Source organism: Megascapheus bottae, chromosome 1, assembly GCF_031878675.1.
Source record: "Megascapheus bottae isolate mThoBot1 chromosome 1, mThoBot2.hap1, whole genome shotgun sequence".
Lineage (NCBI taxonomy): Eukaryota > Metazoa > Chordata > Mammalia > Rodentia > Geomyidae > Megascapheus > Megascapheus bottae.
The window spans coordinates 5,788,796-5,932,974 of record NC_143509.1 but is presented as its reverse complement, the minus strand read 5'-3'; the positions used below and the strand labels follow the sequence as shown (position 1 = coordinate 5,932,974).

Here is a 144,179-nt window from a genome sequence, read left to right as displayed (position 1 = left end):
TCGCTGAGTGCCTACAACAACAAGTTGGAAAAATCACAAACCAACAAGATAATGTCTCACCTTAAGCTCCTGGAAAAAGAGCAACAAACCAACCCTAATCCCAGTAGAAGAAAGCAAACTATCAACATCAAAGCAGAATTAAATGCTTTGGAATCCAAAAGAACTATAGAAAGAATCAACAAAACAAGGAGTTGGTTCTTCGATAGAATTAACAAAATTGAGAAACCCCTAGCAAATCTTACCAAAAAAAGAAGAGAGCACATCGAAATAAACAAAATCGCAGACGAAAATGGTAATATCATGTCAGAAATTACCAAGATCCAGAATGTCATGAGGGAATACTTCTCAAACCTTTACACCAACAAATTTGAGAATCTAGAAGAAATGGATGAATTCCTAGCCAATATTAACATACCCACCCTGAACCAAGAAGAACTAACCCAAGTGAACAGGTCTGAAATAGAAATGGCATTAAGAGAACTTACACCTAAGAAAAGCCCAGGGCCAGATGGATTCACAGCTGAATTCTATAAGGTCTTTAAAGCAGAGCTCACACCAATACTCCTCAAGCTCTTCAACGAAATTGAAAATGAAGGTTCTTATGAAACTTATTCTATGAAGCCAGTACAACCATCATCCCCAAACCAGACAGATATTCATCTAAGAAAGAGAACTATAGACCTATTTCTTTGATGAACATCGATGCAAAACTTCTCAACAAAATACTGGCCAATCGTCTACAACAACTCATCAAAAAAATTACACACTATGATCAAACAGGATTCATCACAGGGAGGCAAAGCTGGTTCAACATACGCAAATTAATTAATAAAATTCAACACATCAACAGGAGCAAGGACAAAAATCACATCATTGTCTCAATAGATGCGACAAAGGCATTTGACAAGATCCAACATCCCTTTATGTTAAATCCATGGAACATTCCGCAATATAATAAAGTCTGTGTATGACAAACCTACTGCTAGAATTACACTTAATGGTGAAAATCTAAAGCCATTCCCTCTCAAATCAGGAATGAGACAAGGATGCCCACTCTCTCCACTACTCTTTAACATAGAACTAGAATTCCTAGACAGTGCAATAAGGCAAGAAGCAAGCATAAAGGGGATCCAAGTATGGAATGAGGAAGTAAAACTATCCCTCTTTGCAGATGACATGATTCTGTATTTAAAGAATCCTATAGACTCTACTCCCAAGCTCCCTGAGCTGATTCAAACCTTTGGAAGGGTAGCAGGCTATAAAATTAACCCTCAAAAATCAACTGCCTTCCTTTACGCCAACAGTGAGAGGAACGAGGCAATAATCAGGAAAGCAACTCCTTTCACAATAGCCACAAAGAAAATAAAGTACCTAGGAATTAGCCTAACTAAGAATGTAAAGGACCTTTTTGATGAAAACGTTAAAATGCTAGAAAAGGAAATTAAAGCAGAACTAAGGAAATGGAAAAACCTCCCATGCTCCTGGATTGGAAGAATTGACATTGTGAAAATGACAATCTTGCCAAAGGCTATCTGCAAATTCAAAGCAATACCCATCAATATCCCAATGGCATTCTTTAAAGAAATAGAAGAGACTATTCAAAATTTCATATGTAATAATAAAAGACCCCGTATAGCAAAAAAACTTCTTAGCAGAAAGAACAGACATGTGAAACACAGTCATCTCTGTCTCTGTTGCTACACACAATAGGTATAAAAATGAAGCTCAAAAGGAATCGTGGAGTTTTCTGGCTGGGAGGAGGAGAAAGACCTTGTAGAAGAGATCATTTTTGAGTTGGTGCTTGCAGGATGTAAAGGCCATTATCAGACTTTAAGAAATGGATAGTGTCAATGAAAGGACCTCTAGGATATAGAAACAAAAGCCATATAATGAATGATTGTTGTCCTTAATGTACTATGTTATCTCTCATCTCCTTTGCTGTACCTTGGGTATCTCATATTGTTACAGTATCTCACTTTGTTATCTGATATATTGAATTTATTTGTATTTGGTTATTTGAAATTGGATAGGAAAGGGGGAAAACCAAGATGGGTGGGGGGGTGGGGGAAGGTAATGGGTACCAAGACATGTGAAAGTGTACCAATGTATGTGAATTAATGCACCTTCTATCTGGGAAATATCATGTAACCCTTTTATTAATTACAATAAAAATATATTAAAAAACCCAGCATGAGAGCCACTCGGGGTCACAGTGTCAGCTCCTGAATCTACACTATGTTCCTGGGTGGTCAGTTCACCATCTACTTCCCCAATAAATTCCCCTTTTTATATGAATAAAAAAGGAAATTTTGCTTTAATTTCCCAGAAACTCCAAGAACATAATTATCCAATCTGTTAGCATTGCTTCAAGATGAATAAGAAAAGACATGTGAAACACAGTCATCTCTGTCTCTGTTGCTACACACAATAGGTATAAAAACGAAGCTCAAAAGGAATCATGGAGTTTTCTGGCTGGGAGGAGGAGAAAGACCTCGAAGAAGAGATCATTTTTTGAGTTGGTGCTTGCAGGATGTATAGGCCATTATCAGATTTTAAGAAATGGATAGTGTCAATGAAAGGACCTCTAGGATATAGAAACAAAAGCCATATAACGAGTGATTGTTGTCCTTAATGTACTATGTTATTTCTCATCTCTTTTACTGTCCCTTCGTTATCTCATGTTGTTTCAGTATCTCACCTCGTTATCTGATATATTGGATATATTTGTATTTGGTTATTTGAAACTGGATAGGGAAGGGGGGAAAACAAGACAAGGCATGGGGGTGGTGGGGAGGGAAATGGGGACCAAGACATGAGAAAGGGTATCAATGTATGTGAATTAATGCACCTCCTATCTGGCAAATATAATGTAACCATTCTATTAATTACTATAAAAAAAGTTTGTAAGCCAGCACTGGTGGCTCTCGCCTGTATTCCTATACACTCAGAAGGCTGAGATCTAAGGAGTGTGTTTGGAAGCAAGCCTGGGCAGGGAAATCTATGAAACTCCCATCTCTACTAAACTACCAAAGAGGCTGGAAGTGCAGATATTGGCTCAAGTAGTAGAGCACTAGCTTTGGTGAAAAGAAAGCTCTGGCACAGTGCCCAGACCCTGAGTCAAGCCCTAGAACTGCCAAAAGAAGATGGAAGGACAAAGAAATTAGGTATATATGTCAAGATAAACATATGTGTTTCATGTCACAACTCTTAAAAATTTCTTCTGACAGGCAGGGAACGTGGCCTAGGGTTCAATTCCTCAGTACCACATAAACAGAAAAGTCCTGAAGTTGCCCGTGACTCAAGCTGTAGAATGCTAGCCTTGAGCAGAAGGAAAAAAAATCACTGTTGACCTCCAAAATACATTTCTAGGTTGTATCCATCAGTACCTCAAATAGGAAGAATAGGAACAAATTTAGAAATGTTGTGTTGCAAATACTATTGTTAGGTGAAAGCTTGAACTTGGTGCCTTGGCTCTGTCTTGGGCTTTCATCTATTGTGTGTGTGTTTAGTTGCAAATAACAGTTTTATGGGATTTCCAGCTATGGCTGACCCCTTACAGTAGCTAGGATAGCACCCGTTGACCAACAGTGCCTGGCTGTTAGTGTTCTGGGTCAGGAAAAAAAGTAATAAATGACCTTTCCTTGCAATTTTACACTCTCTCACATAACAAAGGTTCATTGGCATGTAGAATATGGTTGAAACAAATGAAACAGTCTAAGATAAATCATATGGAAACTGTGTCTCATCGTTTATTGTTTTAATTATGGGGAGGCTCTGTGAACTCTGATGTCACTTCTGTAATCTGCTATAGCATACCACCACGTGCATTTAACTGACATTTCTTTAAAAATTGCATTTCACATGAGTCATTGATGAGAGTTATATATAAGTTATATTCTGTTTTTAACATTTTTGTGCCAGTCCTTTTGGTTGAACGTAGGGATTAGACACTGCCCATGAGCTTTTGGGCTCATGTCCAGTGCTCCACTCAATGAGCCACAGTGTCACTTCCAGCCATTGCTAAGTAGTCTATTGGAGATCAGAGTCTCACAGACTTCCCTGCCCATGCTGGCTTAAAACCTGATCTTCCACTCACAGCATCCTGTGTAGCTAGGATCTCAGATTTCAGCCACCAATGAAGCCTCGTTTTTGAGACATTTATTCTTCACTTGTTTGTGTACAGAACTTTCCATTTAAGATATTCATGTACATGTACAATGCATCTTAAACCCAAACACACCTTCCAAAATACTTCCTCTTCCCTCCCCCAACTGCCACATTAATATCCACACTTCCTTTTATAGATGAACATTGAGTATTGTGACAAAATTTTCCCCTCTGTGTTCACTGATTCCATGTGATCCATTCCTTCTTGGTAGTCCCCTATACAAGACACTGATATTCAAGGTATTTCTTTTCTGAATTGTCTGGGAACTATCCAAAGGGTTTGCAAGGCAGAATGCCCTTCCTGAATAGGCTATAATTAGTCATACTTTTCATCTTGTCATTTCTGCATAGACTAGACCAGCTTTGTTTACCAAAGGACATGCTTCAAAACTATTCTTTTAGGCCGTTGTTCTTCCTCACCCGCCATCCAAGTTAGTGGTTCCCTAGAGATGATGCGTTAGGCACCAGTTTGGCAAATTGTGAGCTCTGCGAATTGTGCATCCACAATCATAGAAGAGCCTATTACCAGCCAGTCTCTTGACATCTCCCTAAATATATTCAATGCAATTCTCCTGTGTTGTCCTATTTATGGTCAACTGTGAGGATTGAGCCTGAAGTTTTCATACACTTCAGACATGGGACAATCTTTTCATCTGTACTTCATGGACATGACCCAACAGAGAAGCAACGCCATCAAGTGTGTAGAGTGTACTACACTATTCATACAAGCATGCTTTCTGCAAGCTTCCTGGTGATTTAGTTTTCCTTCTTGTCTTGATACACAGTCTAATGTCTTAACTAAAGAGCAAAACAACTGCAAGTACTGTTTTTGCATAATGAAGACAAGCCAGCAGCTTTGTATTCTGTAAGAGGAGACCAAGGAATCGCAGTGAAGAATGTAAATTATTTCATTGTTCTGCTGAAGCTCACAGGAGTCGTAGCTAAAATTTCTTACTGTTTTCCTATAGTCTGCCTTGTTATCTAATAGAATATGACTGAACAAACAATTCGTATGTAAGTGGTGGTAGATGGTTAGATAAAAAAACAGCGTGATTCTAACTTTCTATTTGTCTATTGTCACTGAATATACTGAATTTTAAAAACTGGAAAGTGATTTGTGAAAGACCTTGTTAGGCCCCCAGTGAGAACCTGGGTATGTGTCTCATTTCTCTCTGACTTTGAGGAAGAGAATATCAGTTTCTTGTTGAGGGGATTACTGACTGAACACAAAACAGAGCTGCAGGGGTCAAAGCTAGAAACCAGTATAGAAAGTGCAATAATCAGAAGATGATTGTAAAGGAAGAAATCCAATTACTAAATGTCAACCAACATTGCCTAAATCTCAGGAATCCCTTGCTACATTGTCAGCAAATTCCTCAATTCCTGAAAATACTTCAGGAAGAAGCAGATATCATATCGGAGATCTTGATTTATTTATATGATGGAGACTTAAGAATTCATGTTTTTTTAAAAGTATACTTCAGTCCCAGTCCTGGGGCTTCATACCTGGAATCCTAGCTACTTAACAGGCTGAGCTCTGTAGGTAGAAGTTGAAAGCCAGCATAGGCAACAAAACCTGTGAGCTCTCATCTCCAATTAGCTACCAGGAAGCCAAAAGTTGAGTTTCTTAATCAAAAATTTGAGCTTTCCTTTGTGCAGGAAAACCTCAAGGCCTGTACCCAAGCCCAGAGTCAAAATACTAGGATCCATATGGGGAGGGAGGGGGGAGATGGAGGGGTGGGAGGCGAGGAGGGAGAAAGAGAGAAAAACAAGGATGCAGAAATCATCTGGGAGCTTGCTCGCACATAGAATGAAAATGAATTTCACAGATTAAAAGAAATTACTGCTGTGAATTACCCTGTAATGAAGAATAATATGTATTTTCTCTGATCAGAAAACACTGCCTATAATGTTCTAACATGGTTGAGTAGCTGCAATGAATATATAAATAGGAATATATGAGACAAAATATCTAGGATGATTGTGTTTGTCACAACTGAAAAGTGTGGAACAGAATGTCAATATCAACTATGCATATTTGAGTTCAAAATCATTGTGGAATTCTGACTTCTTCATTTTGTATTGCTCTCTCTTTTCATTGAAGGTTTCCAATTAATGCAGAGTTGTGCAATCTAACACACACATCTCAGAATTTTATCTCCTGGGATTCTCAGATGACCCCGAGCTACAGCCCATGGTATTTGGACTCTTTCTGTCCATGCACCTGATCACTGTGCTCAGAAATCTGCTCATCCTCCTGGCCGTCACCTCTGATCCCCACCTCCAAACCCCCATGTACTTCTTCTTCTTCTCCATCTTCTCCTTAGCCGACATTGGCTTCACCTCCACCACCCTCCCCAAGATGGAGGTGGACATCCAGACTCACAGCAGAGCCATCTCCTATGCGGGCTGACTCATCCAGGTGTTTGTTTTTCTTACTTTTGGTTGTATGGAAGTTTTGCTTCTTAGTGTGATGGCAAAGGTCTAAGAGTGTACAATAACACTGAGTTGCAATCTAGTCTTCAAAAATAGAGAATGAGAAGCTGGGCACTGATGGCGCACAGCTGTAATTCTAGCTACCCAGGAGGATGAGATCTGAGGATTGTGGTTCAAAGCCAACCAGGGCAGAAAAGTCCATTGACCCTTAATTACAATTAACCATAAAAAATGGGTTTAGCTTTGGTTTGAGTGGTAGAGCAGCAATTTTGAGCAAAAGGAAGCTCAAGGACAGCACTCTGGACCTCAGTTCAAGTCCAAGGTCTGGCCCAAGGAAAAAGGGGACAAAGAGAGAAACTAGTTCACCCCGACCCCTTTGTAGAAAAGTATTATCCCAATGGAAATAAATTCAGCATCCATCAAGTTTATCTTATTTTCTTAAAAAAATTATAAAACTTTCCTGGAATTGGGTTTTGTTTTTGAGTAAACACCACGTAAGTCAGGACAGCATTTCTGAACACAAGTCACAATCTGAAAATATTGTTTTTTGTGAATTCCCAGAAGTTTTAGACAGAACAGTTTAGGAAGAACAATTTTAGACAGTTTTAGACAGACGCAGTTTAGACAGAACAATTCTTAGCAGATCATCAGTGCAGAAGTAAGTTCAAGGCAAAAATTCAGTCTCCACTATAGTGGATCAAAGACTGCAACGAAATAAAATCAGATACTTGAAGTTGCATATGGATGAATAAAAGACCCTTTTTAGACAGAAAAATCCTTTGCAGATAGAACAATGCAGGAGGATGTTCAATGCTTAAATTCAGATTCCATTATACTGGATCCAAAACGTTGAGAAGTAAAACCAGACAAACTGAAGTTGCATATGGATGAAAAATGCCCCCGTTTAGATCGAGCAATTCTTAACAGATAGAACAATGCAGGGAGAAGTTGAATACAAAAATTCAGTCTCCACTATACTGGATCAAAGTCCTCAATTAAGTGAAAGTAGGTACACTGAAGTTGTACAGGGACGAATTAAAAACTCCGTTTAGTCAGAACAATTCCTAGCAGATAGAAAAATGCAGGACAAAGATCAATGCAAAAATTCAGTCTACATTATACTGGATAAATACCTCAAAGTAGTAAAAGCAGTTTCACTGAAGTTGCACAGGAATGAATAAAAATCTCCACTTAGAACAATTCCTAGCAGACAGAATAATGCAGGACAAAGATCAATGCAAAAATTCAGTCAAAAAAAATTCAGTCTAAATTGTACTGGATAAAAGGACTCGAAGAAGTAAAATCAGATATATTGAAGTTGCATATGGAAGAATAAAAGACCCTGTTTAGACACAACAATACTTAGAATATAGAACAATGCAGGAGGAAGTTCAATGCACAAAAACAGTCTTCATTATACCGGATCAAAGATCTCGAATGAGTGAAAGCAGATACACTAAAGATGAGAGGGAAGAATAAATGACCCGGTTTAGACACTGCAATTCTTGGCAGATAGAACAATGCAACACGAAGTTCAATACAAAAATCATGTCTCCATAATACTAGATCAAGGATGTCGAAGAAGTAAAAGCAGAAACACTGAAGTTGCACATGGATAAATAAATGACCGAGTTGAGACCGAACAATTCTTAGCAGAAAGAACAATGCCAGAGGAAGTTCGACGCAAAAATTCAGTTTCCATTATGCTGGATCAAAGACCTGGAAGAAGTAAAAACAGACACACTGAAGTTGCACCGGGTGGAATAAAAGACTCCGTTTAGACAGACCAAATCCTAGCAGGTAGAACAATGCAGGAGGTAGTTCAAGGCAAAAATCCAGTCTCCCATTTACTGGATCAAAGACCTCGAAAAAGTAAAACCAGACACACTGAAGTTGCATGTGGGGGAATAAAAGACCAGGTTTAGAAATAACAATATTTAGCAGATAGGACAATTCATGTGAAAGTTCAAGGCAATAATCCAGTCTAAATTATACTGGATCAAATACCTCGAAGAGGTAAAAGCAGATACACTAAAGTTGAATTTGGAAAACTAAAGACCCCGTTTAGACAGAATTCTTAGTAGACAGAAAAATGCCGAATGAAGTGCAACTGAAAATCCCATGTCCATTTTCCTGGATCAAAGATCATGAAGAAATAAGATGAGATACACTCAAGTTGCATATGGAAGAATAAAAAACTCCATTTAGACAGAATAATTCTTAAGATATAGAACCCTACAGCACCAAGCTCAACTGAAAAATCACATCTCCACTACACTGGATCAAAGAACTCGTAATAAAACCAGATTCACCGAAGTGGTATATGCAAGAATAAAAGACAATGTTTAGACCGAAAAATTCTTAGCAGATAGATCCATTCGGACCAAATTCAACGCAAATATCCAGTCTCCATTGTACTGGATCAAAGACTTTGAATAAGAGAAAGCAGATGCACTGAAGTTGTATAGGGAAGAATAACATATGCAGTTCAGACAGAACAATTCTTAGCAGGTCATCAAAGCAGAAGGAAGTTCAATGCAAAAATTCAGTCTCCACTATAGTGGATCAAAGACTGCAACGAAATAAAATCAGATACTTGAAGTTGCATATGGATGAATAAAAGACCCTTTTTAGACAGAACAATACTTTGCAGATAGAACAATGCAGGAGGATGTTCAATACAAAAATTCAGACTCCATTTTATTGGATCAAAAACGTTGAGAAATAAAACCAGACACACGATGGTTTGAAAAGCCCAGTGGAAGAATTTATGTCTATATAGTTATATTTGTATTTCCATTAACATGTCCATAGCTTTGGGTATGCAGTTACTGAGTCCTCGCTCTTGTACTCTTTGGATTTGATAACCCCATATTAAGAATACCATGCGCCTTTTGTTCCTTAGGCCTTGACTTGTCTCACTCAACATGATTCGCTCTAGATTCATCCACTTCCCTGTGAATGCCATTATTTTATCTTGTCTGTTGGCTATGTAGAATTCCATTGTGTATATATACCACATTTTCTGTATCCATTCATCTGCAGTAGGACGTCTGGATTGTTTCCATTGCCTGGCTATTGTGAATAGTGCAGAGATGAACATAGCTGAGCAGGTGTCTTTATAATATCCTGGGTCGTGCTGTTCAGGATAGATGCCCAAAAGTGGTATGGTGGGATCATAGGGAAGGCCTATTTTCAGTTCTTTAAGAAACATCCACACTGCTTTCCAGAGTGGCTTAACTAGTTTACAATCCCACCAGCAGTGCAATAGGGTTCCTTTTTCTCCACAACCCCGCCAGCAACTGTCATTGTCTGAGTCCGAAATCTTGGCCATTCTTGTTGGGGTAAGGTGGTATCTTAGGGTTGTTTTTATTTGCATTTCCTCTATGACCATAGATGATGAACATTTTCTCATATGTTTTTCTGCCATTTTAATCTCTTTTTCTGATAGGTCTCTCTGTAGTTCCCTCGCCCATTTGGTGAATGGTTTATTGGGTTTTCGGGGGATTACTTTCTTAAGTTCCCTGTAGATATTGGATGTTAAGCATTTGTCAGATATATTATTGGTGAATATCTTTTCCCACTTGGTTGGCTGTCTCTCTACTTTTGCAACTATGTTTTTATCTGTACAGAAACTTTTTATTTTTAGGTAGTCCCATTTATCGAGTCTCTCTCCAATCTGTTGTGACCCTGGGATTCTGTTCAGGAATCTTTTGTCTGTGCCTATGAGTTCCGGTTTCTCTCCTAATTTATCATGTAGCAGTTTCACGGTTTCTGGTCTGACATTGAGGTCTTTGATCCACTTTGAGTTAATGCTTGTGCATGGCTAAAGGCTAGGGTCAATTTTTAGTTTTCGGCATGTGGCTGCCCAGTTTTGCCAGCACCAATAATTGACTAGACTGTGTTTGTTCCATTGTATATCTTTGGCTCCTTTGTCAAATACAAGTTGCATATAGGTATGTGGTTCTATTTCTGGGTCTTCTATTCTGTTCCCTGATCTTCTGGTCTGATTTTGTGCCAATACCAAGCAGTTTTTGTTATTATGGCTCTATAGTAGATTTTGAAGTTTGGTATTGTAATACCACCAGCATTGCTCTTTATGCCTAGAATTGTTTTGGCTATTGTAGGTCTTTTTTTATTCCATATGAATCCTTGGATTATATCTTCAATTTCCGTAAACAATGTCTTTGGGATTTTGATGGGGTTTGCATTAAATTTGTATATAAATTTTGGCAGTATAGCCATTTTCACTGTGTTGATTCTCCCTAGCCATGTGCATGGGATGTCTTTCCATTTCCTAGTGTTCTCTTTAATTTCTTTCATTAGGCTTTTATAATTTTCATTGAATAATTTCTTTATATCTTTGGTTAAGTATATTCCTAAGTATTTTATTCTTTTGGGGAATATTGCGAATGGGATCATTTTCTTGATTTGGCCTTCTGTTTGTGTACTGTTGGTGTACAAGAAGGCTACTGACTTCTGAAGATTGATTTTGTATCCTGCCACTTTGCTAAAGTGGTTTATTAATTTTAGAAGTTTGGGAGTGGAGTTTGTTGAGTCACTCAAGTCACTGCAAATAAGGATAGTTTAATTTCTTCTTTCCCTATGTGGATCCATTTGATGTCCTTCTCTTGTCTTATTGCTCTGGCTAAGGGTTCCAGCACTATATTGAAGAGAAGTGGAGAGAGTGGGCATCCCTGTCTAGTTCCTGATTTTAAGGTGAATGGTTCCAGTCTTTCACCATTTCGTATAATATTGGCTGTAGGTTTTTCATATATGGCTGTCACTATTTTGAGGAATGTACCTCTTATTCCTATTTTTTCCAGTGCTTTCAACATGAATGGATGTTGTATTTTGTCAAATGCCTTCTCTGCGTCCAGAGAAATTATCATATGATTCTTATCCTTACCTCTATTGATATGATGTATTACATTGATTGATTTGCGAATGTTAAACCATCCTTGCATCTGTGGGATGAAGCCCACTTGACCATAGTGTATGATTTTTTTAATTTGTTTCTGGATTCTGTTGGCTAATATTTTATTGAGGAGTTTTGCATCTGTGTTCATAAGAGAAGATAGGTCTGTAGTTTTCTTTTTTTGTTTGGTCTATCCCTGGTTTGGGGATGAGAGTAATTTTAGCTTCATAAAATGAGTTTGGTATTTCTCCTTCTGTTTCTGTTTCTCAGAAGAGTTTCAAGAGTATAAGTGTTATTTCATCTTTAAACGTCTTGTAGAATTCTGCAGTGAATCCATCTGGACCTGGGCTTTTTTTGGTTGGCATTTCCCTGATGGCTTCCACAATTTCATTGTAAGAAATTGGCCTGTTCCATTTGTTTACCTCATTGTTGTTCAGTGTGGGTGGCCTATATTTATTTAAGAAATCATCCATTTCTACTAGATTTTCTTGTTTCTTTGAATATAGGCCATGGTAATACCTATTCATTATGGACTGGATTTCTTGGTAATCAGTTGTGACTGTTCCCATGGGGTCTCTAATCTTGTTTATTTGAGTCTCTCCTTTCCTTTTTTTGATTAATCTTGCTAAGCCTAACAAATGGGTCGATGTCATTTTTTTCTGACAGCAGCATAGAATTCCATTGTGTACAAATACCACAACTTCTGATCCACTCACCAACTGACGGACATCTCTGTTGGTTCCATATCTTTCCTATGGTGAATAATGCTGCAATGAACATTGTTGTGCTAGCGGATTTAGTATGGCCTAGATTCTGGATGGTTGGGTAAATGCCAAGTAGTGGAATTGCTGGGTCATAGGGGAATTCTATGTTTAGCCTTCTGAGGCACTGCCATACTGCTTTCCATAGTGGTTGAATGAGTTTGCACTCCCACCAACAGCGTAGTAGTGATCCCTCCTGGCCACATCTCCTCTAAAATCTGTTATAAGTTTTCCTGATCCTGGTCATTCTAACCGGAGTGAGGTGGAATCTTAGAGTTGTTTTAATTTGCATTTCTTTTATGACCAGAGATGTTGAGCATTTCTTCATGTGTCTATAGGCCATTTTTTTCTTGGTCAGAGAAGACTCTCTTCAACAAGAGCCTCTTCAACAAGTTGTGCTGGCAGAAGTGGTTTCTGCACCTGCAGAAAGCTAAAGTTGGATCCTTCGTTGTCACCTTGCACTAGAATTAACTCCAAATGCATCAAAGACTTGGAGATAAAAGCTGACACAGTGAAAACTTTACAAGAAGGAATAGGAGATACACTAAGCCTCCTTGGCACAGGTCGAATCTTTCTTAATAAGGACCAAAAATCACAACAAATATCAAGGTTTTTTGATTTGCATTTTTTCTCAGTCCTGGTTCTTGAACTCGGGGCCTGGGCACTGTCCTTAGACACTTTTTACTCAAGGTTAGTACTTTGCCATTTGAGCCACACTGCCACTTCCAGCTTTTTCTATGGATGTGGTACCACGGACTTGAATCCAGGGGCTTTGTGCATGGGAGGTGAGCATTCTACAAATAGGCTATGCTCCCAGCCCTACTTCCTACTTTTTCTGTGCATGTGGCACTGAGCAGTTGAACCCAGGACTCTATGCATGCTACCTAAGCACTCTAATATCAGATTAACATTTGACCATTGAATAGCATCTTCACCGTTACCATACCTCTGCTGTGGTGACTAGTGCAGGAATTCCATAGGATATAAGAGATGTTGTGGCAGTTCCTAAGCAGATGGCAGGGAAATGAGGTAGAGGCTAAAGCTTTATGCTTCTCACATGAGGAAAGAAAGAACTTGTTTTCCAATACACAACAAATCTACATAGGGCTCTAGAAATGGACATCCTTATGTGTTGGAGAAAGACAACAAGACTCTGACTGTCAATTAAACACCAAAAAGGCTGAAAGGATTTATGTCTCAATGAAAGCAGGAACAGGGTAAGGTCCAGAGTTCACGACCCAGAAAAACAGGATTGCAGTGCTAAATTCCAGAAATCTTAACAGCTTTAGTTTTGAAATCTTACCACTTGAGATCTGTCAATCTCAGTGACTTCTTTCTTTTCCCTTTCTCAAAATATTATTATGGTTAAATAGTTGTACCAGAGGATTCAACTTGTCATGTTTATTTATGGGCTCTGTGATCAAAGTCATTCATTCCACAGTTCTTCTAGACTCTCTCATGCCCTACCCATCCCCTCTCTTTGTCTGGATCCCTTTCCCCGTATGTACATGACCAAATGCAGTCATGATATTCTTTTGAATGCTGTCCCTGATCTTTATTGCTCAAGACTAAATATCTACCACTTTGAGACAGGAGGCATCCTCGGGTTTTCTGGGGGCTCATTGAAAACAAGAGTCTCTTGGTCCTTCCTGATGAGCTGGTTTTGAACCATGACCCTCAGATCTCAGCCTCCTGAGTAGCTAGGATGACAGGCATAAGCCAGCATCACACAGCTTTATTTCCCTTTAGTGTTTCCTGATTTTTAACCATTCTGAGTACATTTTATTTTATTTATTTCAATCTTAATAAATAATGAAAACCCCAACTATGTGTCAAATAAACTTGTAGTCATACTATATATTATTATAAAAACAAAAATATAAAAATTTTAAAAAGTGGACAGAAACAGGTCATTTTGGTTTTGGTAGCACTGGTGTTTGAACTCAGAGCTTTGTGATTTCTTGGCAAATTATGTACAACCTCCTATTTTGTTTTTAGTAATTTATAGATCGGATCTAGTACTTTTTAATGCACAGGTCTGGCTGGATGCTTATATCTCAGAGGTGAGCCTCTAACTGCTAGCTCATAAAAGCAAGGTGGATGATTTTTGTTGTTGTTTGCTTGCCTCTTTGCTTCTTTGTTTGTACCAGTGCTGGAGTTTGAACTTAGGATCTGGACACTTTCCCTGAGCTTTTTTGCTCAGGGCTATTCCAATTCTTGAGCCATAGCTTGACTTCTTACTGTGTGTGTAGGGGGGGTTGTGTGTATGTGCTTAATTGGACATAAAATTTTGATGTACTTCCCAGCCCTGGATGGCTTTGAAACAGAAATTCTCAGGTCTCTCCCTCCTGAGAAGCTAGGATTCTTGGTGTGAAGCACAGGCACACAGCTAAAGGTGTTTTACATCAGGGAAACAATATACAAACATTATTTTTGACTTGGTTGTAAAATGAATACATAAGCTATCTTACATTGCAGAAGGTTCGTTGATTTACAGAACGTGTTTGAGGCATACCAAATGACAATATATAATATCAGGGTGTGGCTGATCATGTATTATATTTTTAATTTATTTTTTTATTGTAATTAGAAAAAGGGTTACATGATATTTGCCAGATAGAAGGTGCATTAATTCACATACATTGATACCCTTTCACATGTCTTGGTACCCGTTTCCCTCCCTCCAACATCCCCCTTCTGTCTTGGTTTTCCCCCCTTCCCTATCAAATTTCAAATATCCAAATACAAATAAATTCAATATATCAGATAACAAAGTGAGATACTATACCAATATGAGATAACCAAGGGACAGCAAAGGAGATGAGAGACAACACAGTACATTAAGGACAACAATCATTCATTATATGGCTTTTGTTTCACTATCCTGGAGGTCCTTTCAATTAGCTTCATACTATATATCCTTATGTATCAAGATTTTGCTCTATTGCAAATCTCTGCTAGTAGAGCCCAAGGTTTCTACTGATTATGACGAATGAGGGAAACCATTGAGCCTAAGTTCCTTTGAGTCTGGCTTACTTCACTTAATATGATTTTTCCAAGTCTTTCCATTTCCTAACAAATGGGGCGATGTCATTATTTCTGACAGCAGCATAGAATTCCATTGTGTACAAATGCCACAACTTGTTGATCCATTCATCAACTGAGGGACATCTAGGTTGGTACCATATCTTTGCTATGGTGAATAATGCTGCAATGAACATTGTTGTGCTAGTGGATTTAGTATGTCCTTGTTTCGGGATGGTTGGGTAAATGCCAAGTAGTGGAATTGCTGGGTCATAGGGGAGCTCTATGTTTAGCCTTTTGAGGCACTGCCACACTGCTTTCCATAGTGGTTGAACGAGTTTGCACTCCCACCAACAGTGTACTAGTGATCCCTCCTGGCCACATTCCCTCCAGCATCTGTTGTCATTCGTTTTCCTGATCCTGGCCATTCTAGCTGGACTGAGGTGGAATCTTAGAGTTGTTTTGATTTGCATTTCTTTTATGACCAGAGATGTTGAGCATTTCTTCATGTGTCTACAGGCCATTTTTATTTCTTCTACAGAGAAGACTCTCTATAAGTCTTTGGCCCATTTTTAATGGGATGGTTGTTACTTTGGAGGTTAGTTTTGGAGTGATTCAATTTTTTGAGTTGTTGATATATTTTAGATATGAGGCCTTTGTCCGTTGTTTGGTTGGTGAAGATCTTCTCCCACTCTGTAGGCTTCCTGATTAGTTTACTAGCTATGTCCTTTGCCATACAAAAGCTCTGCAGTTTAATTCAGTCCCACTTATCCAGCCCTTCTCTGATTTGTTGTGATTCTTGGTCCTTATTAAGAAAGTTTCGACCTGTGCCAAGGAGGCCTAGTGTATCTCCTATTCCTTCCTGTAGAGTTTTCACTAGGTCAGCTTTTATCTCCAAGTCTTTGATCCATTTGGAGTTAATTCTAGTGCAAAGTGACAAAGAAGGATCCAGCTTAATTTTCTGCAGGTGCTTATCCAGTTCTGCCAGCACAACTTGTTGAAGAGGCTGTCTTTCTTCCATTCTATTTTTTTGGCTCCCTTGTCAAAGATTAGGTGGCCATAGGTCTGTGGTTTAATATCTGGGTCCTCAGTTCTATTCCATTGGTCTTCAAGCCTGTTCCTGTGCCAGTACCAAGCTCTTTTGAGAATTATAGCTCTGTAATAGAGTCTAAAGTTTGGAATTGAAATTCCTCCAGCGCTGTTCTTTCTGCTAAGAAGTGTTTTTGCTATACGGGGTCTTTTATTATTCCATATGAAATTTTGGATTGCCTCTTCTATTTCTTTATAGAATGACATTGGGATGTTGACGGGTATTGCATTGAATTTGTAGATAGCTCTTGGCAAGACTGTCATTTTCACAATGTTGATTCTTCCAATCCAGGAGCATGGGAGGTTTTTCCATTTCCTTAGTTCTGCTTTAATTTCCTTTTTTAGGGTTTTAAAGTTTTCGTCAAAAAGGTCCTTTACATTCTTAGTTAAGCTAATTCCTAGGTACTTTATTTTCTTTGAGGCTATTGTGAAATGAGTTGCTTTCCTGATTATTGCCTCGTTCCTCTCACTGTTGGCATAAAGGAAGGCAGTTGATTTTTGAGGGTTGATTTTATAGCCTGCTGCTCTTCCAAAGTTTTGAATCAGCTCAAGGAGCTTGGGAGTAGAGTCTATAGGATTCTTTAAATACAGAATCATGTCATCTGAAAAGAGGGATAGTTTTATTTCTCTTTCCCTACTTGGATCCCCTTTATGCTTGCTTCTTGCCTTATTGCACTGGCTAGGAATTCTAGTTCTATGTTAAAGAGGAGTGGAGAGAGTGGGCATCCTTGTCTCGTTCCTGATTTGAGAGGGAATGGCTTTAGATTTTCAGCATTAAGTGTAATACTAGCAGTGGGTTTCTCATACACAGCCTTTATTACATTGAGGAATGTTCCATGGATTCCTAGTTTCTCCAGAGCTTTTAACATAAAGGGGTGTTGGATCTTGTCAAATGCCTTTTCCGCGTCTATTGAGACAATCATGTGATTTTTGTCCTTGCTCCTGTTGATGTGTTGAATTATATTAATTGATTTGCGTATGTTGAACCAGCTTTGCCTCCCTGTGATGAATCCAGTTTTATCATAGTGTATAATTTTTTTGATGAGTTGTTGTAGATGGTTGGCCAGTATTTTGTTGAGAAGTTTTGTATCGATGTTCATCAAAGATATAGGTCTATAGTTCTCTTTCTTTGATAAATCTCTGTCCGGTTTGGGGATAAGGGTTATACTGGCTTCATAGAATGAGTTTGGTAAGGAACCTTCATTTTCAATTTCGTTGAAGAGCTTGAGGAGTATTGGTGTGAGCTCTGCTTTAAAGACCTTATAGAATTCAGCTGTGAATCCATCTGGCCCTGGGCTTTTCTTAGGTGTAAGTTCTCTTAATGCCATTTCTATTTCAGAGCTTGAAATAGACCTGTTCACTTGGGTTAGTTCTTCTTGGTTCAGGGTGGGTATGTTAATATTGGCTAGGAATTCATCCATTTCTTCTAGATTCTCAAATTTGTTGGTGTAAAGGTTTGAGAAGTATTCCCTCATGACATTCTGGATCTTGGTAATTTCTGTCGTGATATTACCATTTTCGTCTGCGATTTTGTTTATTTCGATATGCTCTCTTCTTTTTTTGGTAAGATTTGTTAAGGGCTTGTCAATTTTGTTAATTCTTTCAAAGAACCAACTCCTTGTTTTGTTGATTCTTTCTATAGTTTTTTTGGATTCCAAATCATTTAATTCTCCTTTGATTTTAATTATTTCCTTTCTTCTACTGGGATTAGGGTTGGTTTGTTGCTCTTTTTCCAGGAGCTTATGGTGAGACATTAACTTGTTGGTTTGCAATTTTCCAACTTCTTGTTGCAGGCACTCAGCGCTATAAATTTTCCTCTGAGTACTGCCTTTGCTGTGTCCCAAAGGAGTTGGTATTTTGTGACCTTTGGCTCAAGTTAGCAATCCTAACTCCTCTGGAAATGGCAATCTGAAGTTCATGGTTCCAACACGGCTGCTGGAGAATTGCAGGGACCTGTTTTCCGTAATGAAGTAAGCGCCTCAAAATGAATACCCCCTTCAAAAAATGAGGAAATGAGAGTTTTGACTCAGTAGTAAAGCACCATCCTTAAGCAAGGAAACCTCAACAACTAATTTTCTACTGTAAAGATTTTGTTACTCTGTTCGTTGGTACTGAAGACCCAACACTCAATGTATTTTTTTTTGGTTAGTCTGCATATAAAACTGACCTAAAAGCCAATGAAATACTAGACTGATGTTATACCCTCAGTCTAAGGCTATAATTTACTGGAAGAAAAAAGCCACTATTATAATTTTTAATAGTTTTTCTATGAAGGTGAAATATACATTGTTGGAGTGAAATAACTTTTTTGTCATGAACATAGGGAATAGAAAGATGCTTTCTGTCAACAACAGTAAAACTATCAACTAAGGATATACTGGAGATTCCAAATCATTTAATTCTGCTTTGATTTTAATAATTTGCTTTCTTCTACTGGGATTAGGGTTGGTTTGTTGCTCTTTTTCCAGGAGCTTAAGGTGGGACATTAACTTGTTGGTTTGCAATTTTTCCAACTTGTTGTTGTAGGCACTCAGCGCTATAAATTTTCCTCTGAGTACTGCCTTTGCTGTGTCCCAAAGGAGTTGGTATTTTGTGTACTCCTTACTGTTAAATTTCATAAACTGTTGGATTTCTGTTCTGATCTCTTCGATGACCCATTGGTGATTCCACAATCTGTTGTTCAGTCTCCATGAGTTACAGGGTTTTCGTTGGTGGAGACGTGTGTTCAGTTCCAGTTTGATGCCTTTGTGGTCTGAGAGTGTGCATGGAATAATTTCTGTGTTTCTGAATCTGTCCAGGTTTGTTTTATGGTCTAAGATGTGATCTATTTTGGAAAATGTTCCATGTGCTACTGAGAAAAACGTATATTGTGTTGTTGCTGGGTGGAATATTCTGCAGATGTCTGTTAGATCTAGTTGGCCTATATAGTTGTTCAGTTCTAAGGTTTCTCTGTTGAGTTTTTGCATTGTTGCTCTGTCCATAGGTGAAAGTGGTGTGTTAAAGTCACCGACAATCACTGTATTTCGATCTATGTATGGTTTCAGTGTAAGTAAAGTTTGCTTGATGAAGTTCGGAGCTCCAGGATTGGGTGTGTAAATATTTAGGATCGTTATGTCTTCCTGGAGGAAAGATCCCTTTAGTAGTATGTAGTAACCTTCTTTGTCTTTTCTTTCTAATTTTGGTTTGGAGTCTATTTTATCTGTTATGAGGATGGCAACTCCAGCCTGTTTATGGGGGCCGTTAGCTTGATAGAGTTTATTCCAACCTCTCACTTTCAAAGATGCTTGTTTTTTTGGGTAAGATGTGTCTCTTGAAGACAGCAGAACGATGGCTCTGCTTTTTGATCCAACTAGACAGCCTATGCCATTTAATTGGAGAGTTAAGTCCCTCCCCTCAACAGCCCCCTCCCTCAGGCCATTAACAGGCGGGCTACCCATAAGACCCAGCACCCCACCAAGGGAGGCGGGGCTGTCCCAACTCCCACCCGCCCAAGGTGCTCAACCCCCATCCCTCTGACTGGAGACTGACAAGCGGGCGGACCCTAAGACTCAGCACCCCACCATGGGAGGCGGAGCTGTCCCACCTCCCACCGGCCCACCACGCTCCTCTCCCAGGCCACTGGATCTGGAGAGTGGAGAGCTTTGGGACCCTGCCTTACAACAGTGGATAGGGGGTGCGGGTAAATAGGAGCCAGCATCTGCCCCCCCTCAATACTCGAGCGGGGCATCCTCCAGCTGGGAATCCTGAACAAGACACCACCGAGGGCCTCCCCCACAGTCACAGACTCTGACAAAGCAGTGGAAACACAGCAGGGATCTGAAGGGCCGACCAGCAGCCAAGCTCCCCTTCTGAGAACCAAAAAGGCGCGGCTCCGTCCTTGGAGCCCACGTCCCCAGCTGGGCCCCGCCCCTGGGAATGGAGGGGCCCCCTGCTGGTCCTGCTGAGAGATCCTGACACTCTCAATCCCCAGACCCTTGGCTTGGGGCTGCCCCTGGAAGCAGCACAGGAAAATGTCCGCTAACCGCGCTCAGACGGAAGCTCGCAGATCCATCCCATGGTCCACTGTAAGGCCAGTGGTTGGCCTAAGAGCTAGTCACGCAGCAACACATAAGTTTTATTCTAATACTTTCCAAACTTTGTACTCAAATACTCTACCTACTTACCCCCTGACCTCTCTCATTCTACATTTCTATCTCTGGACCTCTGCTCCTCTTTCAACCCTTACACTGCATGGATCTACACTTGATGGATGTTGAGTAACATTGTATATCTAGGTGTTTAATTATTCTCTAGGCTCAGAGGGACTTAAAGACAATAGAGATTGGATTGAGAGGCTTATTGTTTTGGATATAAATCGCTTATCAGTGAATAATTAGACTATTCGGTAACTGCACAAAACGAAAGAGTGATAACACCAATCAAAACTTGTGAACATCTAGAGTCTGCCAGCTACAGAGGTCTAGGTTGGTTATATCTGAAAAACTATAATCGTGTTTAGTATTAATCTTGCTCCCATTTTCAAATGGGCAGAACAAGAAACTCAAGAAAAATGTCAAATCAAGAAACAACACCTCCCACCTCCCCCACCCAATATAAACAGCCAATGGAACAGTCACTGGCAAACCTAGAGGAGAGTCTTCCAAGTGCTGTACAAATGCAATTGATAAACATCATTAATGAAAAATCTGAAGATATAAAGAAAGAGATAAGGGAGGAAGCCATAGCTGAACAAGAGGAAACCATAAACAAGGTGATAAGTGAAAAAGAAGAAGCCATAAAGGAAGCCATAATAAAGGCTGTTCAAAGAAAGATGGATGAATTCATAGAATCCACAAATAAAAAGGTGACCGAACTCCAAAAAATGTTCAAAGAAAATAAAGCTACTGAGCTAACCACTCAAATGGAAATCAAGGAGCTAAAGAAATCCATACATGATCTAAAAGAAGAGATGCAAGGCATCAAAAATGAGCAATTAGTAGCAAGGGACATGAAAAATAAAGAAGATAGCTTTGATAGCAGGTTAGACAATGATCATGTATTATTATGGACTATGGGGAGATGAATGTTTGCTGATGTCACTTTCATGTCACTTGTGTGATTGGCTCTCCCCATATTGTTAACTGGTACAATTTTATAAAAGTTTGCATTTCACCAAAATCACTGATAATAGTTGAAGTATATATAATTTAATAATAGGACTAAGCTACCTTCTCTCTTCAAAACTTTTATCTTGAATTCTTTGTAGAAAGAGATTTCAAATTAATATGTCCACACCCTTGTATAATGTATATTCACACCTGTAATCTTAGCTACTCAGAGGGCAGAGGTCTGAGGATCTTGTTCAAAGCCAGCCAGGCAAAGCAAAGCCCAGAGATTCTTATCTACAATTAATTCCTAGAAATCTGGAAGCAGAACTGTGGCTCAAGGGTATGGCAGTATCCTTGAGTTGAAGAGGCCAGGGACAGCACCTAGGTCCTTTGGTACGCCAGTAACCTTGAGGTGAAATGCTCAGGGACAGGGCCCAGGCCAGAGTTCAAGCACCATGACCCCCACACCCCAAAAAAGATCCAAATTTCCTTTTTTACACACATGAACATTGAGTATTATGACTGCATTCTCCCACATTTGTTTGTTTCCATTCATTCCTGTACCTCTTAATGGAATCCCACTCAGGACACTGATAGTCAGGATATTTCTGTTGTTAAATTTCCTGGGGACTACTCAAAAGATTTACGACTTGGAATTGCACTCCTGTATATCCTATAATTAACCATATTTTTGCCAGACCTGGGACTTGAATACAGGGTCTGGACACTGTCCTTGGACTTCCTCAAGGCTAGAGCTCAAGTCCACTTGAGGCACGGCACCACTTCCACCTTTTTCTGTGCAAGTTGTACTGAGGAATCAAACCTGGGTCTTTGTGCTTGCCAGGCAAACACTCTACCACCAAAACTCCTGGCCCCAATGAGCCATATTTTAGTGCTGTCCTTTGACATAATATTTGGAACCTTTGTTTACTAGAAGACAAGGCTAAAATCTATTATTTTGGACATCCTTTTTTATTTTTCTACCCCTCTATAGATGTTAGTGAGTCAATTGGAAGATTTGAAACAATTTTTGTGATTCTGAGTTCTGCAAATCAGGGTCCATGATGTTAGGAAAGCCTGTCCTCAGCCTGTCCTCAAAATCTCCAACACCATGTGACACTGCAGCTGGAAATCCTACATGTCCACTTATATAGAATCCATTCTGTGATATTTTTTCTTTTTAAACATTTTATTGATTTCTACATTATATTTCAAATGTCGTGTTAAACAAAATGTATTCAAGAAGGAAATCTCTATATACAATCACTAGCATTTACATAAAACATGATTGAAATTAAGTTGCATCTTTGTATGCCATAGATACCCATTAATATATGTAGTAAAATATTATGTCCATAGTGTCTATAGCCCATTAAAGATTTTTAAGTCTATATAGTTACATTTGTACAAGTCTCTCTTTAGTTCCCTTGCCGATTTAGTGATTGGTTTGTTTGGTTTTGCGGGGGACTAGTTTCTTGAGTTCCCTGTAGATACTGGATATTAAGCATTTGCCTGATGTATTATTGGTAATACACAGAAAGAAAGAAAACAAAACAAAAAATTCCTCCACCTTCATGACTCCTCTGTGAACTGGCCAGTAACTTATTCCTATGCTGCTGTGGCAAGAATTGTGCTAGTGACAAAAACAATTCTTACCAGAAACAACAGCACGGGAGGAATTTCAAAACTTTAGACACTATTACGGAACTTAGTGACAAAAAAAGCTTGGTACTGGCACAAGAACAGGCCTGAAGGCCAATGGAATAGAACTTAGGACCCAGATATTAAACCACAGACCTATGGCCACCTAACCTTTGATAAAGGAGCCAAAAAAAAGAATGGAAGAAAGACACCCTCTTCAATGAATGGTGCTGGCAGAACTGGTTAATCACCTGCAGAAAACTATAGTTGGATCCTTCTTTGTAACCTTGCACCAGCATTAACTCCAAATGGATCAAAGACCTCGAGGCAAAAACAGATACACTGAAAACATTACAAGAAGAAATAGGAGATACACTAGGTCTCCTGGCACCTGTCAAAACTTTCCTAAGAAGGACACAGAAAAACAACAAATCAGAGAAAGTCTGGATAACCGGGACTGCATTAAACTGAAGAGTTTCTATATGGCAAAGGATATAGCTAGCAAATTATCTACAAAGCCTACAGAGTGGGAGAAGATCTTCACTAACCATACAATGGACAAAGGCCTCATATCTAAAATATAGCAACAGCTCAAAAAATTGAATCACTCCAAAACTAATCTCCAAAGAAACAACCATCCTGTCAAAAGATGGGCCAGAGATTTAAAGAGAGTTTTCTCATAAGAAGAAATAAGAATGGCCTATAGGCACATGAAGAAATGCTCAACATATCTGGTCATAAAAGAAATGCAAATCAAAACAACTCTAAGATTCCACCTCACTCCAGTTAGAATGGCCAGGATCAAGAAATCTAATAACAACAGATGCTGGAGGGGATGTGGCCAGGAGGAATCACTATGACACTGCTGGTGGGAGTGCAAACTCATTCAACCACTATGGAAAGCAGTATGGCAGTTCCTCAAAAGACTAAACATAGAGCTCCCCTATGACCCAGCAATTCCACTACTTGGCATTTACCCAATCCTCTGGAAAAAAAGGACATAATAAATCCACTAGCACAACAATGTTCACTGCAGCACTACTTACCATAGCAAAGATATGGAACCAACCCAGGTGCCCTTCAGTTGATGAGTGGATCAACAAGATGTGGTATTTATACACAATGGAATTCTAGGCTGCTGTCAGAAAGAATGACATTGCCCCATTTTTAAGGAAATGGAACGACTTGGAAAAAAATCATATTAAGTGAAGTAAGCCACACTGAAAGGAACATAGGCTCAATGGTTTCCCTTATTTGTCATAATTAGTAGAAACCTTGGGCTCTCCTAGCAGAGATTTACATTAGAGTAAAACCTAGATACATAAGGTCATATAAGATGACACTAAATGAAAGAACTTCCAGGATATAGAAAGAAAAGCCATACAATGAGTGATTGTTGTCCTTAATGTACTATGTTATCTCTCAACTCTTTTGCTATCCTTTGGTTATCACATAATGTTACACTATTTTACCTTTTTATCTTATATATTGTATTTATGATATTTGGTTATTTGAAATAGGAAAGGGAAGAAGGGAAAACAAGATGAGGGTCAGGGTGGCGGGAGGTGAATGGGGACCAAGACATGAGAAAAGGTATCAATGTGTGTGAAGTAATACAACTTCAATCTAGTGAATATAATGTAACCCTTCTATTAATTATAATAAACATATATGAAAATAATGAACTCCTTCTTCATGGATCACCTTGGCCTAGCCAGCAATTTCCTTCAGTGCTTCTGTGCCATGAAATACTCTAATGAAACAAGGAAATAAAAACTATGTCTGCAGAGGTAGGACTTAAAATTCTGAGTGTTAAATTTTCTTCCTTCTGGAAAACCATACTACAGATGGATTTCCTGCCTCCTGAGATCAACTCCTGGTTTCTATAATGCACTCAAGCCCTGTTCCTCAGGCTGTAGATGAAGTGGTTCAGGAGAGGAGTGAACACTGTGTATAGCACTGAGGAAACAGCGCTGCCCCTGGGGAAATGTGACACAGTTGATCCAAAATAAATACTCAATGCTGTCCCAAAGAATAAACACACCACTGACAGGTGAGAGCCACAGGTGGAGAAAGCTTTGTAATTCCCTCCTGGTGTTGGAATTTTCAGCACCGAAGAAATAATTTTATAGTAAGAGAAAAAAATGCTTGAGATTGGCAGGAGCTCAGACATGATACCAACAAAAAATTTAAATAAGTGATTTATGAGTGAGTGCTTACAGGAAAGATCCAGGATTTGAGAAGGGTCACAGAAGAAATTTGAGATTTCCAATTCCTTGAAACCGGTTATCTGTAATGCCATGCACACGTGCACCTGTCCATCCAAGAGGCTGATGACAAGTGACAACAGAACCAAGGAGACACAGAGATGAGGGTTCATGATGAGAGGGTAATTCAGGGGGTGACAAATGGCCACAAAGCAGTCATAGGCCATCACAGTAAGAAGCATAGCGTCCATACAGCAAAAAATGATGAAGAGACACATCTGTGTGAGGCAGCCTGCATAGGAGATGGCTCTGCTGTGACTCTGCAGGTTCATCAGCATCTTGGGGATGGTGGTGGAGATGAAGCAGATGTCATCCAAGGAGAGGATGGAGAGGAAGAAGTACATGGTGGTGTGGAGGTGGGGGTCATTGGTGATGGCCAGGATGATGAGCAGATTTCCCAGCACAGTGATCAGGTACATGGACAGGAACAGTCCAAAGAGGATGGGTTGTAATTTTGGATCCTCTGAGAATCTCAGGAGAAGGAAATCTGTAACCTGGGTTAGATTTAGTGCTTCTCTATCACCTCTGCAACTGCTCAAAAACAAAAGCATCTTGTTAGGAAAATGAAGCACATATCCAGAAATTGTCAGCTTTAAATATTTGAAACTCAAGTATACACAAGTTTAATTTTTGCACCACCTATGCAGTCCAATATACTCATGAGTGTTTGTGAATTGTGGCAACACCTTACTTCTAGAATTTTCTCACTCTGAGATACCTTGGTCCTCAGGCTTTTTTCTACATGTGTGCTCAGGGACACACAGCTGTGTTGGAAAGCCAAGAACAACTGGGCTGGTAGAGCAAGATCCCTGACAGTACAACACACCCTTGTGTAGTGTGGGGGAGCAAGTTCCAGGGCAGCTGGGGGTATGCAAGAGTTTTATACATTTATGATGCAGGTCTCTATCTAGGAGCCTATTTTTGGAGCCAGTCCCCTGCCCTAGGCATTGAAATCCCTCCCTGACAGGGTGGGAGAGTGGGATTTCATATAGAGATTGAGATTCTGTGTTGTAGACAGGGCTGGAGGATTTGTGGATGATCCCGTGAGGGAAGGGCCAGCAGTAGGCCAAGCCACTAGAGCAATATTAAGTTAGGAGACCACAGTAGATGCCCATCCATTAGTACAATGAATACTGTTTAATCTACTGGAAAGGAAACCCAATCCTATTCATTCTTTTTCATCTCTACTATGACTGCAGGCAGGCACAAATATACTTCTGGTTCTTCTTCACTTGCCTCGTCTGGTATTATGACAGTTGTCCGGAAATGAGTAGGCATGGAAATGTGGTATTGAGTGAAATAAGTCAGGCTCAGAGAAACAAAGGACAGTTATCCTTCTCTAAAACATGGAAATTAGATCTCCATTATCAAGATGTATGAATACATATAGGGTCATGTGTATCAATGCACAAACCAATTGAGTAAGGTGTAGTAGGAAAGGATTCCTATGGAATAACTCCATTCATCAACTCATCCGTTGTTTAACCAAATGAATAAGAGGAATGTAAAAACCTGCTCTTTAAAAATATACAATTTTCCAGGGGCAGGTGGCTCATTATTCTAGAGAATAAGGTCTGAGAACCACAGGTGAAAGCCTGATGGAGCAGGGATGTCTGAGAAACAGTTCTCCTCAATTAACTAGTCAAAAGCAGAAAGTGGAGCTGTAGCATTCAGCAAAAATCCCAAGGACAACACTTAGAGTTCCAGCCCAAGAACCTACGTGCAGAACCTGTGTGCACACACACATGTACACACCACATAAGGTGAAACATATGAAATGAGAAAGAATAGTGTAAGAACAAGAGCTATGAGGACAGTGGGCATATCTGTCAATAGTTTCATTGATGTAATGTCCTCTTGTCATTTTCATCATTATCCTTCCTCTTCCTCTTCCTCTCCTCCTCCTCCTCCTCCTCTTCCTCCTGCTCCTCTTCCTCCTCCTTCTCCTCATCCTCATCCTCCTCCTCCTCCTCTTTCAGGAAATCTTAGGAACCTAGTTTAACCATTTATATGCTGCTACTTTTGGTGAGTTACAAATGAGAATGAAAAGCACAGTAGGTAAAGAATTCTCCATTACATATATTGGTACCCCTAACCTTCAAACCCTACCTGTAAATTCGCTGAGGACATATACTTTCCAGTCTCCTTGTGTGCAAGGGTTTACAAGGGCATCCTCACCCCCTGTGATACCCAAACCATCCTACCTGTCCTCATGCTGCAAATAAGACATTTCTGAAAGACCTTCACCACCCATCCCACCCCACTCAATTGCTTAAGCTGCTTCTCTCCGCAGCTATGGCCCAGGTAGACAGATCTGAGGACCCCAGATCTGGTGCCCAGCACAAGTGCAGTTCAGTCCTCAGGAAAGAGATGAAGACACAGAAGGAGCAGAGCTGGTGGTGATGAGGAGAAAGATATAGCACCAGTGTCCTGGAGACAGGGGAGGGAAGGCTCATCCTTGACTTCTATATGGCCTTGGAGGATTAATACCCACAGGTCACCATTAACCCACCTGTGTGTATTAACAGGCCAAGTCTCTGGACATTTCCAGCACAGGGCTTGCATAATCATAAACAAAAATCCATGACAGTATGTAGACTGTTTTGTCTAGGAAGAAAATTTATAGATTTTTTTCTTTTTTATTGTAATTAATAAAAGGGTTACATGATAAGCCAGACTCAAAGGAAATTAGGCTCAATGTTTCCCCTCATTTGTCATAATCAGTAGAAACCTTGGGCTCTACTAGCAGAGATCTGCAATAGAGCAAAACCTTGATACATAAGGCCATATAGTATGAAGCTAATTGAAAAGACCTCCAGGATATTGAAATAAAAGCATACAATGACAATTTATAGATTTGAACTTTGGTCATTTATTCTTATTTGATGAAGGGCAGAAACATTTTGTTTTCATTTTCATTGGCATTAATATATGCTTTACCAAAGCCTTATCTAGTATGTACATCTATAGAGTAACATTTATAATATTTGCATTATTCTACAATTTCAAGACAGAGGAATGGAAAAATAAGGAAAAGAATCTCAAAGAATGGATTCTGTATGGGTGGAACTGGAAGATTTCCAGCTGCAGTGTCATCTGATGTTGTAGATTTTGATGAGATGCCAGAGGACAGGCTGCTGACGGGCTCTCCTACCATCATGGACCCTGATTTGCAGAACCCTTAATTAGAAAAATTAACCCAAAGCTTACGAATCTCAATCAACTCACTAACATGGATAAAGTGAGGGGCGGGGAGAATATCCAATACAGTAGTTTTTAGCCTTGTTATCTGCTAAACAAAGCTTCCAAGTTCTATGACAGATGACAGTATCAAAAATATGGTGAACTGGGGGGCTGAGAGTTCGGGCTAGTGGTAGAGTGCTTGCCTAGTGTCGACAAAGACCCAGGTTCTATTCCTCAGTGTCACATAAATAGAAAAAACAGTAAGTGGTGCTAAGGCTCAAGTGGTAGAGCTCTAGCCACGAGAAAGTCCAAGGATAGAGCTCAGGCCCTGAGCTCAAGCCCAGGACTGGCAATATATATATATATATATATATACACATATAAATATGTATATATACATATATATACACATATATATGTGTGTATATATATATGTATATATATATATGGCGAATTGGGTCCAGGAGTATGGCCTAGGTGGAGAGTGTTGGCCTAGCATGCACACACTGTGTGATATGCACAGAAAAAAGCTGGAAGTGGTGTTGTGGCTCAAGTGACCTTGATCTCTAGCCTTGAGGAAGCCCAGGGACAGTGTCATGACCCTGTGTTTAAGCCCAAGGATTGGCAAGAAAATATGGCTGATTATAGCATACAGAGGAGTGCAATTCCAAATTGTAAGCCATTTGAGTAGTCCCCAAAACAAATTAACAGCAGAAATATTCTGAATATCAGTGTTTTTTGAGTGGGGTTCCATTAGGAGGTACCAAAATGAATGGAAACAAGGAGCCACAGGATAATGCAGTCATAATAATCAATGGTCATGTGTGTAAAAATGAAATTTGGATCGCAATGTGCATATTGGTGAAATGGTTGGTGGAAGAGGAGAATGCTGAAAGAAATTAATGTGATGAAGATACTTTGTACAAGTGAGTGGACATGTTAATCTGAAATGGGTTTCTACAAGGAAGTTAAGGTAAAACGTGTTAAAGAGAGAAAGTAGCTTAGTCAAATCATTAAATGATATACTTTTTAACTATCATCAGTAACGTCTGTGAAATGAAAACTTTTGTAAAAACTGTTCCAGTTCAATACATAGGGAGAGCGAAGTACACAAGTAACATCAACACATAAACATCTCCCCATCTCAGAAAGTCGATCAGAATTGTATCTCCAATTTGACACACACACACACACACACACACACACACACACACACACACACACACAGAGGCAGAAGTGCAGCTATGGCTCACAGAGTAGAAAAATATCCCTGAGCAAAAAAAGCTCAGGGACAGTGTCCAGAACCTGAGTTCATGAACAAGCACTGGTTCAAACAATCAAACAAACCACAAAAAGCACCCACCTTACTTTTATTAGTCAGTAACTAGAGGCTCACCCCTGAGATCTGGGCATCTGGCCACACCTGGTCTTTAACGAGCACTAGATCCTAGCCGGTGCTGTGGCTCAAGCCAGTAATCCTAGCTTCTGAAGGGACTGAGACCTGTGGATCAAGGTCCAAACTCAGCCTGGGCACAAAAGGAATTGAGAATCTCATTTCCAATATACCTCTAGAAAATGGCAAGAGGGGCTTTGGTAAATGGTGGGCAGTGGCCTTGATGTGAAAAGATCAGGGACAGCACCCAAGCTGAGTTCACCCGCCTTGACCCAAAAAGAATAGAAAGCCCTGGAGCCTGTCTATAAAACAACCAAAAACAAAAGAGCTGGCCTTACATCATTAGCCAGGAAATGAGGAAAACCTGAGTTCAAACACCAGTGCTACCATAACCAAAATGATCTGTTTTTCTCCACTTTTATTGAGGTAAAATATCCGTGATAGAAAATTCACATCCAACCATTGTAAAATTCAGTTTGTGGGGTGACCATCTCCAGACATGCATGATGTTTACAAACTCAAATGTTATACATTAAAAACGAATGAATCCTTCCTCATGAATATCCTTGACACAGTGCTCCTGTGTCATCAATTACACTAATGAAACCAAATACTAAGAATGTGTACAGACGGGTAGGATTTACAGGAATGAGGGTTGTTTTTTTTCCTCTGCAAAACCATATTACAGAAGGATTTTCTACCTCCTGATGTCAGCTAGTGGTTTCAACAACCTGCTCAGGACACTTTTGAGGTCCCTGTTCCTCAGGCTGTAGATGAAGGGGTTCAGGAAAGCAGTGACCACTGTGTACATCACTGAGGACACAGCACTGCCCCTGTGAGAATGTGACACAGCTGATCCAACATAAACACCCGATGCTGTCCCAAAGAATAAACACACCACTAACAGGTGAGACCCACAGGTGGAGAAGGCTTTGTACGTCCCTCTTGATGATGGGATTCTCAGCACTGAGGAAATAATTTTATAGTAAGAGAAAAGGATTCCAAAGATTGTAGGAAATCCATTTATCGTAGCAGCAACATATTTGAAAATAGCATTTGTGCGTGTGTCTTTACAGGAAAGATCCAGGATTTGAGAAGGGTCACAGAAGAAATTTGGGATTTCCAATTCCTTGAAACCAGTTATCTGTAATGCCATCCACACGTGCACCTGTCCATCCAAGAGGCTGATGACAAGTGACAACAGAACCAAGGAGACACAGAGACGAGGGTTCATGATGAGAGGGTAATTCAGGGGGTGACAGATGGCCACAAAGCGGTCATAGGCCATCACAGTGAGAAGCATAACATCCATACAGCCAAAAATGATGTAGAAGCACATCTGTGTGAGGCAGCCTGCACAGGAGATGGCTCTGCTGTGAGTCTGCAAGTTCACCAGCATCTTGGGCACAGTGGTGGAGATGAAGCAGATGTCATCCAAGGAGATGATGGAGAGGAAGAAGTACATGGGGGTGTGGAGGTGTAGGTTAGAGCTGACAGCCAGGATGGTGAGCAGATTTCCCAGCACAGTGATCAGGTACATGGACAGGAAAAGCGCAAAGAGCATGGGTTGTAATTTTGGATCCTCTGAGATTCTCAGGAGAAGGAAATCTGTAACCTGGGTTAGATTTTGTGCCTCTATATCACTTGGGCAACTGATCATAAACAAAAAGTATGTTAGGAAAATGACACATATCCAGAAATTGTCAACTGTATACATTTGAAAGTCAAGTACATACAAGTTGGAATTTTGCACCACCCATGCAATACAACATACTCATGAATGTTGGTGGCATTCCCTTACTTCTAGAATCTTCTCACTTTGGGACGCCTTTTTCCTCAGGCTTTTTCTACATGTGAAGTTTCTACATGTGACACACAGCTGTGTTGAAAAGCAAAGAACAACTGGGCTGGCTAGAGAAGGATCACCTGACAGTACAGCACACCCTTGTGTAGTGGGGGGAGCAGGTTCCAGGGAAGCAGGGGGGAATCTAAGCGTTTTACATATTTATGATGCATGTCTCTGTCTAGGGGCCTATATTTGGAGCCAGTGCCCAGACCTAGGCTCTACTAAGCCTATCCATTGAGAGGGTGGGAGAGTAGGCTTTCATATAGAGATTGATATTCTGGGTAGTAAACTTGGCTGGAGGATTTGTGGCCCATCCACTGGGGGAAGGGCCAGCAGTAGGTCAAGCCGCTAAAGCAATATTGGGTTAGGAGAACAAAGCAGATTCCCAGCCATTAGTGCAGTGAATATTTTTTATCCCAATGAAAAAACACAATCCCATCCAATTCTTATTCATCTCTGACATCAAGCAGGCACAAATCTACTTCTGGTTCCTCTGCACTTGCCTTTTCTGGTATTATGGCATTTTTGGGGAAATGGGTAGGTCTGGAAATGTGATATTGAGTGAAATAAGTCAGGCTTATAGAAACAAAGAACACTGAACATTCTCTTAAACATGGAAATTAGATCTCAATTATCAAGGTGTATGTATACATACAGGGTCTTATGTATCAATTCACAAACCAATTAAGTAAAGTATGGTAGGAAAGGATTCTAATGGAATAACTCCTTTCATCACCTCATCTGTTGTTTAACCAAATGAATAAGAGGAAGGTAAATAGCCTGCTCTTTAAAAATATACATTGTTTCAGAGGCAGATGGCTCATAATTCTCATCCTAGAATAACAGGAAGGTAAACAGCCTGCTCTTTAAAAATATACATTGTTTCAGAGGCAGATGGCTCATAATTCTCATCCTAACTATTCTGGGGGCTGAGGCCTGAGATTCACAAGTGGAAGCCATTCTGGGGCAGGGATGTCTGAGAAACACTTGTCTTCAATTAACTAGTGAAAAGCAGGAAGTGGAGCTGTACCTTTGAGCAAAAACCTCAGGGACAGCACCCAGGCCCTGAGTTCAATCCACCAAACCTACATATGTACTTGCACATAAACACACACACACTCACTCACACACACACACACACACACACACACACACACACACACACACACACACACCACAGAAGGTTAAGCATATGAAATGAGAAAGAATGGCCTAAGAACTAGATCTCCAAGAGGGACACAAGGCATATCTGCCAGTAGTTTCATTGATGTAACATCCTCTTGTCATTTTCATCATCACCACATGCTTCCTCATTCTCCTCCTTCTCGTTCTCCTCCTCTTCCTTCTCCTCCTCTCCCTACTATTTCTACTACTCCTCCTACTAGTCCTACTCCTCCTACTCCTCCTCCTCTTTTCAGTCAACCTCAATGAAAACTAAGGAAACTGGTTTGAACCATTTATATCCTGCTGCTTTTGGTGAGCCACAAAGGAGAATGAAAAGCACATAAGGTAAAGAATTCTCCATTATATATACTGGTACCCCTCACCTTCAAACCCTACCTGCAAGTTCACTGAGGACATACACTTTCCAGTCCTCATGTTTGCAGGGATTTACATGGGTATCCTCACCCTCTGAGATGCCCAAATCATCCTACCTGTCCTCATGCTGCAGAGAAGACGTTCCTGAAAGTCCTTTACTGCCCATCCTGCCCCACTCAATTACTTAAGCTGCTCAGCTAAGACTCAGGTGGACAGACCTGAGGACCCCAGATCTGGTGCTCAGCACAAGTGCAGCCTCTGTCCTCAGGAGAGAGATGAAGACACAGAAGGAGCAGAGCTGGTGGTGATGAGGAGAAAGATATAGCACCAGTGTCCTGGAGACAGGGGAGGGAAGGCTCATCCTTGACTTCTATATGGCCTTGGAGGATTAATACCCACAGGTCACCATTAACCCACCTGTGTGTATTAACAGGCCAAGTTTTGGACATTTGACACACAGGGCTGACAGAATCATAAGAAAAAAATGCATGCCAGGTTGAAAATTGCTTTGTCTAGCAAGAAGATTTGTAGATTTAAACTTTGGTCATTTATACTTATTTGATGAAGGGCGGAACCATTCCGTTTTCATTTTCATTGGCATTAAAATATGCTTTACCAAAGCCTCACATATTATGGACAAACTAGAGTAACGTTTATAATATTTGTGTTGTTCTACAATTGATCCACACAAAACATCACCAAGAATATCATTGTTCTACCCTGCGAGTTTTACTTATTTTATAATTATTTTATTTATATGATCATTATTTATACAAACATATCCTTAACTTCCCAGGACGAAATACCTGCAAACACCCAGCTGAGTCCCCATGCAACATTTCCTTGATGTTCCCATATGATGTACCAGAGTCCCAGGATTCACTGTAGCACAAGTATGGAAAATGAATTGAACTTGCACCCTTGGAATGATCCAGAGGATCAGAAACATAAAGCAATAAGTGACCAGAGGCCCTACATATGTGAGAAGGATTCTTAGTGGCACAGATTCCCCATTATGATGAGGAACCGGGCAGCCATATGGGAGGAGAGTGGCCTGGAAAAAAAGGAAAAAAACAATATGAAGGACGTGAGGATTCCGCTGTTGGTAGATTATCAGACATGGATGGAATCATCCCAGAGCACCCTCAGTGGGCCAATGGAGCCAGGAAATGTGGTATATATACATAGTCGTCCATTAGTGAGGACAACATTGTATCATTTGGAAAGATCTGGAAAAAAATTATGTTAAAGAGAGTTAGTTAGGCTCAAAGAGATACAGGATCTATGTTTTCCCTTGTATGTGCAAGTTTCATTTAGCTCACAAACTCCTTAGTAAATAAATTGGGCTGTATGATCTTGTATACAAATGTATTCACTGATATATCTTAGATTCCAGAAGATCTCAAATGGTGTAATTCCATAGAAAGGCAAAATCAATGTTCAGAGAAATAAACACCAGGAAGTGGGGACTGGACAGGATTGGAGTGGCATCAAGGGGTAGATGAAGAGGAGAAGATGGGGAGAATGCAAACAAGCATCCAATGTATATCCTACAAAATTATGAAGAGTGAGTGAAGTTGTCAGTAGCGGACAGCGACAATATTGGAGGGGTGACATTGATCGAAATAGAATCATAAACTGCAGAAACTGCTTACCCTTCCTTATAGGTGCTATGTTACTGAGTCTTATGATAGGACAGTATGTTTACAAGACAGGAACATTGATGGGTTTTGCCTATAATAAAGCTTTAACTTGAGCGAAAACAACAAAAGAAATGAAAACTAACGAGTATTACACTACCACATCAAATACCTGCCTCAAAGTTTCTGAAGGCTATGACCAATTGTCCCATACAGCAATGAAAAGAAGAAAACTTCAAATCCAAGACGAATTGCGCTCTGCATGAGGTGCCAAACTAACTATTCTATGCTAATAATGATCAGTTCAGCAGAGACCCTACTAACCCCAGCTTCTCTTTGCTGTGTCCTAGAGCCCTGGATAGTGGGTGGGTGGTGTGTGAAACATTCCCAGCTCCCCCTACTTCATTCTGCAGAACATCCAACTGGACCAGGAAACCAAGCCAGATAGGTTGTGTAACCTAGCTCAGAAGGAGCTCCCTCCAACCTATTCAGCTGGCTTGCTACCCCACCAGAAGCAACCAGGCCCCAGGACAACACATCATGGGGCAAGGGAAGCTTGGTGCATGTCTTTGACACAGGGGGCCAAGAGGAGGAGAAAGTGGTGCCTGGGGGGTTATGGGGAAGGCATGGCTGGAAGGCCAGGAGAGGTGCATGTTGGGAGACTCCTAGCTGGGACACCAGGGCATGGCTGCCATGAGAGGAGGAGCTTACAGACGGAGCTGTCAGAAGGGGATGGACAGCCAGGACAGATTCTATAAGGATCTGAAAACCAAAGTTCCAGTCAAATTGGGCAAAAGTACAGGGGCCTGTTATCTCCACAACTAAGCTCCCCTCAGGGGCCCTACTGGTAGAGTGCTTGCCTAGAAAGCCCAAACACGGTTTTGATTCCTGGCAACCACATACATAGGAAAGCTAGAAATGGTCCTGTGACTTAAGTGGTAAAGCAAGTAAGCATAAGCCAAGAAAGACAGGAACAAACAGAGAGACAGAGAGAGAGACAGAGACAGACAGAGACAGACAGAGACAGACAGAGACAGAGAGAGAGAGAGAGAGAGAGAGAGAGAGAGAGAGAGAGAGAGAGAGAGAGAGAGAGAAATCTTTGCCTGAATACATGCAGTGTCTGAAAACTATTGTGGATATTCTCTTTGTCTCCTCTTCAACAGTTTGTGGGTTTTTTGTTTTTAATTTAATAAATTACTAACTTTTTATTTTGATCATCATGGGACTTGAATTCAGGGTCTGGGTGCTGTCCTTGGGATTTATTGCTCAAGACTAAATCTCTCCCACTTTGAGACATGAGGCAACTTCAGGTTTTCTGGGAGTTCATTGAAAACAAGAGTCGCTTGATCCTTCCTGATGAGTTGGCTTTGAACCATAATCCTCAGATCTCAGCCTCCTGAGTAGCTAGGATGAGAGGCATAAGCCACCAGCACACAGCTTTATTCAACTTTAGAGTTCCCTGATGAATTAACCATTCTGAGCACATTTTATTTTGTTTATTCCAGTTTCAATAAATAATGAAAACTCCAACTTATAAAAAACAGAAAACAATAGTACAGACATCAATTCTTTTTTAATATCTTTTTATTGTAATTAATAGAAGGGTTACATCATATTTGCCAGACAGTAGGGGCAATACTTAACAAAGAACAGGCATCAATTCTGAAGATATTGCATCTGTTGTATAAAATATTTCTATACATTCCCCATGAAATATTTTATGGGACAGAACTGTGTCTATGAAGAAAACATGAACCAATTCAGCAGTGAAATTCAGTATGGAAATTATTGAAAATGAACTATACAATTTGAGAGGACTCGATTCCAGGAGGGAAAAGACTGGGAGAAAATGAGGGAGGAGATGATACTGCTCAAGAAGAAATGCACTCAATTCCTGAGTTACATAACCTTCACCCCTCTGTACATCACCTTTACAATAAAAAAGAAAAGAACTATGGCCATGAATTTGTGTGTGCATGCATGTGTGTGTATGTGTGTATGTGTGTGTGTGTGTGCAAGTTCTTGGACTTAATCTTAGGCTCTGCTTTGTTTGCTCAAGATTGCTGTTCTGCTGCTTGAGCCCCAGCTCCTCTTATGTTTTTGTGCCTTTAGTTGGAGGAAAGAGTCTCACAGAATGTCCTGTCTGGCTGACTTCAAACTCTGATCTCCATATCATAGTCTCCTGAGTAGCTAGTAGTACAGATGTGAGCCACCAACAACCAGCTTTTTAGTCTCTATTTTCAAAGAGTAAATTGCATTGCAGTGTTGCCATGGACATGGTAATTTCTATGCCTGTTTCTTTCTAGTGTTGTGTATCTTTAAAGTAGAAGCAAATAGAAGGGCTTCAAGAGCCAAGCAACCAAAAGAAAATTCTAGAGGTTCAGGAAATAACCCATGGAGAATGATTTCAGAAGCTTTGGCCTCTGGTGGTAAATACAGCTTACAAATATTCCAACTCAGTAGGCACATAGCCTTTGTTGTCTGTTTAATTTTTTTCTCAAGAGTTTTTTTTCAACAGTTGCCCAAGCAGCAGAGAAGCTGGCAGTCTCAAAACCGTCACACAGTTCCATCTCCTGAGATTCTAAGATGACCCTGAACTACAGCCCTTCATGGTTAGGCTCTTCCTGTCCATGTACCTGATCACTGTGCTCAGAAAATCTGCTCATCATCCTGGCTGACATCTCTGATCTCCACCTCCACATCCCCATGTATTTCTTCCTGTTCATCCTCTCCTTGCATGACATCTGCTTCACCTCCACTACCAAGTTGCTGGCGGACCTCCAGAGTCACAGCAGAACCATCTCCTATGGGGGCTGCCTCACACCAAGGTCTCTGTTCATCCTTTTTATGTGTGGTGGTAATATGCTTCTGACTGCCATGGCTTTTGTCAGGGTTGTGGCCATTGGTCACACTCCACATTACCAAGTCACCTGGAACCCTCATCTCTGTGGCTCCTTAATTTGATGTAATTTTCCCTCAGTCTTATTGACTCCTGGCTGTACTATGCCTTACTGTTTGATCAAAGGCAACTGCACTCCTGGCTTTTCAGTGGCTCATTGGAGGTAACAGTCTCATTGACTTTGCCATCCAGGCTGATGTCAAATCTCAGTTCTCAGAAGTATTAGCTAAGATTACAGGTGTGAGCTACAACATCTGTCTGATAACTTTATTGTTTGATTAACTTTTTGCCTTTCACATTTGGTGTGTGTGTGTGTGTGTGTGTGTGTGTGTGTGTGTGTGTGCGTGTGTGTGTCTGCGTGTGTGTGTGTGTGTGTGTGTGTGTAGGCAGACATTTTATTGGTGACTAGTAGAGAAAGATATGCTGGACTTTGGACACCCATTTATTCATTTTCTTTCTTTTTTGCCAGTTGTGGGGCTTGAACTCAGGGCCTGAGCACTATCTTTGGACTTTTCTCAAGGTTAAATCTCTACCATTTGAGCCACAGCAGCACTTTGACGTTTTTTCTGTGTGGGTGCTACCGAGGAATCAAACTCAGGTCTTCATGCATCTTAGACAGCACTCTTATCACTAGGCCAAACTCCCACCCTGGACATCCATTTTTCTTTTACTCGTCTTCCATCTCTAATACTGGAAAATCCACAGAGACTGAGATAGCACAAACTGATTTGTGTAATTATGTGCAATTTGCCTTGATCCACTGAGGAGAAAAAAACAGTTACTAATTATCCTGTCTTTTTAACCTGTGATTGTTGTAGTCTAGTCTATATTTGTTCTTCTCCTCCTTGGCTGGATCTCTGCATTCAGAAGCTACTTAGTAAATTTGTTTTTGATTGTTTTAGGTACAGCAGGCATGGGAGATCATTCAGAGCTAGATGTGTTGGCCCAGACCCTACAAAGAAGCTTTGAAACTCTGTAAGTTCTGAGGCATAGGAGAGTTAGGAAGGAAAGTGGAAAGAAAATCTTAAAATTTTCTTTATCATCATTCAGGTGGTAGGATTGCAATATCTCAGGAAGACCATCATGAATACATAATATACAGAGGTACAGATACATACATGACTATATGTGTGTATATGCACATAGATATACATGCATATTTCTTTTGTGTGTGCTTGGGACCTGGGTGCTGTCCTGTCATGTTTTCTCTCAAGCTGGTGCTATACCACTTGAGCTACACCTCCAAAACTGGTTTTGTGCAGGTTCGTTAGAGATAAGAGTCTCATGGTTGGCTTCCCATTGCAATCCTCAGATCTCCTCCTGAGTATCTAGGATTATCATCGTGAGTCACTGGTGCCCAGCTCCAGTTCAGAGATCTTCACTTCAAATGTCTTAACTGACACTGCAGAGGCCACGTTGGAGCAGAAGCAACGGCTTCTTCCATTAGAGCCTCAGTTCTGCTCATCACAGTGGAGACGTTGATGGAAAACCCTTTGCCATGTATAGCATTTATATCATGGAAATGCCCTTTTAGTTGTTCTCACTGGGCCTTGTCCATGACGAGCACATACTTCTAATGAGCTATATTTCCAAACCCAAGAAGTGTGTGTGTGTGTGTGTGTGTGTGTGTGTGTGTGTGTTTCTTTTGACAAGACCTTACCATGTAGCCTAGGCTGGCCTTAGACTTGTGTTCCTCCTGCTTCTGCTTCCAAAGTGCTGGAATGATAAACTGTAGGTACTTCACATCATGACCACTGAATGCATCTCCTTTTGTAGGAAGGCGTTTCAGGAAAACCATGAAGTGGTCCAATCACCAGGGCACAAACACACGCACACACACACACACACACATACACACACACACACACACACACACACACACACATACACACGGTAAGAGGCAAACTGTTTTCATTCTAAACTGTCCATTTAATCTCAGTATTAGTTAATGCCAGTCCAGTTCAACTATTGTAATATTGAAAGGATATTCCATTCCCTTTTTAAAGTGACTTAAGATCTGTTTTATACTTAAGTTGTCTTCATATATCTGATGTATGATTACAAGAAGGAGAGCAGGAAAACCATTAGTGACTTTCATGTAAACTGGTTTTGCTCCAATTAAGAAAAAGATAGGAGTAATAAGTGTAAATTATTCGCATGTCACTATTCCCATTCAAAGCATAAAGAGCCAGGGGTATTTTATTTCTTTTTGTATTTCAGTGTATTTTATTGGTTTTTCTTTTTAAGTGTTTGGAGACATACTCACACAAAAAATGTAACCACTGCCACAGAATTCTTCCTCCTGGGGCTCTCAGAGGATCCTGAACTCCAGCGTGTCCTCTTTGCACTCTTCCTGTCCATGTACCTGTTCACCGTGGTTGGAAATCTGCTCATCATCCTGGCCGTCACCTCTGACCCCCACCTCCACATCCCCATGTACTTTTTCCTCTCCAACCTGTCCTTGATTGACATCGGCTTCACCTCCACCACCGTCCCTAAGTTGCTGATGAACCTCCAGAGTCACAGCAGAGCCATCTCCTATGGGGGCTGCCTCACCCAGATGTCTCTTTTCATCACTTTTGCATGTACAGATTCTATGCTTCTGACTGCTATGGCCTATGACCGCTTTGTGGCCATCTGTCACCCCCTGCATTATTCATGCATCATGAACCCTCGTCTCTGTGTCTCCTTACTTTGGGTGTCTTTCACACTTGGTCTTTTGGAATCCCTGCTACACAATCTGATTGTCTTACAGCTTACCTGCTTCAGGACTGTGGACATTGCTAATTTCTTCTGCCACCCTTCCCAGCTGCTTCACCTGGCCTGTACCGACAGCTTCAGCAATGAGATAGTCATGTGTGTTATTGGCATCCTGCTTGGAGTTCTCCCTGCCTCAGGCATTCTCTTCTCCTACTGTCAAATTCTGTCCTCCATTTTGAAAATCCCTTCTGCAGGGGGGAAGTACAAAGCCTTCTCCACCTGTGGCTCTCACCTGTCCATCGTGAGCTTGTTTTATGGCACAGGACTAGGGGAGTACTTTGGTTCAGCTCTGTCAACATCCCCCGGAAACCATGTGGTGGCCTCAGTGATGTATGCTGTGGTCACTCCCCTGCTGAACCCCTTCATCTACAGCCTGAGGAACAGGGACATTAGCAGAGCCCTGGAGAGATTCCACACCCGGGCATTCTCTGTGTTTGCTCCTGCAGCTTCCAGGTAGGAAATTAATTGGAAAAGTTAGAAAACCAACACCTATTTTTCTAGTGATGCTCACTTTTCATCCCTGAATTTTTGCCTTTCAGCTTTGGCTCTTTCCTCTTCTTTATTTAGAGAAGGATGTTGGTTCGCAATGTTGGAGAGGGAGATTTGAACAATTTTCTAATAGGTATAAAGTTTTAGGCTGAGAGTGGTGGACAATTTGTGCAAACAGATAGAAATGACCATTACCAAAGGGAAAAAAAGAATCAATATGAATAATGACACCAAACTGTGTGTGTAGAAGACAAATATTTTCTCATGTCTATTTTGTTTCTTTTGCCACAATGAATGGAAAGCAAAAGCTGATCAAATGGCAAGAAAAGGAGGTATTGGACAAAATGTATTTTATCCTTAAACTTCCTCTAGAGTGGAAGAGCTCAATGGATGCTGATGATGGGGGTTTTTGCTCTTCCTTTGTGTCACATGGCCTAATTTGGGTAATTAGACTCTCAATGCATTTGGAGTCCAAGCCATTAAGAAAAAAAATTACTTTTGGGGCAGGAACGTTGGCTTAGTGTTAGAGTGCATGCCTGGCATGCATGAAGACCTGGGTTTGATTCCTCAATACCACATACGTTAAAATAAGAAAAAGCCAGAAGTGGCACTGTGGCATGAGTTCCAAACTTGAGGAAGCCTAAGGACAGTGCTCCGGCCCTGAATTCAAGCTGCAGAACTGGCACACAAAAATAGAAAAGGAAAAAATCGCCTTTTATTCCCATTCTTTCTTATTTTTTTGTTTGTTGTTTTTAGCAATCCTTAAAATCTGGCTCTGGGTGCTGTCCCTGAGCTTTTACTCAAGACGAAATCACTCAGGCTTGAGGCACAGCCTCACTTCTGGATTTTTCTGAGTAGTTTCTTGAAAATAAAAGCCTCACATGACTTTCATGCCTCGGCTGGATTCAAGCCACAATCCTCAGATGTCAGTTTTCTGTGTAGCTAGTGTTCCAGGATGGAAGGAACTGCAGATGCCTGTCTCCCTCCAGCCCTTTAGTCTGATTCTTCCAGTATAGTCTGATTCTTCCAGTCTGTATGAACCATACTGTGTTCTCTTTCTGTCAGGGGTGTTTGAATTAGGAAGCTCCTATATGACATTCTTTCTTCATTGCCAGTATCCATATTAAGCCTCCCTGAAGCCAAAGGCTATTGATTTATGTTGAATGGAGAAAGGAATAGGAGTTGAATGCACTGATTATGATCCAGTAGAGACAAAGCATAATCCTGAAGAACAGGGGGAGGACTGGTTATTGGCAAAAGTGGTTCTTCATGAGGAAAACCAGTTTAATAGTTTCCGTTGTAAGCTGGAAGAATACCAACATGCAACACTTAAGCTGTGATAATTGTATTTACTCTGAACACAGGTGGCTGCAGCCTGGGTAGGACAGTCCAGAGACTCTAATCTCCAACCAACCCCACAAAATCAGAAATGAAGCTGTAGACTCAACTGGTAGAGTGCCAGCCTTGAGCAAAGTACCTCATGCACAGTGCCAGGCCCTAAACAAGCTCCACTACTGGTACAACAACAACAAAAACCATGATTTGTTGTCCATGGTCACCACAGAGTGTCATTCTGTACTCTCCTTCTCTTTCGTACTCTATTGTGAAATCATAGACAATAGCATCTATCGTGGAGTAAAATGGTTACATACATTGCTTCCTATGAACTCCAGTGGGAAGAGGGTGGAGTTCGTAAGGATGCATATGGGGAAGAAAGTCACCACAATATCCTGGATGAGCAAGGAGGAGTTCTGCAATGCAAGGATATGAGTTATGTATTGCATGTAATTTCTGTCATATGATCTACATACGATGTTTCCAGAGTATGTGTTTAAAGTTACTTGTAGCATTATTGCTGTTGTTGTCATTACTTGTCAGAAATTAACATTAGAATGAATAAACATGCGAATTATTAAATATGAATTATTAAACTTAAAAATCAATAAAACATCTAGTATTAAAATAAAGTAAATGAACTTGTGAAATTAACTACAGATCATTAGGTAGAGAAGAATGAAGAAATAGGTGGGCAATTAGGATAGAAGTTGTTATTGGTCACAGTTCATCATACTTATAACCTGGGATGCCGAACTGTAACCTCTTTGTACAACCATATCATGATGATGATGATGATCCTTTGCATTGCTCCTTAAAGATACTAACTTTTTCTATGCTGCTGTCAGAAAAAAAGACATTGACCCATTTGTAAGGAAATGAAAAGACTTAGAAAAAATCATATTATTTGAAGTAAGCCAGACGCAAAGGAACATAGGCTCAATGGTTTCCCTCATTTGTCATAATCAGTTGAAATCTTGGGCTCTCCTAGCAGAGATCTACAATAGAACAAAACCTTGATACATAAGGCCATATAGTATGATGCTAATTGAAAGGACCTCCAGGATATTGAAACAAAAGCCATATAATGGATGATTGTTGTCCTTAATGTACTATTTTATCTCTCATCTCTTTTGCTGTCCCTTGGGTATCTCACACTGTTACATTATCTCACTTTGTTGCCTGATATATTGAATTGATTTGTATTTGGTTATTCGAAATTTGATAGGGAAGGGGGGAAAACCAATACAGGGGGTTGGGGGAGGGTAATGGGTACCAAGACATGTGAAAGGGCATCAATGTATGTGAATTAATGCACCTTCTATCTGGCAAATATCATGTAACCCTTTTATTAATTACAATAAAAATATTTTTTAAAAAGATTGAATGAGAATGTAAAAATAAGCAGTCCCTATCAATTATGTCAATTATGTCAAACACATCTCTTAGGACAATCATTTTAAGACTGTGGATCAAACTATTTTAACACGTATATGGAGGAAAATTAACATTTATCTCTCATATATACCAAAATGCTCAGTGGTGGGCTTTGTGGAAATGACTTTTAGCCTGTAACGTTAAACTTGCAGTACATGCACAATATGCCTATATTTCTACATCAGCTCTCAAACTGCTTGATAAAAATGGGAGAAATGAAGTATGTACTTATTGTTGGAGTTTACATTTTTCTTTAAAAAAACGTTCTATCATCATAGAAATGGTGAGGTTATTGCAGATGATGCTAGCGCACAGAGCAATGTGAAACTAAAATGGTCCCAGGCCAATATAGAAGTCTGTCTAAAATTTGAGCCAGTACTAGGGCTTGTACTCAGGGTCTGGGCATGGTACCTTAACGTTTTCACTCAAAGTTAGCAATTTCCTCCTTCAACTACAGATTTCCTTGTAGCCTTAAATAGGGTCTCCATATTTTACCTGGAAATTCACATTCAGATTCACTCACACATGCTTATTTTTTTAATTGTTCATGGGGCTTGAACTTGAGGCCTGGGCAATGAGTCTCAGCAGTCTTGCTCAGGACTAGCCATCTACCAATTTGAGCCACAGCACCACTTCCAGTGTTCTGCTGGTTAATTTCGGTAAGAGGCTCAGGGGCTTTCCTTCCCATGCTGGTATTGAATCTTATCTTCAGATACCACCCTCTTAAGTAGCTAGGAGTACAGGCATAAGCCACCAGCCTGAACTAACCTGAGCCTTATAAAATAGGATTTGAGTAAATGCTGCCACTACATTAGTTCATTGGTTGGGAACTGATTGGCTAGACTTCAATCCTCTCAATCTCTATTCCACAGTAACAATGATTATATGTGGGAACCACTAGGCAAAGACTGAGGTATTGTGTGTGTGTGTGTGTGTGTGTGTGTGTGTGTGTGTGTGTCCTGGGCCTTGAACTCAGGGCCTGAGCACGGTCCTTGGGCTTTCTCAAGGCCAGATCTCTACCGCTTGAGCCACAGAACCACTTCTGGATTTTCTCTATGTATATGATACTGAAGAATTGAGCCCACGTCTTTGTGCAGGCTAGGCAAGCACTCTACCACTAGGCCAAACTCACAGCCCCTAGGACTGAGTTTTGACAAGTAATATATTTAGTTTAAAGCTAGATGCTAGTGGCTGTTGTTTGTAATTCATGCTAATTGTTTTAGGACTTTGAATGATGGCCAGACCTTAAGATGACAAGCTAGGGCCACCAGGTGCCTGTGGCTCACTCCTGTAATCCTAGCCACTCAGGAGAGTGAGCTCTGAGGATTAGGGTTCAAAGATAGCTCAGGTAGGAGAATCTGTGATACTTTCACCTCCAAAGGATCATGAAACGGCCAGAAATGGAGCTGTGACTCAAGTTGTAATGTCCATCTAGCCAAGAGCACTAAAGTTCAAGAAAAGTACCCAGGTCCTGGTTCAACGCCAAGTGTGCACACACACACACAACACACACATGCACACACATATACACACATGCACACACACACAACACACACATGCACACACATATACACACATGCACACACACACAACACACACATGCACACACACAAACACAACACACACATGCACACACATACATACACACAACACACATACATACACACCACACACAAGCACACACACAAACACACACACAACACACTCAGAACACACACACATGCACACACTCAACACACACACACGCACACACATACACACACATGCACACACACATACACACATGCACAACACACACATACACACACGCACACACACATGCACACACACACATGCACACGCTCACACACACACAGGTTGGAGAATCCTATTGCCTAGTGTCCCAGAGTGGTGCTAATGTTGGTATCAAGGCTAAGTGGAAATGGCTTCCACTGAAGTCTCTTCCCTTGGCTGGAGTAGTGATGCTGATTTGGGGTTTTCTCTCCGAAAAGCGTCCTTCTCACTTTATCTTGAGGAATTTTTCAAAGGAACAAGTTATTCTTATTCACTTTGCTGGTTATATGCATCAGTAAATTTTCTGCCCTGTTATATAGCTTATGTATACATTTTCCTAACAAGAGTTATACACACACACATACACACACACACACACACACACACACAAGTGGAAATGTGGTACAAGTGGTAGAGTGCTAGCCTTGAGCAAAAAGCACAGGACATTTTCTTGACCCTTAGTTCAAGTCCTAGAAATAGTGCAAATAAATAACATAACCAAAAAAGCATCCACCTCACTTTTATTAACGAAGAGCTAGAGGCTCACACCTTTAATCAGAGATATATAGAGGGCTGGGATCTCTAGATCTGGCCAGACGGTGGCTAGCCAAGCACTTGATCTCATCTATAAAATGACTATTTAAAAAAAATAGATGGCACACCATTTGGTTAGCAATCAGAAAGCCCTGTTCAAACCTCAGTATTATGAAAACCAAAAAAAAGAAAAGTAGACAGGAATATATAAAGAAAATTTATATAATAGAAACTTTACATCTCAAGAACTGTAAAATTCAGTTTGTAGACTGACCATCTAGACACTCATCATCTTTACAAACTAAAATTTCATACATTAAAAAAAATGAGCTCCTCCTTCATAAATGCCCATTGACTTGGCTCCAATCTTCTTCCAGTGCTACTTGGTCAAGAACTGTACAAATGAATCCAAACAAACAATATGTGCAGACAGGAAGGACTTATACATCTACAGGCTAAAATTTCTTGCTTCTGTAAAACCACAATATTCATAGATCTCCTAGTCAGCTCCTGGTTTGTACAACCTGCTCAGGGCTCTTTTGAGGTCCCTGTTCCTCAGGCTGTAGACGAAGGGGTTCAGGACAGGAGTGACCACTGTGTACATTACTGAGGACACAGGGCTGCCCCTGGGAGAATGTGACACAGCTGACTCAAAGTAGCCACCCAATGCTGTCCGAAAGAATAAGCAGACCACGGACAGGTGAGAGCCACATGTGGAGAAGGCTTTGGACTTCCCGCTTGAAGAGGACATTTTCAGCACTGAAGAAATGATCTTGTAGTGAGAGAAAAGGATCCCTAAGATAGGAAGGAAACCGTATATGGTACCAAAAATGTATTTTAAAAAATAATTTGTGAATGTGACCTTACAGGAAAGACTCAGAACTTGAGAGGGGTCACAGAAGAAACTTGGGATTTCCAATTCCTTGAAATTGGTCATCTGTAGTGCCATCCACACATGCACCTCTCCTTCCAAGAAGCTGGCAAAAAGTGACAGCAGAACCAAGGAGACACAGAGATGAGGGTTCATGATGAGAGGGTAATTCAGGGGGTGACGGATGGCCACAAAGCGGTCATAGGCCATCGCAGTTAGAAGCATAACATCCATGCAGCCAAAAATGAGAAAAACAGACATCTGGGTGAGGCAGCCTGCAAAGGAGATGGCTCTGCTGTGAGTCTGGATGTCCACCACCATCTTGGGGACGGTGGTGGAGGTGAAGCAGATGTCAGACCAAGACAGAATGGAGAGGAAGAAGTACATGGGAGTGTGGAGGTGGGGGTCAGTGGTGACGGCCAGGATGATGAGCAGATTTCCGAGCACTGTGATCAGATACATGGACAGGAACAGCCCAAACAGTGTGAGTTGTAGCTCAGGGTCATCTGAGAGTCCCAAGAGATAAAATTCTGAGATGCGAGTTTCATTCTTCAGCCTAATGTCTATTAGACACCTAGATGTATAATGAAAGCAATAATTAATGAAGAACTCAGAATTCTTCAATCAATTTGAATTTAAGTATTCATTGTTCATGACTATATCCCATCAACCATATTGTTAATTGTCACAACCCCAATCATCCTTGATTTCTTCTCTTTCATTTACTCCATTTTATGTATTCATTCTAAACTATGGTAGAATATTACAATATTCTTTTTCTTTATCAGTGCTGGCCCTTGAACTCAGAGCGTGAGTACTCTCCTTGGGCTTTCTCAAGGCTAGAGCTCTTCCACTTGAGCAACAGCATCACTTCTATCTTTTCCTAAGTATGTGGTACTGAGGACTCCAATCCTGATATTCATGTATGCTATGCAATCACTCTACCTCTAGACCAAACTCCTGGACCTTTACTGACTCTTCTTTTAAAAAAATCCATAAGCTGGTCGTGGTGGCTCATGCCTGAAATCCTAGCTACTCATGAGGCTGAGATCTGAGGATCACAGTTCAAAGAAAGACCTGGCACTAAAGAATGTGAGACTCTTATCTCCAATTAATCACTAGAAAGCAGGAAGTGGCACTGTGGCCCCAGTGGAAAGACAATAACCTTGAACTGAAGAGCTCAGGGACATCACCCAGGCCCAGCGGTATGGTGGTAGTCTTCAGCTGAAGAGCCCAGAAACAGTGCCCAGACCCAGAGTTCAAGCCCCATGACAAAAAAAGATCATCCAGAGCAATCACCTTTTGAGGAAATTTCTTTTTATCCAACCTATAAAGTCATACAAGCTTTATTTTATCATAAGGAAATAGTAAAGTAGTGAGTAGTGAATGAGAAAAAATTCTAGACATATGGTATTTACAAAGACTTTGTAAAATATAGAGGCCTGACAGTTCTAAATCTAATTTGACATAGTTCAACTTTAGAAAATAAAAATCTCCCTGGAGAATTATCATTGCTGGAATTTCTAATATCTATTTTGGTTTTCTTTCTTGTGTGTGTGTGTGTGTGTGTGTGTGTGTGTGTGTGTGTGTGTGTGTGCGCGCGCGCGCGCGTGTGTGTGTGTGTGCATGTGTGCATGCATACATGCATACTGCGTGCCAGTCCTAGGAATTGAAATCTACACCTTGGCAATATTGCTGAGTTTTTCATGCCCAAGAGTAACATTCATCCACTTGAGTCCCAAATTCACATTTTGTGAGATCAGAGTCTCACAGATTTTGCTGCTCAGGCTAGCTTTGAATCTCTATCCTCAGAACGCAGTCTTCTGTATAGCTAATATAATGTGTGAACCACCAGCACTGGGAGTAAAATATAGATTTTTTGTACTTTTTTATTGTTGGTATAATGTATAGAGGGGTTACAGTTACATTTGTCAGGTAGTAGGTGCATTACTTCTCACACATTGATTCTCCTGCTCATGGTTTTGTCCCCGATTCCCTCCCCTACCCCTTCCCAATTATATTGTTTTCTCCCCTTCCCTTTAGTATTTCAAATAAACAAATAAACATATATATAATATACTAGGTAACAGAGTCAGAAACAGTAACAATATGAGATTAAACATAAAGGCAGAAAAAAAGGCAAGAGAAATAACATAGTACATTAAGAACAACAATTACACAAGACAATCCTCTTGTTTCCATTTTTTAACTCTTTCCATTCGTCTAATAAACAAGACCTGATAGGTGCCTCTCTGTGTGTTAAATTCCAGGAGTTTAGAAATATATATCTTAGCAAGTCTTTCCAGGGACGTGGACAATGGTAGTCTAGATCTTGTGGCTGTATTCCTTCTGTTCTACCATCTATCTGGCCTATTGCCTTCTCTACAGTAAATTCAAAGTGATGGTCCTTTCTTCCAAGAAAACAAATCAATATCTTCTTCCTTGATATTAGAAACATTCAGACTTGCAGTGGCTGCTTTCTAAGATCTTTACAACAGCATCCTTTCCAAAACTGCATATTCTGTGTCAAAAAATGACAGGAAGAGAGATTCAGGAGTCCCTTTTTGTGTTTTTTTTCACCATTTTTACACAACCTACCTAATAACGGTGTGTTCAGCCCTATTCTATAGCATAAGTTTGCAGACTACACCACAACCAAAACACCAAAATAGATCTTAACTCAGATCTTAACTCTTAATTCTATAACCTTCCCCCAAAGAAGACATAACCGTCACATTTCCCATTACTTATCATCAAAATGGTGAAATACTTACAATTGTCCCACTCTCAAGTTAAGGATACAAGGCTGTGTTTCCCCTAAAGAAAGGGCACCTCTCAGTCACCAGGAAAGTTAGAGAAAGCATGCTGGCATGATCAGTGCGGTGGTGCTCTTTACTTACTGGGTAGAGCTACTTCTCTCTTGGGTCATGACTATCAAGTACAGATCAAAAGGTCCCCCCAAGCCTGCAGTCTAATGCGATCTGCCTACGCCTCATAATCCATTATAAATATGGAGACACAGGAGAAATTCCAGAGGCAGGACACAGGCTTGGACATATTTATGGAAATGCCTGATAGTGGTCTCTCCTATGGTCTTGGACTCTCAATTCACAGAGCTCACACAATTACACAGATTGGCTCAGAGCATCCAAATCTCAGTGGACTCAGCAACATCAATGAAGGGGAGAAGTGCCTAGTTTTAGGCTCTTCCTAAGCAAAGCTTATCCATTCTGTGCATATGTGACAGGACCATATGAAAGGCCAATGGTAGAACATGCAGCAATGCAATTCCATGTTGTAAACCCTCTGAACACTTCCGGGATAATTTAGCCAAAGAAATGTCTTGAATATTGGTACCTTGAATGGGGAGCTAGCAGGAAGGGATGGAACAAAAGAAAAAAAGAGAGCTGCGAGTGAGTGTAGTACTAATACGCAATATTTACGCATGAAAACATGAGGTATATATATTAAGGTGTCTGTTATAAATGAGTAGGTGGTATATAAGAAGTGATTGTTTTCCTTGATGTACTATGTCCCTTGGTTATTTAATATTGTTACAGTATTTCACCTTGTTATCTGATATATTGTATATATGCTTATTTGGCTATTTGAAATAGGATAGGGAAGGGGAGAAAAACAAGATGAGGGGCAGGGGTAGAGGGAGGGATATAGGGACCAAGACATGAGAAATGGTATCAATGTTTGTGAAGTAATTCACCTTCTATCTGGTGAATATAATGTAACATTTCTATTAATTACAATAAAAATATATGAAAAAATGAGTAGATGAGATCAGTGGAAGGAGTAACTTGGATTAAAATTTATTGCACATCTACACAGATGTGTTAAGTTGACATCTTCACCATGACCTTCTCACATGGAAACAATTACACACACACACACACACACACACACAGACACACACACACTACTGTTGTGCAATGGCAAAACCTCCCTTGCCATAACCCCTCTTCACAACCTCACAGTTTTTCAACATCTGACTCCACTTTGATGCTGACAGAAGTGTTTTCCTGGACAGAAAACAACTACACAACTTGATCCAGGACCTCTTGCAGGCACTGAAGAAGGCTGGATTGGAATTATCACCTGAGGAGAAAACTTTCCTGAATGGCTGTGGAGGTGAAAACTTGTGTGGCTCAATATGATAAAACAGGAATTGTGGTTTGGGTTCATTTGTTACCCACAGAAGAGAATTTCCTGTTGCTCTGCCAGTGCTAGCAGCTGAAGTCCTATGAGAAATTAATGAAGACTTAGATTCTTCATAGAAACTGAGGAGATGAAGAGGTTTCTGATGAACCTGCTGCAAAAAGCAAACAGTTGCTGACACAGAACTAGCTGAGTACACAGAGCTAGTGCTAGAACTGGTTCAAATGAGGATGGGAAGTTAGAACTGACTGTCATGGCCAGGTTTCTACCATTATAAGAGTAAGAGGATTTTCTTAAATTTCAGGGAGTCAAAATATGTGTGAGACAGCTCAACAAGGCTTTTGACTTCTATAATCAATTCTCTAAGCAGGATCACAATGGATACACAGAAGAAAATGAACTGGAGGCTTTACTGAAAGATCTCTGTGATAAGAATAAACAGAATCTGTATATTAATAATATTGCAACATTCAAGAAGGCCAAAATGGGTCAGGAGTTTGGCCTAGTGGTAGAGTGCTTGCCTGGCATACATGAAAACCTAGATTCGATTCCATGGTACCACATACATAGAAAAATCTGGAAGTGTTGCTGTGGTTCAAGTGGTAGAGCTCTAGCCTTGAGAAAGCCCAAGGACAGTGCTCAAGCCCTGAGTGAAAGCCTGGGATTGGCAAAAAAATGGCTTTCGAGGAGGAAGATGGTGCCGAGACATTAGGGATGCTGCCTTGCTCTCTCTCACAAAAAGAGATTACCAGGGAGTCCCACGAATCAATTATCTTAAGAAATCCAGAACAACAAACTCAAGAAGCAACGGAAAAGGACCCAAACTGGAAAAGAAATCCAGATAAAGCTCACATTCAACTTTCTCAAAGAATTCGGAACGCGAGGACCCCTCCCCCACCGCGCCAGCTCCAAGCCAAGAAAAGCTGCGGCAGATGGGGCAGTGAAGGGAGCAGGGCCGGGCAGCTCCGGGCCTGGCAACCGGGTCAGAGGAGCCATAGAAGCAGTGGAATCCAGATGTGGAACCAGAACAGCAAGCAATGGAACCCAGACGTGGACCACAAGCAGCGGCAGAGATCCAAGGGGAGTGAAGGATTCTCCAACACCGTGCAGCACCCACAGACGAACGCAGAGGCGTGAGTACTACAGCGGGTCCCCAAACACAGAGCGGGTGTCAAGCCATAGAACTTAACTCAGACCCCTTTACCCCACCTGAGAAGAGTAAGAGCAGGGGGGCAAGGAATTTAGAATCCTGTCCCTTCCCTCAACAGCCCCCTCCCCCAGGCCAATGACTGGAGATTGACAGGCAGGAGGAGATAAGACCCAGCACCCCACCAAGGGAGGCAGAGGTGTCCCAGTCACCACCTGCCCACCAGGATCCTCTCCCAGGCCTCTGACTGGAGACTGACAGGCGCGCTATGCCAAGACCCAGCACCCCACCAGGGGAGGCTGTGGTGTCCCTGCTCCCACCCGCCCACTTGGTTCCTCTCCCAGGCCACTGGGTCTGGAGAGCTGGGAGCTCTGTGTCCCTGCCTTACAACAGCGGTTGGGGTGTATGGGACAATAGGAGCCACCATCTGTCCCCCTCAAATCTTGAGGCGGACATTCTCCAGGTGGGAATCCTGAGCAAGACAGAACTAAGGGGTCCCCCACAGTCACAGACTCTCTGACAAAGCAGCAGGGAACTGAAGGGCCAAACATCAGAAAGGCTCGGCTCAGCCCTTGGAGCACACGTCCCCAGCTGGGCCCTGCCCCTGGGAACAGAGCAGACAGCCGCAGGTCCTGCTGAGAGCCCCTGGAAACTCCCAAACCCCAGATCCTTGGCTGGGGGCCCGCCCCTAGAAGCAGCACAGGAAAACCAACCATCCGCCCAGCATGCTGAGACCGAAACTCGCAGATCCATCCCACGGCCCTGGCTGGGCTGAGAGCTAGTCGTACAGCAGCACACAGCCTCAGGGAATCGACAGAACACCTACAAAAATGGCAAACTCTGACATAGTCAGCAGAGGAATCAATTTGGCTGAGAACCACAGGTATTCACATACTCCCAGAACCACGGTCCCAATCCAAGCAAAGACCACTACCTACTGACCACAAAGTGAACTACAACAACAGTTCTCCATGCCAAGGAAAGCTCAAAGAAGAATCATGACATACATAAATAATCAAAGTCCCACGCAAAGCCCAAAAGGCAACAAGAGCAAAGGGACGAGAGAGATGTCACCATCCCAAGAAATGACACCTGAAGAGACACGAAACATGACCCTATTCAAGGAGATGATGGTGAACATGACTAAAGAGATTAAAACATAATTACAAAAACAATTCCAGGAATATAAGCAGGAAATCTGCAAAGAGCTCCTCGAATTCAAAAGAGAAATTGAAGAACAGATTAATACCCTCAGAGCAGACATGATCAGCTCAGTGTCCACACTTCAAGCAAAAATGGAGGCATTAAGCAGCAGATTGAGATGGAGAACAGAACATAAGAAACAGAAGACAAAACACAAGAGCTGGAACAGAGAATCGCCACCTTGGAAAAATCAGTCAGAATCTACCAGAGAGAGCTCCAGGAACTGGCAAATGCATCAAAGAAGTCTAATCTTTGTATAATAGGGATTGAGGAGGGGGTCAAATTCCAGGACAAAGGTATGCAACCTTTATTCACCAAAATCATAGCAGAGAACGTCCCCAACTTCAAAAGGGAAAATACTCACATTATTGAAGGTTTCAGGAACCCAAGCAGGCAAGATCCTAGAAGGAACTCACCTAGACATATCATAGTAAAGACATTAGACCCGAATACCAAGGAATTGATCTTAAATGCTGCAAAAACAAAGAAGGAGCTATATTATAATGGGAAGAACATTTGAATTACATCGATCTCTCCACGCAAACCCTAAATGCAAGAAAAGCTTGGAAAACATCATTGATGTCCTGAAGACCAACAACTGCCAACCCAGACTGATATATCCAGCAAAACAAGTATTTACATTTGAGGGAGAAACAAGAATATTTCACTCCAAAGAGAAGCTTTATGAATACGTGCACACTAAACCAGCATTACAAAGAATACTAATTAATCGAGAACAGATGGTAGAACATCAAGAACCCCCATCAAGATCAAGAAGCAAACATCTATAATTCACTAAACACAAAACGGGAAAAAAGAGAAAGAAACTTAGAAGTAAAAATAAATAACAACAATGGACACTGACCACTTCTCCATAATCTCCCTAAACGTGAATGGGCTGAACAATCCAATCAAAAGACAAAGAGCAGCAGACTGGATTAAGAAACACCACCCATCCATATGTTGCCTCCAAGAGACACACCTTACTGCCAAAGACAAAAACAAATTCCAAGTGAAAGGCTGGAAACTAATTTTCACCTCCAATGCACCATGCAAAAAAGCAGGAGTAGCAATCTTAATCTCCGATAAAATTAACTTCTCAGTAAAATTAGTACACAAAGATAGAGAAGGCCATTATATATTAGTAAAGGGTACAATCCATGCCCATAATATTAAAGTTATAAACATCTACTCCCCCAACACGGGAACACACAAATTCATCAAACAAACTCTTTTAGAATTACAGAACAAGATAGACTCAAACACAATCATTGTCGGTGACCTCAATACTCCACTGTCAACAAATGACAGGTCAACTCAACAAAAGTTAAGCAAAGACAACGTCGACTTAATTTACACCATAGCCCAGCTGGGCTTAACAGATATATACAGAGTCTTCCACCCAACGGCGAAACTTTTTACATTTTTCTCAGCAGCACATGGAACACACTCCAAAATAGATCATATAATAGTTCATACAGAAAACTTAAGCAGATACAAGAAGTCTGATATAATCCCATGCATCCTATCAGACCACAGTGGAGTCAGACTAATTCTGAACAATGCAGTCAAAGTCAAAAAACATTCAGTCACATGGAAACTGAACAACACACTTCTGAATAAACCCTGGGTAACAGATCAGATCAGAAATGAAATTAAAAACTTCCTTGAATGTAATGACAATTAAGAAACATCACAAAGAAACTTATGGGACACAGCAAAGGCAGTTCTAAGAGGCAAATTTATCACACTGCGAGCGCATATTAAAAAGACAGAAGAAGAGCACGTAAATAACCTTAAAAAAACTGAAACACCTAGAGGAGCAAGAAAAAGTTAATCCTAAAACAGCTAGAAGAACAGAAATAACAAAAATAAAATCAGAAATTGCAGAGATTGAAATAAGATCTACTATAAACAAAATTGATAAATCAAAAAGTTGATTCTTTGAAAGAGTCAACAAAATTGACAGACCCTTGGCAAGATTAATCAAAAAAAGGAAAGGGGAGACTCAAATAAACAAGATTAGAGACCCCACGGGAACAATCACAACTGATTCCCAAGAAATCCAGTCCATAATGAATAGGTACTACCAGGGCCTATATTCAAAGAAACAAGAAAATCTAGTAGAAATGGATGATTTCTTAAATAAATATAGGCTATACTCTTGAAACTTCTGAGAAATAGAAACAGGAGGAGCAATACCAAACCCATTTTATGAAGCTAATATTACTCTCATCCGCAAACCAGGGAAAGACCCAACAAAAAAAGAAAACTACAGACCCATCTCTCTAATGAACACAGATGCAAAATTCCTCAATAAAATATTAGCCAACAGAATCCAGAAACAAATTTAAAAATTCATACACTATGATCAAGTGGGCTTCATCCCACAAATGCAAGGCTGGTTTAACATTCGCAAATCAATCAATGTAATACATCATATCAATAGAGCTAAAGATAAGAATCATATGATAATTTCTCTGGACGCGGAGAAGGCATTTGACAAAATACAACATCCATTCATGTTGAAAGCACTAGAAAAAATAGGAAGAAGAGGTACATTCCTCAAAATAGTGAAAGCCATATATGAAAAACCTACAGCCAGTATTATACTAAATGGTGAAAGACTGGAACCATTCACCTTAAAATCAGGAACTACACAGGGATGCCCACTCTCTCCACTTCTCTTCAATATAGTGCTGTAAACTTTAACCAGAGCAATAAGGAAAGAAAAGGACATCCAAGGGATCCACATAGGGAAATAAGAAATTAAACTACTCTCATTCGCAGACAACATGATCCTCTACTTGAGTGACCCAACAAACTCCACTCCCAAACTACTAGAATTAATAAACCACTTTAGCAAAGTGGCAGGATACAAAATCAATCATCAGAAGTCAGTAGCCTTCTTGTACACCAACAATACACAAACAGAAGGCCAAATCAAGAAAATGATCCCATTCGCAATAGCCCCCAAAAGAATAAAATACTTAGGAATATACTTAACCAAAGAAGTAAAGGAATTATTCAATGAAAATTATAAAATCCTAATGAAACAAATTAAAGAGGACACTAGGAAATGGAAAGACATCCCATGCTCATGGCTAGGGAGAATCAACAGCGAGACCAAAGTAGGGCATTCTTAGGAGAGCATCACAAAGGTGCAATAGTTATGTACGTCTGGTCAAATGAAATAGTATTTTTCTAAATGAGTGCCAGGAAATAGAAACGAGAGGGTTTGCTTCTTTGTTGCTATTTTTATTTTTGATTGCTTTTGTCTTGGTTTATTCATTTATCTGAATTTGTTAGGGTAAAAGGGAGGCACAGATATGGAGAGACCAAGAGTGAACAAATGCAGTAGTTATATTCATTAGACATTATATTGAAAATGAATTTGTGGATGAGGACAGGAGGGTAAATCTGGCAGAGACTGCAGGAAGGGGTGAGATGGTTCAAAAAGAAATGTACTCTATTTCTGACTTATATATCAGTGACACCTCTGTACATCAACTTTACTTCTATTGTAATAGAAATAGTTTTTAGGAGTTAAATCTGAGCATTTGTGATTCAAGCCTATAATCCCAGCAATGCATATATACATATTTCTCTTACCATCACCACCCTCAAGAACACATTCTTCACAACCTCAAACTTGGTAACCTCCATTTGTCTACCCAAACTATCACATTTGTTGTTCACCATGAGAAAATGGTGTCTCATCGTGTCTTCCACACCCTCAACCTCCCTTAGTACTTACTCAGTGGAGCTGCCTCTCTGCAGGGTCATAATGAAGAGCTCTGAAGACCCTCCCATGTTTGAGGGTCCAGTGAACACTCCAGTTGTGTCCCCAGTATTATTAATATAAACAGATGGTTGTCCCTTAGAACATCCCAGAGGTAAACAAATATGGAGGGGATAAACATGAAGCCGTGAGGACTGAAGACACTGAAATGAACAAGAGACTGGACAGGATGGTTATGGACTCTTATATGCCATCGGGGGCTCCATGTTCACAGGTGGCAATTAGCAAGATTGATCCAAGTTATTCCAGTCTCTAAGGAATTCATCACATAAGTAGAGGAATAAGAAGAGGAAAATTATCCAAGCCTCGATAGATTGTGAATATAATCCTAGTTACTCAGAAGGCTGAGATGTGAGGATCATCATTTGAAACCATGATTATCCTATCTCCAATTAACTACTTACAAGCAGGAGAGCTGTGGTTCAAGTGGTAGAGTGATATCCCTCAATGACAAAACTCAGCAAACAATGCCCAGGCCTTGAATTCAAACCTTAGGAACAACACAAAAAAGAAAAAGAGATTGGGGGAGGGGAATAAATACCCACCAGAGGATTTGAGCTCTGCTTTAGGCACAGTTTGTATATGACATTTGCATCTTTCATTTCTGTATTTATTTTAATAGCCCACCTTCTTCTTTTTCTTGCCAGTCCTGGGCTTGAGCTCAGGGCCTGAGCACTGTCCTTGGACATTCTCAAGGCTGGAGCTCTACCACTTGAGCCTCAACACCACTTCCGGCTTTTTTCTATATGTGGTACTGAGGAATCGAACCCGGGTCTTCTTGCATGCTAGGCAAGCACTTTAACCACTAGGCCAAACTCCCGGCCCCTAGCCCACATTCTTTAACACCCATTTTCATTTTAGCAAATAATTCAAGAAAATATGGCTGTGTCAAGTATACATGCCTTTGACATTCATTACTACCAGTATAATGTATCTCTAGAAGCTTTTCTGTTTTGCACACTGAAAGGGCAGTCACTTTTTAAGACTTTCTTTATTCCAGTTTAATAAACTATATTGTCAGTCTATTTCCTCATCTAATCCTTCATCATTGGCTGAATGTCATTGGCATTTTGGTAATGCTAATATCTAATTTTCATATCTAATTTTCATGCATAGTTTTATTCATTTCATGTCTTCTTTTCTTTTCTTCCCTTCGGTTAGTTTGGAAATATGTTTATTAATCTTCTGTATGTTTCCCAATGGCCAAAGTTGGGTGTCCTCCTTTGTATTATTCTTTTTGCAACCTTTTTATTAATTTTCACTCTGAACTTTATTACTTCAATCTACTTCTCAATTTGAAGATATGGTTGTGCTTATGCTTGTTTCAGGGGTTAAGATGTGTCTTTAGCCTGTTGATTTGAAATATTTGTATTTTTTAATGTAAGCACTCAGCTATAAATATTTCTCTTTGCTGTATTCCAATAGTCCTAGTGTTTTATTTGGTTCTATGATTTTTTTTGGTGGATCATGGGGCTTGAACTCAGTCTGGGCACAGTCCCTGAGTTCTTCAGCTGAAGGCTACCAACCTACCCTTTAGGCAAGCCGATTTCCCATTTTCTAGAGGTCAATTGGAGATGAGTCTCAGGTCCTTTTGTGCCTGGGTTGGCTTTGAACCTTGATCCTCAGATCTTAGCTAGGATTACAGGCATAAGCCACCTGCATGGCTTGGTTCTATGATTTCTTTAATTGCTTCTGTGATTTCTTCATTGACTCACTAACTATTCAAAAGTGTATTGTCCTTGGGCCAGGAGTTTGGCCTAGTGGTAGAGTGCTTGCCGTGTATGCAGGAAGACCTGGGTTCAATTCCTTGGTACCAAATACATAGAAAAAAGCCGGAAGTGGTGCTGAGACTCAAGTGGTAGAGCTCTAGCCTTGAGAAAGTCCAAAGACAGTCTCAGGCCCTGAGCTCAAGCCCAGGACTGGCAAAAAATATGATAGTCTCTCAACCCTTGAGGTTAAGCACTACTAGGGTTCAGGTAACTAAATTAAATGCCATACTAAATAGTTCAACAGATGATGATAATGATGGTGACAACTATATTTGTATTTACTAAATTCCTACACAATGTGGATATTATTCATTCTGTTATTTTCCCCCAGCTGAGTACGCTAAAAACTGAGCACCATTAGAAATCCAGTCTCCTCAGTTTATAACTCTGAGCTGATGCTGAAAAATAGCTTTGAACTACAAGCCTATATATTGAGTTCTCCATGAATTATATATGTATATATATATATATATATATATATATATATATATATATATTGCCTTGTCCTAGAGCTTGAACTCAGGGCATGGACACTGTCCTTGAGCTTCTTTCATTCAACTCTATTACTTTAACATTTGACCCACAGCTCTGCTTCTAACTACTTTGGTAATACATTGGAGATAAGAATCTCATGGACTCCTCAGTTAATGAGTGGATCAACAAGATGTGGTATTTATACACAATGGAATTCTATGCAGCTGTCAGAAAGAATGACATTGCTCCATTTGTAAGGAAATGGAAAGACTTTATTAATCTTCTGTACGTTTTCCAATGGCCAACTTTGGGTGTCCTCCTTTGTGTTATTCTTTTTGCAACCTTTTTATTAATTTTCACTCTGAACTTTATTACTTCAATCTACTTCTCAATTTGAAGATATGGTTTGCTTATGCTTGTTTCGGGGGTTAAGATGTGGCTTTAGCCTGTGCATTTGAAATATTTGTATTTTTTAATGTAAGCACTCAGCTCTAAATATTTCTCTTTGCTGTATTCCAATAGTCCTAGTGTTTTATTTGGTTCTATGATTTCTTTGGTGGATCATGGGGCTTGAACTCAGCCTGGGCACAGTCCCTGAGTTCTTCAGCTGAAAGCTACCAACCTACCCTTTAGGCAAGCAGATTTCCCATTTTCTAGAGCTTAATTGGAGATGAGTTTCTGGTACTTTTGTGCCTGGGTTGGCTTTGAACCTTGATCCTCAGATCTTAGGTAGGATTACAGGCGTGAGCCACCTACATGGCTTGGTTCTGTGATTTCTTTAATTGCTTCTGTGATTTCTTCATTGATTCACTAACTATTCAAAAGTGTATTGTCCTTGGGCCAGGAGTTTGGCCTAGTGGTAGAGTGCTTGCCGTGCATGCAGGAAGACCTGGGTTCAATTCCTTGGTACCAAATTCATAGAAAAAAGCCGGAAGTGGTGCTGAGACTCAAGTGGTAGAGCTCTAGCCTTGAGAAAGTCCAAAGGCAGTCTCAGGCCCTGAGCTCAAGCCCAGGACTGGCAAAAAAATATGATAGTCTCTCAACCCTTGAGGTTAAGCACTACTAGGGTTCAGGTAGCTAAATGAAATGCCATACTAAAGAGTTCAACAGATGATGATAATGATGGTGACAACTATATTTGTATTTACTAAATTCCTACACAATGTGGATATTATTCATTCTGTTATTTTCCCCCAGCTGAGTACGCTAAAAACTGAGCACCATTAGAAATCCAGTCTCCTCAGTTTACAACTCTGAGCTGATGCTGAAAAATAGCTTTGAACTACAAGCCTATATATTGAGTTCTCCATGAATTATATATAGCCTTATCCTAGAGCTTGAACTCAGGGCATGGACACTGTCCCTGAGCTCCTTTTATTCAACTCTAGTACTTTAACATTTGAGCCACAGTTCTGCTTCTAACTACTTTGGTAATACATTGGAGATAAGGATCTCATGGACTCCTCAGTTGATGAGTGGATCAACAAGATGTGGTATTTATACACAATGGAATTCAATGCTGCTGTCAGAAAGAATGACATTGCCCCATTTGTAAGGAAATGGAAAGACTTTGAAAAAATCATATTAAGTGAAGTAATCCAGACTCAAAGGAACATAGGTTCAATGGTTTCCCCCATTTGTCACAATCAGTAGAAACCTTGGACTCTCCTAGCAGAGATCTACAATAGAACAAAACCTAGATATGTAAGGCCATGACGCTAAATGAAAGACCTCCAGGATTTAGAAACAAAAGCCATTGTAGTCCTTAATGTACTGTTACCTCTCATCTCTTTTCCTGTCCCTTGGCTACCTCATATTGTTACAGTATTTCACCTGGTTGTCTGATATATTGTATATATGTGTATTTGGTTATTTGAAGTCAGATAGGGAAGGGGGAAAACAAGATGGGGGCGGGGGTGGGAGAAAGGAAATGGGGACCAAGACATGAGAAAGGGTATCAATGTATGTGAAGTAATGCACCTTCTATCTGGTGAATATAATATAACCCTTCTATTAATTACAATAAAAATATATGGAAAAAAAGAATCTCATGGACTTTCCTGCCTGAACTTTGAATGTTGATTGTGACATCTCATCCTCCTGAGTACCTATGACTCCTGACAAGGGTACCTGGCTCCTAGTTATCATTTTTATTTGCCAGTCCTGTGCTTGAGCTCAGGGCCTGAGCACTGTCCTTGGACTTTCTCAAGGCTAGAACTGTACCACTTGAGCCTCAGCACCACTTCCGGCTTTTTTCTATGTATGTGGTACCAAGGAATCAAACCCGGGTCTTCATAATGCTAGGCAAGCACTTTAACCATTAGGCCAACTCCCAGCCCCTTATCATTTTTCGATAATGACAGTTTTCCCTACTATATTACTATGGACTAAATTCTGATTTATAACATTCGACTCTATATGGTACAGGATTTCAATCAAATGCTCTGGGTACCACAACACTTCTTAAGATCACACAAGCTTTACTTCGTGAATTCTAGGAACACATTTTTTTTGCTAGTCGTGGGGCTTGAACTCAGGGCCTGGGCACTGTCGTTGGACTATTCTCAAAGCTAGAGCAATACCACTTGAGCCACAACACCACTTCCAGCTTTTTTTCTATGTATGTGGCACCGGGGAATCGAACCAAGGTCTTCATGCATGCTAGGCAAGCTCTCTACCACTAGGACAAACTCCCAGCCAAGGAACACCTTTTATGTATTCCTGTACTAGAGCTTAAACTTAGAGCCTCGTGCTCTCACTTGTCTTTCTTGCTCAAAGCAAGGACTTTATCACTTCAGCCACAACTCCACTTCTGTTTTTTTGCGCATTAATTAGAGATAAAAGTCTCATGGATTGTTCTGCCCAAGCTGACCTTAAATCAAGATACTCAAATCTCAGCCTCCTGTGTAGCTAGGATTACAGGTGTAAACCACCAGCACCTGGAATGAATGGACATGGAAAAGCTAGTTATTGCCAGGCACTGGTGGCTCACATCTATTTTTCTAGTTATTCAGAAGGGTGAGATTGCAGGACTGCAGTTCAAACCCACCCTGGACAGGACATTCCATGATATTCTTATCTCCAAATAACCACTGAGAAGCTGGAAGTGGAGCTGTGGCACAAGTGGTAAAAGGCCTACTTGGACAGAGCCAGGCCCTGAGTTCAGGCACAAATAAAAAAAGAAGCTAGTTGTCTACAGCAGTAGGATGGACCATTGAGAGTGAACTATCAGGGGAATTGTTCGTGATACAATTTTATATAATCATTGAATGACATTGGAGTTATAAATATATTGCCCTCAGTTTGGCCTTGAGATATCCGAAGCTCACAGAAGAACAGAGTGGCTCAAATTCTCAAACTTTAGAACCAATCTAAGCTGAGTGCCTGGAGCTCATGCTGTAATCCTAGCTTCTCCAGAGGCTGAGATCTAAGGACTGAAATTCAAACCTAGCCAAAACAAGAAAATCTATGAGACTCTTCTCTCCAATTAACCACCAAAGCTCTGAAAATAGAGCTGTGACTCAAGTGGTAAGTCTCTAGGCTTGAGTAAAATAACACAAGGAGAGCATCCAGGTCCTGAAAGCAAGCCCCAGGTCCAGCAAAAAAGAAAAAACATATATATGGGTAAAATTCTGTTCATGAATCTTACATTCATTCTATCACCTGTATAACCTATCATAAGTGCAGAGTTCACTCCACTTTTTGTTTAAATGGGAACAATACCATTTTCATATTTAACATGTCATTTCCCTACATATTAAGTGGAAAACAGTGAAGTAAAAAGAAGCAAAACTTTAGTTAATACACACTGAAATTGTTGGTAATTAGCCCCAGATAGCACTCATTTAGATACCTGAATGCAGGTGTAAAACTAAACAAGCTTCATTTTTCTTATGCCAGTCCTGGATCTTAAACTTAGGGTCTGGGTGCTATCCCTCAGCTTTTTCACTCAAGGCTACCAATTGAGCCACACCTCCACTTCCTGCTTTTGGGAGTTCATTGGCCATAAGACTCTTACAAACTTTTTTGCCCCAACTGCCTTCAAAACATGATCCACATATTTCCTGAGTAGCCTCCTGACAAAAGGAATAGCAAGAAGCTGAAACATGTTTTGTCAGGGTGGGGGAGGTCAAGGTTAGGCAAATAAATGGAAAGAGGGAGGATAAATGGAAGCAGTCATAATTGCCAAGGTACAGATGTGAAAATGGAACCAGGTAACCTGAGGGGATTCCATAGAGTTGGCAGAGATGGAAGAAAAAACTGGAAGGGGTGGCATGGGAAGAGATGCTTTGTTCTCATACACTGACTTGTTGAAGTCAAGGCCTTTGGACATCCTCTTAAGGCTAAAAATGCTACTACTACTAATCATATACAATGCATGATATGCAATGCTACCTAATAAGAGAGGATTGTATACATTTTTTATTGATTAATCTATATCCTATATCTATATCTAATATAATTGATTACATTTCTTTTGATGAAAGCAGGGCATCTGTATATTTTTTAATTCTCTCTCTATATCCTTTTCTGCTGTCTTCCTCTTTTGTGATTCCCACCGGTTTTCCTCTCTTTCTTTCCCCCACAGAATAGTCTTTCCTTTTTTCCTTTTTGGTTTGCTTGTTTATATATTTTTCTTTTTGAGCTGGCCCTGGGCTTAAACTGAGAGCCTGGGCTCTGTCCTTGAGCTTTTCTGCTCAAGGCTAGTGTTTAGCACTTGAACCACAGCTCCATTTTCTTTTCTTTCTTTTTTTTAAAGTGGGAAAAGTTGTACATTTATAATTAGCCAGCTGGATGCAGTTTAGATGATTTTGTTGGCAACATCTAAAGCATCATAATCAGGAACCAGTCGCACATATGCCTTCTTCTCTGTCAGATCTGATCAGGGTATTGACCTTAGCCACATCAATGTCACAGAGCTTCTCGCAGCCTGCTTGATTTGATGCTTGTTGGCCTTGACATCCACAGTGAACACAGATGTGTTATTGTTTTCTGTTGTCTTTACTCAGTGGTCAAGGTCACCTGATATTTGCATACAATTATTTTCCTCAGAGCACTCTTCCAGGGATATTTGTGCGGTCTCCCCAGCAGCCTGAAAGTGGGTAAAGTGTGTATCTTCTTTTTTGTGTGGCTTGGACGCCTTTCAGCACTGCCTTCTTGCCTTCAATGCCTTTTCCCTGGCTTCAGCTTTAGAAGGGACAGGAGCTCCCTTCTTCATGTTCAGTGCCATCTTGGTGAAAAGGAGCTCCATTTTCTTTCCTGTGTTTACTGATTCTTCTCATTCATAGAGACAAAAGTGTTGGTGCTTCTAATCTGTCATCTTGTCCTCATTCTTCCTTGAAAAGACAACATGCTAAGCACCAATGGCTCACATTTATATTCATACCTGGTAAATAACATATAATACATCATGCATAATTTATAGAACATAATGTATAATGTATATAATATATGCAGTATAACACATAGTGTATATTATATGATCTATGGTATGCATTACATAGGAATTTATAGTCTATAGATATAATGTATAATGTTCTATATCATATCTGTATTAAAAGTAATGAAATTATTTTAATATGAAATGTTAATAAAATTGCATTTATCACATACAAATGATTCTGTTATATAATTTATGTTTTATAATATAAATATAATAAAGTATATGATCTAATTATGACATGCACTAAATATTCCATATATAACATAATGTTTTAAATGCTAAAATAAATATTAAGATAATAAAGCTGAGTAGACTGGTAAGACCATCTTATATTGGGGGTTTGGGGTTGTTGTATTGTTTTGTTATGTTTTGTTTTATGTCAGTCTTGGGTCTTGAATTCAGGGCATGGGTATTCTCCTTGAGCTTTCTCAAGGCTAGCACTGTACCACTTGAGCCACAGCACCACTTCCAGTTTTTTTCTGTGTATGTGAACCAAGGAATCGAACCCAGGGCTTTTTCCACGCTAGGCAAGCACTCTACCACTTGGCCATACTCCTGGCCCCATCTTATATTGTTAAAGGAAATATAAGAAAAAAATCATGAGCCTGGGAAAAAAGTCCATGAGGCTTATCTCCAATTAACTAGCAGAAAACTGGAAGCCATGCTGTGACTCAAAGTGGTAGAGTGCTAGCCTTGCACACAAAAGCTCAGGAACAGTGCCCAGGCTGTGAGTTCAAGCCCCACACCTGACCAAAAAATAAGACATCAATAATATTTCTCCCAGGAATTTGAATGTGCATCACTCTTAAGATATAAATGTGCATTAACAAACAAAAAATAAATAAATATGCTTTAAGTGTTCAGGTAAATATATCTACTTCAGTCCAATAGAAATCAAAATTTACATCTAATTTTTTTTTGCCAGTCCTCATCTTGAACTCAGGGCCTGAACCCTGTCCTTGGACTTTCTCAATGCTAGACCTCTACCACTTGAGCCTCAGCACCACTTCTGACTTTTTTCTATGGATGTGGTACCGACAAATCAAACCTGGGTCTTTGTGCATGCTAGGCAAGCACTCTACCACTAGGCCAAACTCCCAGCTATTGTCTGTAATTTTTAATGCCACCTGCAATTGCCAATGTGCATGAGAAGAGAGAAGCATGCATGCAGACACTCAAATGGAAAAGATCAAGATGCCCCTTTAAAAGGATAAATAATTGGGGCCAGAGCACAGACTAATGATAGAGTGCTCACCTAGCATACATGGAGACCTGGGTTCAATTCCTCAGTACCACATACAGAGAAAAAGCTGAAAGTGGCGCTGTGGCTCAAGTGGCAGTGCATTAGCCTTGAATGTCCAAAGTCAGTGCCAAGGCCCTGAGTTCAAGTCCCAGGATTGGCAAATATGTATCTATGACATACAAACCCTCAGCCTAGTTTTAATTATGTTCTAAAATGTAAGTGCCAGTGATTAATAGAGATTCAATTCTTGAATATTTGTTAAATATGTCATTTGAAATATGATGTAAAAATCAATGTTAATAAACTCTTTAATAAAAATAGATAAATAATTTGATTTTCATATGAGGAATAGCATTCCACTGAACATAGAAACATTAAGAAATACCAGTTTTAAAAAATGCAGTGTTAATTGAATACTATGCTGCTGTCAGAAAGAATGACATCGCTCCATTTGTAAGGAAATGGACAGACTTAGAAAAAATCATATTAAGTGAAGTAAACCAGACTCAAAGGAACATAGGCCCAATAGTCTCCCTCATTTGTCATAATCAGTAGAAACCTAGGGCTCTCCTAGCAGGGATTTACAATAGAACAAAATCTAGAGACATTAGGCCAAATAGTACAACACTAAATGTAAGGATCTCCAGGATAAGGAAACAAAAGCAATATAATGAGTGATTGTTGTCCTTGATGTACTATGTTATCTCTCATCTCTTTTACTGTCCCTTGGTTATCTCATATTGTTACAATACTTCACCTTGTTATCTGATATATCTTATATATGCTTAATTGGTTATTTGAAACAGGAGAGGGAAGGGGGGAAATCAAGTTGTGAGGGGGGAGAGGGGAGGGAAATGGGAAACAGAACATGAGAAAGGGTATCAATATTTGTGAAGTAATGCACCATTTGATGAATATAATGTAACCCTTCTATTAATTACAATAAAAATATATGGAAAAACTGCAGTGTTCCCAAAAGAAAAAATGCAGACTATTTTTAATGAATTCCAAAATGAACACATCATTCTTTCTTCATATGTACACATGAGCATTTGGAAGGAGGCAGAGAGCCCTGAAATCTGAAAAGGGCAGTCCTCTGTGGGTCTCTCGTTGTTCATTAAAGTTATTCATGCTAACAAACCCCTTAGAGCCACACGTTCCCAAACTTCAACCATGCAGAAATGACTTTAAGAGCTCATTAAAAATCTGAGTCTGACTCCAGGAGTTTCAGACTTAAAAGATCTGGGAAAGGAGCCAAGAATTCTCGTGTTTAATAAGCACCCAGGGAGGCTGGTTTTGCTAAGTTGGAGAAGATACTTTAGAAACTTTGGACCTTTATTGGGTCCCTATTGCTTCCATTTAATTTTCATTTACTTCTAAATAAGCTCTTGCAATTATAAGACACATCACATTCAGACTGCATCATAGAACCCTGTCTGACACGTCTCCTTTCCCCCCGGTAACTTTTTCCAACAAACAAAACAAGAAAGCTCAAGGAGATATCCCCCTTAGGTAATCCCTAAGCGGTAAGAATCCCCATGTTTTCTTTGGTGATATTTCCAAGACGTTGAGAAAAGTGTTCTCAGAGCAACTCCTTCATTTAATTGTTCTTTACTTTAAAGCAGAGACAGAATAAATGTCCTGCAAGCCACCTGTCTCTAAAGACAGATACATTTGTTTTCTCTTTATCTACTATGTTTGATCATTTTTAGTTAATATGATCAGTGCCCTGGAGATTTTTAATCACCTTTCTCATTCTAAAAAAGATGTTTCCCATGACTGTTCATCAAACTTCACTAATTGCTGTCTCCCATTAAAAGATTTCAATTTCAGGATGAGTGCCAGTGGCTCATTCCTGTCATCCTAGCTACTGAGGAAGCTTAGATCTGAGGATGGCATTTCAAAGCCAGCCCAGGAAGGAAATCCCATGAGACTCTTTTCTCCAATTTAGCCACCCAAAAACAAACAAACAAAACAAAAACTGGAAATGGAGATCTAGCACAACTGGCAGAGCAAAATAGCTCAAGATGCCCAATCCCTGAGTTCAAGCCTGAGGACTGGCACAAAAAAAATTTTTTTAAAGATTTTAATTTCAGGGACCGGGAGTTTGGTCTAGTGGTTAAAGTGCTTGCCTAGCATGCATGAAGACCCAGGGTCGATTCCTCAGTACCACATATAGAAAAAAGCCAGAAGTGGTGCTGAGTCTCAACTGGTAGAGCTCTAGCCTTGAGAAAGTCCAAGGACAGTGCTCAGGCCCTGAGCTCCAGCAAAGTACTGGCAAAATAAAAACATTTTAATTTCAAAATAGAGGTTTCTCCCTGAGTGACACATTAGTGTTACAGGAAGTCTCAACAGCCTTGACTTTCAGGATCCCATTTGTACCAAAAATAAACTGTATGAAAAATAACCATCATCACCATCTTACAATGAGCAACCACAGTACCTATGGTCCTGCTACTGAGCCATCAAGCATATTGAAGACTAGAAATGTCTTTAATGACTTTGGCAGTGTAGCCCACACAGGTGCTAGCATCCTGGAAGTAGGAAGACAAAATGTGAATGAATCTGAGGAGAGAAGAATCCGTGCAGAAAGTAGAATATAAAGTTTAAGCAAGCCCCCCCCACACCAAAAATGAGGCAATACCCCCAAAGAAACCATACAGCAATGCATGTGTTTCATGTTATGCCCATTATGGGGGTGCAGTGTGTATGTGTGTGTGTGTGTGTGTGTGTGTGTGTGTGTGTGTGTGTGTGTGTGTGTGTGTTCCAGTCCTGAGGCTTGAACTCAGGACCTGCGTACTGTCCTTGAACATTTTAGCTCAAGGTTAGTGCTCTACAACTTGAGACATGTCTCTCTTTCTTTTGCTGGCTAGCTGGAGATGAGAGTCTCATGGACTCTCCACTCCTGGGCTGGCTTCCATCTGTGAAGCTCATATCTCAGCATTCTGAGTATCAGGTTACAGACGTAAACCACCACTGGCGCTTAGATAAAGGAATACTTTTTATTGTTTTTTTTTACCAGTCCTGGCGCTTGAACTCAGAGCTTATCTTGAGCTTTCTCAAGGCTAAAGCTCTACCACTTGACCCAAAGCACCACTTCTGGCTTTTTCTATGTATGTGGTACAGAGAATCAAAACTTGGTCTTTGTGCATGCTAGGTAAGCACTCCACCACTAAGCCAAACTCCAGGCCCCTTTTTTATTGTTTTTTTTATTTATTTATTATTGTAATTAGTAAAAGGGTTACATGATATTTGCCAGATAGAAGGTGCATTAATTCACATACATTGATACCCTTTCACATGCCTTGGTACCCGTATCCCTCCCCCCCCACACCCCCCACCCGTCTTGGTTTTCCCCCCTTCCCTATCAAATTTCAAATATCCAAATACAAATAAATTCAATACATCAGATAACAAAGTGAGATACTATACCAATATGAGATAACCAAGGGACAGCAAAGGAGATGAGAGAACACATAGTACATTAAGGACAACAATCATTCATTGTATGGCTTTTGTTTCACTATCCTGGAGGTCCTTTCAATTAGCTTCACATTATATGTCCTTATGTATCAAGATTTTGCTCTATTGCAAATCTCTGCTAGTAGAGCCCAAGGTTTCTACTGATTATGACGAATGAGGGAAACAATTGAGCCTAAGTTCCTTTGAGTCTGGCTTACTTCACTTAATATGATTTTTTCTAAGTCTTTCCATTTCCTAACAAATGGGGCGATGTCATTCTTTCTGACAGCAGCATAGAATTCCATTGTGTACAAATACCACAACTTGTTGATCCACTCATCAACTGAGGGACATCTAGGTTGGTTCCATATCTTTGCTATGGTGAATAGTGCTGCAATGAACATTGTTGTGCTAGTGGGTTTAGTATGTCCCTGTTTCTGGGTGGTTGGGTAAATGCCAAGTAGTGGAATTGCTGGGTCATAGGGGAGTTCTATGTTTAGCCTTTTGAGACACTGCCACACTGTTTCCATACTGGTTGAATGAGTTTGCACTCCCACCAACAGTGTAGAAGTGATCCCTCCTGGCCACATCCCCTCCAGCATCTGTTGTCATTCGTTTTCCTGATCCTGGCCATTCTAGCTGGAGTGAGGTGGAATCTTAGAGTTGTTTTGATTTGCATTTCTTTTATGACCAGAGATGTTGAGCATTTCTTCATGTGTCTATAGGACATTTTTGTTTCTTCTTCAGAGAAGACTCTCTTTAAGTCTTTGGCCCATTTTAATGGGATGGTTGTTACTTTGGAGGTTAGTTTTGGAGTGATTCAATTTTTTGAGTTGTTGATATATTTTAGATATGAGGCCTTTGTCCGTTGTTTGGTTGGTGAAGATCTTCTCCCACTCTGTAGGCTTCCTGATTAGTTTACTAGCTATGTCCTTTGCCATACAAAAGCTCTGCAGTTTAATGCAGTCCCACTTATCCAGCCTTTCTCTGATTTGTTGTGATTCTTGGTCCTTATTAAGAAAGTTTCCACCTGTGCAAGGAGGCCTAGTGTATCTCCTATTCCTTCCTGTAGAGTTTTTAGTGTGTCAGGTTTTACCTCGGGGTCTTTGATCCATTTGGAGTTAATTCTAGTGAAAGGTGACAAACAAGGATCCAGCTTTAGTTTTCCTCAGGTGCTTAACCAGTTCTGCCAGCACAACTTGTTGAAGGGGCTGTCTTTCTTCCATTCTATTTTTTGGCTCCCTTGTCAAAGATTAGGTGGCCATAGGTCTGTGGTTTAATATCTGGGTCCTCAGTTCCATTCCATTGGTCTTCAGGCCTGTTCCTGTGCCAGTACCAAGCTGTTTTGAGAATTATAGCTCTGTAATAGAGTCTAAAGTTTGGAATTGAAATTCCTCCAGCGCTGTTCTTTCTGCTAAGAAGTGTTTTTGCTATACGGGGTCTTTTATTATTCCATATGAAATTTTGAATTGCCTCTTCTATTTCTTTAAAGAATGACATTGGGATGTTGATGGGTATTGCATTGACTTTGTAGATAGCTCTTGGCAAGATTGTCATTTTCACAATGTTGATTCTTCCAGTCCAGGAGCATGGGAGGTTTTTCCATTTTCTTAGTTCTGCTTTAATTTCCTTTTTTACGGTTTTAAAGTTTTCGTCAAAAAGGTCCTTTACATTCTTAGTTAAGCTAATACCTAGGTACTTTATTTTCTTTGAGGCTATTGTGAAAGGAGTTTCTTTCCTGATTATTGCCTCGTTCCTCTCACTGTTGGCATAAAGGAAGGCAGTTGATTTTTGAGGGTTGATTTTATAGCCTGCTACTCTTCCAAAGTTTTGAATCAGCTCAAGGAGCTTGGGAGTAGAGTCTATAGGATTCTTTAAATACAGAATCATGTCATCTGCATAGAGGGATAGTTTTATTTCCTCTTTCCCTACTTGGATCCCCTTTATGCTTGCTTCTTGCCTTATTGCACTGGCTAGGAATTCTAGTACTATGTTAAAGAGTAGTGGAGAGAGTGGGCATCCTTGTCTCATTCCTGATTTTAGAAGGAATGGCTTTAGATTTTCACCATTAAGTGTAATGCTAGCAGTAGGTTTCTCATACACAGCCTTTGTTACATTGAGGAATGTTCCATGGATTCCTAGTTTCTCCAGAGCTTTTAACCTAAAGTGGTGTTGGATCTTGTCAAATGCCTTTTCTGCGTCTATTGAGACAATCATGTGATTTTTGTCCTTGCTCCTGTTGATGTGTTGAATTATATTAATTGATTTGCGTAAGTTGAACCAGCTTTGCCTCCCTGTGATGAATCCAGTTTGATCATAGTGTATAATTTTTTTGATGAGTTGTTGTAGACGGTTGGCCAGTATTTTGTTGAGAAGTTTTGCATCGATGTTCATCAAAGATATAGGTCTATAGTTTTCTTTCTTTGATGAATCTCTGTCTGGTTTGGGAATGAGGGTTATACTGGCTTCATAGAATGAGCTTGGTAAGGAACCTTCATTTTCAATTTCGTTGAAGAGCTTGAGGATTATTGGTGTGAGCTCTGCTTTGAAGACCTTATAGAATTCAGCTGTGAATCCATCTGGCCATGGGCTTTTCTTAGGTGGAAGTTCTCTAATTGCCATTTCTATTTCAGAGTTTGAAATAGGCCTGTTGAGTTGGGTTAGTTCTTCTTGGTTCAGTGTGGGTATGTTAATATTGGCTAGGAATTCATCCATTTCATCTAGATTCTCAAATTTGTTGGCATAAAGGTTTGAGAAGTATTCCCTCATGATATTCTGGATCTTGGTAATTTCTGTCGTGATATTACCATTTTTGTCTGCGATTTTGTTTATTTCGATATGCTCTCTTCTTTTTTTGGTAATATTTCCTAAGGGCTTGTCAATTTTGTTAATTCTTTCAAAGAACCAACTCCTTGTTTTGTTGATTCTTTCTATAGTTTTTTTGGATTCCAAATCATTTAATTCTGCTTTGATTTTAATTATTTGCTTTCTTCTACTGGGATTAGGGTTGGTTTGTTGCTCTTTTTCCAGGAGCTTAAGGTGAGACATTAACTTGTTGGTTTGCAATTTTTCTAACTTGTTGTTGTAGGCACTCAGCGCTATAAATTTTCCTGTGAGTACTGCCTTTGCTGTTTCCCAAAGGAGTTGGTATTTTGTGTGCTCTTTACTGTTAAATTTCATAAACTGTTGGATTTCTGTTCTGATCTCTTCGATGACCCATTGGTGATTCAACAATGTGTTGTTCAGTCTCCATCAGTTACAGGGTTTTCGTTGGTGGAGATGTGTGTTCAGTTCCAGTTTGATGCCTTTGTGGTTTGAGAGTGTGCATGGAATAATTTCTGTGTTTCTGAATCTGTCCAGGTTTGTTTTATGGCCTAAGATGTGATCTATTTTGGAAAATGTTCCATGTGCTACTGAGAAAAACGTATATTGTGTTGTTGCTGGGTGGAATATTCTGCAGATGTCTGTTAGATCTAGTTGGTCTATATAGTTGTTCAGTTCTAAGGTTTCTCTGTTGAGTTTTTGCCTTGTTGATCTGTCCATAGGTGAAAGTGGTGTGTTAAAGTCACCGACAATCACTGTATTTCGATCTATGTATGGTTTCAGTGTAAGTAAAGTTTGCTTGATGAAGTTTGGAGCTCCGGGATTGGGTGTGTAAATATTTAGGATCATTATGTCTTCCTGGAGGAAAGATCCCTTTAGTAGTATGTAGTAACCTTCTTTGTCTTTTCTTACTAATTTTGGTTTGAAGTCTATTTTATCTGATATGAGGATGGCAACTCCAGCCTGTTTATGGGGGCCATTAGCTTGATAGAGTTTATTCCAACCTCTCACTTTCAAAAGATGCTTGTTTTTTTGGGTAAGATGTGTCTCTTGAAGACAGCAGAACAATGGCTCTTGCTTTTTGATCCAACTAGACAGCCTATGCCATTTAATTGGAGAGTTGAGTCCATTGATATTGAGAGTTAGGATTGAGAGATATATATTAGGTGCTACCAGTTTTTAAAAGCTTTTATTTGGGCTTGTGTCCTGACAGTTCTTGTGGTCCTTAGGTGGTATGCTGTTTAGGTGCCATTTCTTTCCCTATATTGCATTTATTTTGGTTTTGTATGTATAGAATATCTTTCAGGATGCTCTGTAGTGTTGGTTTTGTTGCGACATATTGTTGCAGCTTTTCCCTGGAATGGAATGTTTTTATTGTTTCCTCAGTTATGAATGAGAGCTTAGCTGGGTACAGTAGTCTTGGTTGGTAGTTATTTGACTTAAGGGCATGACATATATGTTTCCAGTCACTTCTTGCTTGCATGGTCTCTGCTGAGTAATGTGGGTTTATTCTGATTGGTTTTCCTTTAAAGGTTACTGAACCTTTTTCCCTGGCTGCCTTTAGGATCCTTTTTTTGGTTTCTACTGATCCAGTTCGGATTACGATGTGGCGGTGGGATGTTCTTTTCTGGTCAGGTCTGTTTGGGGTTCTAAAAGCTTCTTGTATCTGGATGGGTCTGCCCTTCTGGATATTTGGGAAATTCTCTGAGATGATTCCCTGAAGTATATTTCCAATACCATTGACCTCTTTCTCCAGACCCTCCTCAATACCAATTAGCCTTAAATTAGGCTTCCTAATTGTATCTTGGACCTCCTGAAGCGCTCTCTCATTTTTCCTAGATTTGGATTGACTCATTTTCTGTTCTTTCTCTATAATAACTAAATTATCTTCAGCCCCAGAAATTCTCTCCTCTGCATTGTCTAACCTGCTATCAAAGCTATCTACTTTATTTTTCATCTCCCTTGCTACTAATTGCTCATTTTTGATGCCTTGCATCTCTTCTTTTAGATCATGTATGGATTTCTTTAGCTCCTTGATTTCCATTTGAATGGTTAGCTCAGTAGCTTTATTTTCTTTGAACATTTGCTGGAGTTCGGTCACCTTTTTATTTGTGGATTCTATGAATTCATCCATCTTTCTTTGAACAGCCTTTATTATGGCCTCCTTTATGGCTTCTTCTTTTTTACTAATCACCTTGTTTATGGCTTCCTCTTGTTCAGCTATGGCTTCCTCCCTTATCTCTTTCTTTATATTTTCACATTTTTCATTAATGATGTTTATTAATTGCATTTGTACAGCACTTGGAAGACGCTCCTCTAGGTTTGCCAATGACTGTTCCATTGGCTGTTTACAATGTGTGGGGGAGGTGGGAGATGTTGTTTCTTGATTTGACATTTTTCTTCAGTTTCTTTTCCTGCCCATTTAAAAATGGGAGCAAGATTAATACTAAACACGATTATAGTTTTTCAGATATAACCAACCTAGACCTCTGTAGCTGGCAGACTCTAGATGTTCACAATTTTTGATTGGTGTTATCACTCTTTCTTTTTGTGCAGTTACTGACTAGTCTAATTATTCACTGATAAGTGGTTTATATCCAAAACAATAAGCCTCTCATTCCAATCTCTATTGTCTTTAAGTCCCTCTGAGCCTAGAGAATGATTAAACACCTAGATATACAATGTTGCTCAACAGCCATCAAGTGTAGATCCATGCAGTATAAGGGTTGAAAGAGGAGCAGAGGTCCAGAGATAGAAAAATAGAATTAGAGAGGTCAGGGGGTAAGCAGGTAGAGTATTTTAGTACAAAGTTTGGAAAGTGTTAGAATAAAACTTATGTGTTGCTGCACGACTGGCTCTTAGTCTAGCCAGTGGCCTCACAGAGGACCATGGGATGGATCGGCGAGCTTCCGTCTGAGCGCTGTTGGCGGACATTTTCCTGTGCTGCTTCCAGGGGCGGCCCCAAGCCAAGGGTCTGGGGATTGAGAGTTTCAGGAGCTCTCAACACTACCAGCAGGAGGCCCCTCTGTTCCCAGGGGCGGGGCCCAGCTGGGGACTTGGGCTCCAAGGGCGGAGCCAAGCCTTTTTGGTTCTCAGAAGGGGAGCTTCGCTGCTGGTCGGCCCTTCAGATCCCTGCTGTATTTCCACTGCTTTGTCAGAGTCTGTGACTGTGGGGGGGGCCCTCGGTGGTGTCTTGCTCAGGATTCCAAGCTGGAGAATGCCCCGCTCGAGAATTGAGGGGGGGCAGATGCTGGCTCCTATTTACCCGCACTCCCTACCCACTTTTGTAAGGCAGGGTCCCAAAGTCCTCCACTCTCCAGATCCAGTGACCTGGGTGAGGAGCCTGGTAGGCGGGTGGGAGGTGGGACAGCTCTGCCTCCCCTGGTGGGGTGCTGAGTCTTAGGGTCCGCCAGCTTGTCAGTCTCCAGTCAGAGGGCTGGGGGTTGAGCCCATTGGGCGGGTGGGAGTTGGGGCAGCCCCGCCTCCCTTGGTGGGGTGGTCTGTCTTATGGGTAGCCCGCCTGTCAATCTCCAGTCAATGGCCTGAGGGAGGGGGCTGTTGAGGGGAGGGACAGGATTCTAAATTCCTTGCCCCCCTGATCCCGCCAGTCTTTCTCAGGGCGGGGTGTTGGGGTCTGAGTTAAGTTCTATTGCTTGGCACCCGCTCTGCTTTCCCGATATGTTTGTGGATGCGCTGTATTACTCACGCCTCTGCGTCCGCCTGGGGGTGCTCCACGGTGGTGGGGAGTCTTTCACTCCCCTCGGGTCTCCGCCGCCGCCTGTGTTCTGCGTCTGGGCTCCACTGCTTGCTGTTCTGGTTCCGCGTCTGGGTTCTGCTGCTTCCGCCATTCGCTGGCCCGGTTCTGTGCTGGTTTCTGCAGCCGTTGGGCTCCCAGCCTGGTGCCCTCCACTGCCGCCGCTTTTCGTGGATTAGAGCCGGTGCCCTCCCCCGCTTTCCCCGCGTGGAGCTGGTGCCAGCTCAAGCCTCTTTTCGTGGCTTGGTCTGGCGTGGCTTTCCGTGGCTTTGGGCGAGAGGTGGAGGAGGGGTCCTCGCGTTCCGAATTCTTTGAGAAAGTTGGATGTGAGCTTTATCTGGATTTCTTTTCCGGTTTGAGTCCTTCTCCGTTGCTTTTTGAGTTTGTTGTTGTGGATTTATTTAGATAGTTGGCTCGTGGGACTCCCTGGTTCTCTCTTTTTGTCAGAGAAAGCTAGGCAGAGTCCCTATTGTCTCAGCGCCATCTTCCTTCCTCCCCTTTTTTATTGTTTATGGACATAATTTATCAACATATGATTCATCTATAAAGTAATTCACCCCTTTGAATAATAGCCTATTGTGTAAATATTTCTTGTTTTGTCTATCTAGTCATTAGTTAAAGGACATTTTGGATTATTTCCAATTTGAGGCTATTATACTTCTGCTATCGATCAATCCTTGAGGGCTAGACATTCTCTAAAGTCTTGGCTTCTTTTTGAGTGGATGAATAATGAATGTAAGGATCATATTCTTAAATTTCTCTCTTTCTCTTTCTCTCTCTCTTTCTCTCTCTTTCTCTCTCTCTCTCTCTCTCTCTCTCTCCCTCTCTCTCTCTCTCTCTCTCTCTCTCTCTTTCCTTTCTTTTGTGTAGGTCATGGAGCCTAGTCTCTGTCCCTTCGCTCTTTTTGCTGAAGGATAACACTCTTCCATTTGAGGCACAGTGCCACTTTCAGTTTTCTAGTGGTTAATTGGGCATAAGAGGCTCACAGACTTTCCTGTTTAGGCTGGCTTTGAACCATTATCCTCAGATCTCAGCCTCCTGAGTAGCAAGGATTGCAGTCATGAGCCACTGGTGCAAAGTAATATTTCTTGACCTGGTTCAAAATTATTACAGAGGCCTTTGCCAAGAGCAAGCACAACTGTTCACTGAGCGTTGGACAGAAGATCCATAGAGAGTGGGTAGTCAAGATCGCTTTGTGTTCCCTCTTCATATCCAAGTAGAATGCATTTAATAGCATCAAAAATGACTTAGTCTGACACCAGTATTCACACCTGTAATGGTAGCTATCCAGGAAGCTGAGATCTGAAGATCATGGTTAAATGTCAGCCCAGGCAGAAAAGTTTGTGAGATTCTTATCTCCAATTAACAACCATAAGTCTGAAAGTAGGGCTATGGTTCAAGTGACAGAGTGCTAGCCTTGAGAAAAAAAACCCTCAGGACTAGTGCCCATTCCCTGAGTCCAAGCTCCAAGACCTGCACAAAATACAAAATCCTTCAATTACATTTGACCACATTATAGGGAAATACAGATGATAAGGAACAAATAAACAATTGATAAAGATCCATGAATGTCAAGAAGGGTGAGCTAAACACTAAGTAGGAAAACAGATTTTAGCAAATATAAGTTTAATGGGAAGGTTGCTAGTTGGGGCGAGGGCAGGTGGATGAATCAAAAAAGAACAAAGGGGCTGGGAGTTTGTGTTAGTGGTAGAGCGCTAGCATGCATGAAGACCCAGGTTTGATTTCTCAACACCATATACATAGAAAAGCCAGAAATGGTGCTATAGCTCAAGTGGTAGGGCTCTAGCCTTGAGGAAAATGCCCAAGGACAGTGCTCAGACCCTGAATTCAAGCCCGACGGCTGGCAAAAAAAGAACAACAGGGAATGTATGTCTCTGATAACAGAAGTGGGAAACCTCAAATTAATTTTTTTGTGGGGAGAATAGTCAAGATGGGAAAAATGATGGTAGATGTAGCTGTGATGAACAACTGGGCAGGTCAAATTTAACACTAAGTAGAAATGAGTACCAGTGGTTTAACACCTGTAATCTCAGCTACTCAGAAGGCTGAGATATGAAGATCAAGGTTCAAAGCTAGCCTGGGCAAGAAGAGACTCTTATTTCCAACTAGCCAACCAAAAGCCAGAAGTGGTGTTGTGATACAAGAGGTTTGCGACTTCAGGAGAGCTCTGAAACTCAGATGAGTGAACAAACCCCTATCTTGCCAGGCACGATGGTTCACACCTGTAATCCTGGCTACTCAGAAGTCTGAGATCTGAGAATGCAGGCCTGGAGAAGCACAGGTTTGGCATAGGATGATAAGCATAAGAAGCCAAAAATAAATACCTTGGACAGTGCAACAAAGGTAGTGAATGTCATTGGACTAGTCTGCCCCCCAGCTTAAATAAAGCACACTTGATGTCCCTGTTCCTCAGGCTGTAGATGAAGGGGTTCAAATAGGGTGACCACAGCATACAGAATCAAGTCTTTAGGAGAATTTGATACTGTTGACCCACACCAGTGGCGCTTCCATAAAATAAGTACACCACAGAGAGATGAGAGCCACAGGTGAAGAAGGCTTTGTATTTCCCACCTGAGAAAAAGCCTCATGATGGATGAAATAATTCTATAATATGAGAAGAAGATTCCTGACATGGGGCAGAAACCACAGGGAACAACTAGAAAATCCTTGACAAGGTGACTAAAGAAAAGTGTCAACAGGGCTGAGATGAAGAATTCAAGAAGGGTCATAGGAGATATTTGAAATTTCCACCTGCTTGAAGTTTTTAAATTGCATCACAAGCATATTGTGTAAAAAGCAAGGATTATAGGTGTGAACCACCAGGGCCCTGCAAGACAGATAATTTCTTGTTATCTGATAAAAAAAACATACAGCAAGCTAATTAAAATTCCTACCTTTAAGGACAGCGCTTATGGGCTTACATAAGTGCTTTTGGTTACACTCAAAGGGTTTATTTGTAAGAACTTCTCTTTCTTGCTCCATTTGTGAATGGAAGCAACTGAGAATAGGATTCACAGAAGTGGAGCTGTGGCTCAAACGGTAGACCATCAGCCTTGAGTGAGAAGGTACCCAGAAAAAAGACAGTGCCCAGGCCCTGAATTCAATCCTCCCCAGATATGGTATATACATGCATATACACAAAAATGCTTTACTTTTGCTACTTAAAGGTAATTCAGATTGATTATTTGGTTTCCTTTCACTATGGTTTAACTGAGAAGAGGTAAAAGAAAAAATGCATGAATACTTGAAAACACATATGGGCAACTTCTTATTGGGAAAATGAGGGTAAAAATTATCTAGCACAGGAGCATTGTAGTAAGGATTTTTAAAGTTCTTAAATAGCTTAACTAGTGGTTTTAAATCTCATGTATGCATACATTCACTTGTCTACATTTTCAACTACTCACTGGACACTGATAGCTTATAACTGTAACCTAGGGTTTCAAGAGCCTGAACTCTAAAGAACATCATTCAAATTCAGCCCAGGTAGAAAAATGCATGTGGCTCTTTATCTCCAATTAGAAAAAAAAAGTCCAGAAGTCGAGCTGCAGCTCACGTTGTAGATTGGTAGACTTAAGCAAAAGAAACTCACCCTAGGATCTGAGTTTAAGCCCTAGAACTAACACTAAACAAACAAAAGCAAAGAAACAAGTATATATGTCTGACTTTACCAAACACCCCAATATAAACAAAGAACACAATCATGCAAAAGAATAAGAAACACAGATGCCATCATTTACCATAGCGAAGATAGGTGCCCCTTAGTACACGATTGGATCAAGAAGATGTGGTATTTATACACAATGGAATTCTATGCTGACATCAGAAAGAATGGCATCAACCCATTCAAAAGGAAATGGAAAAACTTGGAAAAAATATTAAATAAATAAGCCAGACCTAAAGGATCATAGCTCCCTGGTTTCCCTCATTTGCAAGAACTAGTACACATCCAGGATTCTCCTAGCAGAGGATCACAATAGCTCAAAAGCTATGTGCATATGGCCATACAGGATGAGGATACGCAAAATGAATTCCAAGATATGGAAACAAGAGGTTTATCTTTGTGTTTGTTGCTCTTAACTTACTTGTGAATGTACTTCTCTTCTCCCTCTCTCTTCCTCCCACCCTCCCTTCTTATCGTTTATCTCATGTTGTTACTGTATCTGACTTCGGTACCTGGTATATTGTATATATGTTTATTTCTTTATTTGAAATGGGAAGAGAAAGGGGAAAATCAAGATAACTGGATGGGGGTGGAGGGGGTGGAGGGGGGAAGCTGGGAAAAAATGGGAAGGGGTATCAATGTTCAAGAAGCAGCATGCCTGCTACCTGTAACTCCTCTATACATCACTCTAACGATAAAATACAATTTAAAAAAAGGAAATAAACACGGATGCCAGTGGCTAATGCCTGTAATCCTAGGTTCTCAGTTTACTGAGATCTGAAAAAAAAAACATAGTTTGAAGCCAGCCTGTGCAGGAAATTCTGAGAGACTCAGATCACCAATTAACCCCCAAAAGGCTGGAAGTAGAGCAGTAGAGTGCTAATCTTGAACAAAAGAACCTCAGAGATAGCATTCAGACCATGAGTTCAAGCCCCAGAACAGGCACAAAAAATTATCCAAGCAAGCTGGGTGTGGTGGCTCACACCTGTAATTCTAGCTACTCAGGAAGCTGAAATCTGAGGATCAAGGTTCAAAGCCAGCCCAGGCACAAAAGAACCAGAGATTCTTATCTCCAATTAACCTCTAGAAAACGGAAAGTGGGGCTGGGCTCAAGGGTAGAGAGGTAGCCTTGAGCTGAAGAGCTAAGGATTACAACGCCCAGGATGAGTTTAAGCCCCATTACCCATCAAAAAAGAAAAATCTTGCAAAATGAAAGGGTGGGGGCAAACGCGAACCAAGCCAAGAAATACATTAAATTGTTGAGAAAATATTTATGTTCCTCCCACCTATTTTAATAAAAAGCATCCATCAGTTATACAAGAAGGTTCAATTTAACATGTCCACATGTGAAGATGATGTAGCATGATCAAAATCAGCCCCACAAGAACTCTCTCATCTGTTCCTCTTCTGAAATTAATCCCAACAAGCTTCATTGTCCCGTTTTCACACATGTACATAAAAAAGTATCAAGTCTTCCTTAAAGAAATAGAGATCTCTAATTTATCTGACAGCAAGTTCAAAATAACCATCTGAAAGACTTCCAAGGTGAGATCAGGAGTTTGACCCAGTGTTAGCCTGCTTGTCTACCATGCACAAAGACCCGGGTTTGATTCCTCGGTACCACATACATAGAAAAATGCCAGAAGTGGTGCTGAGGCTCAAGTGGTAGAGCTCTAGCCTTGAGGAAGAGGCCCATGGACAGTGCTCAGGCCCTGAGTTCAAACCCCACGACTGGAAAAAAAAGACTGCCAAGGGGTTGAGTACAGGTACACACAAACATCAAGAAAATGATGCTTAAAAAAATAACAGTAAAAACTTAGTTAGGCGCCTGTGCCTCACACCTGTAATTCTAGCTACTCAGGAGGCTGAGATCTCAAGATCATTATCTGAAGCCAGCCTAGGCATCTCTCAGTGTAAATCAAGATACCATGAAAATATTACAGGAAGAGGTAGGGAAAGCACTAGGGTTCCCAGGCACAGGTCAAAACTTCTTAAGAAAAGATCCAGTATGACAAGAAACAAAAGTTCGCATCAAACTGAAGAGTTTCTGCATGGCCAACATGGCTAACAAGATATATAGAAAGCCCACAGAATAGGAGATTTTTACCAACTATGCTTCAGACAAGAAGGGTCTTATATCTAACATTTACCTACTGCTCAAAAAATTAAACCCTCAAAAAAATCTTCAAATAAACAACTACCCATTTAATAAGGAGGTAAAAGAATTAAAAAGAGGCCAGGAGTTTGACTTAGTGGTAAAGTGCTTGCCTAATACGCACAAAGACGCAGATTTGATTCCTCAGTGCCACATACATGGAAAAAGCCAGAAGTGGTGCTGTGGCTCAAGGGGTAGAGCTATAGCTTTGAGAAAGCCCAAAGACAGTGCTCAGGCCCTGAGGGCAAAGGCCAGGACTGGCAAAAAAATAAAGAATTAAAGAGAGACTTCTCAGAAGAAGTAAGAATGGCCAATAGACACGTGAAGAAATGTTCAACATCTCTTGCCATAAAAGAAATGCAAATAAAGACAACATTGAGATTCCACCTCACCCTAGTTAGATGGTTATTATCAAGAAATAACAATAACAGATTCTGGTGGGAATGTAGCCAAAAGGAAACTCTGCTACACAGTTAGTGGAGATGTAAACTTGTTCAACCACTCTGGATAACAGTATGGAGGTTCCTCAATATAAGATGACCCAGCAGTCCTACTCCTGGTCATCTATCCAACTGACCACATACAAATCCACCCTAAGGTTACCAGGGCAACCATATTGGTTCCAACATTGTTTGCCATAGCCAAGATATGGAATCAACCCAGATGCCCTTCAATGGAGAAATGTATCAAGAAAATACGGTGTTTATATATACGCAGTGGCATTCTATGCTTCCATCAGAAAGAATGAATTTGTGCCATTCATAATAAAATGGAAAGGCTTGTAACAAATTATATTAAGTGAAGTATGCCAGATCCAATGAAACATGGGTTGCATGGTTTCCACCACTTCTAATCATTAGAATGTGCCTATAAGTGTACAAGTAAACACACTGGATGATAAAAGACAAAGACACATTTGAACATGATAAATTTGCAGGACTATAGACATTCACACAGTGAGACCAAAGAAGGATATTCTTAGGAGAGGATCTCAAAGGCTCAATAGCTCTGTGCATACGGTCATATAAAATGATATTTATAGACATGAACTCCAAGAAATGGAGACGAAAGGGTTTTTTTGTCTTTGTTTTCTATCTGTTGCTATTTTTGTTTTCTGTGCCTTTTGTCTTGCTTATAAGTTTATCTGTTTGCAAAGGGTAAGCGGGAAGCACAAAAATAGTAGGACAAAACATGAACTAATACAGCAGTGATACTACACACTATGCTGAAAATGACCTCTACAACTTGTGGAGGGTGGGGAGGAAAGGGAAGGGTTTACTTTGTCCAAAAAGAAAGGTGTTCATTACCTGACTTACCTAACTGTAAAATCTCCGTAGATGACTTTTACAATAACAATTTTTAAACATGAATGACATGGTCAGCGATGGGAGATGTTTGTTGTTGTTGTTTTCTGAGTCTCAACGTGGGCTTGCTGCGTTCTCCAGAAGGAAGACTCTGATCCCACTGAGATTTGACTTTCCTCAGCAGTCACCCTATGGACCATTTGATGTCCCTGTTCCTGAGGTTGTAATTGAAGGGGTTCAGCATGGGCATGACCACTGTGTATGCCACAGAAGCCACTGCCCCCATCCTGGGAGACACTGACACCGCCAAACTGGGGTACACCCCAAGTCCTGTGCCATAAAACAAGCACACCACACAGAGGTGAGACCCACTGGTGGAGAAAGCTTTCCACCTCCTGCCTGGCGATGACACACTGAGTATGGAAGAAACTATTCTAGAGTAGGAAAAAAGGACTCCCGAAATAGGGAGGAAACCAGACATGGCACCCACAAAATACATGACAAGGTCATCGGTGAAGGGGTCAGAGCAGGCAAGGCTGAGGAGCTGGGAAGGATCACAGAAGAAATGAGAAATGGCCACACTCCTGAAGAAAGACCATAGAGTTATGTAACTGGGACACCACCAGGCTGATGACAACAGACACCACAACCAGTGAGCCACAACGTCGAGGGTCCATCATGACCTTGTAATGCAGGGGGTGACAGATGGCCACAAAGCAGTCATAAGCCATGACGGTCAGAAGCAGACTGTCCAGACAACCAAAAAGTGTAAAAAACATCTGAATCAGGCACCCACTAGGGAAAATGGCTCTGCTGTGACTCCGTGTGTTCACCAGCATCTTTGGGACTATGGTGGAGGTGAAGCCAATGTCAGCCAAGGAGAGGATGGAGAGGAAGAAGTACATGGGGGTGTGGAGGTGGGGGTCAGAGGTGACAGCCAGGATGATGAACAGATTTCCGAGCACGGTGCTCAGGTACATGTACAGGAAGAGCCCAAGAGGAGAGATTGTAGTTCAGGGTCATCTGAGAGGCCCAGGAGATGGAACTCGGTGACTGGAGTTAGGTTGTGGGCATCTATGTTGCCTGGGCACCTTTTGAAGATGAAAAAAAGGTGTCAAAAGAAAGAAATGTAAGTATACCAGAGTGTGACACTAAAACTACATTCAGATTAAATCAATCCAACAGGGAAGTTCTCAAGGGAGAGGAAAATCTCGTCCAAAATATTAATTTCTGACAAATCCCATCGTCCATCATTTCTTCTTTCATGCACTCCATTTATTTTAGAGATACACCCATGTGATGTGCATTTGAGCAATCCAGGTAAAGCTTTGAGTACAATAAAATATCTAGTGACTCCCACCTGTAATCCCAGCTACGCAGGAGACTGGCATCTGAGTATCATTGTTCCAAGCCAGTTGGACAGAAAAGTCCATGAGACTCTTACCTCCAAATAACTACCAAAAGGCCAAAAATGGAGATCTGGCTCAAGTAGTAGAGTGCCAGCCTTGAGTACAAAAGCAAAAGAACAATGTCCAGAATGCTCAGAATTCAAGTCCCAGGACCAGAAAAATAAAACTAGATAGGTCCAGATACAATAAAAATAAATGACTTCAACACAGTGTTTTCATCATTGGATAGACTACTAAATAAAATAAAATCACAAAGATAACTCAAAGAGTTAAACAGCACCAAACATAAAACAAGCTTAACAGCTAGATACCTCCACCGTACTCTATTAACCTCCTGAGTAGCTCAGATTGTAGGGGTGAGTCACCAGCCCTTGTCAGTGACCCTTTGAACTTTCTATAATTTAGATTACATTTCAGGCCATAAAGCAAGTCTTAACAAATACCAAAGTGAAAGAAAAGAATTCTATATATCTTCAAGGATCCTAAAGCGGAAAACATGAGAAATTAATTGAAATATACAGACACATGGAGATAGCATGACAAAGTTTTGCATGATCTCTGGGCCAATGAAGAAATCAGAGAGGAAATTGAAAATGATTTCATATCAAATGAAAATGATCCAGGCATTAGTGGGGATGGGGGAGCACTGGGGGGAAGGAAGGTGGAAGACTCTGCATTTGGGGCACAGCTTTTAGCTAGCTGCTCCATCTTTGCATCTTAATGGTAAGGTTCTTAATGCTACCCAAATCCAGCCTGTCAGACTCACCCACAGCACTCACCAGACTATGTTACCATTACTAGGGAGAATGAGAAAGGAACGATCACCCATCCCCTCCGAGATCAGTGGTGCATGATGGAGAGGAAAGCTCTGTCCTCAGGACTCACAGAATAACAGAATCCTGTGTGGACTCCTGACACAAGCCTCAAGTCTGGATAGAGATGAAGCAAGACAACTGGATTTGAATCAGTAAACTTCAAAACTGGAGAACACAAGGTGGTTATTTACAATCATCTAGGTTTGAGAGCTCAAGGCTGAACACTGATCATCAGGAAAATTAGCTCATGGTATCTCTGTCTCTGAGGACTTGTTAATGTTGAAGAAATAGGAACAAAATAAAAATCTAGTATTTTTGGTAAGGCTTGAGACCTTTCACTCCTCAAGGGGGCTATGTCACCTGGATTCCTTTCTTTTGAGCTTTAAGATATAAATCTTTATTTTCCTTTTTCTTTGCTCAAATTTATCTTTAAGTAGTTATGCAGAGGAGTTGCCATTTAACAAAACAGCTTATGAATACAATGCATCTTGACCAGTGTCACCCCTGTGAATATTTTCTTATTCCCATGAATCTTAATAAAATAAATTGTACACACAAAGGTAAGGTGACTAATGCCTATAATCTCAGAACTTCAAATACTGACACAGGAGAATGAAAAGTTCAAAGCTTGTCTACCTACCAAGACCCTACCTCAAAAATAATAAAATAGAATCCTGGGGTTTGGCCTAGTGGTAAAGTACTTGCCTAGCATGCACAAAGACCCAGGTTCCATTCCTCAGTACCACATACATAGAAAAGTGGTGCTGTGGCCCAAGTGGTAGAGCACCAGCCTTCAGGAAAGCCCAAGGACAGTGCTCAGACTCTGAGTTCAGTTCCCAGGACTGGTATAATAATAATAATAATAATAATAATAATAATAATAATAATAATAATAATAATAATAAATAAAATCCAGCACATTTTTTAAAAATTGTTAATGACACTAACAGCACACAAATTACATATAAATTTGGAGAGTTAGATATATATCGAGAATCAAACATTATTTTCTATATTCTTAGTAGTTTTATCTGTAAGTAAAATTTCTTTTTCATGGTTGTGGTTTTTTTGTGTATGCGGATGACAGCCCTGGGGCTTAAACTTGGGGCCTGGGCACTGTCCCCATTCTTTTACTCAAGGCTAGCAGTCTACCATGTGAGTTACAGCTCCACTTCTGGCTTTTCTGGTGGTAAACTGGGGACAAGAGTCTCACAGACATTCCCACTCTGGCTGCCTTTGAATCACAATTCTCACATCTCAGCCTCCTGAATAACTAGATTACAGGTGTGAGCCACCAGTGCCTGAATCACAGTATCATTCTTAAATTTTTATTTTATCCTATAAAACTATTTACACACGGGTTTTATATTTCCATACAGTTATATAACCAAGTTAAATGAAATTCACACCCAGCATTACTCTTTCTTTCCCTCCTCCCTTATCCTTCCTTCTAGAATCTTCATGGTTTCAATTGTGTTATTTTCATAGCTACAATCTGTTTCAATACTATTCAGATGTGCATGTATATAGCATCTGCATGTGCCATAGTAGACAAATCTTTTTTTTGCCAGTCCTGGGCTTGAGCTCAGGGCCTGAGCACTGTCCTTGGACTTTCTCAAGGCTAGAGCTCTACCACTTGAGCCTCAGCACCACTTCCGGCTTTTTTCTATGTATGTGGTACCGAGGAATTGAACCCGGGTCTTCATGCATGCTAGGCAAGCACTTTAACCACTAGGCCAAACTCCCGGCCCCATAGTAGACAAATCTTGATACTTGTCTTTCTTGTTTTTATCTGTGTCTTTCTGCCAGACTTTGTTAACTTTCTTATTAGCATCAGTGAGTCATGTATATACAAAGCTGTTTCATTTTTACACACTTATTGGTGAACATAATGCATCTTGATATCTGTCCTTGTTTCACTGAACACGATAGTCTTTAGTTTTATTCACAAAATAATGGTATCCTTCTTATAGCTCAGTAGTTCTGCATTGTGTATATGTACCACAATTTTTATATCCATTGATAGGCACCTGCACAGATTCACAGCTTAACTATTGTGAACAGGGCCCTGATAAACTTGGGTGTGCCTGTATCAATATGCCAAGTTACATTCCTTTGCAGTAGTTCTGCATTGTGTATATGTACCACAATTTTTATATCCATTGATAGGCACCTGCACAGATTCACAGCTTAACTATTGTGAACAGGGCCCTGATAAACTTGGGTGTGCCTGTATCAATATGCCAAGTTACATTACTTTGTATGTATTCCCAGGAGTGGTAAATAAGATTTTGATCTGAGGTTTGTGTTTGCTTTCCTTGCAGTACTACAGATTGGACTCTGAGCTTGGTACTTATTTAGCAAGGGATCTGCAATGAAAAGCCATGTCTCTGTCCTGTGGCTTGTAGCAGGTAGGGTCTCATGTTTTTGCCTGGGGTATACATTTTTCCCTCTAGGTTTGGTTTACTTTGTTTTTACTGCAGAGATAATGTACAGGGGAGTTATATAAGTTATGCATTGAGTACATTTCTTTTGAACAGTTTCATCTCTTCCCTCATTTTCTCCTGTTTTTGTCCTTTTGACCACAAGTTTTATAGTTCATTTCCAACATTTTGTCTAGCAAGTATCACTACTGAATTAGTTCACTCTTTGTCCCATCATCTCTGTGCTTTCCCCCCCCAGAGCAGATAAACTTATAATTAAGACAAAAATATAGAAATCAAAAACAGTGAGAAAAGAGGAAAAACAGGAGGGGGGAAAAGCCCACAAACAGTAAAAAATTAAAAAAACTTCATTTTGGCTAGGAGTTTGGCCTAGTGGTAAAATGCTTGCCTAGCATGAACAAAGGCCCAGGTTTAATTCTTCAGTACCAGATACACAGGAAAAAAAGCCAAAATGGTGTCAAGGGTCAAGTGCCAGAGTGCTAGCCTTGAGAAAGCACAAGGACAGTGCTCAGGCTCTGAGTCTGAGACCCAGGACTGGCAAAAACAAAAAAAACTTCATTTCTGTTTCTTGGAGTCATTTTGAAAAACATGAAATGATATGATTACATGCGCCTAAATATTGAGCCCTTGTGATTCTCTCCTAAGAATATCCTCATTTCTTCCCACTGTGTGGATGTTTAGAGTCCTATTTAATTAATCATGTGCAAGTATAATTTTTTTGTTTTTCCTATCCATTGGGTTTACTTCTAAATTTACAGGCATATTCTGATGTTACAAATGAGGGAAAACACCAGGCATGGTGGCTCATGCCTGTAATCCTAGCCATTCAGGAGACTGAGATCAGAAAATCAAGGTTCAAAGCCAGCCTGAGCACAAAAGGACAGAGACACTTATCTCCCATTAACCGCTAGAAAATGGGAAGTGGGGCTTTGCTCAAGTGTAGGGTGGTAGCCTTGAGCTGAAGAGCTCAGTGAAAACACCCAGGCTCAGGAATAGAGTGATGGCCTTGAGTAGAAGAGCTCAGGGACAGCACCTAGGCTGAGTTCAAGCCCCATGACCCACAAAAATAAAGAAAAAGGAACCATGAAGCCTATGCTTATTTGGGTCTGGCTTACTTTGTTTAATATAATTTTCCCTAGTCTTTCCATTTCCTTACAAATGGGGCAATGTCATCCTTTCTAATTGAAGCATAGAATTCCATTGTGTATATACACATATACCATATTTTCTTGATCCATTCATCCACTGAGGGGCATCTGGATTGATTCTATATCTTGGCTATAGTAAACCTTTACATGGTTGTGCTGGTGGCTTTAGTACAGCCTGGTTATAGTCGTTTGGGTAAAATATCCAGGAATGAGATTGCTGGGTCATAAGGAAGTTCTATGTTTAGTCTTTTGAGGAATCTCCATATTGCTTTCTCAAGTGGCTGAACAAGTTTACATTCCCACAGTGTAGTAATGTTTCCCTTTTGCCACATCCCCACCAATATCTGTTATAATTTGTTTTCTTGATAATGGCCATTCTAACTGGAGTGAGATTAAAATCTCAATGTGGTTTTTATTGACAAATGTTTTATGGCCGAAGATGGAGAACATTTATTTGTGTATTTATTGCCTATTCTTATTTCTTCATCAGAGAAATCTCTCTTTAAATGTTGAGCCCACTTATTAACCAGGTGCTTGTTGTTGTTCTTTTAAGGTCTTCTTTTCGTTTTTTTTGCCAGTCCTGGGACTAGAACTCAGGACCTGGCCACTGTCCCTGAGCTTCTTTTGCTCAAACATAGCATTCCGCCACTTGAACCACAGTACCACTTCTTGGCTTTTTCTGTGTATGTGGTACTAAGGAATTGAAACCAAGCTTGGTGCATGCTAGGCAATCACTCTACCACTAGGCCAAACTCCTGGCACTTTCAAGAATTTCTTTGGGGGTGGATTAATTTTTTAGCTTTAAGAATATTTTAGATTCTTGTCTAATGTATAGCTAGTAAAATCTTTTCCCATTCTCTTGGCTTTCTAGTTGTCTTGTATCACCCAATCAAGAAGACACACACACAAATGAGCAACAAGAAAACCAACAACATAACCAAATGTAACCTATATTGTCACCAGCTTTCTGCCTTGTAGAGTCTCTTCAGGGCTCTTTTAATGTCCCTGTTCCTCAAGCTGTAGATGAAGGGGTTCAGAAGAGGAGTGACCACTGTGTACGTTGCTGAGGGCATTGCAATATTCCTGGGAGAATGTGACACAGCAGATCCAATGTAGACTACAATTCCTGTCCCAAAGAATAAGCAGACCACAGACAGGTGACAGCCACAGGTGGAGAAGGCTTTGTACTTCCCTCCTGATGTTGGAATTCTCAGTAGTGAGGTAGTAATTTTATAATAAGAGAAAAGAGTCCCTAAGGTGGGAAAGAAACCAAATAATGTACCTATAAAATATTTAATGATGTTATCTGTGAAGCTGTGAACACAGGCAAGATCCAGGACTTGAGAAGGGTCACAGAAGAAATTCGGGATTTCCACCTCTCTGAAAATGCTGATCTGTAATGCCATCAACACATGAAGTTGAGATTCCAAGATGCTGGCTACAAATGATATCAGAACCAAGGAGACACAGAGACGAGGGTTCATGATGAGTAGGTAATTCAGGGGGTGACAGATGGCCACAATGAGGTCATAGGCCATTACAGTAAGAAGCAAAACTTCCATACTGCCAAAAATGAGAAAAACAGATATCTGGGTGAGGCAGCCCACATAGGAGATGGCTCTGCTGTGACTCTGAATGTCCACCAACCTCTTGGGGACTGTGGTAGAGGTGATGCCAATGTCAACACAAGACAAGATGGAGAGGAAGAAGTACATGGGAGTGTGGAGGTGGGGATCAGTGGTGACAGCCAGGAAGATGAGCAGATTTCCAAGCACAGTGATCAGGTACATGGACAGGAAGAGCCCAAAGAGCATAGGTTGTAGCTCAAGGTCATCTGAGAGTCCCAGGAGATAAAATTCTGAGATGTGTGTTAGATTACACAGCCCTGTATTTATTGGACACCTTTGATGTAAAAATGAGACCAATAACTACTGAAGAACTCAGAATTCAACAATAATTCTGAATTCAAGTGTTTTCGTTGAGGACTCTTTTGAGTCCATCAATAATAGTTTCCATGTCATCTACCCAGTCATCCTGGATTTCTTCTTTCTCATATGCCCCTTTTATAAATGCATTTTAGATACTCAACTACGTTAGAACCTTACAGGAAGTGCTTTCTTATCACAGAAAATACAGCATATTCTTGTAAGATTATTACAAGATATTCCACAATGATCTTCTTTCTTTGTGAGATTCATTCTCATACATTCTATAAAGAAATATTCTTGCTGGACATGGTGGCTCACACCTGTAATCCTAGCTACTCAGAGGCTGAGATCCTACAATCATGGTTCAAAGCCAGCCCGGGTGCTAAAGTCCATGAGACTCTTATATACAATTAACCACCAGAAAACCAGAAGTGGCACTGTGGATCGGGGGGAGGGCTATACCCTTAAGCTGAAGAGCTCAGAGACAGTGCCCAGCCCCAGAGTTCAAGTCTCCCAACCAACAAAAAGAAAGAAAGAAACATTCCTACAAACTTTATTTTATCATAAAGAAATACTAAAGTCATGAATAGTGAAACTTCTAGAGATATGCTACTTAAAACACTTCATAAAACATACAGAACTGAATTATCAAACATTAATTTCATATAAACAAATCAGTTCTAGAAAATATTGTACAGCACCTGTTATCGCCCAGGAAATTTCTTCCTCATTCATTCATTTACTAATTTCCATCTTGATATTCTGTGTGTGTGTGTGTGTGTGTGTGTGGTGTGTGTGTGTGTGTGTGTGTGTGTGTGTGTGTAAAAGAGAGAGAGAGAGAGAGAGAGAGAGAGAGAGAGAGAGAGAGAGAGAGAGAGGGAGAGAAACAGAGAGACAGATACAGAGACAGTGAGTCCTAGCATTTGAATCTTTTCTTCCTGCCCAAAGTAGTGCTCTTCCACTTGAGCCACAGCTCTAGCTTTTTTGGGAGTTCAATATCTGTTGTGTAATTGAGAAATGAAAACAATGTTTTTCCATAAACATTCAGGTCTTCATTTCTTTGTAGACAGATATAATCGACATTGTGCCAATCTGATGCACAGCTCTACTTTTGACTTTCAAGTGACTAAATGGAGATAAGAGCCTCTGGGGTTCTGCTACCTGGGCTGGCTTTGAACTTGAATCCTCAGAACCTCTCTCAGCCTCTTCAGCAGCTAGGATTGCAGGGGTAAGCCACCAGCACTGGGAATAAAGTATACATTTTTAACTCTTTGAATTTTTCTGAACATGACTAAATCAATACCTGATGTTATATCTACTTTTCCCTGAACCAATTTCAGGAATTTAGGAGTATGTTGATACGAGCAATGGTGGTTGACATTTAGTCCTTCCTGTTCTGCCATCGATCGAACCTTGCACTTCCTGTACTGATTTCAAGCCATGACTCCTGCTTTTCTGTTTTGTGACCAATTAGGAATCTCCCAAAGAAGAAATCAGCATCCTCTTCTTGGATGTCAGAGAGAAGTGAGACCGATGCTCTGGTTTCCACTTTGTGCCTATCAAAGTCTTTAACAAATCCCACTTTCCAAAATTTGATATTCTGTGTCAATAGACAAACAGAAATATGGCTTCACAGTTTTCTTTTTTTAACCTTACCATCTACCCCAGCTTCTAAAAGAGTAGTGTGTTCAAGCTGGGCACAGTGGCTCCCACCTGTGATCCTAGCTACTCAGAAGGTTGACATCTGAGGATCACAGTTCAAAGGAAGCCTAGGCCTGAAAGTCCCTGAGACTCTTAGCTCCAATTAGCCACTAAAAAAACCCCAGAAGTGACACTGTGGCTTAAGGGCAGTAGCCTTGACCTGAAGAGCTCAGGGACAGCACCCAGGCCCAGAGTTCAAGCCTCATGACTGACAAAAAGAAAAAAGAAAGAATAATGTGTTCAATCATATTCTATTAGGAAACATTTTCAACTACAGGAAAAACAAAACACAGTAGAAAGCTTTGAAGTCAGATTTCTGTAACCTTCAGCAGAACAAAAGTCCTAAGAAAGTTCTCATTACTGCTATTCCTCATCCTCCTCCAGTTGCATATTGCCATTGCTGGCTTGTCCTTGTTATGTAGAAATAATTGTTCTGCTCTCTAGTTAAGGACACAAGACATAGAATTTTGTTTCTCTATAGGAATGAAACCTCTGGATCACCAGGAAAGTTATACAAACCATGCTTGCATATTTACTGTGATATCACTTTCTACCTACTGGGTTGAACTGCTTCTCTGTTGGGTCATGGTTATGAAGTACAGATCAAAAGATCCCTGTGTGCCTGAAGTATAATAAAATCTCAGCCCCACTCCTCACGATCAATCTTACGTAGGTTGACATAGGAGAAATTCCAGCTTTAGAATAATATAACATTGGAGATATTTATGGAGATGTCAGAGGACAGGCTGATAATCGGCTTTCCTATGATCTTAGATGCTTAATTCCCAGAGCTCACAATTAAACAGATTTTTTCTAGGCACACAAATCTCTATAGACTCACTAAAGTGGAAAGAATGTCCAAAAGCATAGATTTGTGGCTCTTCCTCTGATAAGAAAAGCTTGTGTGTTCTATACATAGATGAGAGGATGAAAAGTATGGTTCAGAATGGAAGATGCAGGAATGCAGTGGTGTATTGTAAGGCCTTAGAACAGCTCCTAGACATTTTAACCAAAGAAATACATAGAGGTAGGAAGATGGCGCCGAGACAATAGGGACGCTGACTAGCTCTCTGTCACAAAAAGAGAGAACCAGGGAGTCCCACGAGCCAATTATCTTAAATCCACAACAACAAACTCAAAAAGCAATGGAGAAGGACTCAAACCGGAAAAGAAATCTAGAAAAAGCTTACATCCAACTTTCTCAAAGAATCGGATCGCGAGAACCGCTCCGCCACCCCTCCCCACAGGCTCCAAGCCATGAAAAGCTGCAGCGGAGGGTTCTGGGCTGGGCAGCCCGACTGCTGCAGAAACCACCACAGGACCAGGCCAGAGAGCTACAGAAGCAGTGGAACCCAGACGGAGAACCAGAACAGCAAGCAGCGGAACCAAGACAAGGAACACAGGTGGCTGAGGAGACCCGAGGGGAGTGAAAGACTCCCCACCACCGTGGAGCACCCGCAGATGGAACGTGTGTATTGCGTGAGCAATACAGCGGGTTCCCAAACACATCGGGAAAGCAGAGCGGGTGCCAAGCAATAGAAATTAACTCAGACCCCTCCACCCCGCCCAAGAAGACTGGCAGGAGCAGGGGGGCAAGGAATTTAGAATCCTGTCCCTTCCCTCAACAGCCCCTTCCTTCAGGCCATTAACTGAAAATTGACAGGCAGGCTACCTAAGACCCAGCACCCCACAAAGGGAAGGGGAGCTGTCCCAACTCCCACCCACCCAACGGGCTCAACTCCCAGCACTCTGACTGAAGACTAACAGGCAGGCGGAACCTAAGTCTCAGCAGCCCACCAGGCTGTCCCAGCTCCCACCTGACAACCAGGCTCCTCTTAGGTCAGTTATCCTTACGCTATACCTTTTCTACATTACTATAATATTCTTAAACTCCTACATTAATCCTCTTGTACTTCCCCTGACCTCTCTCATTCTATTTTTCTATCTCTGGTCCTCTGTTCGTCTTTCAACCCTTATAATGCATGGATCTACACTTGATGGCTGTTGAGTAATACTGTGTATCTAGGTGTTTAATTATTCTCTAGGGTCAGAGGGACTTAAAGACAGTAGAGATTCGATTGAGAGGCTTATTGTTTTGGGTATAAGTCGCTTATTAGTGGTTGCATTAGACTGGTCTGTAAGTGCACAAAAAGAAAGAGTGATAACACCAATCAAAAACTGTGAACATCTAGTGTCTGCCAGATACAGAGGTCTAGGTTGGTTATATCTGAAAAACTCCCATTTTCAAATGGGTAGAACAAGTAACTCAAGAAAAATGTCAAATCAAGAAACAACATCCCCCACCCAAACTGAACAGACAATGGAACAGTCACTGACAAACCTAGAGGAGAGTCTTCCAAGTGCTATGCAAATGCAATTGATAAACGTCATTAATGAAAAATGTGAAAATATAAAGAAAGAGATAAGGGAGGAAGCCATAGGTAAACAAGAGGAAACCATAAACAAGGTGGTAAGTGAAAAACAAGAAGCCATAAAGGAGGCCATAATAAACGTTTTTCAAAGAAAGATGGATGAATTCATAGAATCCATAAACGAAAAGGGGACCAAACTCCAGCAAATGTCCAAAGAAAATAAAGCTACTGAGCTAACCACTCATATGGAAATCAAGGAGCTAAAGAAATCCATACATGATCTAAAAGAAGAGATGCAAGTCATCAACAATGAGCAATTAGAAGCAAGGGAGATGAAAAATAAGGTAGATAGCTTTGATAGCATGTTAGACAATGCAGAGGAGAGAATTTCCGGGGCTGAAGATAATTTAGTTAATATAGAGAAAGAACAGAAAATGAGTCAATCCAAATCTAGGAAATATGAGAGAGCATTTCAAGAGGTCCAAGATACAAGTAGGAAGCCTAATTTAAGGCAAATTGGTATTGAGGAGGGTCTGGAGAAAGAGGTCAATGGTACTGGAAATATACTTCAGGGAATCATCTCAGACAATTTCCCAAATACCCAGCAGGACAGGCCCATCCAGATACAAGAAGCTTGTAGAATTCCAAACAGACCTGACCAGAAAACAACATCCCACTGCCACATTGCATTCCGAACTGGATCAATAGAAACCAAAGAAAGGATCCTAAAGGCAGCCAGGGAAAAGGGATCAATAACCTATAAAGGCGAACAAATAAGAATAACTCCAGATTTCTCAGCAGAGACCATGCAAGCAAGAAGTGACTGGAAGTATATATGTGATGCCCTGAAGTCAAATAACTACCAACCAAGAATACTGTACCCAGCTAAGCTCTCATTCATAACTGAGGGAACAATAAAAACATTCCATTCCAGGGAAAAGCTGCAACAATATGTCGCAACAAAACCAACACTACATAGAATTCTCAAAGATGTTCTATACATAGAAAACCAAAATAAAGGCAATATAGGGAAAGAAATGGCACCTAAACAGCATACCATCTAAGGACCACAAGTACTGTCAAGACACAGGCCCTAATAAAAGCTTTTAAAAATGGTAGGAACTAATAAATATCTCTCAATCCTAACTCTCAATATCAATGGACGTAACTCTCCAATTAAACGGCATGGTCTGTCTAGTTGTATCAAAAAGCAAGAGCCATTGTTCTGCTGTCTTCAAGAGACACATCTTACCCAAAAAAACAAGCATCTTTTGAAAGTGAGAGGTTGGAATAAACTCTATCAAGCTAACGGCCCCCATAAACAGGCTGGAGTTGCCATCCTCATATCAGATAAAATAGACTTCAAACTAAAATTAGTAAGAAAAGACAAAGAAGGTTACTACGTACTACTAAAAGGATCTTTCCTCCAGGAAGACATAATGATCCTAAATATTTACACACCCAATCCCAGAGCTCCAAACTTCATCAAGCAAACTTTACTTACACTGAAACCATACATAGATCGAAACACAGTGATTGTTGGTGACTTTAACACACCACTCTCACCTATGGACAGATCAACAAGGCCAAAACTCAACAGAGAAACCTTAGAACTGAACAACTATATAGACCAACTAGATATAACAGGCATCTGGAGAATATTCCACCCAGCAACAACACAATATACGTTTTTCTCAGCAGCACATGGAACATTTTCCAAAATAGATCACATTTTACGGCCTAAAACAAACCTGGACAGATTCAGAAACACTAAAATTATTCCATGCACACTCTCAGACCACAAAGGCATCAAACTGGGTCTGAACACACATCTCCACCAACGAAAACCCTGTAACTCATAGAGACTAAACAACATATTGTTGAATCACCAATGGATCATCGAAGAGATCAGAACAGGAATCCAACAGTTTATGAAATTTAAAAATAAGGAGCACACAAAATAGCAAATCCTTTGGGACACAGCAAAGGCAGAACTCAGAGGAAAATTTATAGTGCTGAGTGCCTACAACAACAAGTTGGAAAAATCGCAAACCAACAAGTTAATGTCTCACCTTAAGCTCCTGGAAAAAGAGCAACAAACCAACCGTAATCCCAGTAGAAGAAAGCAAATTATTAAAATCAAAGCAAAATTAAATGATTTGGAATCCAAAAAAATATAGAAAGAATCAACTAAACAAGGAGTTGGTGCCTTAAAAGAATTAACAAAATTGAGAAGCCCTTAGCAAATCTTACCAAAAAAAGAACAGAGCATATCGAAATAAACAAAATCGCAGATGAAAATGGTAATATCACGACAGAAATTACCAAGATCCAGAGGATCATGAGGGAATACTTCTGAAACCTTTACACCAACAAATTTGAGAATCTAGATGAAATGCATGAATTCCTAGCCAATATTAATATACACACCCTGAACCAGGAAGAACTAACCCAAATCAACAGGCCTATTTCAAGCTCTGAAATAGAAATGGCAATTAGAGAACTTCCATCTAAGAAAAGCCCAGGGCCATATGGATTCACAGCTAAATTCTATAAGGTCTTCAAAGCAGAGCTCACACCAATACTCCTCAAGATCTTCAAAGAAATTGAAAATGAAGGCTCTTTACCAAACTCATTCTATGAAGCCAGTATAACCCTCATTCCCAAACCAGACAGAGATTCATCAAAGAAAGAGAACTATATACCTATATCTTTGATGAACATCAATGCAAAACTTCTCAACAAAATACTGGCCAACCCTCTACAACAACTCATCAAAAAAATTATACACTATGATCAAAGTGGATTCATCACAGGGACGCAAAGCTTGTTCAACATATGCAAGTCAATTAATATAACTCAACACATCATCAGGAGCAAGGACAAAAATCACATGATTGTCTCAATAGATGCGGAAAAGGCATTTGACAAGATCCAACACCTCTTTATGTTAAAAGCTCTGGAGAAACTAGGAATCCATGGAACATTCCTCAATATAATAAAGGCTGTGTATGACAAACCCACTACCAGTATTACATTTAATGGTGAAAATCTAAAGCCATTCCCTCTGAAATCAGGAATGAGACAAGGATGCCCACTCTCTCCACTCCTCTTTAACATAGTATTAGAATTCCTGGCCAGTGCAATAAAGCAAGAAGCAAGCATAAAGGGGATACAAGAAGGGAAAGAGGAAGTAAAACTATCCCTCTTTGCAGATGACATGATTTTATATTTAAAGAATCCTATAGACTCTACTCCCAAGCTCCTTGAGCTGATTCAAAACTTTGAAAGGGGAGCAGGCTAAAAAACTAACCCTCAAAAATCAACTGCCTTCCTCTACACCAGCAGTGATAGGAAAGAAGCAATAGCCTCAAAGAAAATAAAGTACCTAGGAATTAGCTTAACTAAAAATGTAAAGGATCTTTTTGATGAAAATTTTAAAACCCTAAAAAAGGAAATTAAAGCAGAACTAAGGAAATGGAAAAACCTCCCATGCTCCTGGATTGGAAGAATCAACATTCTGAAAATGACAGTCTTACCAAGGGCTATCTACAAATTCAACGCAATACCCATCAATATCCCAATGGCATTTTTAAAAGAAATAGAAGAGGCAATTCAAAATTTCATACTGAATAATAAAAGACCCCCTATAGCCAAAACACTTCTTAGCAGAAGAACAGCACTGGAGGAATTTTAATTCCAAACTCTAGATTCTATTACAGAGCTATAATTATCAAAACAGCTTGGTACTGGCACAAAAGAGGCCTGAAGACCAAGGGAATAGAACTGAGGTCCCAGATATTAAACCACAGACCTATGGCCACCTAATCTTTGACAAGGGAGCCAAAAAAATAGAATGGAAGAAAGACAGCCTCTTCAACAAGTGGTGCTGGCAGAACTGGTTAAGTACGTGCAGAAAACTAAAGCTGGATCGTTCTTTGTCACCCTGCACTAGAATTAACTCCAAATGGATCAAAGACCTGGATACCTCCAGGTCACACTGAAAACTCCAGCTGTCACACTGAAAACTTTACAGGAAGGAATAGGAGATACACTAGGCCTCCTTGGCACAGGTCAAAACTTTCTTAATAAGGACCAAGAATCACAACAAATCAGAGAAAGGCTGGATAAGTGGGACGGCAGTAAACTGCGGAGCTTTTGTACGACAAAGGACATAGCTAGTAAATTAATTAGGAATCCTACACAGTGGGAGAAGATCTTCACCAACCAAACAATGGACAAAGGCCTCATATCTAAAATATATCAACAACTCAAAAAATTGAATCACTCCAAAAGGAATCTCCAAAGGAACAACCATCCCATTAAAAATGTGCCAAAGACTTAAAGAGAGTCTTCTCTGAAGAAGAAACAAAAATGGCCTATAGTCACATGAAGAAATGCTCAACATTTCTGGTCAGAAAGGAATGCAAATCAAAACAACTCTAAGATTCCACCTCACTCCAGTTCAAATGGCTAGGATTAAGAAAAGGAATAATAACAGATGCTGGAGGGGATGTGGCCAGGGGGGGATCACTACTACAATGTTGGTACGAGTGAAAACTCATTCAACCACTATGGAAAGCAGTGTGGCAGTGCCTCAAAAGGCTAAAAATAGAACTCCCTTATGACCCAGTAATTCCACTACTTGGCATTTACCCAACCATCCAAAATCTAGGGCATAAAAAATCCACTAGCACAAGGATGTCCATTGCAACCCTATTCACCATAGCAAAGATATGGAACCAACCTAGATGTCCCTCAGTTGATGAGTGGATCAACAAGTTGTGGTATTTGTACACAATGGAATACTATGCTGCTGTCAGAAATGGAAAGACTTAGAAAAATTCATATTAAGTGAAGTAAGCCAGACTCAAAGGTACTTTGGCTCAATGGTTTCTCTCATTTGTCATAATCAGTAGAAACCTTGGGCTCTACTAGCAGAGATCTGCAATAGAGGAAAATCTTGGTACATAAGGCCATATAGTATGAAGCTAATTGAAAGGACCTTCAGGATATTGAAACAAAAGCCATATAACAAATGATTGCTGTCCATAATGTACTATGTTATCTCTCATCTCCTTTTCTGTCCCTTGGGTATCTCATATTGTTACAGTATCTCACTTTGTTATCTGATATATTGAATTCATTTGTATTTGGTCATTTGAAATTTGATAGGGAAGGGGGGAAAACCAAGACGTGTGTGGGGGGGTGGTGCGAGGGTAATGGGTACCAAGACATGTTAAAGGGTATCAATGTATGTGAATTAATGCACCTGCTATCTGGCAAATATCATGTAACCTTTTATTAATTACAATAAAAAAACTGAGCCATGAAGCCAGGCTCTGGTGACCCACTTTGTAATCCTAGCTACTCAGGAGCTGAGATCCAAAGATCATGGTTCAAAGCCACCTTGGCATGAAGTCTGTGGATGCTTATCTCCAATTAAACATCAGAAACCATACGTGGAACTGTGGTTCAAGGAGTAGTGTTGTAGCCTTGAACTGAAGGCTCAGGAACAGCCCTCAGACTCTGAGTTCAAAAAGAAAAATCCAAACTGATCTCAGAGATAATCACATGGCATTCTGTCAACTATGGCTCACTGTTGTGTGGTGTCCCTGTCACAGACAGCAGCAGCAGCCTCCACCACCTCCTCCATCTCATCTTCGTCATCATCATCATCATCATCATCATCACTATCATCATCATCATCATCATCATCATCATCATCATCATCATTATCATCCAGATCCTCTCAGTAAAGCCGTCCTCATGGTCCACAAAACACACCTCCAAATCCCTTCTCCATCCACCCTCAGCACTCACTCATTGAAGCTGCCTCTCTCTTCAGCCATGATCCAGGTGGACAGGTCTGAGGACCCCAGACCTGCTGTGTAGCACCAGTTCAGCCTCTGTCCTCAGAGTGGATGTGAAGACACCATGGAAGCAGAGCTGGGGGATGCTGACAAGGAGGAGGCAGGTCCTGCAGGCAGGAGAGTGAAGGGCAGGGAGCACAGTCTCCCCCTCTAATTCTAGGTGGCCTTGTAGGACTGAGGCCCACAGCTCCAAATTAGCCAAGTTGAACACATCAATGACCAAGTCTCTGTGGACATTTCAAGCGAGAGCTGAGAGGACCTAAAGGAAATCCATGCTGGTTCAAGACTCTCTGTCTATGCAGATGATTAATACACTAAAACTTCTATCACTTATGCTTATCTGATGGAGAGATGGCATGGACTTTTCACATTCCATACTGTGGTGACTTTTAATGAATTTTCATTGTTCTCTATCCATACCATATATCTTCAGAATTATTATGATTCCAACTTCAAAGTTTACATATTTTCTAATTTTATTTTGTTTTATTATTCATATAAACATTTAATCAAACATTTTCTTTTCTTCCCACCCCCAAATGCCTACAGAAAACATTCCATGATTTAAGGATATGTAAACACTGAAGCAGTATAAACCCTGAAATTACAAATACAATAAAGACAACGAGTTGAGAAGTTGGGTATTAATTTTCCAGGTCTGTCTATTCCCTTACAAGCAGTGCAATATATTTTTTTCTGATGGGTGTATACAATTTCATTGTGTTTATAGACCACATTTTCTTGATTCATTTATCTACCGAGGGGTATCTCTGTTGATTGCATATCTTGGATATGTAAACAATGCTTCAATGAAAATGGTGGTATTGACAGTTGCAGTGGGGAAATGTTTGTAGTGGATTTTTATCAAATGACCCAGAGTGGGAATGTTGGGTCATAGAGAATCTCTGTTCAGTCTTTTAAGGAATCTCCATAGCTTTCCAGAAATTTTACCAACAATATAGGAATGTCCCCTTCTGGCCACATCCCCACCAACATCTGTGATTATCAGTTTTCTTCATAATGGTCATCTAACTGAGGTTTGGTGGAATCTCAAAGTTTTTTGATTTGCATTTTTGTCAGTCCTGGGCTTGAACTCGGGGCCTGGGCACTGTCCTTAGACACTTTTTAGTACTCTGCAATTTGAGGCACAGTGCCACTTCCAACTTTTTCTTTGTGTATGGTGCCAAGGAATTGAATCCAGGGCTTTCTGCATGGGAGGTGAGCACTCTACCATTAGGCTATACTCACAGCCCCACTTCCTACTTTTTCTGTGCCTGTAGCACTGAGCAGTTGAACCCAGGGCTCTATGCATGCTAGCTAAGGACTCTAATATCAGATTAACATTTGTCCATTGAATAGCATCTTCACCGTTACCATACATCTCCTGTGGTGACTAGTGCAGGAATTCCCTTGGATGTAAGAGATGTTGTGGCAGATCCTAAGCAGATGGCAGGGAAATGAGGTAGAGCCTAAAGCTTTATGCTTCTCACATGAGGAAGGAAAGAAGTTGTTTTCCAATACACAACAAATCTACATAGGGATCTAGAAATGGACATCCTTATGTGTTGGAGAAAGACAACAAGAGTCTGACCTTCAATTAAACACCAAAAAAGTTGAAAGTGTTGCTATGTCTCAATGAAAGGAGGGCCAGCCTTAACAAAAAGAGAAAAAAATCAGGAACAGGGTAAGGTCCACAGTTCAAGACCCAGAAAAAAAGTATTGCAGTGCTAAATTCCAGAAATCTTCACAGGTTTGGTTTTGAAATCTCACTTTTTAAGATCTCATAATCTCGGTGTCTTCTCTCTTTTCCCTTTTTTCAAAATTGTACTATGGTTAAAAGCTGTACCAGAGGATTCAACTTGTCATGTTTATTTATGAACTCTATGATCAAAGTCATTCATTCCACAGTTCTTCTAGACTCTCTCATGCCCTACACATCTCCTCACTTTGTCTGGATCCCTTTCCACATATGTACATGAGCAAATGCATTCATGATATTCTTTTGAACTCAGGGCCTGGGTGCTGTCCCTGATGCTGGTATTGAACCATGACCATCAGATCTCAGCCTCATGAGTAGCTCAGATGACAAGCATAAGCCAGCATCACACAGCTTTATTTCCCTTTAGTGTTTCCTGATGTTTTAACCATTCTGACACATTTTATTTTGTTTATTCCAATCTTAATAAATAATGTATATCCCAACTATGTGTCAAATATACCTGTAGCACCACTATACATTACAACAAATAATAAAAAGAAATTTTTAAAAAGTGGACACAAACAGATCATTTTTGTTTTGGTAGCACTGGTGTTTGAACTCAGAGCTTTCTGATTTCTTGGCAAATGATATATAACGTGCTTTCTTTGTTTTTAGTAATTTACAGATGGGATCTAGGACTTTTTTGGTTTTTTTTAAAGACGTTATTAATGTTGATTTTTTACATAATATTTTAAATGACAAGTTTAACAAACAAGTGTTCAAGGAGGGAATCTCTATCTACAATCACTGGGACTTAGTATGTAGAACTTAATCAAAATTAGGCTAAGGGTTTGCATGTCATAGAAACATATTAATTTAAGAAATAAGACATTATGTCTATAGAGTCATAGGTTTTTATGTCTATATAGTTATGTTTATATTTCCATTACCATGTCCATAACATTGGGTATGCAAATATTATTGCCTTGCACTCGTACTCTTTGGATTTAATAGCCACATATTAGGGATACCATGCGCCTTTTGTTCCTTAGGTCTTGACTTGTCTCACTCAACATGATTCACTCTAGGTTCATCCATTTCCCTGCGAATGCTATTGTTTTATCTTGTCTGTTGGCTATGTAGAATTCCATTGTGTATATATACCACATTTTCTGTATCCATTTATCTGCAGTAGGGCATCTGCATTGTTTCCATCGCCTGGCTATTGCAAATTGTGCAGAGAAGAACATAGCTGAGCAGGTGTCCTTGTAATATCTTGGGTCATGATGTTTAGGATAGATACCCAGAAGTGGTATGGCAGGATTGTAGGGAAGGTCTATTTTCAGTTCTTTAAGAAACCTCCACACTGCTTTCCAGAGTGGCTGCATTCCCACCAGCAGTGTAGTAGGGTTCCTTTTTCTCCACATCCCTACCAGCAACTGTAAAAATGTGGAACGCTTAATGAATTTGCATGTCATCCTTGCTCAGGGGCCATGCTAATCTTCTCTGTATCGTTCCAATTTTAGTATATGTGCTGCCGAAACAAGCACGATCTAGGACTTTTTAATGCACAGGTCTGCCCGGATGCTTATATCTCAGGGATGAGCCTAAAACTGCTGGCTCATAAAAGCAAGGTGGTTGATTTTTGTTGTTTGCTTGCTTCTTTGCATCTTGGTTTGTACCATTCCTGGGGTTTGAACTCAGGAAGTGGACACTTTCCCTGATATTTTTCCTCAGGGCTATTTTTCTGCTTCTTGAGCCATAGCTTGACTTTTTGCTCTGTGTGTGTGTTCTAATTGAATTTAAAACTCATAGGTGATGATGGGAAGGAAGAACTGGGACAGTGGGAAGGTAGGAATTACCTTATCCAGAATGAAATGCACTCTTTGCCTCACTTATGTAATGATAGCCCATTTATATAAGACCTTTAAAATAACAAATGTCATCAGGGAAAAAATTAAGGCACTAGTTTATAATTTTTAAATTAACTCAAGCTAAAGGGCAGGACGGGATAGCTGGCTACAAAATAACATGTTCTGACTTCAAAGGCTGTCCAATAGTATTGAGGTAAAATGTACATATTACAAAATTCGCCACTCAATCCTTGCAATATTCTTTGTTGGGACTAACATCTGTAAACATTCATCATTCTTTACAAACTAACAATTTAAACATTACAAAGATATATTCCTCCTTAAGGAATCCATCCTGACATAGCCAGAATGGTTTTCCACTGCTAATGGATTGTACTAATTAAACTAGACACATACAGTATTCAGACAGGTAGAATTTATAGGACTATATGCTGAAGATTCTTGCTTCTGTCAAAACCACATAACAAATGAACTTCCTACCTGCTGGTGTCAGCTCCTGATTTGTACAACCTGCTCAGGGCATTTTTGAGGTCCCTGTTCCTCAGACTGTAGATGAAAGGGTTCAGGAGAGGAATGACCACTGTGCACATTGCTGAGAACACAGCGCTGCTCTTGGGAGAATGTGACACAGCTGACTCAAAGTAGACACCAAATGCTGTCCCATAGAATAAGCAGACCACAGACAGGTGAGAGCCACATGTGAAGAAGGCTTTTTACTTCCCGCTTGAAGACGACATTCTCAGTACAGAAGAAATAATCTTGTAGTAAGAGAAAAGGATCCCTAAGACAGGAAGGAAAGCGTATATGGTACCAATAATGTACTTAAAAAATCATTTGTGAATGTATGCTCACAGGAAAGATCCAGCACTTGAGAAGGATCACAGAAAAAACTTGGGATTTCCAAATGCTTGAAATCGGTCACCTGTAACACCATCCACACATGCAGTTGTCCTTCCAAGGTTCTGGTGACAAATGACAGCAGAATCAAGAAGACACAGAGACAAGGGTTCATGATGAGTGGGTAATTCAGGGGGTGACAGATGGCCACAAAGCGGTCATAGGCCATGGCAGTAAGAAGCAAAACATCCATACAACCAAAAATGAGAAAAATAGACATCTGTGTGAGGCAGCCTGCATAGGAGATAGTTCTGCTGTGAGTGTGGATGTCCACCAGCATCTTGGGGACTGTGGTGGAGATGAAGCCAATGTCAGCTAAGGACAGGTTGGAGAGGAAGAAGTACATGGGAGTGTGCAGGTGAGGGTCAGAGGTGACAGCCATGATGATGAGCAGATTTCCGACCACAGTGATCAGGTACATAGACAGGAAGAGCCCAAAGAGCATGGGTTGTAGCTCAGGGTCATCTGAGAGTCACAGGAGGTAAAATTCTGAGATGTGTATTAGATTACACATCTCTGCATTAGTTGGAGATCTTTGGTATAAAGAGAGAGCAATACTTAATGAAGAAGTCAGAATTCAACAATCATTCGGAACTCAAATATGCACAGTTCATAACAACATTCTGGCCGATACTTTTCAGTTATCACAAACCCAATCATCCTAGATTTTTTTCTTTCTCATTGATTCCCTTTCATATATTCATTTTAAATACTCAACTGTGTTAGGACACTATAGGCAGTGTTTTCTGATCACAGGAAATACAGCTTATTCTTTATTACAGTCTACTTCACAGGTGTGATTTTTTTAATCTGTGAAATTCATTTTCATCCAATCTGTAAAGAAGCATGCCTACATGCTTCATTTTATGATACGGAAATAGTGAATACGGCCATGGTGAAAAATTCAAATTGTCCTACTTATGAAAACTCTGTAAAATATACAGAGCTGCATGATCCAAAGCAATTTCTCATCGAGAGTCCAGGACTAGAAAATCCTTTACCGTGCCTGCAATACCCCAGGAGATTTCTTCATCCTTGGTTTTTTTCTAAGTTTCATCTTTGTTTCCCTCCACCCCCCCTTTTTCTCTCTGTCTTTCTCTGTCTCTGCCTCTGTCTGTCTTTCTCTGTCTCTGTTGCTCTGTCTCTGTTTCTGTCTCTCTGTCTCTGTCTCTCTGTGTCTGTCTCTGTGTCTCTGTCTCTGTCTCTGTCTCTCTCTCTCCCTCTTTCTGACTTTGTGTCCGTGTGTGTCCTAGGATTCTGACTTTGGGCCTGCGTACTGACCTTGAGGCTTTTCTGCTCAAAGGAAAGCTCAAACACTTGAGTAAGAAACTCCACTTTTGGCTTCCTGGTAGCTAATTGGAGATGAGAGCTCACAGGTTTTGCTGCTCACTCTGGCTCTGAACCTCTATCCACAGAACTCAGCCTGTTGAGTAGCTAGGATTCCAGGTATGAGGCGCCAGGGCTTGGACTGTAGCATAATTTCAAAAAAAAAACCACGAACTCTTCAGTCTCTTACATATAAATAAATTAAGATCTCCAATATGACATCTACTTCTTCCTGAAGTAATTTCAGGAATTGAGGAATTTTCTGACAGTGGAGCAAGGGATTCGTTGGATATAGGCATTGTTGATTGACATTTAGTTACTGGGTTTCTTCCTTTTCAATCATCTATCAGATTATTGCACTTCCTATACTGGTTGCTAGCTGTGACCCCGGTGGCTGTTTTGTGATCAGGCAATAATCCCCTAGAGAAGAAATTAGTGTTCTCTTTCTGGAAATCAGAGAGAAATGAGACAGATGTTCAGATTCTCACTGGGGGACTAACAAAGCCTATCACACCACTTTCCAGTATTTAATATTCAGTGACAATAAACAAATAGAAAGTTAGATTCACACTGTTTTTTTATCTAACCATCTACCACCACTTCCATATGAATTGAGTGTTCAGTCATATCCTGTTAGATAACTAGACAGACTGCAGTAAACAATAATAAATTTTAAGTAAGAATCCTGTGACATTCTACAGAACAGATTAATAATTTTTACATTCTTCACTACTGTTATTCCTGAGACTCCTCTAACAGGATACCAAATTACTGGCTTGTCTTCATTATATTCAAGCAGTCCTTGCAGCTGTTAGCTCTTTAGTTAGTAAACAAGGCATTTGACTGTATTTCTTGACAAGAAGGAAAACTCTAAATCACCAGGAATCTTGCAGAAAGCACGCTTGTCTGAATTGTGTGGTACACTCACTCCACACTTGGTTGTGTTGCTTCTCTGTTGGGTCACGTCGATGAAGTACAGATGAAAAAATTGTTTCATGCCTGAAGTGTATGAAAACCTCAGGCTCAATCCTCACAGTGGATCATGAGTAGGGCAACACAGGAGAATTTCCAACTGGGGCTAATATTGCATTGGAGATATTTAGGGAGATGTCAGGGGACTTGCTGGTAACAGGCTCTTTTATGATTGTGGATGCACAATTCACAGAGCTCACAATTTGTCAAACTGATGCCGAACAAATCATCTCTAGGCAGCCCATAACATGGAGGGTGCCTAAAAGTATAGATTTGAAGCATGTCCTTTGGTAAACAAAACTGGTCTGTCTCTGCAAAGATGACAAGATGAACAGTATGGGTAATTATAGACTATACAGGAAGGCTATTCCACATTGCAAACCCTTTGGACAGTTCCCAGACAGTTCATAAAGGAAATATCTAGAATATCAGTGTCTTGAATGGGTGACTAGCAGGAAGGAATAAATCACATGGAATCACTGAACAGACAGTGAGAGAATTTTGTCACCATACTCAATGTGCATGTATAAAAGGAAGTGTGGCTATTAATGTAGCAAGTGGGGGAGGGAGAGAGGGAGTATTTTGGAAGGTGTGATTGGGTTTAAGATTCGTTGTACATGTACATGAATGTCTTAAATGGAAAGTTCTGTTTACAAACAAGTGAAGAATTAATATCTCCAAAACGAGGCTGCACGCGGGCTCACATGTGTGATCCAAGCACTCAGAGTGCTGTGAGTGAAAGATCAGTTTTTTTTAATTAAAGAATTTATTAACATTGATTTTTACATCATATTTCAAATAACAAGTTTAACAAACAAATGTTCAAGAAGGGAATCTCTATATACAATCACTGGGACTTAGTTTTTAGAATTTAATCAAAATTAGGCTAAGGGTTTGTATGTCATAGAAACATATTAATTTATGAAATAAAACATTATGTCTATAAAGTCATAGGTTTTTATGTCTATAAAGTTATGTTTATATTTCCATTACCATGTCCATAGCATTGGGTATGCAAATATTGTGTCCTTGCTCTTCTACTCTTTGAATCTAATAGCCACATATTTAGGACACCATGCACCTTTTATTCTTTTGGTCTTCACTTGTCTCACTCAACATGATTCTCTCTAGATTCATCCACTTCCCTGCGAATGCCATTATTTTATTCTGTCTGTTGGCTATGTAGAATTCCATTGTATGCATATATATATATATATATATATCACATTTTCTATATCCATTCATCCGCAGTAGGGCATCTGGATTGTTTCCATCAGCAGGCTCTTGTGAATAGTGTAGAGATAAACATAGCTGAGCAGGTGTCCTTATCATATCGGGTTATGATGTTCAGTGTAGATGCCCAGAAGTGGAATGGCAGGATTATAGGGAAGGTCTGTTTTCAGTTCTTTAAGAAACTTCCACAGTACTTTCCAGAGTGGCTGAACTAGTTAACAATCCCACCAGCAGTGGAGGAGGGTTCCTTTTTCTCCACAACCCCGCCAGCAACTGTCATTGTCTGAGTACAAAATCTTGGCCATTCTTGTTGTGGTAAGGTGGTATCGTAGGGTTGTTTTTATTTGCATTTCCTTTATGACCAGGGATGATTAACATTTTATCATATGCTTTTCTGCATTTTAATCTCTTCTTATGAGAAGTCTCTCTTTAGTTCCCTTGCCCATTTGGTGAATGGTTTGTTGGGTTTGGGGGGATTAGTTTCTTGAGTTCCCTGTAGATACTGGATATTAAGCATTTGCCAATTGTATTATTGGTAAATGTTTTTTCCCAATTGGTTGGATATCTCTCTACTTTTGCGACTATACTTTTATCTATACAGAAATTTTATTTTTTTATTTGCACTCCTTTTTCCCATATATTTTTATTGTAATTAATAGAAGGGTTACATTACATTCACGTGATGGAAGGTGAATTACTTCACATATGGAAGGTGAATTACTTCACATACATTGATACCTTTTCTCATGTCTTGGTCCCCATTTCCATCCCCTCCCCATCCCCACCCTCATTTTATTTTCCCCCGTTTCCTATCAAATTTCAAATAACCAAATACACATATATCCAATATACCAGATAACAAAGTGAAATACTATAACAATATGAGATAACCAAGGGACAGCAAAAGAGATGAGAGATAACATAGTACATTAAGGACAACAATCACTCATTGTATGGCTTTTTTTTTCTATGTCCTGGAAGTTCTTTCATTTAGTGTCATCCTATATGACCTTATGTATCTAGGTTTTACTCTATTGTAAATCTCTGCTAGGAGAGCCCAAGGTTTCTACTGATTATGACAAACAAGGGAAACCATTGAGCCTATGTTCCTTTCAGTCTGGCTTACTTCACTTAATATGATTTTTTCCAAGTCGTTCCATTTCCTTACAAATGGGGCTATGTCATTCTTTCTGACAGAAGCATAGAATTCCACTGTGCATAAATACCACATCTTGTTGATCCACTCATCAACTGAAGGGCATTTGGGTTGGTTCCATATCTTTGCTATGGTAAATAGTGCTGCAATGAACATTGTTGTGCTAGTGAATTTATTACGCCCTTGTTTCTGGATGAATGGGAAAATGCCAAGTAGTTGAATTGCTGGGTCATAGGGGAGCTCTATGTTTAGTCTTTTGAGGAACTGCCATACTGCTTTCCACAGTGGTTGAGTGAGTTTTCACTCCCACTGCAGTGTAATAGTGATCCCTCCTGGCCACATCCCCTCCAGCATCTGTTGTTATTAGTTTTCCTCATCCTGGCCATTCTACCTGGAGTGAGGTGGAATCTTAGAGTTGTTTTGACTTGCATTTCTTTTATGACCACAGATGTTCAGCATTTCTTCATGTGTCTATAAGCCATTTTTTTTCTTCTTCAGAGAACACTCTCTTTAAGTCTTTGGCCCATCTTTTGATGGGATGGTTGTTTCTTTGGAGATTAGTTTTGGAGTGATTCAATTTTTTGAGCTGTTGATATATTTTAGGTGAGGACTTTGTATGTTGTATGGTTAGCAAAAATCTTCTCCCATTCTGCAGGCTTACTAATTAATTTACCAGCTATGTCCTTTGCTATACAGAAGCTTTGAAGTTTAATGCAGTCCCACTTATCCAGCCTTTCTCTGATTTGTTGTGTTTCTTGGTCCTTATTAAGAAAGTTTGGACCTGTGCCAAGGAGGCCTAGTGTGTCTCCTATTACTTCTTGTAAAGTTTTCTGTGTGTCAGCTTTACATCCAGGTCTTTGATCCATTTGGAGTTAATTCTATTGCAGGGTGACAAATAAGGACCCAACTTTAGATTTCTGCAGGTTCTGCCAGCACCACTTATTGAAGAGGCTGTCTTTTTTCCATTTTATTTTTTTGGCTCCCTTGTCAAAGATTAGGTGGCCATAGGTCTGTGGTTTAATATCTGGGTCCTCAGTTCTATTGCATTGGTCTTCAGGCACACTCATATACACACAGAGTCAGAAGTGGGGTGTAGTTCCAGTTATAGGTCACTAGTCTTCAGGAAAGAAATTTATGGATAGTAACATGTCCTGAGGACTGGTACAAATAAGTAACTCTCCACCCCAACATACGACGCAACTTTTATTAACCATGAGACAGAGGCTCACATGTGCAATGGTAACATCAGAGCATCTGGCCAGATCTGTACACAAAGGCTTTTAAGGTTTTAGATTGAGTAATTCCTTGTATAAGTGACCATTGAAATCAGCATGGAAATAACCACACTCCTTTCAAGGAATAGTTTTGTTTTTAAGTGGATGTCAAAGTGTTCAAAATTTAGTATGTCACTTTATGTATCTGGGTCTGCTTCACACCTTTCATCATTCCACCCCATATCTCTCAACCCTACACATCTCCTGATTGTCCTACTTTCCTTTTCACATATAGTGGATAATATTGAATATGCTTACTGAATATCATGAGTGTTTTCTCCCTTACCATTCCATCTTCACCCTTCTACACCCTCCCTTTGGTTTGATCCCCATCCCCAACACTTCAAGTACAAGCTACTTCATATTTCTTAGGTTACATAATAACTTCATGGCTCAAAAATCACACCATTGGAATCATCTCCTGTATAGTCCATTGTTTGTCAATACATTTGTTCATAGTCACCTGTGATCCAGCAGGTCTTTATATGTATATTTGTAAAATGGTACTCTATTCCACATTCCTCATTTCAATCAACTTCTAGGTACTCATGTTAGACATTCAACTATATTAGAATAGAAGGGGCTGGGCATGTGGCTTAGGGGTAGAATGCTTGCCTAGAAAATAGGAAGAACTAGGTTGACCGACTCTGTACCACATACACAGAAGACTCTGCAAGTGGTGCTGTGGCTCCAAGTGGTAGAGTGCTAGCTTTGAGAACAGACAGGCTCAGGATAGAGCCCAGGCCCTGAGTTCAATCCCCAGGACTATCAAAAATAAACAAAGAATCATGAAAGAAAAAGAAAGAAAGAGAGAAAGAAAGAAAGAGAGAAAGAAAGAGAGAAAGAAAGAAAGAGAGAAAGAAAGAAAGAAAATGAACATTATATGGGATGTTTTTGGATCAAAGAACAATAGAGGCTCCTCTTCCAAGACCACTGGAGAAAAATCCACAGAAATCATCCTGGTTGGTGAAACTCAATCTCATCCAATCTATAAAGAAACACCCATGTATACTTTCTTTATTAATAAAGAAATAGTGACATTTTCTGAAGATATGATCCTTGTAAACATTCTAGAAAACATAGACAATTGGTTTCTCACCCTTAATTCATACAGATAATACAGCACTCGAAAATACTATGCTGAGCCATCTATCTCTAAGGAGATTTCATTTCTTCATCCTGGTTCTTTTTCCTGGTTTTCTAATTCCCATCCTGGTTCCTTCCTTTTCTTCCTTTCTTCCTTCTTTCCTTCCTTCCTTTCCTCTTTCTTTCTTTCTTTCTTTCTTTCTTTCTTTCTTTCTTTCTTTCTTTCTTTCTGTCTTTCTGTCTTTCTGTCTTTCTGTCTTTCTGTCTTTCTGTCTTTCTGTCTTTCTGTGTGTATGATTGCTCAAGGACTTGTATTCACATTCTGGGAACCTCACTGAGATTTTTCTTCTCTTTCTACCCCTGAGTCACACCTCTACTTTTGGCTCTTTGATGGTTAATTGGAGATAAGATTCTCATGGCCTTTGTTGCCTCTGTTGGCTTTGAACTGGGATCCTAAGATCTCAGTGCCTTGAATAGCTAGGAACACAGGTGTGAGCCATAGGTACCCAAAACAAACTACACTTTAAGAAAACAATCACTCATTATATGGCTTTTTTCCTATATCCTGGAGTTCCTTTCATTTAGCGTCATAATATATGACCTTATGTGTGTAGGTTTTGCTCTATTGTAAATCTCTGCCAGGAGATCCCAAGGTTTCTACTGATTATTTCTCATCTCTTTTGTTATCCCTTGGTTATCTCATATGGTTATTGTATTTTACCTTGTTATTTAATATATTGTATATATGTTCAGTTAGTTATTTGACATCAGAGAAGGAACAGGGCAAAAAAGATGAAGGGTGGAAGTGGGGGGAGAAAAATGGGGACCCAGATATGAAAAAGAGTATAAATGTTTGTGAAGTAATGTACCTTCTATCTGGTGAATATAATGTAACCCTTCTTTTATGTACAATAAAAATATATGAAAAAGTAAACAAAACTTTTTTCCAGTTTACACAACCTAAATGCTTCAAGTGGGAGAGCACTGTACTTGAGAATAAGAGGCTCAGGGACAGTGCACAGGCCCCAAGTTTAAGCTCCACAGCTGAACAAAAAACACAGCTTTCTCTCTTCAGAATTGATTATGCAGGGCTGAGAGCAGGCTTAGGTGGTACAGTGCTTGCCTAGCATGCACAAAGCTATGGGTTTGATTCTTTGATACCACGTTGAGAGAAAAAGGAAGAAGTGGCTATGTCTCAAGTGGTACAGCACTAGCCTTGAGAAAGCCCAAGGACAGTGCCCCAGTGCTCAGTTCAGGCTCCAGGATGGGTAAAGAAGAAAGGACAAGAAAAGGAAAGGAAAAAGAATCTCACAGAATGTATTCTGTATAGGTGGACATGGAGGATTTCCAGCTGCAGGATCATATGGTGTTGGAGATTTGATGAGATGCCAGAGGACAGGCTGATGACAGGCTCTCCTACCATCATGGAACCTGATTTGCAGAACTCACAATTAGAAAAATTAATCCAAAGCTTACAAATCCCAATCAAGTCACTAACATCGATGAGAGGTAAAAAATGTCACAAACAATAGATTTTATATTGGTCTTCTGGAAAGCAAAGCTTCCAAGTTCTATGCCTAGATGACAGCATCAAAAATATGGCTAATTGGGGCCAGGAATTTGCCCTGGTGGTGGACTGTATGCCTAGCATACACGAAGATCTGGGTTTGATTCCTCAGTAGAAAAAAAAGTTGGAAGTGGTGCTGTGGCTCAAGTGGCCTTGAGCTCTAGCCTTGACAAAGCCCAAGGACAGTGTCCAGACCCTGTGTTTAAGACCCAGTACTGGCAAAAAATGTGGCTAACTATAGCATATAGAGGAATGCAATTCCAAGATGTAAGATTTTTGAGTAGGACAATTTAACAACAGAAATATTCTGAATATCACTGTCTTGAGTGGGGTTCCATTAGGAGGTATGAGAATGAATGGAAACAAGGAGCCATAGGAGAATGCAGTCATGATAATCCATGTTCATGTGTGTAAAAAATGAAGTTTGGATCTCAATGTGCACATTGGTGAAAGGGTAGGTGGAAGAGAAGAATGATGGAAGAGAAGAATCTGATGAGGATACTTTGTACAAGTGTATGGACTTGCTAATCTGAAATATGTTTGTACAAAGAAGTTAAGAGAAAAAGTGTTAAAGAGAAAAAGTAGCTTAGTCAAATTATTAAATTATATAGTCTTTAACTATCATCAGTGACTTCTTTGAAATACAAACTATTGTAAAACTGTTTCAGTTAAGTATGTGTGGAGAGGCAAGCACACAAATGATATCAGGACACATTCTTCTCCTGATAATTAAAAAAATACATTTTACATTATTGATCTTACATCATATTATTTGTCTCAAACATATTCTCTAAATCAATAAACCTTCTGTAATGTAAGATAGCTTATGTACTCACTTTCCTACCCAGTCACAAATAATAATCATTTAATCCTTTCTATGAAGAAAAACAGGTTTAGCTCTGTGCCTGTCGTTCACACAGAATATCCAAGAGACTCAGGATCAGAGACCTGAGAATTTCAGTTTCAAAGCCATGTAGGCCTGGAAAGTCCATAAGAATTTGAGCTCCAATTAAAGATACACAGACACACACATGCACATACACACACACACACACACACACACACACACACACACACACACACACGCACACAAACCCAGAAGTGCAGTTATGCATCAAGTAGTAGAAAAATGGACCTGAGCAAAAAAGCTCACGGACAGTGTCCTGACCCTGAGTTCAAGCACCAGCACTGCTTCAAACAAACTAACAAAACAACAAGGAAACCTCAAAAGTAATACTCATCTTACTTTTGTTAGTCAGGAAGTAGAGGCTCACCCCTGAAATCTGGGCATCTGGGCCGGTCCTGTTCTTTAACAAGCACTAGATCCTAGCCGGTGGGGTGGCTCAAGCCAGTAATCCTAGCTACTTGAGTGGCTTAGATCTGTGGATGAAGGTCCAAAACCAGCCTGGGAACAAAAGGACTTGAGACTTTTATCTCAAAATTACCTCTAGAAAATGTCAAGTGGGGCTTTGGTCAAAGGTGGGCTTGGACTTGATCTAAAGCGCTCAGGGAAAGCACTCACACGGAGTTCATCCCCTTGAACCACAAAAAAAAATCCCTGGAACCTATGTATAAAATAACTAAAAACAACGTGTTGGTCGTAAATCATTTGCCAAGAAATGAGAAAGCCCCAAGTTCAAACACCAGTGCTACCAAAACCAAAATAATCTGTTTTTGTCCACTTTTATTGAAGTAAAATATCAATGACAGAAACTCCATTTCTAAATCACTATAAATTCAGTTGAACTATCATTTGCAGGCATGTGTCATCTTTACAAACTAAAATTTTATGCATTTAAATCAGTTGAATCCTGACTATTAATATCCTTGTCATGGCCAACAATTTTCTCTAGTGCTCCTGTGCCATCAATTATATTGATGAAACCAGACAAATACAAAGAATGTGCAAAGACAGGTAGGATTTACAGGAATGTGAGTTAAATTTTCTTCCAATGCAAAACCATATTACAGATGGATTTCCTAACCCCTGGTGTCAGCTCCTCGTTTGAACAGCCTGACCAGGACACTTTTGAGGTCCCTGTTCCTCAGGCTATATATGAAGGGGTTCAGGAAAGGAGTGACCACTGTGTACATCACTGAGGATACAGCACTGCCCCTGGAAGAATGTGACACAACTGATTAAACATAAACACCCAATGCTGTCCCAAAGAATAAACACACCACTGACAGGTGAGAGGCACAGGTGGAGAAGGCTTTGTACTTCCCTCCTGATGATGGAATTCTCAGCACTGAGGAAATAATTTTATAGTAAGAGAGAAGGATTCCAAAGATTGTAGGAAATCCATAAATGATAGCAACAACATATTTGAAGACATCATTTGAGAGTGTGTCTCTACAGGAAAGATCCAGAATTTGAGAAGGGTCACAGAAGAAATTTGGGATTTCCAATTCCTTGAAATCGGTCATCTGCAATGCCATCCACACGTGCAGCTGTCCTTCCAAGAAGCTAACAAGAGACAGCAGAACCAAGGAGAAACAGAGACGAGGGTTCATGAGGAGAGGGTAATTCAGGTTGTGACAGATGGCCACAAAGCGGTCATAGGCCATCACATTAAGAAGCATAACATCCATGCAGTATAAAAGATGAAGAGTCACATCTATGTGAGGCAGCCTACACAGGAGATGGCTCTGCTGTGACTCTGCAGGTTAACTAGCGTCTTGGGCAGGGTGGTGGAGATGAAGCAGATGTCATCTAAGGAGAGGATGGAGAGAAAGAATTACATGGGGGTGTGGAGGTGGGGGTCAGAGATGATGGCCAGGATGATGAGCAGATTTCCCATTACAGTGATCAGGTACAGGGACAGGAAGAGCCAAAAGAGCATGGGTTGTAATTTTGGATCCTTTGAGATTCTCAGGAGAAGGTAATCTGTAACATGGGTTAGATTTTCTGCTTCTTTATCACCTGGACATCTGCTCAAAAACAAAAATGTCTTGGTACAAAGGAAAACATATATCCAGGTATTTTCAGCTCTAAATATTTGAAACTCAAGTATTTACAATTTTGAACCATATACCACATATGAAATATAGTATTCTATGGTTTGTGAATTGTAGCAATGATTTACTTCTAGAATTTTCTCATTCTGTGATGCCTGTTCCAGTATTTTTGGTACATGTCTGCCCAGTGACACACAGCTGTGTTGGAAAGCCAAGAATGTAAAGGCTGGCTAGAGGAAGATCACCTGACAGTACAGCCCACACTTTTCTAGTGTGGGGCAGCAGTTTCCAGGGCAGCAGAAAGGATCTAAGAGTTTTACATGTTTATGATGCATGTCTCTGTCTAGGGGCCTATTTTTTGGAGCCAGAGCCCTGCCCTAGGTTTGTGGAAGGCCATCCACTGACAGGGTGGGAGAGTGGGATTTTATGTGTAGATTGAGATTCTGGATTGTAAACTAGGCTGGAGGATTTCAGGAAGATTCTCCTGGGGGAAGGGCGAGCAGTAGTTTAAGCCACTAGAGCAATATTGAATTAGGAGAACCAAGCAGTTTCCCATCCATTAGTGCAGTGAATATTTTTATTCCACTGAAAAGAAAATCCAATCCCATGGACAGTCACTCCTTATTCATCTCTATTCTTTCATCAAGCAGGCAGGAATCTACTTCTGATTCCTTTGGACTTGCCTCTTCTGGTATTATGGCATTTTTAGGGAAATGGGCAGGCCTGGAAATGTGGTATTGAGTGAAATAAGTCAGGCTCAGAGAAACAAAGGTATTTGTCCTCTAAACCATAGAAATTAAATCTCAATTTTCAGCATATATGAATACACATTGGGTCATGTGGATCAATGCACACACAAATTGAGTAAAATGTGGCAGAAAAGGATTCTGATGGAACAACTCCTCTCTATAGTTTAACCACATGAATAGGAGGAAGCTGAAACAGCCTGCTCCTTAAAAACACACAGTGTTTCAGAGGCAGGTTGTTCACACTTTTAATCCAAACTATTACAGAGGCTGAGGTCTGAGATGCACAGGTGGAAGTCAGTCCGTGGCAGGGAATTCTGAGAAACTCTTGTTTTCAATTAACTAGCAAAAAGCAGGAAGTTAGGAGGAGGCAAAATGAAAGGACCTCCAGGAACTTAGGAAAGTGGTTTGAACCATTTATATGCTGCTACATTTGGTGACCCACAAATGAGAATGAAAAGCACAGTAGCTATAGAATTCTCCATTACATATACTGGGACTCCTAACTTTCAACCCCTACCTGCAAATTCACTGACATACACTTTCCAGACTCCTTGTGTGTAAGGTTTTACAAGAGCATCCTCACCACCTGTGATGCCCAAACCATCCTACCTGTCTTCATGCTGCAGAGAAAACATTCCTTCACCACCCATCCTACCCCATTCTATTGTTTAAGCTGCTTCCCTCTTCAGCTATGGCCCAGGTAGACAGATCTGAGCACCCCAGATCTGGTGCCCAGCCTAAGTCCAGCCTCCATCCTCAGGAAAGAGATGAAGACACAGAAGGAGCAGAGATGGTGTTGATGAGGAGAGAGATATAGGACGAGTGTCCTGCAGACAGGAAAAGGATGGTTCATCCTTGGCTTCTACATGGCCTTGAAGGATTAATACCCAGAGGTCACAATTAACCAAACTGTGTATTAATAGGCCAAGTCTGTGGACATTTCCAATGCAGGGACGGCAGAATCATGAAAACAATACAAGACATGTGGCCAGGAGTGTGTCCTAGAGTAGTGACCTCGCCTATTATGCACAGAGCCCTACATTCAATTCCCTTGAAACTCATAAACAGAAAAAAAAAACAGAAGTTGTGCTGTGACTTAAGTGGAAGAATAGTGTCATTGAGAAAAATGTGTTCAAGGACAATGCCCAGGCCCTGAGCTCAACCCCTGGACTGGAAAAAAATAGAATAGGATTTTAAGTACTTGTGCACTGGTTTCTTCATTATCATATTAATATTAATTTGTAGTACCAAGTGGTTACAGTTCAACATATCAGTTTGTGAGTACAATGTATTTTGGTTGTTGACACCCTTTCTGTCTCCCCAACTGTCCCAACTTCAACAATATCTTCAATATTGTATTTTTTTAAAAAAGATAAACATTTGAATTACATTAAAGTAATTGTCCAAGGAGTTTCCACTCAATAAAACAGTTGATGAACACATGCTTCTTGATCCTTATCAACGCTTTCATTCTCCTTCTTTCTACCCAAACTCCCCTCCCTTAAATTGTCTTCATATTGAAGGGTATGTATAAAATCTTTAATAACATTTCCCCCCTTCTGTCTTCATTCTTCTACCATCCTCTGACCTACCCTCTACATTTCCATTACGCCATTTTCTGATACTCAGAAACATAATGATAAATTCTTCATTTTGTAGAAATAAATAGGGGGTTTTATTAAGACATATGTCACTGTCCTTCTACTATAATATGAATATGTGCTCTCAAGTTTGACCTTAATATGGGGGAGAAGTCAAAGCTTTGTGTTGTATGATTTCTCGCAGTGAAATGGAAAGAAGGAGGTGGGTCATTAAAAAGTTAGGAGCGAGGAGAGAGTGAAGGCATGAGTAGGGGAAGATGACATTTTTGGAGAATTGACATTGATGGAGATACATTATATTCAAAAACTGCTTTGGTAACTGTCAAATCCTTAGTACAACTACTTAAAATAATAATAATAATAATAATAATAATAATAATAATAATAATAATAGGGATAAAAGAACTTGTCAGTGGCAGAAGATGGCGGCGGTTCAGTGTGAGTCTTTCTGTGCTCTCTCCAAGATACCAGTTCTAGAATCATAGGGGAAAGTTCATACCCAAAGATCAACATTAAGTAAGCTTTACCACCACAGCGATCTCAGGCAGAGAGGAAAAAGGCAGAAAAGAGAAGCAAGAAGACAGTGTGGAGCGCTGCCAGCCGCTCGGAGCCACAACAGAGACAAAGCCTTTCTCCTTACCCTGAGCACACAGCTCTTCTTGGCAGCACAGACCAATGCCAGACAGAGCCAGACAGAGCCTGCACAAGCCCAGAGCCATCACCCCGCCATGTCGCGGAACTGCCAGTTTCACGGAACCAGTGAGGAGCATAGAAAATATCTATATATTTTCTATAAACCTATGTTAGCCATTTGTATTTTTATACTTGTATTCATTTGTATGTTGATACTTGTATTTCCTTAACTTGCCTTTCTGCTTCTGTATATCTGCTTGCTAAAACCCTGAGAAATGCAACTGCTGTTCTTGTGGCTAATCTACAACCACCCATTTGTCCTTGGTTCCCAGACTGAGCTACACTGTAGTAAGGAGTATACACATTCCAAGCCGGGAGCTAGAGATAGCAGCCCTCTGGTACCAATAAGGTCAGCCTTGCGAGGGCCAGCAAACTAGGGCAAATGTCAACCAATCACAAGTCCGTTACCATGGAGATCCCCCTAGACTCATATTTGGCATAAAACAATCCTCTTAAAATGATCGCCAGCTAGACTGACCAATGATTACCCAGGACCCCTTTCCTGCTTTGTATTGCACCTATTATTTAATGGAATTATAGTATAAATTTCCCACGTGGCATATTGATTTTTTGCTATTACTTGCTGGGGCCTTCCCCCTACCAAAAAAATGTATAAAAGGGGCTGTAATCTTGTGCTCGGGGCCTCTGGTCTGCACTCGACTATCAGTGAGCAGAGACCCGTGCTTGAGCTCGTCAATAAACGACTCATTGCAATTTGCATTGACCTTTGGTCTCTGGCTATGGGGGGAGGCTTCAACTTTCTGGGCACAATACCAGAAAACCCATCAATTTTTGAGTACCTCCATAGAAAGACATTGGGAAGGGATTCTCTTCTCCACCAGCCTAGAGGAACGCCATCGTGACTGCTGGCATAGACCCAGCCAAAACAACTGTAGTCTGAGAACTGGTGCTGGCAGTGCCATCATTCTAAATGGCAAATGTATTCCCAGAGGCAGCTTGGCCAGATGTCTGTTCCTGGCGCTATCGGAAGTCCCACCCCTGGGCGTGGCCGCTGTCCTGGTAAACAAGGCTCCTCATGAAGCCACTGTTAGGTTTTTTGTTTCCTGCCCAATCAACAAACTGATCAGAAATACCGCAAAGCCAAATTGTAAGAGAAAGGACTTTTTGAAGGTTTTGGATCCCGAAATTAGTGGAGATAAAGTTTTCTATCCTGTGCCCCACAAACAGATAAACTGAAGATTAACATTTTTTTTGTTTACCAGGTGTGCGTCCCCACCCAGGGGGAGGAATGTCTGCTAACCTGGGGGCTGGTGTCTGGCTAAGCTGCCTCTGGGAAAACCTTTGCCCTTTTGAATGATGACACTGCCAGCACCATTTCTCAGGCTCCAGTTGTTTTGGTCGGGTCTTTACCAGCAGTCAAGATGGTGCTTCTTCCAGCTGGTGGGGGATGGGATTCCTTCCCAATGCCATTCCACGGAGGTATTCACAGTTTGATGGGTTTTCTGGTTTCATGAAGCTGACAGGTCCGCAACACGCTGGGTGACCGCTCTGGCCTTGCGCAGGCTTGGTCTGGCTCTTTCTGGAGCCGGCAGGTCTGAGCTACCGAGAAGCGCTGTCTGCTCAGGTTCAGGAGAAAGGTTTTGTCTTCACAGTGGCTCCAAGCAGCTGGTTCTGCTCCATGCTGTTCTCTTCTGCCGGTTTTCTGCCTTTTTCTCTCTGACTTAGATCTCTGTGGTGGGAAAGCTAATTTAGGATCGATCTTGCAGTATGATCTTTCCCCTATGATGCCAGAACTGGTGTCTTGGAGAGAGCACAGAAAGACTCAACACTGAACCGTCGCCATCTTCTGCCAATGACAAGTTCTTTTATCCCTATTATTATTATTTTAAGTAGTTGTACTAAGGATTTGACAGTTACCAAGCAGTTTTGAATATAATATATCTCAATCAAAGTCACTCCTCCCATATTATCACCTTCCCCTACTCACCCCTTCACTCACTCTTCATAATTTTGTGGGATATACATTGGATGCGTGTCTGCATTCTCCCCATCTTCTTCTCCTCATCTATCCCTAGACACCACCCAAACCCTGTCACTACCCACTGCCTGATATTAATTTCTCTGAACCTAGATTTTGCCTTTCTATCAAATTACACCATTTGAGATCTTATTGAATCTTCCATATACCAGTGAATACATTTGTATACAAGATCCTACCACCTGATGAATTTACTAAGGAGTTTGTGAGCTAAATGTATCTTGCACATACAAGGGAAAAACATGGATCCTGTATCTCTCTGAGTCTAACTTATTTCCTTTAACTTAATTTTTTTCCAGGACTTTCCAGTTCTTTCCCAGTGATAAAATACTATCCTCACCAATGGATGACTAGAATTTTACTATTTCTAGATACGACGTTTCTTGGCTCCATTGACCCAATGAGGGTGCTCTGGGCCGATTCCATCCATGTCTGTTAAACTACCAACAGCAGAATCCTCACATCCTTCATATAGTTTGTTTTTCTCTTTTCCATGGTGCTGTCCTCCCATATGGCTGCCCAGTTCCTCACTGTAGTGGGGAATCTGTGCCCCTAAGAATCCTCATATCTGTAGGGCCCCTGTGCACTTGTTGCTTTATGTTTCTGATCCTCAGGGTCATTCCACGGGGTGCAAGTTCAATGCATTACCCATACATGTGCTATAGTCAATCCTGGGACTCTTCTACATCATATGGGACCATCCTAATCCATTGAAGAAATGTCGCATGGGGACCCAGCTGGGCTGGGGCTATTGCACTGCAGGGATGAAGGGCTTGAACTTTGAATGTTAGGTAGAATTGGAGGCACAAGCTTAGAGCTGGTGATTAGTTAGATTTTTGGTGTGTTTGGTCCAAGTCTCTGAGGGTGTACTGTTGTTAACAGATGAAGAGGAGAAAGGAGAACTCAAACCTGCTTCTTAGTGAAGAAAGAATATTTACAGAAGGGAATTGTCCTCCTCCTTTAGGAAGAATGAGCTTCCATCATTTGTGAAGAAATAAATTTTGAGGACAAAATTCAAATGAAGTCAAGCCAGACCCAGAGATGCTAAGGATGCATATTTTCTTTCATATGTGGTAGTTAGATCTAATTTATAATTACACAATTATGTTCATGTGGGGTAATTTGCAAAGGTACCCAATTTATACCCTAAAGCGCGCTATGTTCAGGGAGGGAGTTTAAATGGTGTCATTCCTTAGAAAACTCACTCTCAGTCCACAAGAATGAATGCCAGGAAGCTGGAAAATCTTGAAGGCTTAGAACAATGAAATTTATAAAACTAATGTGAGGAAAATAGAGAAATTGATGTCTAGAGATGAAGATGTCAAACACATTTCATAGCTATGTTCTCAAGACGAGGGAAAACCAATGTATCAACTGAAATATGATATATTTAGGACACAGTTTAAATGGTGTAATTCATTAGAAATCCCAAAATACCAGCCAACAAAATGATTATCAGAAAATAGCATACTGGATATAGTAGGACGCTAAATGAAAGGGCCTCTAGGATGTAGAAACAAAAGCCATATAATGAGTGAATTTTGTCCTGCATACACCCTGTTATCTCTCATCTCTTGCTGTCTCTTGGTTATCTCATATTGTTACAGTATCTCACTTTGTTATCTGATATATTGAATATATTTGTATTTGGTTATTTGAAATTATATAGGGAATGGAGGAAAACAAGTTGAGGGGTAGGGCTAGGGGGAGGGAAATGGTGACCAAGACATGAGAAAGGGTATCAATGTGTGTGAATTAATGCACCTTCTATCTGGTGAATATAATGTAACCTTTCTATTAATTACAATAAAAATATGAAAAAAAGAAAATAACGTACTGGAAATGTAGAGGATAAGACAGAGGATAGTATACTGAAGTGAGAAGGGGAGAAATGTTATTAAAAATTCCATACATACCCAACAATATTAAGAAAATTGAAGGGAGGGGAGTTTGAGTAGAATGAAGTAGAATAAAACTGGTGATATGGATCAAGATACACTGTGTTCACCAACTGCTCTATTGAATGTCAACTCCTTGGTGCAAATACATCAATGTAATTTAAATATTTATTTAAAAAATAGAATATTGAAGATATCATTGAGGTTGGGAGCGTTGGTGAAACAGTAAGGTTGTAAACAACCAAAATTCATTTTCTCACAAAGTGATACGTTGTAACATCTTGGTATAACAAATTAATAATAATCATGATACTAAAAAAACCAGTGCACAACTACTTAAAAAGGTTTTCTTTTTTTGTCAGTCTGGGTGCTTGAACTCAGAGCCTGGGCATTGTCCTTGGACACATTTTGCTCAAGGCTAGTGCTCTGCCACTTGAGTCACACCACCACTTCTGGATTTTTCTGTGTACATGATGCCAAGGAATCAAACATAGAGCTCTGTGCATGCGAGTGCACTGCCCTAGGCCACACTCCCAGCCATTAGTCATGGAAATTTTATATGATTCTGTCATCCCTGTGTTTGAAATGTCTAGAGACTTGGCTTGTTAATACACATATGTTGGTTAATTGTGACCTGTGTGTATTAATTCTCCAAGGCTATATACAAGTCAAGGATGAGCCTTCCCTCCCCTGTGTCTAGGACACTAGTCCTATATCTGTCTCCTCATCACCACCATCTCTGCTCCTTCTGTGTCTTCATCTATTTCCTGAGAACAGAGGCTGGATTTTTGCTGGGCACCAGATCTGGGGTCCTCAGATCTGTCTACCTGGGCCATAGCTTAAGAGAGAAGCAGCTTAAGCAACTGAGTGAGGCAGGATGGGTGGTGAAGGACTTGGAGACAAGGAGACTGGAAAGTGTATGTCCTCAGTGAATTTGCAGGTAAGGGTTGAAGGTTACGGGTACCAGTGTATGTAATGGAGAATTCTTTACCTACTGTGCTTTTCATTCTCATTTGTGGCTCACCAAATGTAGCAAGATATAAATAGTTCAAACCAGTTTCCGAAGTACTCCTAAAGGCTGTCTGAAAGGAGGTGGGGGAGGAGGAAGAAGAGGAGAAGGAGAAACAGGAGGAGGAGGAGAAAGGAGGAGAATGAGTAGGAAGATTGTGATGATGGTGAAAATGACAAGATGACATTACATCAATGAAATTTGGCAGAATGCCCTGTGTCCTTCTCAGAGCTCTGGATTTTAGGTCATTCTTTCTCATTTCATATCGTTCACCTTCTGTAGTGTGTGCATGTGTGTACGATCACACACACACACACGTTGGTTCTGGGGCTTGAACTGAGGGCATGTGGGCAGTCCCTGAGGTTTTTGCTCAAAGCTCCAGCTCCACTTCCTGCTTTTATTCCTTCCTTTTTAATTGTAATTAATACAAAAGTTACCGTTATATTTGCCAGATAGAAAGTGCATTATTTCCAAAACATTGAGACTCTTTCCCATGTTTTTGTGCCCTTTTGCCTCTCCCTACCCACTCCCTTCATCTTGCTTTCCCCCTTCCCTATCCAATTTTAAATAAACAAATAAATGTATATGCAATATAACAGATAACAAGGTAAGATAATGTAACAATATGAGAATAACCAAGGGACAATAAAAAAGATGAGAAATAACCTAGGACAGTAAGAACAACAATTACACATCATATGGCTCTTGTTTCCATATCCTGGAGGTCTTCTCATTTAGCCTGTAGCTCCTAACTTCCTGATTTTTGCTAGTTAATTCAAAACAAGGTATTCTCAGAATTCCCTGTCCCAGACTGGCTTCCACCTGTGAATGTCAGACCTCAGCCTCTGTAGTAGTTAGGCTTGGAAGTGTGAGCCACCTGCCCCTGGAACACTGTATATTTTTAAGGAGCAGGATGTTTCAGCTTCCTCCTAGTCATGTGGTTAAACTATACCTTACTTGATGAGAGTTGTTCCATCTGAATCCTTTCCTGCCACACTTTCCTCAATTTGTGGGTGCATTGATACACATGACTCCATGTGTATACATATATTGTGATAATTGATATTTAATTTTTATGTTTTATAGAAGGATACATGTCCTTTGTTTCTCTGAACCTGACTTATTTCACTCAATATCACATTTCCAGGCTTACTCATTTCCCTACAAACACCATAATACAAGAAGAGGAAAGTCGAGAGGAACCAGAAGTAGATTTGTGCCTGCATGCTGTCACAGTGGAGATAAATAAGGAGTGACTGTTCATGGGATTGGATTTTCTTTTCAGTGAGATAAAAATAGACAATGCACTAATGGATGGGAAACTGCTTTGTTCTCCTAACTCAATATTGCTCTAGTGGCTTGACCTACTGCTGGCCCTTCCCCCACGGGAATCTTCCTGAAATCCTCCAGCCCAGTTTACAACCCAGAATCTCAATCTACATATGAAAGCCCACTCTCCAGCCCTCTCAGTGGATGAGCTTCCCAGAGCCTAGGGCAGTGCACTGGCTCCAAAAGTAGGCTCCTAGACACAGTCATGCATCATAAATGTGTAAATTCTTGGATCTCTCCTGCTGCCCTGGAACCTGTTCCCCCACACTAGATTACAAGGATGGGCTGTACTGTCAGGTGACTTTGCTCTAGCCAGCCTTTATCTTCTTGGCTTTCCAACACAACTGCCTGTCACTTTGGCACATATGGAGACAAAAGCCTGAGGACCAAGGCATCCGAGATTGAGAAGATTCTAGAAGTAGAGAATTGTCACAATTCACAAACACTAGTATACTGTGTTGCATAGGTGGTGCAAAATTCAAGCTTGTAAATACTTGACTTTCAAGTAATTAGAGCTGACAATTACTGGATATGTGTTTTATTTTCTATCAAGATGTTTTTGTTTTTGAGCAGTTATCCAGGTGATAAAGAAGCACAAAATCTAACCCTCGTTACAGATTTTCTTCTACTTAGAATCTCAGAGGATCAAAAATTACAACCCATGCTCTTTGGACTCTTTCTGTCCATGTATTTGACCACCTTACTGGGAAATCTGCTCATCATCCTGGCCGTCAGCTCAGACCTCCACCTCCACACCCCCATGTACTTCTTCCTCTCCATCCTCTCCTTGGATGACATCTGCTTCATCTCCACCACCGTACCCAAAATGCTGGTGAAACTCCTGAGTCAAAACAGAGCCATCTCCTGTGCAGGCTGCTTCACGCAGATGTGTCTCTTCACCATTTTTGGCTACATGGATGCTATGCTTCTTAGTATGATGGCCTATGACCGCTTTGTGGCCATCTGTCATCCCCTGAATTACCCTGTCATCTTGAACCCTCGGCTCTGTGTCTCCTTGTTTCTGCTGTCATTTGTCACCAGCTTCTTAGAAGGACAGCTGCACGTGTGGATGGCATTGAAGATGACCGATTTCAAGGAATTGGATATCTCAAGTTTCTTCTGTGACCCTTCTCAAGTCCTGGACCTTTTCTTTACGTAAGCACACATTCACAAATGGTATCCTCAAATTTGTTGTTGCTACCATATATGAATTTCCTCCAATCTTTGGAATGCTTTTTTCTTACTATAAAATTATTTCTTCAGTTCTGCGAATTCCGTCATCAGGTGGGAAGTACAAAGCCTTCTCCACCTGTGGCTCTCACCTCTCAGTGGTGTGTTTATTCTTTGGGACAGGATTGGGAGGATATTTTGCATCAGCTGTGTCACATTCTCCCCGGGGCAGCGCTGTGTCCTCAGTGATGTACACAGTGGTCACTCCTTTCCTGAACCCCTTCACCTACAGCCTGAGTAACAGGAAACACAAAAGAGCCCTGAGCAGGTTGTACAAACCAGGAGCTGACATCAGGAGGTAGGAAATACATCTGTAATATGGTTTTGCAGAAGGAAGAATAGTTGACCCTCAGTCCTGTAAATCCTACCTCTCTGAACACATTATTTTCATTGTCTGGTTTCATTAGTATCATTCATGACACATGAATACTGGAGAAAGTTGCTGGCTAGGTCAAGGTGTTTCTTGACGTAGTGGTTAAGTTTTTTGTTTTTTTCATATATTTTCATTGCAATTAATAGAAGGGCTACATTATATTCACCCAATAGACGGTACATTACTTCATAAACATTGATACCCTTTCTAATGACATGGTCCCCATTTCCCTTCCCCCCTCTCCCCGCTCCTCTTGATTTCCCCCTTCCCTCTCCTATTTCAAATAACCAATTAAGCATATATAAGATATATCAGATAACGAGGTGAAATACTGTAACAATATGAAATAACCAAGGGACAGCAAAAGAGATGAGAGATAACAGTATATTAAGGACAATAATAACTCATTATATGGCTTTTGTTTCCTTATCCTGGAGGTCCTTACATTTAGTGTCATACTATGTGGCCTAATGTCTCCAGATTTTGTTCTATTGTAAATCTCTTCTAGGAGAGCCCAAGTTTTCTACTGATTATGACAAATGAGGGAAACCATTGAGCCTATGTTCCTTTGAGTGTGGCTTACTTCACTTAATATAGTTTTGTAATGCAAAAATTTTAAATTTGTATAGGCAGCACATGTCTGGAGATGGTTGCCCAACAAACTGAATTTTACAGTGGTTGAGATGTGAATTTTCTATCATGGATAACTTATCTCAATCAAAGTGCACAAATGGAGATCTTTTCTTTTTTGGTAGCACTGTTACTTGAACTCAGGGCTTTCTTCTTTCTTGGCAAATGATGTACAACCAGATTTTTTGTTTGTTTGTAGTCATTGTATAGAAAAGATTTAGGGGTTATTAATGCACAGGTGTGTTCAGATGCTCATATCTCATGGTCATCCTCTAGCTGCTGACTAATGAAAGCAAGGTGGGTACTTTTTGCTCTTGTTAGCTTGCTTGTTTGCTTGTTCATTTGCACCTGTCCTCAGGCTTGACCTCAGGGCCTGGACACTTTCCCTGAGCTTTTTTGCTCCAGGCTATTATTTTCCTACTTCAGACATAGCTCGACCTCTTGCAGTCTCCGTGTGTATGAGTGTGTATGGTGTGTGTGTGTGTGTTTAATTGGATATAAAATTCTAATGGACTTCCCAGCCATGGATGGCTTTGAAATGAAATTCCCAGGTCTATACCTCCTGAGTGTGTAGGATTCTGGGTGTGAAGCACAGGCACACAGGAAACGCAATAAATGAACATTACTTTTGACTTGGTAGGAAAATGAATACATAAGCTATTTTACATTGCTGAAGGTTTATTGATTTAGAGAACATGATTGAGACAAACCAAATGATGTAAGATAAATAATGTAAAAGGTGTGGCTCATCATGTATTTTTAATTATGGAGAGATGAATGTGTTTTGGTGTCACTTGTGTGCTTGGCTCTCCACGTATACTTAATTGAAACATTTTAACAAAAGTTTGTATTTCACAGAAAACACTGATCGTATATCATTTAATAATTCGACTAAGCTACTTTCTCTATTTAACACTTTTTTCTTGTCTTACTTGCAGCAACATATTTCAGATTAACATGTCCCTGTACTTGTATAATGTATGTTCATCTGAGTCATCTGTTCCATCATTCTCCTCTTCCACATGCCTTATCACCAATAGACACATTATTATCCAGATTTCATTTTTAAACAAATAAACAGTGAGTATTATCACGGCATTCTCCTTTGGTTCCTTGTTTCCATTCGTTCCACTACTTCGTAATGGAACTCCACTCCAGATACCGATATTCAGGATATTTCTGTTGTTAAATTGTCTGGGGACTATTTGATAGACTTAAACCTTGGAATTGAATTCCTGCATATGCTGTATGTGGTACCGAGGAATACAATCAGATCTTGTGAATGCTAGACAAACAGTCCATCAACAGGTCAAACTCCTGGACCTCATTTGCCAGATTTTAGAGGCTGTCATCTGGGCATAGAACTTGGAAGTTTTGCTGTCCAGAGGACACTGTTAAAATCTATTGTATTGGACATTCTTTCCCCCCATCCATGTTAGTGAGTTCATTGACATTTGTAAGTTTTGGATCAATTTTCTAATTGGGCATCTGTCTCATTTCTCTCAGAGTTCCAGGAAGAGAATATCTTATTTAGGGGATTATAGACAGATCACAAAAGAGAGCCACAGTCACAGTTAGAAACCAGTACAGGAAGTGCAATAATCAGATAGATGATTGAAAAGGAAGAAACCCAGTAACTAAATGATAATCACCATTGCCTACATGCCAGGAATCCATTGCTACACTGTAAGCAAATTCCTCAATTACTTCAGGAAGTAATTCCTTCAAATTATCATATCATATCGGGATCATATCCCCGATATCATATCGGGGATCTTGATTTATTTATATGTAGGAGAGTGAAGAGTTCATGTTTTTTTAAGTGTCATTCAGTCCCAGCCCTGGTGTCTCATACCTGGAATCCTAGCTACTTAACTGTCTGAGATCTATAGATAGAGGTTCAAAGCCATCATGGGCATCAAAGACCTGTGAGCTCTCATCTCCAATTAGCTACCAGGAAGCCAAAAGTGGAGTTTCTTACTGAAGTGTTCGAGCTTTCCTTTGGGCAGGAAAGCCTCAAGACCTGTACCCAGGCCTAGAGTCAAAATCCTAGGACACATGGACACACACACACACACACACACACACACACACACACACACACACAGAGGGCAGGGGGAGAGAGACAGACAGAAAGACAGACAGGCAGACCGACAGACAGAATTAGAAAACAAAAGAAGGATGTAGAATCTCCTGGGAGACTGCTGTCACATTTGATCAAAATGAAGTTCACAGATTTAAAAAAAAAATCATTGCTGTGAACTACCCTGCAATGCAGAATAATCTGTATATTCTCTGATCAGAAAACACTGCCCATAATGTTCTAACATAGTTGAGTATCTACAATGAATAAAAAAATCTAGGATGATTGTGTTTGTCACAAATGAAAAGTCTAAACTTCGTATAATAGGGATTGAGGAGGGGGCCAAATTCCAGGACATAGGTATGCACCCTTTATTCACCAAAATCATAGCAGAGAATTTCCCCAATTTCAAAAGGGAAAATACTCACATTATTGAAGGTTTCAGGACCCCAAGCAGGCAAGATCCTAGAAGGAACTTACCTAGACATATCATAGTGAAAATATTAGACCTGAATACCAAAGAATTCATCTTAAATGCTGCAAAAGCAAAGAAGGAGCTATATTATAATGGGAAGAACATTCACATTACAGAAGATCTCTCCACGCAAACCCTAAATGCAAGAAAAGTTTGGAAAAACATCATTGATGTCCTGAAGACCAACAACTGCCAACCCAGACTGATACATCCAGCAAAACTAGCATTTACATTTGAGGGAGAAACAAGAATATTTCACTCCAAAGAGAAGCTTTATGAATACGTGCTCACTAAACGAGCGTTACAAAGAATACTAATTAACCGAGAACAAATTGTAGAACATCAAGAAGCCCCATCAAGAAGCAAACATCTATAAGTCACTAAACACAAAATGGGAAAAAAGAGAAAGAAAATTAGAAGTAAAAATAAATAACAACAATGGACACTGACCACTTCTCCATAATATCCCTAAATGTGAACAGGCTGAACAATCCAATCAAAAGACACAGAGGAGCAGACTGGATTAAGAAACACCACCCATCCATGTTGCCTCCAAGAGACACACCTCACTGCCAAAGACAGAAACAAATTCCAAGTGAAAGGATGGAAACAAATTTTCCAATCCAATGCACCATCCAAAAAAGGAGGAGTAGCAATCTTAATCTCTGATAAAATTAACTTCTCAATAAAATCAGTACACAAAGATAGAGTTGGCCATTATATATTAGTAAAGGGTACAATCCATGCCCATAATATTAAAGTTATAAACATCTACTCCCCCAACACGGGAGCACCCAAAGTCGTCAAACAAACTCTTTTACAACTACAGAATGAGATAGACTCAAACACAATCATTGTCGGTGACCTCAATACTCCACTCTCAACAAATGACAGGTCAACTCAACAAAAGTTAAGGAAAGACACCATCGACTTAATTGACACCATAGCCCAGCTGGGCTTAACAGATATACACAGAGTCTTCCACCCAACGGTGAAATTTTTTACATTTTTCTCAGCAGCACATGGAACACACTCCAAAATAGATCATATAATAGTTCATACAGAAAACTTAAGCAGATACAAGAGGTCTCATATAATCCCATGCATCCTATCAGACCACAGTGGAGTCAGACTAATTCTGAACAGCGCAGTCAAAGTCAAAAAACATTCAATCACATGGAAACTGAACAACACACTTCTGAATAACCGCTGGGTAACAGATCAGATCAGAAATGAAATAAAAAATTTCCTTGAATGTAATGACAATCAAGAAACATCACAAAGAAACTTATGGGAAACAGCAAAGGCAGTTCTAAGTGGCAAATTTATTACACTATGAGCGCATATTAAAAAGACAGAAGAATAGCACGTAAATAACCTTAAAAAAAACTGAAACACCCAGAGGAGCAAGAAAAAGTTAATACTAAACAGCTAGAAGGACAGAAATAACAAAAATAAAAACAGAAATTTCAGAGATTGAAATAAGATCTATTATACAAAAAATTGATAAATCAAAAAGTTGGTTCTTTGAAAGAGTCAACAAAATTGACAGGCCCTTGGCACGATTAATCGAAAAAAGGAAGGGGGAGATTCAAATAAACAAGATTAGAGACCCCACGGGAACAATCACAACTGATTCCCAAGAAATCCAGTCCATAATGAATAGGTACTACCAAGGCCTATATTCAAAGAAACAAGAAAATCTAGTAGAAATGGATGATTTTTTTAACTAAATATAGGCTACCCACACTGAACAATGATGAGGTAAACAAATACACAGACCAATTTCTTACAACGAAATTGTGGAAGCAATCAGGGAAATGCCAACCAAAAAAAGCCCAAGTCCAGATGGTTTCACTGCGGAATTCTACAAGACATTTAAAGATGAAATAACACCTATACTCTTGAAACTCTTCCGAGAAATAGAAACAGAAGGAGCAATACCAAACTCATTTTATGAAGCTTGCATTACTCTCATCCCCAAACCAGGGAAAGACCCAACAAAAAAAGAAAACTACAGACCTATCTCTCTAATGAACACAGATGCAAAACTCCTCAATAAAATATTAGCCAACAGAATCCAGAAACAAACTTAAAAACTCATACACTATGATCAAGTGAGCTTCATCCCACAAATGCAAGGGTGGTTTAACACTCGCAAATCAATCAATGTAATACATCATATCAATAGAGCTAAAGATAAGAATCATACGATAATTTTTCTGGACGCGGAGAAGGCATTTGACAAAATACAACATCCATTCATGTTGAAAGCACTAGAAAAAAATAGGAATAAGAGGTACATTCCTCAAAATAGTGAAAGCCATATATGAAAAACCTACAGCCAGTATTATACTAAATGGTGAAAGACTGGAACCATTCACCTTAAAATCAGGAACTACACAGGGATGCCCACTCTCTCCACTTCTCTTCAATATAGTGCTGGAACCCTTAGTCAAAGCAATAAGACAAGAAAAGGACATCAAAGGGATCCACATAGGGAAAGAAGAAATTAAACTATCCTTATTCGCAGACAACATGATCCTCTACTTGAGTGACCCAACAAACTCTACTCCGAAACTACTAGAATTAATAAACCACTTTAGCAAAGTGGCAGGATACAAAATCAACCTTCAGAAGTCAGTAGCCTTCTTGTGCACCAACAATACACAAACAGAAGTCCAAATCAAGAAAATGATCCCATTCGCAATAGCTGCCCCCCCAAAATAAAATACTTAGGAATATACCTAACCAAAGAAGTAAAGGAATTATTCAATGAAAACTATAAAAGCCTAATGAAAGAAATTAAAGAGGACACTAGGAAATGGAAAGACATCCCATGCACATGGCTGGGGAGAATCAACATAGTGAAAATGGCTATACTGCCAAAACCGATATACAAATTCAATGTAATCCCCATCAAAATCCCAAAGACATTCTTTTTTTTCAATTCCTTTCCAAAGGTATTCTTTTTTTAATTTTTATTGTAATTAGTAAAAGGGTTACATGATATTTTCCAGATAGAAGGTGCATTAAATCACATACATTGATACCCTTTCACATGTCTTGGAGACATTCTCTACTGAAATAGAAGATATAATCTAAAGATTCATATGGAACAAGAAAAGACCTAGAATAGCTAAAACAATTCTAGGCAAAAAGAGCAATGCTGGTGGTGTTAGAGCCAAAGTAACAAAAACTGCTTGGTACTGGCACGAAAAAAGACCACAAGATCAGTGGAACAGAATAGAAGTCCCAGAAATAGAACCATATACCTATAGGCAACTAGTATTTGATAAAGGAGCCAAAGATATACAATGGAACAAACACAGTCTATTCAATTATTGGTGCTGGCAAAACTGGGCAGCCACAGGCAGAAAACTAAAAATTGACCCTAGCCTTTCGCCATGCACAAGCATTAACTCAAAGTGGATCAAAGACCTCAACGTCAGACCAGAAACTGTGAAATTGCTACATGATAATTTAGGAGAGACACTGGAACTCTTAGGCACAGGCAACAGATTCCTGAACAGAATGCAAGGGTCACAACAGATTGGAGAGAGACTCGATAAATGAGACTACCTAAAAATAAAAAGTTTCTGTGTAGATAAAAACATAGTTGCAAAAGTAGAGAGACAGCCAACCAGCTGGGAAAAGATATTCACCAACAATATATCTGACAAATGCTTAATATCCAGTATCTACAGGGAACTCAAGAAACTAATCCCCCGAAAACCCAATAAACCATTCACTAAATGGGCAAGGGAACTAAAGAGAGACCTATCAGAAGAAGAGATTAAAATGGCAGGAAAACATATGAGAAAATATTCATCATCTATGGTCATAAAGGAAATGCAAATAAAAACAACCCTAAGATACCACCTTACCCCAACAAGAATGGCCAAGATTTCAAACTCAGACAATGACAGTTGCTGGCGGGGTTGTGGAGAAAAAGGAATCCTACTGCACTGCTGGTGGGATTGTAAACTAGTTCAGCCACTCTGGAAAGCAGTGTGGAGGTTCCTTAAAGAACTGAAAATAGACCTTTCCTATGATCCCGCCATACCACTTTTGGGCACCTATTCTGAACAGCATGACCCAGGATATTATAAAGACACCTTCTCAGCTATGTTCATCTCTGCACTATTCACAATAGCCAGGCGATGGAAACAATCCAGATGCCCTATTGCAGATGAATGGATACAGAAAATGTGGTATATATACACAATGCAATTCTACATAGCTAACAGACAAGATAAAATAATGGCATTCGCAGGGAAGTGGATGAATCTAGAACGAATTATGCTGAGTGAGACAAGTCAAGACCTAAGGAACAAAAGGCGCATGGCATACTTAATATGCGGTTATTAATCCAAAGGATACAAGAGCAAGGACGCAATAACTGCATACCCACAGCTATGGACATGGTAATGGAAATACAAACATAACTATATAGACAATAAAACCTATGACTCAATAATCATAATGTTTTATTTCATAAATGGATGTTTCTATGACATACAAACCGTTAGCCTAATTTGGAGTAAGTTCTAAAGACTAAGTCCCAGAGAATGTAATTAGAGATTCCCTCCTTGAACAATTGTTTGTTAAACTTGTCACTTAAAATATGATGTTAACGTGAGCCATATAATTAATGATTGTTGTTCTTAAGGTACTATGTTATCTCTCATTACTTCTACTGTCCCTTGGTTATCTCATATTGTTACACTATCTCACTTTGTTACCTGATATATCGGATATATTTGTATTTGTTTATCTGAAATTGGATAGGGAACAGGGGAAAACAAGATAAGGGGTGGGGGAGGGGGGGAGAGAAATGGGGACCAAGACATGTGAAAGGGTATCAATGTATGGGAATTAATGCACCATTTATCTGGCAAATATCATATAACCCTTCTATTAATTACAATAAAAATATATAAAGAAAAAATAAATCAGACAAAAAATCTACGATGATTGTGTTTGTCACAACTGAAAAGTGTGGGACAGAATGTCGATATCAACTATGTGTATTTGAGTTCAAAATGATTGGGGAATTCTGACTTCTTCATTATGTATTGCTCTCTCTTTATATCAAAGGTCTCCAATTAATGCAGACTTGTGCAATCTAACAAACATCTCTGAATTTTGTCTCCTGGGACTCTCAGTTGGCCCTAAGCTACAACCCATGCTCTTTGGGCTCTTCCTATCTATGTACCTGACAACCGAGCTTGGAAATCTTCTCATCATCATGGCCATCACATCTGACCCTCACCTCCACACCCCCATGTACTTCTTCCTCTCCATCCTGTCCTTAGCTGACATTGTCTTCACCTCCACCACCATCCCCAAGATGCTGGTGGACATCCAGGCTCACGGCAGAGCCATCCTCTATGCTGGCTGCCTCACCCAGATATCTATTTTTGTCACTTTTGGTTATATGGATCTTTTCCTTCTTACTGTGATGGCCTGTGACCGCTTTGTGGCCATCTGTCACCCCCTGAATTACACTCTCATCATGAACCCTCGTCAATGTGTCTGCTTAGTTCTGCTGTCATTTGTCACCAGCATCTTTGGTGGACAGATGCACGTGTGGTTGGCCTTACATATGACTGATTTCAAGGAAGTGGAAAGCCCAAGTTTCTTCTGTGACACTTGTCATGGCCTGGAACTCTCCTGTAAAGACACACTCACAAATGCTATCTTCAAATATGTTTTTGCTACAATATATGGATTCCTACAATTTTTGGAATCTTTTTTCTTATTATAAAACTATTTATTCAGTGCTGAAAATTCCATCAGCAGGAGGGAAGTACAAAGCCTTCACCATCTGTGGTTATCACCCGTCAGTGCTGTGTTTATTCTTTGGGAAAGATTGGGGGTCTACTTTGCATTGGCCATGTCACATTCTCTCAGGAACATCACTGTGTCCTCAGCAATGTACACAGTGGTCACTCCTCTCCTGAATCCCTTCATCTACAGCCTGAGGAACAAGAACCTCAAAAGTGCCCTGAGGAGGTTGTTCAAATCAAGAGCTGTTTTGCAGAAGCAACAAAGTTGACATAGAATCAGATAAATTCTACCTGTTTGAATACCTAATTGTTCTAGTTTCATTAGTACAATCCACTATTAGAAAAGACTCTATCAGGATAGATTCTAAATGGAAGAATGTATCTTTTAAATGTTTAAATTGTTAGTTTGTAAAGAATGATGAATTGCTGCAGATGGTGGGCCCAACAAAGAATGTTGCAAGGATTGAGTGGCAAGTTTGTAATATGTAAAATTTACCTCAAAAATTGGACAAAAACATACATTTTTGTTTTTCTTTTTTAAGCAGTCTTTGAAGTAATAACTTTCTAATTGGTAGTCAGATATCCTGCCTCCTGCCCTTTGGTTTTGAGTTATTTTCAACTTATAAGTTAGTCCCATAATTGTTTCCTGTGATGCATTTTGTTGTTTTTTTACCAGTCCTGGGTTTGAGCTCAGGGCCTAAGCACTGTCCTTGGACGTTCTCAAGGCTAGAGATATTCCACTTGAGCTTCAGCACCATTTCCGGCCTTTTTCTATGTATGCGATACCAAGGAATCGAACCCGGGTCTTTGTGCATGCAAGGCAAGCACTCTACCACTAGGCCAAACTTCCAGCCCCGCATTTTGTTATTTTAAAGGTGATATGTAGATGGGCTACCATTATCTAATTCAAGTAAAGAGTGCATTTCTTTCTGGACAGTGTAATTCCTTCCTTCCCTTTCTTCCATAATATTTTTCAAAGAAAATTGAAAATCTTGTTTCCTAGTGAAATTACGTGAGGATAGACAGACATAATGTACTGGCACCTACTTTTGGTTCTAGGCTGCTCGATTTTCTGGGTACATGAACTCTATGATATGGGGGTCTCTTAATGCTTGAGTGAACTGGAGGAAACAATGAAAGAGCAATCCATTACCTAATCTACAGGGATGTGAGTGGTGCCTTGGAAAAACATTGGAGTGTTCATCTCAAATTCACTTGTAGAAAAACCAAGAGCAAGGGACATCGGCTTGGACTTGGCCTTCCAAGACTCAACCAGCCATCGCTAGCCTACACTTTATCCCATCCTTCATCTGTCAGCTGCATTCTTACCGTGCACTTATCACTGTCAAGACAGGGACATCAACTTGTGGATCTGAAATGCAGTGAACAGTCCCCATCTTTGAAAGGAAGGTTCTCTCATGGATATACCTAACAAACAGTGTAGGTTAATGCAAAAACACAAAGGACTATCTGGCCTTTCTGGGTCAGTCCAGGCCACGCTGAGCAGTCACCCAAAGTGTGGAGCATCTGATGGGACTGACTGAGACCACTGCATCCCATGTCAAATACATTTTACGTGCTTGCTTTACTTTTCAACTCAAGAGGATCCTGCAAGAAACATTTCTGTATGCAATTTTCACCACAAAGTCTTTCCATGGATTTCAATGGCAGTTTTCTATGAAGTCTTTACATACTTGTATATGTATGGCACATTGTGGTACAAATACTTTGGAACATTTTGGAGAAAACTTATATCCCCTTAACTCCATTAATGTCCCAAGAATACCATGTAATATAGATAAGCAAGTCCATAACATACTCAACATTTCCCTATGTCAAAACCTGCTGTACTTGGACACTTCAACTAGCAGATCCAATGTCTACCATCAGAATTACCACTGATGATGTTTAAGACAAGTGACAATTGTAGTGCTTTGCCTACATTGCCTTAGTTTTTATTCTTACTTTCTGTTAACAATTTGTATATATGTGTGAAATAATATTGTTCTTAGGACATCATTATCTCATTGTGACATCACACACTAGTGCAAAATCATAGTTTGTGACATCACATCGATGGAATGACATCACTGCCCTACCATAACATCCTAACCATTGTGACATCACATGGCTATTTTTACATCAGAGAAGCTTTGACCTCATGTCCTGATTTTAGCCTAAGAAAGTTTCAGACATGACAGGCATTGTGACAGTAAAAGAGATAATCATGACCTCACATCAGAATTTTGGTATCATTGTGCTATTGTGACATCAATGTCACATTGTGTCATCATACACCTACCGTGTCAACACAGTGCTTGTGGCAATCCATTAATTAAAACTGAATTAAAAGCATCTGCGCCTCACACGTGGAGATTAAAGAAACCCCTGTATTATTCATAGTCTCATACTCACAATTCACACATACTATTTGTATAGGTTTCTAGTTATGAATATGGAGAGGTAGTACTTTTCTGATCATAATATCTGAGCTATTCTAAGCATAAATATATGCAGAATTACAATTTCATAGATTGACATAAAAAACAATGGTAACACCAGTGGGTTTTTCTCTCCAATACCAGGGCTTAAGTTCAGGATCTCCGGTTTCTATCCTGTTTGCTTAGCTTGTTTGTGCATTTGAACTACATCTCCAGCATGCCTTTTTGCTGAATAATTAAAATGGGTTTCAAACTTTTTTTCTAGCCAGACTAACTTAATGACATTTACAGGACAGATAAAAAATCCTGAAAATAGAAAAGGAAAATGCAAGTGACACAAAAAGCAAGTAAAAGTACACCTATATCATTGATATATATTCAAAAGAATTGGCTTGGCTTGGCTCTAATATTAAGCTTCCCCAATCCTGGACTTGTGATGTCATGCACAAGGAAGCAAGTTATGATTTTATGAGGCCCAAACCACTGCTTTGTATGCATTGGGCTGATACATTACATTAGGCCACAGGAGAAGTTACCTAGGCCTATCTCTGAAGGCATAAGACTGGTCTGTTCCTGACAGGCTTATTTCCATAACACAGGAAGATGGCATACTGTGGTGGGAAGATACATTCTGTCACAGTATAAACGTAAAAGAGTCTGAACTTTACTTATTTAGTGTTTTGAGGGTCATGGGGTTTGAACTTAGCCTGGTCACTGTCTCTGAGCTCTAACCCTGGGCCTGGGTTCTGTCCCTGGGCACTTCAGCTCAAGTCTACCACCCAACCCTTGAGCCAAGGCCCCCTTCCATTTTCTAGAGGTTAATTAGACATAAGAGTCTTAGGTCCATTTTTGCCCCAGCTTTTAACCTTGATCCTCAAATCCCAGCCTCCCTAGGAGCTAGAATAAGAGTCTGAAGTTTGTTTGAGTGCTTCTCCAGTATACCATTTTTTTTCATGTGCTAATCATTTAAGTAAATATTTTATTTATTTATTTATTTTTGTTTTTTATTGTAATTAGTAAAAGGGTTACATTATATTTGCCAGATACAAGGTGCATTAATTCACATACATTGATAACCTTTCACATGTCTTGGTACCCATTTCCTCCCCCCCCTCCCGTCTTGGTTTTCCCCCCTTCCCTATAATATTTCAAATATCGAAATACAAATAAATTCAATATATCAGATAACAAAGTGAGATACTATACCAGTATGAGATACCCATAAGACCCAGCACCCCACCAGGGGAGGCGGAGCTGTCCCAGCTCCCACCCGCCCACCAGGCTCCTCTCCCAGGCCACTGGATCTGGAGAGTGGAGGGCGTTGGGACCCTGCCTTACAACAGTAAGTAGGGGGTGCGGGTAAATAGGAGCCAGCATCTGCCCCCCCTCAATTCTTGAGCAGGGCATCCTCCAGCTGGGAATCCTGAGCAAGACAGCACCGAGGGGCCCCCCACAGTCACAGACTCTGACAAAGCAGTGGAAACACAGCAGGGATCTGAAGGGCCAACCAGCAGCCAAGCTCCCCTTCTGAGAACCAAAAAAGGCGCGGCTCCGCCCTTGGAGCCCACGTCCTCAGCTGGGTCCCGCCCCTGGGAACAAAGGGGTCTCCTGCTGGTCATGCTGAGAGCCCCTGAAACTCTCAATCCCCAGACCTTGGCTTGGGGCTGCCCCTGGAAACAGCACAGGAAAATGTCCGCCAACTGCACTCACACAGAAGCTCGCAGATCCATCCCATGCTCCACTGTGAGGCCACTGGTTGGGCTTAGAGCTAGTCATGCGGCAACACATAAGTTTTATTCTAATACTTTCCAAACTTTGTACCCAAATATGCTACCTACTTACCCCCTGACCTCCCTCATTCTATTTTTCTATCTCTGGACCTCTGCTCGTATTTCAACCCTTATACTGCATGGATCTACACTTGATTGCTGTTGAGCAACACTGTATATCTAGGTGTTTAATTATTCTCTAGGCTCAGAGGGACTTAAAGACAATAGAGATTAGATTGAGAGGCTTATTGTCTTGGGTATAAATCGCTTATCAGTGGATTATTAGACTGGTCGGTAACTGCACAAAAAGTGATAACACCAATCAAAACTTGTGAACATCTAGTGTCTGCCAGCTACAGAGGTTTAGGTTGGTTATATTTGAAAAACTATAATCGTGTTTAGTATTAATCTTGCTCCCATTTTCAAATGGGCAGAACAAGAAACTCAAGAAAAATGTCAAATCAAGAAACAACATTCCCCAAACCCCCACACAATGTAAACAGCCAATGGAACAGTCACTGACAAATCTAGAGGAGAGTCTTCCAAGTGCTGTACAAATGCAATTGATAAACATCATTAATGAAAAATGTGAAAACATAAAGAAAGAGATAAGGGAGGAAGCCATAGCTGAACAAGAGGAAACCACAAACAAGGTGATAAGTGAAAAAGAAGAAGCCATAAAGGAGGCCGTAATAAAGGTTTTTCGAAGAAAGGTGGATGAATTCATAGAATCCACAAATAAAAAGGTGACCAAACTCCAGCAAATGTTCAAAGAAAATAAAGCTACTGAGCTAACCACTCAAATGGAAATCAAGGAGCTAAAGAAATCCATACATGATGTAAAAGAAGAGATGCAAGGCATCAAAAATGAGCAATTAGTAGCAAGGGAGATGAAAAATAAAGTAGATAGCTTTGATAGCAGGTTAGACAATGCAGAGGAAAGAATTTCCGGGGCTGAAGATAATTTAGTTATTATAGAGAAAGAACAGAAAATGAGTCAATCCAAATCTAGGAAAAATGAGAGAGCGCTTCAGGAGGTCCAAGATACAATTAGGAAACCTAATTTAAGGCTAATTGGTATTGAGGAGGACATGGAGAAAGAGGTCAATGGTATTGGCAATGATCTCAGAGAATTTCTCAAATATCCAGAAGGGCAGGCCCATCCAGATACAAGAAGGTTTTAGAACCCCAAACAGACCTGACCAGAAAAGAACATCCCACTGTCACATCGTAATCCGAACTGGATCAATAGAAACCAAAAAAAGGATCCTAAAGGCAGCCAGGGAAAAGGATTCAGTAACCTATAAAGGAAAACCAATCAGAATAACCCCAGACTTCTCACCAGAGACCATGCAAGCAAGAAGTGACTGGAAGCATATATGTCATGCCCTTAAGTCAAATAACTACCAACCAAGAATACTGTACCCAGCTAAGCTCTCATTCATAACTGAGGGAACAATAAAAACATTCCATTCCAGGGAAAAGCTGCAACAATATGTCGCAACAAAACCAACACTACAGAGAGTTCTCAAAGAGGTTCTATACATAGAAAACCAAAATAAATGCAATATAGGGAAAGAAATGGCACCTAAACAGCATACCATCTAAGGACCACAAGAACTGTTAAGACACAGGCCCAAATAAAAGCTTTCAAAAATGGTAGGACCTAATAAATATCTCTCAATCCTAACTCCCATATCAATGGACTTAACTCTACAATTAAACGGCATAGGCTGTCTAGTTGGATCAAAAAGCAAGCGCCATCGTTCTGCTGTCTTCAAGAGACACATCTTACCCAAAAAAACAAGCATCTTTAGAAAGTGAGAGGTTGGAATAAACTGTATTGAGATAACAGACCCCATAAACAGGCTGGAGTTGCCATCCTCATATCAGATAAAATAGACTTCAAACGAAAATTAGTAAGAAAAGACAAAGAAGGTTACTACATACTACTAAAGTGATCTTTCCTCCAGGAAGACATAACGATCCTAAATATTTACACACCCAATCCCGGTGCTCCGAACTTCATCAAGCAAACTTTACTTAGACTGAAACCATACATAGATCGAAATACAGTGATTGTCGGTGACTTTAACACACCACTCTCACCTATGGACAGATCAACAAGGCAAAAACTCAACAGAGAAACCTTAGAACTGAACAACTATATAGACCAACTAGATCTAACAGACATCTGCAGAATATTCCACCCAGCAACAACACAATATACGTTTTTCTCAGCAGCACATGGAACACTTTCCAAAATAGATCTCATGTTAGGCCATAAAACAAACCTGGACAGATTCAGAAACACTGAAATTATTCCATGCACACTCTCAGACCACAAAGGCATCAAACTGGAACCGAACACACATCTCCACCAACGAAAACCCTGTAACTGATGGAGACTGAACAACACATTGTTGAATCACCAATGGGTCATCGAAGAGATCAGAACAGAAATCCGACAGTTTATGAAATTTAACAGTAAGGAGTACACAAAATACCAACTCCTTTGGGACACAGCAAAGGCAGTACTCAGAGGAAAATTTATAGTGCTGAGTGCCTACAACAACAAGTTGGAAAAATTGCAAACCAACAAGTTAATGTCCCACCTTAAGCTCCTGGAAAAAGAGCAACAAACCAACCCTAATCCCAGTAGAAGAAAGCAAATTGTTAAAATCAAAGCTGAATTAAATGATTTGGAATCTCCAGTATATCCTTAGTTGATACTTTTACTGTTGTTGACAGAAAGCATCTTTCTATTCCCTATGTTCATGACAAAAAAGTTATTTCACTCCAACAATGTATATTTCACCTTCATAGAAAAAATATTAAAAATTTATAATAGTGGCT

General features: G+C 40.3%; 4 protein-coding genes, 1 non-coding gene and 5 pseudogenes across 5 annotated transcripts; 2 read left to right on the top strand and 8 right to left on the bottom strand.

Annotated features, from left to right (window-relative positions):
- Nucleotides 1-25,017: 25,017 nt before the first annotated feature.
- Nucleotides 25,018-25,899, bottom strand: LOC150068150 (olfactory receptor 7E178-like). The gene has a single exon (XM_090345542.1). It carries the CDS (start codon nt 25,807-25,809, stop codon nt 25,018-25,020), a length of 792 nt encoding a protein of 263 aa, XP_090201668.1. The 5' UTR covers nt 25,810-25,899.
- A 4,764-nt stretch (nt 25,900-30,663) lies between these two features.
- LOC150068149 (olfactory receptor 7E178-like) lies at nt 30,664-31,611 on the bottom strand. The gene has a single exon (XM_090345501.1). The coding sequence runs from the start codon at nt 31,528-31,530 to the stop codon at nt 30,664-30,666; it is 867 nt and encodes a 288-aa protein (XP_090201627.1). The 5' UTR covers nt 31,531-31,611.
- Nucleotides 31,612-40,249: 8,638 nt separating this feature from the next.
- LOC150068148 (putative gustatory receptor PTE01 pseudogene) lies at nt 40,250-40,979 on the top strand (annotated as a pseudogene).
- Nucleotides 40,980-46,717: 5,738 nt separating this feature from the next.
- Nucleotides 46,718-50,146, bottom strand: LOC150068147 (olfactory receptor 7E178-like). The gene is made up of 2 exons (XM_090345447.1): nt 50,079-50,146; nt 46,718-47,663 (listed from the first exon to the last, which is right to left on the bottom strand). The coding sequence occupies exons 1-2, from the start codon at nt 50,144-50,146 to the stop codon at nt 46,718-46,720; spliced, it is 1,014 nt and encodes a 337-aa protein (XP_090201573.1).
- An 884-nt stretch (nt 50,147-51,030) lies between these two features.
- LOC150068146 (calbindin-like) lies at nt 51,031-57,664 on the top strand (annotated as a pseudogene).
- A 25,911-nt stretch (nt 57,665-83,575) lies between these two features.
- LOC150068145 (olfactory receptor 7E178-like) lies at nt 83,576-85,758 on the bottom strand (annotated as a pseudogene).
- Nucleotides 85,759-90,292: 4,534 nt separating this feature from the next.
- Nucleotides 90,293-91,195, bottom strand: LOC150068144 (olfactory receptor 7E178-like). Its single transcript, XM_090345098.1, has one exon. The coding sequence runs from the start codon at nt 91,148-91,150 to the stop codon at nt 90,293-90,295; it is 858 nt and encodes a 285-aa protein (XP_090201224.1). The 5' UTR covers nt 91,151-91,195.
- A 13,157-nt stretch (nt 91,196-104,352) lies between these two features.
- On the bottom strand, nt 104,353-104,459 carry LOC150068143 (U6 spliceosomal RNA). The gene has a single exon (XR_016538630.1). It is a non-coding gene; the product is annotated as a U6 spliceosomal RNA (small nuclear RNA).
- Nucleotides 104,460-105,259: 800 nt separating this feature from the next.
- Nucleotides 105,260-106,194, bottom strand: LOC150068142 (olfactory receptor 7E178-like; annotated as a pseudogene).
- A 10,080-nt stretch (nt 106,195-116,274) lies between these two features.
- On the bottom strand, nt 116,275-116,886 carry LOC150068141 (olfactory receptor 7E178-like; annotated as a pseudogene).
- Nucleotides 116,887-144,179: the final 27,293 nt, after the last annotated feature.

Excerpts from the sequence above, each read along its gene's own strand:
- LOC150068150 (XM_090345542.1), bottom strand. The coding sequence starts at position 25,809 with ATGTACCTGATCACTGTGCTGGGAAATCTGCTCATCATCCTGGCCATC.
- LOC150068149 (XM_090345501.1), bottom strand. The coding sequence starts at position 31,530 with ATGCTCTTTGCGCTTTTCCTGTCCATGTACCTGATCACTGTGCTGGGA.
- LOC150068147 (XM_090345447.1), bottom strand. The coding sequence starts at position 50,146 with ATGTCCAAGCCTGTGTCCTGCCTCTGGAATTTCTCCTGTGTCTCCATA. Across the intron at positions 47,664-50,078 it reads TTTATAATGGATTATGAGGC|GTGTCTAATAGACATTAGGC; the intron begins GTAGGCAGATCG and ends TTATACATCTAG.
- LOC150068144 (XM_090345098.1), bottom strand. The coding sequence starts at position 91,150 with ATGCTCTTTGGGCTCTTCCTGTCCATGTACCTGATCACTGTGCTTGGA.